General features: G+C 41.8%; 8 protein-coding genes across 10 annotated transcripts; 4 read left to right on the forward strand and 4 right to left on the reverse strand.

Annotated features, from left to right (window-relative positions):
- The first annotated feature begins 324 nt into the window (after positions 1-324).
- Positions 325-31,360, forward strand: tpd52l1 (tpd52 like 1). 2 transcript variants are annotated; one of them, XM_049589614.1, is made up of 8 exons: positions 339-483; positions 5,818-5,916; positions 10,862-10,882; positions 14,423-14,541; positions 14,667-14,815; positions 18,144-18,245; positions 23,772-23,832; positions 27,109-31,360. In XM_049589614.1, the coding sequence occupies exons 1-8, from the start codon at positions 465-467 to the stop codon at positions 27,226-27,228; spliced, it is 690 nt and encodes a 229-aa protein (XP_049445571.1). In that variant the 5' UTR covers positions 339-464; the 3' UTR covers positions 27,229-31,360. The 2 variants fall into 2 exon arrangements, with proteins under 2 accessions (XP_049445572.1, XP_049445571.1); XM_049589615.1 differs by lacking the exons at positions 5,818-5,916; positions 10,862-10,882 and having other exon boundaries at positions 325-483.
- Positions 31,361-31,977: 617 nt separating this feature from the next.
- On the reverse strand, positions 31,978-36,081 carry hddc2 (HD domain containing 2). The gene is made up of 6 exons (XM_049589616.1): positions 35,991-36,081; positions 35,264-35,385; positions 34,934-35,036; positions 34,720-34,788; positions 34,492-34,630; positions 31,978-33,487 (listed from the first exon to the last, which is right to left on the reverse strand). Exons 1-6 carry the CDS (start codon positions 36,063-36,065, stop codon positions 33,330-33,332), a joined length of 666 nt encoding a protein of 221 aa, XP_049445573.1. The 5' UTR covers positions 36,066-36,081; the 3' UTR covers positions 31,978-33,329.
- A 75-nt stretch (positions 36,082-36,156) lies between these two features.
- Positions 36,157-38,946, forward strand: cenpw (centromere protein W). Its single transcript, XM_049589623.1, has 3 exons — positions 36,157-36,525; positions 36,657-36,770; positions 38,728-38,946. The coding sequence occupies exons 1-3, from the start codon at positions 36,439-36,441 to the stop codon at positions 38,752-38,754; spliced, it is 228 nt and encodes a 75-aa protein (XP_049445580.1). The 5' UTR covers positions 36,157-36,438; the 3' UTR covers positions 38,755-38,946.
- Positions 38,947-42,772: 3,826 nt separating this feature from the next.
- Positions 42,773-49,874, forward strand: LOC125896757 (R-spondin-3-like). Its single transcript, XM_049589613.1, has 6 exons — positions 42,773-45,006; positions 46,170-46,385; positions 46,741-46,932; positions 48,911-49,051; positions 49,176-49,322; positions 49,437-49,874. Exons 2-6 carry the CDS (start codon positions 46,316-46,318, stop codon positions 49,634-49,636), a joined length of 750 nt encoding a protein of 249 aa, XP_049445570.1. The 5' UTR covers positions 42,773-45,006; positions 46,170-46,315; the 3' UTR covers positions 49,637-49,874.
- Positions 49,875-51,607: 1,733 nt separating this feature from the next.
- Positions 51,608-56,259, forward strand: LOC125896750 (E3 ubiquitin-protein ligase rnf146-like). Its single transcript, XM_049589600.1, has 2 exons — positions 51,608-52,025; positions 52,632-56,259. Exon 2 carries the CDS (start codon positions 52,633-52,635, stop codon positions 53,698-53,700), a length of 1,068 nt encoding a protein of 355 aa, XP_049445557.1. The 5' UTR covers positions 51,608-52,025; position 52,632; the 3' UTR covers positions 53,701-56,259.
- A 19,538-nt stretch (positions 56,260-75,797) lies between these two features.
- On the reverse strand, positions 75,798-83,119 carry LOC125896744 (uncharacterized). Of its 2 annotated transcripts, none has more exons than XM_049589590.1 (6): positions 83,078-83,119; positions 80,475-80,728; positions 79,271-79,591; positions 78,704-78,768; positions 76,733-77,648; positions 75,798-76,618 (listed from the first exon to the last, which is right to left on the reverse strand). In XM_049589590.1, exons 2-6 carry the CDS (start codon positions 80,616-80,618, stop codon positions 76,361-76,363), a joined length of 1,704 nt encoding a protein of 567 aa, XP_049445547.1. In that variant the 5' UTR covers positions 80,619-80,728; positions 83,078-83,119; the 3' UTR covers positions 75,798-76,360. The 2 variants fall into 2 exon arrangements, with proteins under 2 accessions (XP_049445547.1, XP_049445546.1); XM_049589589.1 differs by lacking the exon at positions 83,078-83,119 and adding an exon at positions 82,013-83,071.
- Positions 83,120-85,113: 1,994 nt separating this feature from the next.
- On the reverse strand, positions 85,114-93,765 carry LOC125896741 (protein SOGA3-like). The gene is made up of 8 exons (XM_049589586.1): positions 92,579-93,765; positions 91,686-91,910; positions 91,310-91,468; positions 90,774-90,839; positions 88,066-88,335; positions 87,588-87,977; positions 85,568-86,230; positions 85,114-85,435 (listed from the first exon to the last, which is right to left on the reverse strand). Exons 1-8 carry the CDS (start codon positions 93,335-93,337, stop codon positions 85,325-85,327), a joined length of 2,643 nt encoding a protein of 880 aa, XP_049445543.1. The 5' UTR covers positions 93,338-93,765; the 3' UTR covers positions 85,114-85,324.
- Positions 93,766-99,259: 5,494 nt separating this feature from the next.
- On the reverse strand, positions 99,260-109,453 carry LOC125896751 (elongation of very long chain fatty acids protein 4-like). The gene is made up of 7 exons (XM_049589601.1): positions 109,171-109,453; positions 107,411-107,502; positions 105,930-106,117; positions 104,352-104,432; positions 102,369-102,540; positions 102,085-102,212; positions 99,260-100,522 (listed from the first exon to the last, which is right to left on the reverse strand). The coding sequence occupies exons 2-7, from the start codon at positions 107,475-107,477 to the stop codon at positions 100,241-100,243; spliced, it is 918 nt and encodes a 305-aa protein (XP_049445558.1). The 5' UTR covers positions 107,478-107,502; positions 109,171-109,453; the 3' UTR covers positions 99,260-100,240.
- Positions 109,454-143,516: the final 34,063 nt, after the last annotated feature.

Below are 143,516 nucleotides of genomic sequence, written 5' to 3' on the forward strand. Positions count from 1 at the left end.
ACATAAACAAATTATTTTTATTATAACTATTTTTAGTTACTATTTTACTATTAAAATAAAATTTGAAAAAAAAACAACCCTTGAACAGGGGGATGATTAAGCAAATTTAGATTTGTGTAAAATGAAACTGACCGAACAGGATCATGGGATTTATAAAATTTAACAAAATAAACAATAAAATATTTGGGATTCATTTTACCAGAGTGACCAGTATTCCTTAAACATATATTCCCAATAAATAAAATTTAATATGTCCGGTGGGTGAATTAAGCAAATTACCAAAGCGCGCGCCATTGATTGGCTCGCGCTCCAAGCTCCGCCTGAGAGCTGGTCCGGCGCGTGACAGCCAAGGAAACCGGAGTAGGAAACACACACTGACCTAACGGCCGGTCGGTGCTGCGCGTGCTGCCGTGTGCTGTCGTGTCTCTGGAGGCTCATTTGGGGAGCTCACCTGGCTGTCGCTGATGGAGACCAGACAACAAGGTGAGTCCGCGTGCGCTCATGATGGAGACAACTTTTTATTTCACACACAGAAGTCACAAACAGCCGCTCTGTGCTGTTGATCTGATAATGAGGCTGCACACGTCACTGTTTGAGGCTGAGGGAGAGGAAACTGTGTAAATCAGAAAACACTGGTAAAGTCCAGAAATCTGTCGTGACAGTTTTGGAGCAAAAACCTGTAGCTCGCGTCTGCGCGTGCTCTTTAATTACAGCTGAGTGTTTACTGGGGTATGGCTCATTTCTTCAGTATGTTTCTATAAATGTGCCACTCAGATGGTGCTCATGTGTCCAGCTCTGAGTGAAGACTGATGCCTTTAGAGCAGCTGGTTCAGGAAGCAAATAAATAAACACCCAGAAGCCTCAGACATGCTCAGATACTGTACAGGAGGCCAGTGTGCTGCAGGTTTGTGTCACTGTTTATCCAAGACATCATGGAAACTGACCTGTTTCCTGTCTCAGACTCTCTCTGGTGGCCTCATGCACGAGTTCTCAAGTGTTTATGTTATACGTAGAGTATCAGCAAAGTACCATTTTGTTGTTGATCCCTAAAATCAATGTTGATGTTTATTTTATTTAGAAAGGAAGAAAAATTAAGTTATTTTATTGTCAGGACCATGCATGGATGACTGAACTGGCCTACTGGGCACAGGCCAAGGGGGCCAAAGTCTTACTGGTTCATCTGTGTCTCAACCTTCAACTATGGTCAGGAGCTCTGGGCGGTGACTGAAAGAATGAGATTGCAGATACAAGCTCAGCCTTAGAGACAGGGTAAGGAGCTCGGACATCTGCAAGAAGCTCGGAGTAGAGCCGCTGCTCCTTCACGCCGAATGGGTTCAGTTGAGGTGGTTCGGGCATCTGATCAGGATCCTCCTGGGCGCCTCCTGTTAGAGATGTTCCAGGCATGTCCCACTGGTAGGAGGCCCCGGGGCAGACCCAGAACACACTGGAGGGATTATATATCTCACCTGGCCTGGGAACACCTTGGGGTCCTCCAGGAGGAGCTGGAAAGCGTTGCTGGGGAGAGGGACGTCTGAGGTGCTTTGCTTGGCCTGCTGCCCCGGATAAATGGATGAAAATGTACTTTTTTTAGGCAGGTGTTTTTCTGGGAAGTGGGAATTGGAATGTAATAATGACCTTATTTATAAAGCGAGTTACAAACTGCTTTCCGTGTCAATAATTCAAACAGAAAGACATGAAAACAGCAGCTTTTAAAAGAACAGATAAAAAACACTTTAGTGTATAAAAACTGAGAAAATAAAAGACAGTCTAAATGAACTTAAAAACTCAAGGAAAATCAGTGTAGTTAAACTATACTGGTGAGCAGCCGCGTATCATGCCGACATTAAAGGACGGCTTTTTTCGTCAGTGTCTGACGCCACAAGTCACCGCCCAAGCACTGGATTTCGACGACTTTGGAGTGAGACCGGCTTATATTGTGTTGTCAGTTTATCCCTAAAGAAATTACATTAACAGTCTGTCAGCGTCTAGTCTGAGTGGGCGGAAGTTTGCTGCAGAGATCAGCCTCTTATTGGGCGGAAGTCCCGCCCGACCACCTCCGGTTGTGTAGCAGTTTTCAACCATTTTCAACACGTCCTTTACTAACTTTTGCGGTGTTTGATCTTGTGGGGACGTAGCCATTTTTCTGCCATGGTTCGCGTCCTGTAGGTGATATTTTTGTGGGCGTGTTACACCAAAACCTGTTTCCCTCCGGCAATATTTTTGCAAGCGCACCGTTGCTGTGGCACCGCCCAGAATGATTGTGATTGGTTGAAAGAAGAACAAGCAGCCGGGGTGTTTTTTCCTCCAATCTCACAGTGAGAGTCGGCCCAGCCAGACTTTTCTTTTCTTGAGAAAGGTCTGGTGAGCGAGACTAGTCAGCGTCAGATACCTACGCACCAAGTCACCCTTTAGTGGTGATATGAGAGGCACCGGGCAGCGCCATTTTTTGACAGGTACCTGACGTAGTATAAAGAGTGAGAAAGTCAGGGTGGATGAGAAGGGAATATTGGCCAAGCAAACTCAGGACTTTCACCCAGGAGCTCTCTGTTTGTGTCTCGTTTGAAACCAGAAGTCCATTAAGTTATTTTAAAAACAATGTAGTGTGCCAGTATGTGTAGCATGCTATGATAGTGACCTATGTCACATAACGTATGTGACGTGTATGTCGCATGATGTCCCATTACGTAAGTAACAGACATACTTGTTTTTTAAGCCAAACCATTTTTTGTCTAAACTGAGCATGTACTTTTGTTGCCTAAACTTTACCTTTGTCTAAATTTACTTTAAAATGAGACTGTAATAATAATAATAATAATTAATATAATCTTTATTTATTTAAGTGCTTTACATATCAATAATCAAACAGACAAGACATGAAAACAGGACTCCGATAAAAGGATGTTGTAAGAAGGGACTTTAAAGAGATCATTTACTCGGCCGGACTGATTTCCTTGGGCAGACTGTTCCAGAGCCTCGGGGTCCTGACAGCAAATGCTCTGTCCCCTTTAGTTTCCAGACACAAAAGACCTCAGCTGCCCGAGGACCTCAAAGTACATCCTGGCATCTACGGCACTAAGAGGTCAGAGATATAGCCGAGAAAGAGACCATGAAGAGCCTTAAAAGTAATCAGTAAAATCTATTCTTAAACATACTGAGAGCTGGTGTAAAGAGGCTAAATGAGACACGAACTTATCGAGCACACTCCCATATCTGTAAGTGTGATAAAGACAGTGTTTGTTTATGTAGGTAGGTAACTGCATTCCAGGTCTGAGTGTGTACCTGTGGCTGATGGGAGTCAGCAGGGCTTTGAGTCCAGAGTTGATGCACGACAAGAGCTCTTAATGTTCTATAAAACTTGATGAGCGTGATGATTTGTATTTATAATCGAAATATGTGCTTCCAAAAACACCCCAAGGCTTTATAATCTACATATTTGGAGCATTTAGTTTACGAGGTCTAAAACATGGACTGAAAAGTGTTTATATACAGTGTGTACAGTGTTGTTGCTGTGTGGCCACGCTGCAGGCAACTTGGCCTCCAGTTTAGCTTCAATTGATTTTGCAGCCATATGACCATATGACCATCCCCAGGCCTCTGATTTAACATAGCCACATGACCAGTGGGCTAAATGGGAGTCTTGTGACCGAAGGTATTTCACCCCAAACACTAAGGGGGGAGGGAGACACAGAAAAGAGAGTAAAGAAGGGAAGTCTTAAAATGAGTATGTATAAGATAATCTTCATTGATTTTAAATTAAAGCCAGACAGCCCGTGAAACAGATCAAACTGGCCTAATTAGTGTTATCAGAGTGTTATCAGCTGCTTTTTCATATCAAGCGTTTTACTAAATGCAGTAGGGTGGGAATCACCAGAGGCTATGATGATAGCAGATGATATGATATTATCATGATACAATATTATTGCGATTTGAATATGTATATTATTTATATGCATATATGTATATTATATTATTTGAATTTGAATTGAATCTTTCATTTGAATTAAGTGGTTCATTGGATTAAATGAAGTGGTCTTTTAAAAAATAATTAAATTAACTTTCTTTAATGAATGAGTGCTATGTTGGATTAAATCATATGGTTATAAACTGCTTTAGAGCTGGACGAAGTCATCTTAAGATAAAGAAACATTTAGCAATACTCTCAAACAGGGACAGAAGTATTTTTCTTTTTTACTATTCCTGTTACAATCAATCAATCAATCAATCAGTTTTATTTATAATATATTTATATACGATATCCCCACCACTTACAGTTGCCATCTTTCCTAGCTCAGTTGCCTGTTCCTCCAGTAGACACTGCCCTCTGGTGGGGTGTGCTGTGCACTACATAACCTCAGTACAGCATCTCCGTATCAGTTTAATAGTCTGAGGAGCAACTGTATTTTTGACGGTATTGAAAATCATACTTTAAACATAAGTCATCCAGAAGTCCATTAATTTCTATAAGAATCCCCGTGATAGCTGATGTGCCAGCGACACTCTTCCCCTTATTCCAGAATTGCCCCAAGTTCATTCAAAATATTGAACTTTTGCAGTGGACTTTGGGGAGACTGTTAACTAGAGGTATCATCCATATATTTACGGACCTACAACACTAGTCACATACGTAAGTGGAAACAAGGCGCATCACCTTGACACCACCCAAACCTTTGCTAGACTGCGACGTTAATACAGATGCGTGCCTCTTGTGTGCAGCAAGAGGGAGAGCAAACAATTTTTTGACTGCAGTGAAAATGTTGTTTTAGAAAGGTTAAACACCCTCAAATATGGACTGAAGCAGAATATTTCTTTTGATAAAAATGTGAATTTTTCAATCAATTATGACTTCTGGGTGTACAATCTTCTGGTGTTATTGGAAATGTCACAATGCCACGAGTCAAAAATTATCCTACACAGTTACCACTGGAATCTAATTTGGCAAATAGTATCATACTAATATCATTAGTGTAGCTTTATTTTTATCTGCAACTGAGCCAAATACAGGGTTTGAACAGAATAAATGAGAAGCTGCACAGCATTTGAGTATTGATTTCAAATTCAAATGTCAACGTTATGCAGCTTAATGTGACCTTCAATATTTCAGGGAAGGAAAGAGCCTTGAAAACATAGAGTCTAAAAGCTTTTCTTTAAATCAGTGTAATGTAAACTCAATACACTTGAATTATATTATACGCTACCTTTAGTGTTTATGTTTCATACTGAAATCTGTGACCTTTACTTTCCCATAAGAGTGCTTTATGAGCCGAAACACAGAAGTAAAACTGTGGAACCAGGAGGAAATCACTGTTAGTGAAACAGAACTGGCCATAAGCCGGTCGGCTTCCTCTTGGACTGCCTGTGTATGGTGTAATGAGATTTCATCAGCATCCAAAGAACTTGAATTGCTCAATAACTTTGGATATTCTTGCTTAATTGTTACAAAAGATCTCATTGTTATCTCTGCGGGGCACAGATTTGGTCCCCGGCTTTTTTTTTAAACAGCAAGAATCAGCTAAATCCTGTTTAAACGGCTCCGAGGAGTTCATATCTGTGCCACAGAGGGTCAGAAATCAGACTTCCTGTTCCTGTGCGAATGCAGACTCAGATAAAGTGCCTCTAACAAAACAGACCTCACTGTTATCAAGTTACTGACAGGGCCGGGATGGACACTGGAGACACACCAAGTCCCTCAAGAGGGGTGACTCGTGTGTTTGTGTTTGTGTGTGTGTGTGTGTGTGTGTGTTTGTGTGTTTGTGCATGTGTACAGTATATAACCAGTCTTCTTGTCTCCTCTCGCCCTGCTGCCTTGCTCTGCTGCAGAGTTGTACTCTGATGTTCTGAGTGATGCAGTGGTGGACTGGGGCAGCATGGGTCCTGGAGAGGAATGGGTTAACTCAGCCACACACGAGGGAGAGCAGGGTAAGACTCAACTCCCCCAGACTGAAACAAAACATAAATCCACATTGAATCACAGGGTGCTAAAATGCTGCTGCACGCAGAGCAAATCACAGGAAGTGACGTCAAAGGCTGTGACATCAGCTGTTGATCGAAAAATGACATCACAGACTGGGTCAGCATGTTTGAATGTTTTTTATATTAAGATCAGTGCAGCAGCAGTTTTCTTCCTCATGTGATTCAGTGTTGATTTAACTGCTGGTAGAGTGGGTGAGTGTGGTCTTACAGTATTGAAATATTACAATTAAATATTTTAAATTGGAGCAAATGTCATTCCACTAACCTGAAGTTGTTACGTTAGAATAAATCAACCGTTCAGGGGTGATTTAACGCAGGGTCTGAGTAGGCTTCTAGATATCGACTGTAGAGATGTCTGCCTTCTCTCCAATATAACGGAACTAGATGGCACTCAGCTTTTGGTGTTCAAAGCGCCAAAAAAAAGTACATTTGAAAAACTCAACATCAATGTCTCTTTCCAGAAATCACGACTGGGTTACTCAAGATAATCCACAGACCTTGTTGTGAGCAGTTTCATGTAGGAACTATGGCTGTACCCCACTCACAGTTATGTCAGTCGAATCGGATAGTAAAATATCTGACTATTCAACTATTCATTTTTTGCCCTGTAGAGTTTCAGAGTTTAAGTGTGGTTCGCAGGGCCATTCAGGGTGACAGTGACGTTCACGTAACATGGTGAACAAGCCAAGTAAGCTATGTTAGTTTAATATGCTCAGAGAGGTTATCATCATTCTTTGCTGACACTAGATATCAAACATAAGCCAGAGACTGTGTCGTATTAACTTGCTGTGAGTTTGAATTCATCATTTCTAAGCGGAAGGCAGAAGATTATATTATCTCTGAGCTTCTCTTCCTCTGGGCAGCTGCTTCTGTCTCACCCAGACTCACCCTGGGATCTGGGTCCAGCTGAATGTACCTGCTCGACTTGAAGAATCTCAGGCAACTGGGTGGTCTCCAGCTGATGATTCTAATCTTCTAATTTCAGGGGGCAGCTCTCTACTGAACTACACGCACCAACTGTATCAACGCACAGAAGGAAGTAGCAATGACTCCTAGCTCACCTAGCACCACTGAGGTTGCTAACGTTACAGCTCAGCCAAGGAGGACCCCATAAATGTTTATATCTCATGCTGTTTGCCCATAGATGCACACTTCCTTTTGTGTGTTGATGCATTTGGTGGGTGTAGTTCAGTAGAAAGAAAATAGTTCCTACATGAAACTGCTCACAATAAGATCCGTGGATTATCATGAGTAAGCAGGTCATGATTTCTGGAAAGAGACATTGACGTTCAGTTTTTTAAATGTATTTTATAGCACTTGAGCACCACAAGCTGAGTGCCATCTAGTTTCATTATACTGGAGAGAAGGCAGACATCTCCAACACTAGACAACTCACACCAAAACAATCTAGTTGGATAAATAGCACTATAGGTAAGAAGTAAAATATGTATTTTTGATTTTGGGTTGAGCTGTCCCTTTTATACAGTCTGATATTTGTTGATGCTCTTCATATTGCATATGGTCTAATTGAACCAAACTGTCTACTAGACAGCTACAAAATCTACCAGTTACTCAAGTCTAGGGTTAGAGGATATTGTACTTTAGTGGTACAAATTCAGTTCAGTTAATAAAATTACTGAAACCAGTTGACATGCCATAAAACTACTGGCAGTTGCCTGGTTGTGATCACAGTGTGTATACAAGCACATGTAAGGGGATACATTGAAAAACAATATACGTTTTTTAGGGCCACATAGAATAAAAGTAGCCTCCGTCAGCACACAGTTGTGAGTGCTGATAGGGTTTTTTTCTCAGTAACAAATGATTCATTGATTATTTTTCAGGAGCTAAGACTTCTCATGTAAAACGTACAAATTGGATGAAACTTCCTGAAATTGTTTTTGTCAGTTAAACTTAATTGTCACTACTCATCACTTTCAAAATAAGATGAATCAAGCACTTTCTGTTTAAGATACTGAAACTGTATTCAACTATAACTTTGCTCAGGTTTGAATCAGGGTGTGTTTAACCCCTCTGGCGAGGAATCGGTTAGAAGGAGCTCATACGGTGACGACTTGGCTCCAGTGGCCCAGAATGGGAAAACCCTGACAGAATGGGGTAAAACTTCACCGTCAGGGGACGTTCAGTGGGGTCAGACATCAGTATCCCAATCTGACAACTGGGTCATGTCCACCACTTGGGATATGCAACTGGACAGCACAGGTGAAAAGGGACGTAGACTAGAGCCTGTAGATTTGACAGTCTTAAACTTTAGTTGAACATTTACTTTTTAACATAACTGTCCTCTGTGGGAACCTGTAGCCACCCTATAGATATAGCTGCCACCAAGGACACTGAGGTCATGTCATTTGTGTTTGATCTTGAAGTTTGGGTTTTATTTAGCAGCCTAGATGAATTAAAGGCCCCAGTTTTCTCTGTCATAGTCAGATTCAGGTATTGTTAGACCTGATTTTTTGACTACTTTAGGCCAACCGATAAGTAAGTTAGAAAGGATTCAGTATTTCCCCACCAGGGTAGTCTTGGTATTTTGGATTGGGCTTTAATTAAAATGTAGACCATGTTGGGCCTAGATGAAGAAAAACTTGACATATCCAAATAATTAAAGGATAATAGAGACCTTATTTTTGGTATTCTGAGAGTTGTGGTATGTGTTGGAGGGGACTTGGACTCATGACCTCAGTATCTAAAATCCTTGTTTAAAGTATACACAAGTGATATACATTAGCAAGTTCTGAAGCAATGTTGACGGCAAACTCAGTGAATAAATATGTACTTGTTTTAAAAGGAGCAAAAGGCATAGGCTAAGATGATCGTAGCAGCTTTCTGCAAAGTTGCCTGTTCACATTGCTTTAAAATGTGGCCTGTGACCTTAAAATTCTCCCTGATCCACCCCCAGTTTATTGGAGAGCTTAGGATCTGAGCTTACTTTGTATCTAACTGATTTTATGCAGTGAACCTTGACTGGGATCATTAGCTACTTTCAGCATTCCTTACATTCCTGGCAATTGGCAATGCAGCAGTGTATCGTAGTGCAAATGCCAGGGATGATCTTTCAAAACCAACATCTAATTTCTTGTGATGTTATTTTAAGCTTGACCATGAGATTTTCAAGGTGTGTTTTCATGTTATATAAGATAATGCACCATGCTATCATTGGTGTTGATAATATACTGTAAGTGGCAGCTTGATGTTACACACTGTGCCTTTTGTCTTCAAAGTGACAAACTGTGATACGTGAGACTCTCACAAACATTTCTTACATCCATGTTTCAGACACTTGATAGAAACTTCCCTAACAGTCAAAGCCTGTTCTGAATTGTAGAGGCCAAAATGCCTTCATGTCACATGTGCTGTAACTACAGTCTTATATTTTCCTTTGAATATAGTAAACACTACATTAGCTAATAGAAAACCTGTTAGTTCAAAAGAAATCTGTGTTAGCTAAAAGTAAACCTGTCTTAGCTTAAAGCAAATCTGCGTTAGCTAAAAGGAAACTTGCCTTAGCAAAAAGTAAATCTGTAATAGTTTAAAAAAAAAAAAAAAAAAAGCTACTTTGGCTAAAAGTAAACCTGCATTAGTTGAGAGAAATCCTGCCCTAGCTAAAAGTCAACCTACCATTGTTAGAAGGGTACCTGTGTTAGCTAAAAGTAAACCTGCGTTAGCAAAAAAGTAACCTACCTTAGCCAAAAGTAAGCCTATATTCGTTAGAAGAAAACCTGTGTTAGCTTTAAGGAAACCTGCCTTAGCTCAAAGGAAAGCTGCGTTAACTAAAAGTAAACCGGTGTTAGCTATAAAGAAACCTGCCATAGCTAGGAGAAAATCAGCGTTAGCTAAAAGGAAACCAATGTTAGTTAACCAGAAACCTGCTGTATCTTAAAGGAAGCTTGCACTAGCTAAAAGGAAACCTGTGTTAGCTTAAAAAAAAAAAAAAAGCTGTGGTAGCTAAAAGGGTAACTACTTTAGCCCAACTAAACCTGTATTAGCTTAAAGGAAACCCGTGTCAGCTAAAATGAAACCTGCTGTAGCTAAAAGGAAATCTGCATTAGCCAAAAGGAAACCTGCGTTAGCCAAAAGGAAACCTGCATTATCTTAAAGGAAACCTGCCCTTGCCAAACATAAACAGAAAAACCTGTTAGCTCAAAAAAAAAAAAAAAAGCTGCCTTAGCCAAAAGGAAATCTGTGTTAGATAAAAAGAAACTACTTGTGTTTGCAACATGTCACTTATCTTAAGCTGAATGTGGCAACATTATTGTCATAACATCACTAGCAGTTTGGAAAAACTTAACGTTACTTAACAAAACTAATTGAGGTGGTAATGGTTATTGTTGTGTTGTGGATGTGTGAGTTCTTAGCATGTTGCATCCATCTCTCAAGTGCATTTTAATGTTTTATTTGAGTTAATTAATAAAACAGTTAATGTTTCATTATAATTACCTTTCTCCAGTTAATACTGAATTTACACTGGGATTAAACATTTAAATGAATTGCTCTTCCTGGCATTTTTAAGGTCTCCTCATGGCTGTGTGAACATGAAAAAAGACTTGCTCTGAGTCCTCCATGCACTCTAACAGACTTGAAAAGCTTACATCTTAGCCACAGGGGGTTTAAAAATCTGATTGTCCTGCTGCTGTGTGGTGTATGCAGAAATAGCTCCCTACTATAGAAAGGCCTTGTGCTGGCTGTAGTGCTGCAAGCTATACTGGTGTGAAATGTGCATGTGTGTGCTGCATGTGGTGCTGAGCCCCTTAGATTTAGAAATAAACTACAGAATTGTGTTGTAGTGACTACTTTACAGTTGACAGCATTGTTCATTTACTATCAGTTTTTGCTAACCGTAACCTCACTTGTCTTATAACGCTGCCACATCAAGAGAGAGGACACCTCACAGCAGGTACAGTAATCATTTTACGTTGTGTTAAAACTGTGTGTTGTACATGCAAATTGTTCACAGGTTCACTACAAACATAGTGGCACATTGACCTACATGTATTTGCATTTCTTGTGTTGTGTGTACACGGTCATCCTGCTGTAGCCTGGTGCTGTGTGGTACCTGTCCGTCCTGATTTGCCTTCCACAAACATCCTGCAACAACACAAGGCCAATCAGATGGAAACAGTTTTAAATGTGCTCCCGCGCTGGACATAATTCAATCACATGTGCAGAATATTGCAACTTCTGAGGAAAAAAGTCACTATTATGAGACTTAATGATGGGTTCAATGTATTTACTGCATCATATATTAGAGTCAGCTGATGCCGATCAGCTGACAATGATGATTTCAGCTTCCTTGCTCTGTGAAGGCAGCAATGTTTCATTTATGGAGATTTAAGATGTTTTTTTTCTTAAATGCGCATGTCTTGGTGTAGTTTAGCATCCAGAGTGTGTGGATAATTATAGGTACAGTCAGTGCTGTTTCCAGAAGTAGACCTAAATACAGTGTTAAAGTGTATAATGAAGTGTTTCTGTGAGAGACAGAAGTGAATGTCTTCTAAAGACTTCTTTTCTAAATCTGTAAAAGAAGGCGTTTCTTCTATACAACTGTCATGCAGATTTTCTGAAGTCAGCAATATTCATTCATTTTGGGAATATTTTGTATATACTGTAGATAGGTATTCACGCCTGTGATTTTAAAAGGGTTTTTTGGAATATAATGAAAAACACAATTTGTTTAATTTTGGTTCCACCAAAATCCAATATTGCTGCTTTTAAAGTCAATCTGTTCTCAGAATCAGCATCTTGTTTGTTTGTGTCTGTGGGAGTCTGTAGTGTCCGTCAGCAAGATAATCCTCATCAGTTAATCCAGATTAGAGCTCTCCAGCCTGCCGCCACAGATTACATAACTGTGAGACACAGACAGACAGACATGTGACTCAGACATAGGGGCTGTCACACAAACAACAAAAGGCAAAGGGACAGATACGTTCTTTTAGAAATATCTTTAGTAGATCTTAACATCTGACGTGTCCACAGAACAGTTCTTCAGGAGATCTCTGATAATGCATTTAATGTAGAAGAAAGTTAAAAAGCTGGGGTAGGCAGAAATACGGAAAAGGCAGAATTTGAAAATACACCCTCCTCCTCCTCTCTGTCCTTAAGCCCCTGCTACCAGATGATCACCAGCCTATGCACACGCTTAATACAGTAACGTTTCTCATACATTGATTTTCTTAATCTTATTTCATTGTACAGTTGCATACAGCTAGCTAGCCACCCTGCAGCGAGCAAACTCTCCCTGCTGCTGTGGACTGGCAGTGCCAGGTCTAATCTGTGTAACAACAGCAACAGAAAGTTTGCTGATCTGGGGGGAGCCGGGGCGAACTGGTTCCCCCAGAGCTGGAGGTTTGCGCAGTTGCTGCAGCCGCTGACTCTCTGGGCCCCCATTCCAGAGCTGCTGCCCGCCTTCTTCCCATTGAAGTGGATTGTACAGCGGTGGGGAGCGAGGCGGAGGACACACTGTAATTCGAGCCTCTCACTAACGTTAGCTACATATATCTTAATTTAAAGCAGCAGCCGTGAGCTAAACATTTTCTCTCCATCTCTGAAATGCTTTGCTGCTACTGGCCCGTATTTTATTTTGTTCATTGTTATGCCGGGTTCACACTACATGACATTTTTGTCTGTTCTGACAGTCACTGTGTCAGATTACGTAATTGTGGAGTCATAAAATCGTGCTGTGACTTGGCCACCAGACTTGACACACTACACGATGGTACACACCAATTATCCCCGGCCGTCTTTCACGACGTGTGTGATGTCATCGGGTTATTCTTGTCCTGTTTTTATAATTATTACTATTATTTCAGTCACTGTGGCTGTTCACATGTCAGCCGAAATGTTATTGTAGTATCGTATGAAGTGCCACCAGATGTCAGCAGTGACATTTGAAGTACCGCATGTAAACATGCAAGTCACTGATTCCTCCACAACAAATTCCTGCAAATGTTTCACAATAAAAGCCTTTTTAGAAAATGAAGTGATTCTCTCAACTGACATTTTAAGGGGCTTTTAATTTTAAACAGATTTAGGAAGTGTTGAGTTAGAAATGACGGCGTGATGCATTAACTTTATCAAGGCAAACAGGAGTGAATTAAATATGAAAATATAAAAATACAGGGCGGCACGGTGGTGTGGTGGTTAGCACTCTCGCCTCACAGCAAGAGGGTTGCCAGTTCGATCCCGGGCGTGGGAGCCCTTCTGTGTGGAGTTTGCATGTTCTCCCCGTGTCAGCGTGGGTTCTCTCCGGGCACTCCGGCTTCCTCCCACAGTCCAAAGACATGCAGATTGGGGACTAGGTTAATTGATAACTCTAAATTGTCCATAGGTGTGAATGTGAGTGTGAATGGTTGTATGTCTCTATGTGTCAGCCCTGCGATAGTCTGGCGACCTGTCCAGGGTGTACCCTGCCTCTCGCCCAATGTCAGCTGGGATAGGCTCCAGCCCCCCCGCAACCCTCAAGAGGATGAAGCGGTTAGAAGATGAATGAATGAATGAATATAAAAATACAAAGGGAATAATGAACAACAGCCTGTTTATAATGTAGTCTGTCAAATGAAGCTGGAAGCCTCTGCAGTAAATTTGTGAATTATATCCCTTTACATCATTACATCTAATGGCAGTGCTCAGTATCAGGTTGCTGTAGTGCCTCCGTTGTGGTAACGTTGGACGAAGTATATAAAAAGGCTGGGGTGTTGTTGCTGCACACTTGTCTATGGCAGCAGACAGCTCTGTGTTTCTATTGGTCAAAGTGACGTGAACGACAAAAAGAAAATCAAACATGCTAGTCTCTCTGTCAGAATGTTGTGCGGTGTCCCAGACATGGTTGTCGTCTACTATGACACACTGCACGAGATGAAACAATGGATTATCGCATATGACACTCGTTGTCATTCACGATCTGAGTTGGCACAGTACGACGCCACGTCAGTATAATCAGGCTGAAAACGTATAGTGTGAACTTGGCATTAGACTCTCTTTTTTATAGAACAGCCAATAGCAATGTCCTCTTACTGAAATGACCTGTGATTGGCCAAAGTCCAGGCTAGATTTTCTAAAGGCTGAAAACAGAGCCAGGAGAAGGTGTACAAGTCCAGATTTCTCTCAGACCACTTAAAAGACAATATGCTCAAAGTATATTGTGGGATTTTTGCCCAATGACGCCAAAAGGAAACTGCCTACCCCAGCTTTAATGTCTTTACCAACACCAATAAAAATTACCCTGGACACTTTTGTTCAAAGCAGCTCACAGTAAGAGTATCGATAGGAAGAAAGAGCTTGTCAAAAGTCATGACAAATTAATGTGTTTGATTCCAGGAGCAGATGCATATTTTTTTGCTCTAAATGATGAGATATCAGAAACAGAATTTTATTTACAGGTCACACAGAAGTGTAAATATAGTGTGAACATTTAACAACGTGTGTGTGTATCATTCAGGGTTCCTGGACTCTGAGCCACTGAGGGAGGCTGACGAAGATATGGCATCAGAAGTCAACTTAAACAACTCCAGCTTGACGGAAGAGGAGAGAGAGGAGATTCAGCAAGAGCTAATTAAAGTATGTTCTCTCTCACACACACACACACACACACACACACACAAGTTCTAAAGCTTAGACAGAACAAGAAGTGTTGATGGTATGACAATAGTTAAGTAGCTCTTTGTCTTTTTGTGTTTGTGTAGCTGGAGGAGGAGATCAGCACGTTGAAGCAGGTTCTGTCGTCCAAAGAGAAGCAGTACGCCGAGCTCAAACAGAAACTGGGAATGACCTCTCTGAGCGAGCTCAGAAACAACTTCAGCAAAGGCTGGCACGACATGCAGACGTCCACAGCGTAAGTTAATGTGTACGTGTATCTGTGAGACAGCTGAGGGAGAAAGAAAGAGGTTTGATGGAGTTAAAGATAAGGAGAGAAAGTGTTTGTGTCCTCAGCACAGGACAGAATGGCTTTTCTGTTTGCTGTCAACATAGATGATCTTTACAGGACTCACAAACACACATGCAAACACACACACAAGGAGCAGGTAGTTCTGTTTTTTAACATCTAGTAGCACCACACAATGAACGAAGTGTGTTATAAACACAGATATCAGAAACCCAATTAAAAAGACATAATCCTGCTCCAAGCTGCACCGCATTTGTTATCTTTGTCACACTCACTGCAACAGACATCATAAACCTGATTAGGAAACCCATCACAAGGCTGTCGTTGACCTCATGACACAGCTGAACATGATTGTGATTGTCCTGATGATTGTACTGTATAACCAGCAGTGAAAAACATCTGTAACAAGGACAGTTTTTGTATTTTTAAGTGTGCAGAGAAATAATAAAATTTCCTCATTAGACCATCAGCTACGAGCTCTTACCCAGACACCAAGAGACAGAGAAGAGCAAGGCGATATTCTCCAGAGGCCTCGCTTCTTATCCTGTTACACTTCAACCTGAAGATCACTTTACACACACAGTTGCCGTCCTCATCTATAATGAACCAGTGTGGCAGCAGCAGTGTAACATCCCAGAGAAGCAGGGCAACACAGATGTGTGGAAGTTCATGCCAGTGTAAACAAAAGGGTTGTGTCAAGACAAGGGAATTTTATTTTTATAGCCCAGTATCATAAATGACAGTTTGCCTCAGGGGGCTTGATAATCCGTAAAGCATACAACAACCTCTGTCCTTTGTTTGACCCTCGAAGGGGAAGAGGAAAAACTCCCCCCAGAAAAAATTGCTAGAAACCTCAGGAAGAGCAACTGAGGAAGGATACCTGTCCCTTGATGGACAGATGTGCAATAGATGTCACGTGTGTAGAACAGACCAACATTAAGTAACACTTTAGAATATCCAAATGACAAACTGGTTCATAGAATATGAACATTTATGAAAAAGACAGATCCAAGAGGATGCCAGGCAGCTTCCAGGTGTCGGCAAACAGGCTAAGTCTGAGCTATACAACCTCCTCCACCATGTAACCTGGAAAGAGGACAGGCTACACAAACACACTGGAGCAAAACAGAAAAACAATATCTGTATCCAGTATCAACATTTGTTGTGAAAATTTAAAAAATCAGGCTGCTGGAGGGGTTGTGGGAGTTCATCCATCCAGTCTGCATGTGTTTTGTGGACTTGGAGAAGACTTACGACGGCGTCCCTTGTGGAGTCTTGTGGGAGGTACAACAGGACTACGGGGTACGCTGCTAAGAGACATCCGGTCCCTGTATGACCAAAGTGAGAGCTGTGTCTGCATACTCGGTGTAAAGTCAAACACCTTCTCAGTGGGTGTTCCCCTCCGCCAGGGTTGTCCCTCGTCACCTATCCTGTTTGTGATTTTCAAGGACAGAATCTCGAGGCGCAGCCGGGGGGAAGAAGGGGTCCAGCTTGGGGACCTCAGAATTCCGTCTCTGCTTTTTGCAGATGATGTGGTTCTGTTGGTTACATCACACCATGACCTCCAGCATGCACTGGTGCGTTTTGCAGCCATGGTTCTTTGCTGGAAACCGGTGGGAGCTCGGAGTAGAGCTGCTGCTCCTTTGCGTCGAATGGGTTCAGTTGAGGTGGTTCGGGCATCTGATCAGGATCCTCCTGGGCGCCTCCCATTAGAGGTGTTCCAGGCACGTCCCACTGGTAGGAGGCCCTGGGGCAGAACCAGAACACGCTGGAGGGATTAGACATGTAACCTGGGAACGCCTTGGGGTCCCCCAGGACGAGCTGGAAAGCGTTGCTGGGGAGAGGGACGTCTGGGGTGCTTTGCTTGGCCTGCTGCCCTTGTTACCTGGCCCGCATAAGCCGATGAAGATGGATGGATGGATTAAAAAATAAATGGCCATTGAGATAAAGGTGTTTCAGCTCTGAGACCCTCCGGGGAAAGAGATTTGGGTGTGTCATTTGGTGAACAGGAATGGGCCAAGATTTGTGGTAACTCTCGAACAATGTCTCAGAGACTCAGCTACTTGTTGGGGGTGTTGTGTGGATGAAGGTGCACTGATACATGTGCTATGGTCATAACCTAATATTAATCAGTGTTGGGTGAAGATTCACTGTTACATTGTCAATGTCATGAAAAGGCAATGTATATTAGGAGACGGTAAAGTGTTGTCTGCTGTTCCTCAGTCACTGAAATAGTGAACGGCATATCATTCTCAAGAACTGGAAGAATCAAGTCAAGTCAGGATTTACTATTTCTAGAGCACGTTTAAAACGTTGGCAGTCGACCAAAGTGCTGCACATTGGGGGTACAGAGTTAAAACAACATCAATAACAAAAATAAAATAGATGTAGGAAACAACGATAAAAAGACAGAGCAAACAGTGCAAACATTAAAATAGCAATTAAAAAAAACAACAACAACAACAACTTGAGATCATCATGCTCAGGCTGAATGATACGCCAGGTGGAAGAGAGAGGTTTTTAGGGAGGATTTAAAAGTCTCTAGGGACTGGGAAGATCGAATGTGAAGGGGGAGGCTGTTCCAGAGCCTGGGGGCAGCCGCTGCGAAGGCTCTGTCACCTCAAGACTTTAGTCTGGTTTTTGGCACCACCAACAGTAGTTGGTCCAAAGACCTTAAGGTTCTGGTTGGGGTGTGGCGCAAAAGGAGCTCAGAGGGGCCAGACCGTTGAGGGCTTTAAAAACAATTAAAAGGAGTTTAAAATCAATACGAAAATGGACCGGGAGCCAGTGGAGAATCCTGGAGAACCTCCTTCTCAAGAATGAGTGACTGAATTAGGCAAAGTAGCAGCATATGAAAGGATGTTGTAGAGGATGCAGGACAGAAGAGAAAAATGTCTCTTGACGTGGGGCATGTGTATGGACACTATATATGTACCAGTGTAAAGAAGAGACATACTGTTTGTGATGTATAGGTTTGAGATATGATGGGCATGGGCATATTTTCCCCCCATTTCAACCTTCAACCTTACTCACAGAATTGTATTCATTATGCCCTGTCACACCTCTCTTTGGTTAATAATGTGTGTAGTATATCCATGATTTGCGAGCCACTCTGTAGGTAGGTTGACCCCTCTAAATGATGTATGTGTATGTTGTATGTTTGCCTCCATCACACAGTATGCATCTGTACACATTTTTATGAACACTGTATCAAGTTCAGTGCATGTATGCGTGTATGAAATAGACATATTTTGAATGCATCTTCTTTATGTCTCAGTTATAAGAAGACATCAGAGACGCTGTCCACAGCAGGACAGAAGACCTCAGCCGCCTTCAGCACACTGGGCAGCGCCATCACCAGGAAGCTCGGGGATATGAGGTACACAATGATGTCATATCCTCATTATTTAGGATAAGATAATATATCATGCAAACAGTGTGGACACAAATCACCCACTGAATTTGGTTGCTCTGTGGACAGTTGCTTCTCTTTGTGACTTGAGTCAGGAAATGTGTCTTTAGCAGCCACAACTGTGTCTCACCCATCATAAAGCTCCATCATCAACACATTTACATATCCAGACTACCCATTCACAACACTTTTATCCAATTCCCAGACTCATTTATTTGCTCTATCCGTCCCTGTCCCCCTCTCTGAGTTTTGGCTCTGTGCTCCATCAGCTCAGAGGAAATTGAGATTATGTAATTCCACATTAAGCTGCTTTCTGTGGGAGCTGAAGGGCCAGAGGCGAAGTCTGTGCTCCTCCGTCACTTTCTTCCTCTTCCTCCGTGTCTTCGCCTCCCTGTCGCTGTGTGCTGCTCCGTTTGAGACACCGCAAGTCAACACAACACAAAGTCTGTGAGGCAGCCTGCATTGTTCTGTGTGAAATAAATAGAGCGCTTGTGTGTGTGATGACAAGAGAGAGCTGGAGAATGTGGGCCTGTGTGACTTCATGTATGTGCAGAGGAAAGCACAAGAAGCTGTGTAAGATCAGTGAACAAAGCTGATTGGAGGGACAGGGACATGTCAACAAACAGTGTATGTTGGTGCATGTAAGCAGAAAGAGTTCAATGTAAGTCAGTTACAGACATTTAAATGAAACTCATTTGGATTTTCTCTTCTCTTCATTTGCAACTTTGATACTATCTTTGGCATCATAAGAAAGCACAAGAGCACCATATTTCCCATGGAGACTGTGATGTGTTGACAGTGGCTGTACTGTAAAGACAAATGGAGTATTGTTAGTTGTGTGTAACTGCAACTCATTGTGTGTTTGTAGAAGTGCAGACAGAAAACATTATCTTTGGTTATTGCAGCATGGTTGGTCTAGAGTTTCTGTTCCCTCGGAGGTATGTCTTTGTGCTTTATGGCTCACGGTGTGCACAGGTTTTGGTTTGGTTTTTATGTTTTGCTGTGGACGTTTGAAGTGTGTTCTTGCATGTCATTGTGTCGTATCAAATATTTAACCAACTTCAAACTGAAGTTTAATTCTCAGTGGATACAGCATATCGTGATTTGGATATGTGTCTTTATCTATCCAACCATTTATCTAAATATTTGTGATTTTTGTGCAGTTAAAAATCCAGTTTTTCACAGTGTGAACAGTGTTTCTCTTCCAACTGCTTTACAACTAACTCTGAGTCTTTGTTCTTGTATCTGCTGTGTGTGTCTGTGTGATCACATAGATGTTTGTTTTGTATACAAAATGTTCGGTGATCATCAACTGTAGTTGATTCAAAGCTTAATTTGTGCCGGATCTTGCTGGAACACGATCCGGGACCACCCAGATCAGGACCAGCACCTGTTAGATTCAACTGAACCTCCTGTGTCACCATCAAAAACTGTTTATAATTTCTGTTAAGTATTGTTTGCCAATTTTGGATGCATTTTAAATCAGGTTTGTTTTTAAAAAAGAGAGAGGTCAGTCACTTAGGTCAGGAAGTTTTCTGCATTTGAGCTACTGCAATCTGCATGAGGAAGCCCTTAGCAACAAGAGGTGTTGTTGAGGGTGCAGGAGCTGCAATTTTTTGGTAAAATAAAAAAAAAGGTAAAATGTTTCACTACATGTCATGAAATGAAGCATTGTGGTGCTTCAGAGATGCCCTGGACTATAGATCATATTCCAGATGTAAGAGAACATGTTTGATCACATCATCATTTTTATATTCTTTTAAGTAAAAATGAAACGCAAAAATTACCAATCCTACTAACATCGTGACTCATATCATAACCGCAGTATCTGTCACAATAATCGCAGTATGATTTTTTTTATCTGCATTTTATGCAGGTGCACGGCACATAGAGTTGTTTAGTTTGAGCACAGCAGCACCCAGGTGTTGACTGTGCTCCAGGCGTTTTGCTGTAGATGCGATCTGTGACCTTTTCCTCCTCCCGACCTGTTGGATCAGCAGCCTGTCTGTTCCAGCACCTCCTGATTTACAAATTAAGCACTGCATTGATTTAGGTTTCCTTTATCTGTGTCTTTGTGTGTTCAGGATGTTTAACCTCAGTAGAACATTTCCTTTTGTCTGTACACGTCATATAATCTAGTTCCCCAGGTGTCTGCAGTGAAGTCGTTCATTAGTTTAGCTTTCATAGTGAAATGTTTTTTATTAGTAGTATAAATGTTCTACACGGCCTGTCTGTCACAGTATCTTAAAAATGTTTCCCATCTTCCTCCACGCTTCCCAAGGTCCAACTCTATAGGGTAAGAACCACACAGCTGATTACGGGCCTTTTCCAAACACATTCATACACCGTGTCCCTACCCACTTTCACTTTGTGTCCACGTTCACACGGACATTAAGTGCCGTCCCAAACCAACTAGTGAGGAGTGGAAGTGAGTCAAAAAACCCTCCGATAGCGAGGCTGCACCGATGCCGACTTACTGACCATGTGCAATGCTGTATTGTGTTCTTCATGGAAGATGCTCTGTACAAATAAAGTTCCGTGACTACCCTTCCAAACGTAACCTTGTCTAACTTAATATAAACGTAAGTTAGACATTTGTAGGCCTATTGCCATACAAACGTTAACATCTTAAAGGTTACATTATCCTTCTCTTGTCTCTAGAAAACAGTCACGTTCTTTTGACTGTAGTGCTGAATATTTACAAGAACTGTTACAAAATCCAAGCAACTTACAAACATCAAGTTATTTCTTTTAATGATAAAAACACAATATCCAAAAATGAAGGTAAACAATATCAGCACACACAGATTAAATATAAGTGTTACAAATACATGTGAAGAACATAGAATGGGACAAAGTTTTACTTTCCTCCGTGGATATGAGAAGTTACAACAGTTCCTCTTCCTCTGCAGTAGAGAGGGAAGTTTGTCCCAAAGCTTATGGCTGTGTTTATCCCACACCTTAATAAAGGAGCTTCATCCAGCTGTATGGTGACTACAAACAGAGTTACACTCAGCGATAGAGTGGGAGTGGGTAGGGTCTGGTTTTGGAAAGGCCCCTTGTCACATAATGACGACTCTACTCGACTGGACTCACTTCCTGGAACTTTTCGTTTCGGTTTTCTACTGACAAAATTTGTGGATAGCACCTGGTACTTTTTTTTTTTTTTTTGGTATCGCCTCGTTTGAAGGTCTAAGCAAGATGAGCTGAAGTTGAAACACTGCAGACCAATGATTGGTCAGACAGACATCCTGCACAAACCGCCTTTTTTAAATAGCAAAGCTCACGTCAATGGCAACCACAATGTTCTGTTCACTCAACAGATTTTTTAAAACTACACTATACAGTCTATGAAGTGTAGACGTTCCTCTGTTTGGTTGCCGATAAAAGGATTGAGAGTGTTGCGTTGAAGACTATGTTTTACATACGTTTCACACGGCGTCGCCATTGCAGTCTGAGGCTCTGATCACACAGAAAGCTTTTTTGCTGGTGCACTCTGAACTCCTCGATTTGAAAAAACACCCCACGTCATCTCTTTTTTTTTTTTTTTTTTTTTTTTTAAAAAGATTATTTTTTTGGGCCTTTTGCCTTTATTATACAGGACAGTGTGAAATGGGGAGACAGAGAGAGTGGGGGGACGACATGCAGCAAAGGGTCGCAAGCTGGAGTCGAACTCGCGACCGCTGCAGTGAGGCATCACCTCTATACATGGGGCGCCGGCACTATCCACTACGCTACCAACGCCCCCATGTCATCTCTTTTGTCGTAATCTTTTTCCCATTGTCCAGTCAGATGATTTGAGAGGCGGGCCTTCTGTGGTGGTCACAACAACAAGTTTACAGTTGGTAAACAATGGAGGAGAAACTGATGGTAGCGGTTGCTGGATACCCAGAGCTATACGGCCCAACGATAGACAGCAGGTTGTCAAACTGCCCCTGAGTCATCCTAAAATATGCCTGGAAACAGCCATCATGGAGGAGAAGCTCCTGGACCAACTGGTGGTACTCCCCATGATCCACCCTCTTTTTTAGGATCTCATGTACCCACGCAGATCTCTGTTTATCTGCTGACAGCCTCTCACCCTCAACCAGAGCTTGCAACCTGCGTAACGCTCTCTGTGTGATCGGGGCCTGAGGCATTAATATCTAAAGCTTCTGGTACCAAAAGTGAGTCGAGTCGAGACGAAGCATGCAGTAAAAATGAGGCATCAGCTGTTCCTCACTCACTCAGTCGATCTCAGTCAGATCGGCTGATAGCACTGACGACTGGGTACAGTGTCTGGTTGAGTAAATGCTGCTGCCGTGCTGGACTGCAGTCCTCAGTCTCTTATCTCTGCTCAGGATCAGATCGAATTGATTATTGTGCCAAAACAACTTGTCTCAAGGAGTCATGTGAACGCGTCTTGAACTTTCCCAGTTGCAGGAATGTCCTAAAGCTAAACCAGTGCAGGCTGAGACTGATGTAACACCATGACTGCTTCTTTAATTTTGACCATTTTGACATTAATATTGAGTCACAGCCCTTTATGATGTCATACTGGAGATGTAAACATCCTTTTGTCTGAGTTGAGGTTGAAGCTGTTACCTACTCTGTTTCTCTCCCAGTAGAACCATCAGCTTTCCTGCTAAACCAGTGCATATTTTTCTGACTGACCCTTTCCTCCCTGTTCTGACTAAAGAGCACAATGTCACAAGAGAAACACCAAAACCGTGATTTCTGCAGAAGCTAACTTTGGCTTTGTGTTTGTGTGTGTAACCTGTGCTAATGATTAACTCCTCTCTCACCACGCTCTCTGGGAACAGCTACTCTATCAGACACTCTATGAGCATGCCCACCATGAGGTAAACACTGTGCCTGCTTGCTTTTGTCTCTTTAATGTGCCGCTTCCACATTTATTTAGTGATACTGAGGTGAAGGAACCTGGAAAAATAAAATACCAGAGAAGTTTTCACGTGGTATTTACACCTGCTCTCACCTCATACTGTTGTCTTCAGTTCTCTTTAACACCTCTACAAAATACTGATATTTATTAAGTGGCTTTGTTGAACACTCATTTCTTAATTACAGCATTTTACTATGTGTTATTTATGAATAGCAGACTTGCTACAAGAGTTTTGATCACAGACACTTAGTAGAAGCATTTAAATCAATATTTTGTGCCAAATTATTGATTCATCAGTAGCAGCTGTTTTATTTGCACACTTTTATTTTATTTATTTGCATAAGACGTTACTTCATGTCCAAAACACAAAGTAGATGCAATGCATACAGGTTTCTAGCCATGGCTAATTTGCAGCCCCTGTCCCTGTTTAGGCTTCGAGATTTAAAACAGTGAGTGTGAGATTACTGAGCATGGACCCACTCGCTGTACATTATCCCTTACATAGAAAATGCATCCCAAAGTTTTTATCCCAAATATCCAGAAATACCATTTTAGATTTTAGTGCAGTTTTTTATTGATTTATAAATTAAAATGTCTTTATTTCTTTACAGAAACTCTCCGAGCTTCAAATCTTTTGAAGAGAAAGTCGAGACTACAGTGTCCACAATTAAGGTAAACTGTGTGTGTGTGAGAGAGAGAGAGAGAGAGACAGAGAGAGTTTGCATTATTAATCCTCTGAACTCTGAGCAGTTTCAGGGCAGTCTTGGTCCCGTGACATTTAACTCACTGTGGTCTTGTTTTTCATTGTAATCTAAAAGTCCTGCACCTCAATGGAAACAGCACAATCATGGCGAGGAACAGGGAGAACTCAAATGTGTCCTCTGTGCAGTGTAACAGTTATGATGCCTTAAATTATACAATAAAAAATGCAGGTTGGGTTTTTTCCAAGTTCCCACAAGTGTCATCAATATTTGGGGAAAAAGGGAGGGATCCACATGCAGTACATGTTTAACTATTTACATATTTACAACCTCTCTGGTCCTCTGTGTGACTGTTGGTCTCAGGCGAGTCACTCATGGCTTCCTAGTTGTGCTGAGGATTGCAGAATTAATTAAATGAGACATGAAAAATAAAGTGATTTTGATGGCATATCACTATTTTAAGCCTTGATTTGGTGACATTTCCTCACAGAAGTGTTCGTCCTATGATGTTTTTTGTCAAACTCAACAATAATTTACAGATTCTGACTCTGATAAATGTATAATTTTGGCTATTCATTACAAGAAAACAAGCCTTTCAAACCTGCCAGCAGGTTGCGGGATACATAAAGTGATTATAGCCCAAAACACAATATGTCTCAACTGTCGCACTTATCTCAAGACACTAAAATATCACGCAGAGTGTATTTTGAAAGCATCAGTTCCATATTTTTATATCTAGTGTCAAAGAAACTTGTTTAATATACTTTAACTGCATGTCATCTGACTGTTTACTGCTGCTGTTGACAGAAACATTGACAGTCACACTGATGAACAGCATGTAAACTATGTGTTGTTCTAATCTATAGTAGGAAGCTGTGTGACAGGAACAGGTCAGGGCTGCTGCCTCTGAACATTTTAACATGTCAGTGAACCAGAGAGAAGTCGACACTATAATCTGGGAAATTGCCATCTTACACCCCGACTCTTACAGTGAGCCTGTTGGTTATTTATGTTCACATTGATCCTGATGCAGTCTGAGCAGAAGCACACTTCCATCTGTACCTTGTGATAGACACTGTTAAGACCACCATGTGATTTATGATTTAATGCAGCACTGAGCAAAATACATCAGGACTTTCAGTTTAAATATAATCTCAGGATAACAGGGTCCTTCACAGAAAATCAAACACTTTTTAAAGGGTAGCTTCTGTATTTTTCAGCCTGGATTTCTCATGTTTTTGTGTCTAAGTGACTGATGGGAACAACAATTTTTAAAATTGGTCCAGCGTTGAGGGAGAGCGCTGCAGCCAGCAGCTGCGAAACAGTCTGCAGTGTTCACACCGTCAGTTTATGTCCACTAAAAGTGCTTTGCCACTGACGGGCTCAGATTATTATTAAAAGTGTCTGACAACATTATGGAAAGGATCCATGCAGAGCAGGCCAGCTGTTAGTAAAGACAGGCAGGGGGGACAACTTCTTTAAAAGTGGGCCCATCATCCACAGGGGCGGGGTCCCTGTACATTTTTATTCTTCCTCATATAATCCAATTAATCATATTTCTACATGTATTTTGTATCTACTTGTATCTAGAAGAAATGATGATGATATGCAGAAATATTTAAATACATCATTTTGAAAGATGGCAATGTTCCTTTTTCCCTCGCCAAAATTTAATGTAAATTTGGATCATTATTTGGATCATCACCAGTGGATGCCTTAGGTTCTTTAGTTTAATATGATACCAGTGCCTTGAATGAATGAATGAATGAATGAATGAATGACTTTGTTTCCCCACACACTGAAATACACACACTCTTCTTAGTTGTACAGATATATTGTTTTTTAAAATTAAATTCTCCTCTTAAATAATAACCCCCTTCCCTGTCACAAAACATCTGGTTGTTTTTAGCAAATATTCCCTCCATACCATCTTTACTATATGTTTAAAACTGACCCCAATACAGCAGGTTTTATTTGCCTAAAGTTACTCTGCCTCACTTCTCACCTTCAGCTCTGCCTTTTACTGTTGTTTTTGTGCTCGACATTTGGTCGATGCCTCTCTTCTCTTTTCATTTTCTTGTTCTCTCTGTAGCCTGACTTTTACTTTAGGAGCTCCTGATTTTTGGTGAGGCATTCTGACTCAGCTAATCAGGCAGCAGTCTGCCAGATGTTACTTTTTAAAATGTGTTTTAATGATACAGTTACATTTATTTATCATGTAAATACATGTAACTTGTATTGCCAGTGATTTAAGTCAGCAGGTATATTGTTTTACTTGATCCCATTTAAGGGTGAACCATGGTCCTTTTCATGGGCCCCCTTTGGCCTTGGGCTGGAGTCATCTGCACCCTTTGACCCTGTCTGACGGTGGGCTTGCTACAGAGACACACCTTTTAAAGAGTAAAATCCTTTTTGTTTAACCAGAAACAGCCCCAAAATCGCCATCGACAAACCCACCAGACTACATTTAAATAAACATTAATTTTAGCATGTATAGAGTCAGCAGATATTTACTCTAACCGGGTGAATTAAGGGTTTATGAAACCAAACCAGAGCTTGTGATGGTTGGAACAGTGGAAAGATGAACCAAGACTGCTTTTATGAGTTTTATTTTGTTTCTGTCGACTTTGAATAAAGAGTTTTTTATACGATGACAAAATAACAGTTTATATAAATGGTGTCTGGTGGTTTTGGCTATGACTTTGTCGGGGCTGTTTCTGGTTAAACAAGAAGGATCTTACTCTCTAACAACAAAAACAAACTCTTTTGATGGATGTAAATTGACGGTGCAAACATTCCCAGAGTGGTTAAATTACAGCCTGTTACGTAGCTGGCTGAAGTGCTCTCACTCAATACTGGACCCATTTCAATAAGTGTTGTTACCATTAGTCACTTAGACACAAACACATGGGAAAATCCAGATTAAAAAATACCAAAATTACTGTTTAAGTTCATGAAACCCTCTCAAAACCACAGGGTGAGGTCACAGATACATACTGAACTGTAGTGGGCGATGCTCAAACAAAAGCTGTTTAAACTTGTTCCTTAAAAGTTTAAATTTCTGCTGAGTAATCCATCAAAAACATGAAACATCACTCTTATCCTCGTACTGACAGTGTGTGATAGTGGAAGTCTTTGTCCCAGTCTGCCACCTTGAGTCTTTTCCGCAGCACAACAACGATGCACAGAGGGAGAAAGAAACTATCCAGCGCTGACAGCACATTTTATCATGATGCATTTTCCACAGACGAAGGTTGGTGGCACAGGACCAGGAGGCAGCTTTGAGGACGTCCTCTGCTCCGCAGCACATGCCAGCTCTCAGGACACGCCCACCAACAACCTGACAGATGACCACGACAGGCCGTGATCGAGCTGCATCCACTCTGTGAGGCAGGAGTTAAACCAGGAACTGCTGTGTCACATATTTACTCTCTGACTGAAATATTACCGAATACTTTTATTTGATCACGTGTTGCTTCTGCAAACAATCTTATGTTTGCGTTTCCTAACACTTGGATGGAATTTTCTGCGACCGTTAATGCTTGGACTTGATAGAATATTGACATAATCTCTCTTTTGGACCAAATTTGCCCCTAAATATTATGAAGCAGCAGTTTACTACCTTTATTTTGAAAGATAGGGACAACTAATATTAAAAGTAGACATACCTTTGAGTGTGTGTCATAGAACAGCAAGCCTCTCAGATTACACATGAAAGTGGGTTTAAAGGAAGTATCTGTTGACTACTTCATGACTTTTAACAAGACATCAGAGCTTGTAAATCTTGTTTTAAAACTAGTTTAGACCAATGATTCAGGACGAGATGAAACTGTTTAAGTACTTTGCAGAGAAAAGTAGCAGCGATCTGAACTGGGCTTTACAGCTGGCTGGATTTAACCAATGAGACGACAAATGTCATCTGCCCTCCAGTGGCCTCCAAACCATGTTAAACCACAGACTGTGATCAGATGAATTTAATGGGGAAACACAGCAAAGCCTTGGTTATAAAAAAGGAGGATGAGCAGATTACAGGTCAGCTCCGGGAGGCAAACAGAATCAAACAATTTCTCCTGTCACTTGAGGTGAGCGTCTCATGGTTTGGCTCGTGAGTCACAAGTCACAGCTGGAACTCCTCAGACATAAAACAACAGATTATTGGCTCCTTCTTTTGCCACGTAAATCCGACATTAAATGGAAACAGCCATGTTGGTACAGGATCAAAACTGTACTGTAACTTTCAAACCAAAAACTACACTGAATTTTATCACTAGAAATAAGTGTTTGATAAAAACACACTTTGTGTTACGTTTTCAATCACCTTGTACTTTGTACTAAAACATAAACAATGTACATATAACCCGTGTTGATGTGATCGACCCAGATGTCCTGGGTGAAAACATTTGCAAACTTGTGTAAATGATTTTTCACTTAAAGAGAAGATCTTAAGATTTTGTTACAGCACCTAAAAATATCCTGTAGACTGACTTTGCAGATGCAGCCAGTCATGCTACCCTCTGAAAGTCACTGCTGACTGTTGCACACATTTTCTGCTGCTGACAGTCTGAGCCCATCTGAATGCTGGATCATATTTAAGACATGTTTATTTAGTCTGTGCATTCACACTGTGGAATAACTATAGGAAGAAATCAGACAGTGTGTTTGCCATGTGCAGGGAAATACTGAGGAGATAGGAGAGGTTTTCCTTGTAGGCTTTCTCAAAGAATGATCTTCTGACAGTAATGTATTCATTTTAACCAAGAGATCCCTCTCTGGTAGAAAGCCTTTTAAGAAAATGTATCCCAACTGCAAATATAATAAATCAATCTGGACCATTCAAGCTGGGGTAGGCAATTATATTTTGGCTTAATTGGACAAACATCCCACAATTGACTAGCATAGCATATTGTAATTTGAGTGGTCTGAGAGAGAACTAGACTTCTGCACCTCCTCTTGTCTCTGTTTTCAGGCTTTGAACGTGATTCGTACCTCTGCGTCTAATAGACACCGTAGCCTACGCCGTAGCCTGATGTGCACCTCCCCATAAATGTAACTACACGTTGCAGCGATGCAGACCTCTTGGTTATTTTTGTGGGCTGAAAAATTTCTCTAATTTCTGTTATTCACTTTAATTTCACAGATAAGAAACAATAAATTGTGAAGACAATAAAGCCTCCACAAAAATGGCATTTTAAGTCTTGTGTGTGATTTATCCTGGCTTCATTTGAGCAGAGGAAATCTCCGCTCATTGCTAGGCTAATTTATACAATGTAAAATATGCTAATAATGTTAGCATGTTGTATTTGACAGTTGTTTTGTCGGTGAACCTTGTGAGTTGTAATGAAGACGAATTTTATAACGTTACCTTTGTTAAATGTTGCTGTTGTCCCTGGCTTCATATGAGCAGAGGAAAAGTCCACTAGCTGCTAAGCTAATTCATACAATGTAAACATTAGCATGTTGTATTTGTAGGGAAAATGTGTCCAGATAAAGACAAGTGTTTGTCTGTGAATGCTGCGAGTTATAGTGAAGCTGACTTGTGTACTTGTGTTTGAAATTGTCTCTATTAAGCCATGTTTAGCTGATTCAAAACAAACATTAAACTTTACGGCACTTCACAGAAACCTCTACCGCCGACTAGTGTTTTGGAGGTGTAACTGCAGAGTGACACAGACACACCACTGCATAGATGCTCTCAACGGCGTAGACCAGGCTACGGTGTAGGCTCTGCTGCACAAGTATAAATCCGCCTTTAGAAAATGTAGCCCATCATTTCAGAGAGGGGGCATTCCTATGTACTGTTCTACCGGTGCAGAGGCACGTGCATGTCCCTTCAGTGAAAGCCTGATTCATTCTCGGAGAATCCTGCAGAGAAAGGTGCTATTTTAGCGTTGGCAGCACCTGCCTCACTCCAAAGAAACCCAAAAAAAGGAAGACGGATTTATCAAAACCAGAGTGTAAAAAGGAGTCTGACAATAAACTGAATTTAACACGTGTCAATATCAGTGACGCATTTCAGAGTTGAGAGAAAGTTAAGCCTTCTTCTAACCGGAGCTAAAGGCTCACGACTGCAGCCTCAAGTTCACGTTTGTGTAGTAAACTTTAGCTAAAGCCTCGAATCACAATGTGTCCTCCACCTCACCCTGCTACGACAAACCACCTCCCCAGAGGGAGAGGGGGCAGCAGCTCCAGAAACGGACCCTCAGTCAGTGGCCACAGCAACCCAAATCCAGCCAGGGCAAACTCCAACTCCAGGGGACGGGACAGCAAACTTTCTGTTGCTGCCCTTACACAGATTAGATCTGGTGCTGCTGCTGGCCCCCAGCCTGCTGTAACAACTGCCGTTTGGGGGTTTGCACTGGCTCACGCACAGTCTTACAACTGTTGTCCACTCTCCTACCATGGTAGCAGAAAGCCAATTTTCGTCTCATTTGTGCACTAAGCTGCATGCAACTACATTGCACTACATTGAAACAAGAATAAATCAATGTATGGGAAACACTGGGTTAGTGCATGCCTATGTCCGTGGTTGTCTGGTGGGAGGGACTTAAAACAGAGTGGGGAGCTGCAGGACTAGGGTGTATTTTCAAATTCTGCTTCTCCTTTTTTTTTGCTTTAGACTTTTCCAGATTTCTGCCGACCCCAGCTTTAAGTCTAATGCTGGAAATTAAAGAAACATCTGTAAACACACTTCACTGCAAACATCTTCACTCCAGCAGTTTAAACTCGGGACATTTATTTTGGAAAATGTTTTTTTACCCTTGATTTGAACTGCTGTACCTCAGATGACTGATGGATTTACACTGACATCACATTTAACTCTAAAATGGTCCAGATAACATAAAAACCCTTTTTTCTGGTGCCTGTTGCTATGTAGCTGACACATAGTATAACATAAACGTAACATCACACTGCTGCAGATCTGATTCTTAACTCTATCTGGTGCAGAACTTAACCGTTAAATGCTGAGAGACAACATCAGTTTTTACTGCTCATGTTATGAACAGGTTGGTGCCACAAAAGATTAAAAATCTCATAATTTACTGTTTCTGTAAAAACATCTTCTTTCTTTTAAACTCTTACAGTTTGGCCTCTGTGGCCGCTGCTGCGTAACTTTACCATCAAACTAACGATCTATTTTCAATATATAATCTGTTTTGTGTTTCTCATATTGTCTCTCATGTGTTTTAAGATTTTATTTTCTTTGCTGTGGTTTGAACAGATACCCCCAGATCATTTCATTTATTGTTTAACGCCGTCTGTCTGAAATGTATTTAATAAACTTCATGCCAACATTCAAGTACTGAAAGAATCATATGTAGCTGGAACAAGCTGACCTGTGACCAGATAACTGAGGTAATTCATGTTCTGTCATTGGAAAATTACAGTTCATATCTTACATCTGTACAGTGTGTTTGGAAGAAATTTGAATACAGCATCAGTTAAAAAACCTTTTTACACCCAAAGACTGTAACATTCAAATAAAATAACATTGTGTTTAACATTGTACAGAACCGTTTCTATGGCTGATGGATTGATATTAAAGATCGTTTAAACCAAACCAAATATTATATATGACTGTTTTACAATAAACACTTGAAACTGTGACTGAACGCATTGAAACTGAGACCAAACATGGTAAATGTAACAATGTGCAACTGAAAAATGGTTCACGTAAAATAAAATCCACATCTAACCCCTGTTTTCTCATCAGCAACACTGAAGTCCTGGTGATGCTGCTGTTACTGATTTAACTAATACTGTATGTCTAAAAAATGCATTAACACAATTTTCTGAAGTACAGCACCATTACATTTATTCTATGGATAACCGTATTATGAAATGTCTGCTGCCAGATAATATATAACATGTCAAAATGTGTTTGTCAGTGGACTGGAAACAAGCAGTAAAGTGTGTTGATCTTAAAGGGACAGTTCACCCCAAAATCAAAAACACATATTTTTCCTATTTAGTGCTATTCACCAGTCTAGATTGTTTTGGTCTGAGTTGCAGAGTGTTGGAGATATCAGCTGTAGAGATGTCTGCCTTCTCTCCAATATAATGGAACTAGATGGCAACATCAATGTCTCTTTGCAGAAATTATGACCTGGTTACTCAAGATAATCCACAGACCTTGTTGTGAGCAGCTTCATGTAGGAACTATTTTCTTTCTACCAAACTACACCCATCAACTGTATCACCACACAGAAGGAAGTGTGCATCTATTCATGAACAAGAGGCTTGTGCTCATGATGGCGTGAGATGTAAACATTAATGGCATCCTTCTTGGCTGAGCTGTAACGTTAGCTAGCTCAGTGGTGCTAGGTGAGCTAACAGTAGATGTACACTTCCTTCTGCATGGTGATACAGTTGGTGGGCGTAGATCGGTAGAAAGAAAAGATACTTCCTGCATCCTACAGGTGCTCTTTTTTTCATTCTTTTGCACTGACCTGCTCAACCTTGAAAAATATCAAAATGTAAAGTAATTTGTACCTTGAGTAATTTATTAATCTGGTCCTTTTTTTTACTGTTACTTGAAAAGGTTCCTCTAATGGTAATTCTCACTTTACTTTTACAGAAGTAGTTGTATTTTTACTTGAGTATAGATTTTAAGTACTCTGCCCACCACTGATCACGGTGCAGAAGGAAGCGTGCATCTACTCTTGAACAAGAGGCGTGTGCTCGTTACAGTGTGCGGTCTAAAAAGTAATGGCGTCCTCTTCAGGTTAGCTGTAATGTTAGCTAGCTCAGTGATGCGAGGTGAGCTAGCAGTAGATGCACCCTTCCTTCTGCGCAGTGATACAGCTGGTGGGTGTCGTTTGGTAGAAAGAAAATCGTTCCTACATCAAGCTGCTCACACCAAGGTCTGTGGATTATCTTGAGTAACCAGGTCATGATTTCTGTAAAGAGACATTGATGCTGAGTTTTTTTTTAAAAGAATTTTTTGGCACTTTGAGCACCACAAGCTGAGTGCCATCGAGTTCCATTATACTGGAGAGAAGGCAGACATCTCTACAGCTGATATCTCCAACACTCTGCAACTCACACCAAAACAATTCAGACTGATAAACAGCACTACAGGTAAGAAGAAAAATGTGTATTTTTGATTTTGGGATGAACTGTCCCGTTAAGAAAATGTCGGCATAGTTAACAGAAATGTAATGGGGGTGAAATCTGCCTCTATGTCATAACGTACCAGGAATTTTACAGGTTTTATCACATTTTTCAACCCATTTCTAGGGACATTTAATTGAATTTTGACAAGTTATTGTATTTGTGTATTATCAGGCAATTCTTGCATTGCAGTGATAATATACTTCCCAGTATGGGATAGATATCTATGTGCCTTCATTCTCAGCTCTAATATCGCTAATGCCTCAACAATGAGGAGATGTAACTCCTGAAAAACAGTTTTCCCCTGATCCTGTGATTTCTTTGCGCATCCTTGCACTTACACATTTTGTGTTACAGTCAGGGAGTGTGTGAAGTATTATGTGGCTGTGAAGATACAGCACTGACTGTCTGTGAGTTCTCAGAGTTCTTTGCTTCAGCTGTTTTGGTCATGTGACACAGTCTCTCTTCATTTAAAGAGCTGAGGAGCTGGAGTACGTCTGGGTGCTGGAAACGACCTGAGAGAGAATAAAAATGAGAAACAATTTAAGTAAAGGCAACCTACTTTGAAATCTGTGAAATATACATTTGAAGTTGTCTTAAGTTTGTTGATGAATACAAATTTTTAAAAGAAGATCCCTGATGCCCAAATGTGAGCAACTTAAAGGTTAGTTTGGTATTTTTCAACCTGGACTCTATTTTCCCATGTTTTTGTGTCTAAGTGACTGACGGGAACAACAATTTTTAGTCAGTCCAGTAACGTAATGTCCATGAAAAAGTGCTCATTTTTGCCACTGACATGCTCTGATTGTTATTCAACATGTCTGACAACATCATGGAAATGATCCCTACAGAGACAGACCTTTTTGTTTAAGAGTAAGATCCTTTTTGTTTAATAAGAAACAGCCCCAAAATCACTATCCCTAAGCCTACCAGACTCCATTTAAATAAACAGTAATTTTATCATTATAAAACAGACTGTATTTTAAGTCTCCAGAAACAAAATAAAACTCACAAATACTGTCTTTGTTAATCTTTCCACTGTTCCAACAATCACCAACTTTGGTTTGATTGAAATAAACCTTTAATTCACCTACTTAGATGTGAAAACATGTTGGCTCTATACACGCTAAAACTATCGTATATTGAAATGGAGTCTGGTCGGTTTGGCGATGGTGATTTCGGGGCTGTTTCTGATTAAACAAAAAGAATCTTACTCTTTAACTAGAAGGTCTATCTCTGTAGGGATCCTTTTCATAATGTTCTCAGACAACCTGAGCTAGTCAGTGGCAAAAACAAGCACTTTCAATGGATGTAAACTGACAGTGCAAACAAGCCCCGAGTGGTTACACAGCCTTCTCGCTCAATACTGGACCAGGTTGAAAAACTGTTGTTCCCATCAGTCACTTAGACACAAAAATATGGGAAAATTGGGTTTAGGTTGAGAAACACCAAAGTTACCCTTTAAGAAATGAGAGCCAGTGAAAAAGAGCAAAAGACAGATGACACAGAGCAGATTTACCATTGGTGGAGTCAAAGAACTCCTGCAGTCTTCCCGGCGTTCCCTCCAGCTCCTCATACTCATGAGCCTGCAGGATCATCTCCATGAGGTCAAACTGTTTCACTAACCTGGCCTCTGGGCTGCTCTGGTTTTCATACTCCTGCAGACAAAGCAAATGTGTCATGGCTGCCTGCTCATTCAAATATGAGTCATAATCTACAAATACAAAGGGAAAGCAAAGAGACGTACCTCCCAGAGTCCGTAGATCTCTTGTTTGAGTCCCTCCGGCAGCAGACCTGACAGATGCCTCATCGCCTCCTTCAGAGAGGTGAGGAGGAGACATTAGAAAAGCCAAACAGCGATGTGTAACCTGTTTAAACCATCACCATGACATGTAGTTATACCTGACCAGGCTCGGCTTTACGAAGCCTCTTGTGTTTTAAAGTCGATGAAGGTCACTTGCCTCTTCTCGCCTGTGTTTCTCTGCTTTACTGACGTTGTCCGATGGAGCGATATCTCCCACAATGCACTCTGCCATGTCATGAACCAGAGCCAGCTTTATACATCTGAAGACAGCGAGGAATAAAGTTAGTATTTAAGTATTTCTGGACCATGCTGCATGAGTATTTATGCTTTTCTGAATGTCATTAAATATTCACTTTAATAGTATGGAGAAGGTTCAGATGAAACAACAGAGGATGGAGTTGCTGTCTGGAGGTCAAACTAACATCACTGGAATTTCTAGTAGATTATAAATGGATTTTTAATTTTGTTCAGTTGTGTGCAAATCTACCTGTCCTTGTCCACTGTGGGGTCGGTGATGGTCAGAGACATCATGGCCATGCGGTACATGTGGTCTGACACACTCTCTGGCTTCTTCACATTCCTGTACACCCAGCCGGTCCTTGGGACTCTCTGCAGGTGACACCAACCACAACACATCAGAGGGAGAGGACAAACCTGTCCTACAATATGTGTCTCATGACTCATTTCACCATCTTAGTGAGACAGTTAGTCTGTGTTTGTGGATACTGACGCTTATAGGAGGTACAAATTTTGGGTTTTAGTCTTTAGTGACAGTTAACTGTGTTACTTTAGGTTTTGCACTGTTTGTCTGACAAAATTACAACTTTAAAAAAAGGAGAAGAAGAAAATTTCGACACAATTTTATACATTTTGAATATTTATTGTGGCCGAACTCACACCTTAAAACACTTTATTGGGGGTCCTGGATGGCAAACTGTCACCAGGAAATAAATATAATTATTCTGTTGGGTAAAATATTTCTATTTAAAGCCTCATTGCTACAGCAGTTACAGGTGAACGGTGCCCACCTGTTAAGACACTGTAGTAACAAATAGTTCTAATGTGAGGTCTGTATAAACAGCAGCATCACCAGTAAACACTGACAGGACAAGCTACAGACTGAGCCTCAACACACGTAAAGATAATTTATTATTTATTTTCGGTCAGGGACCAAAACACCACAAAAGTATCCGGAGTTTGGGGATAAGTCTTACTTTGAGCTGTCCGATAAGTTTCATGAACTGCAGCATATTTTTCATGCTGGTTGCTGTCTCCGTGGTGGCCGCCATTACTGCCCGCTGAACCGGAAACAGAAGGAGGATGTAGTGTTCCAAAGCAACCGCTGGATGGCGGCATAGACAACACCGAGCCGGAGGGAGAAGTGATTAAAACACTACATTTACATCCTCTATCCTCTATATGTGTTTAGGAGACTTTTGTGAAATGTTTGTATCGGAAAGAATACGTTTTAATTTGTATTATTTAGCCCTCACTTTGAATACAACATATACATTTCGCTACTAAAACTAAACTGTAGATGGCAGCAACAGGCGAAGATTGAAAAGGCACGAAGAAGAATTTACCGGAAGTAGGAAAAGCGGGAGATTGGAAAACATAAACAACCTTTTTGCTGGTGTGAACTGACACTTAACATTTGCCAAAATGATGAAGAAGGCGCCCAAGTTGAAATCTATAATTAAAACTAAAACGAAGAGGAGCATAAACGTGAGACCGACGTCAGAGGCGATGGTGAGTAGCACTGATATGCTAACGCTGCTGGTGTTTGTGACTGTTCGCTTTGTGTGTGGCTCACGCTAACTAGCATAACTGACAAGTTAACAAGCAGAACTGAACACATCGACTTCTGTCCTCGTTTTCAGATTGAGCTCCTCACGCTGCTGTTTTTGAGCAGCCTGGCTGATGAAGCGAAGGCCAGAGCTTTTGAGGAGAAATCTGCAACGATCAGAGCTCATCATGTCAGAGCAGTCGCCAAGGTTAGTTCAAAGAGAGGTTAAAATCACGGATGCTACTGTCCAAGCTAACGTTGTTTGTGTCCGTGTTGTATTTATATTAACATTAAATGAAATATCAAAACAAGTTAATTTATCCGTACGGAACTTTATGTGTGTTAAAACGTCAGTACATAAATAACACATACTGTAACTGGACATATGACAACACACAGTGCAGAGTGCAGCTTAAACTCGTTCATGATGTTCACCTTAAAATGCCTAAAAATGTCCATAAATAAATAATAAATATCGGTCAAGCATCACTCTCAAATGCAATACAACTTTAAGTGACAAGTGACAATATTGTTTTTACCTCATCAATGGTTTGGTCTATAAAAAGGCAAAACGGTCAGAGGCACAAGAGACAGAGGTTTCTGATGATTTAAAACTGTGAAAATATATTTTACATTGTTTGTGTTAATACAGAAGATTTTCTGATGGCCCTGTGTTTTAATGTGAAATCTGATGAATATACAAAAGCAGTCAGAAGGTTTTTAATGGTTTAGAAGTTGGGATTTGTTTATTGAATAAGTTGGCATGGTCTGCATAAAGGCAACTGAAATGACCCACATATTAATTTTTTCTTTTACTATTGATTTCTAGTGTTTTAGTTTGGTTTTGGGGCGGCAGTAGCTCCGCTTTGACCTGGCTCCAGTACTAGAGGGTGGTCTTTTTAAGTCTGCAGCACAGTCCTGTCAGTACAGAGTGTGGACTAGTAGCTGTAGAGGTGCCGGCTCACCTCCTGGGCACTGCCGAGGTGCCCTTGAGCAAGGCACCAAACCACTAATTGCTCAGGATGCCTGACCATGCAGCCCAATCAGCTCTAACATTCCTCCACAACAACTACATGTTTATGGGTGGTGAGCGTGCACATAACAATTGAGTGAAAAATATTTTATTTCCCCCAGATTCTTCTTCTTCTTCTTCTTCTTCTTCTGTTTCTTCTTCTTCACCTACAAATCACTTCTCAGTCAGAGTTATTAGATGTTCTTTGGTTTTTGATTTTTCAAAGATTTTTACTGTCATTATCCTTTTTAGGTAAATTTAGTTACCATACATCAAAACCTCAGAATGGGCAGGTTTTGTAGACCCTGCTTTTTTGCTCAAAGGCAGGTGTAACAGAGAGGTTAACTAGTTGAGCCTGCAAAAGTGTTAAAACAAAAAGTGTTGGAATAAATTGAATCAGTAAGCAGCATGTTGTCTGGTAGAGATGCTCAATGAACATCATCATGGTCTCTGTCTTTTACAATTAAAATAAAAGTCCTAAGCATTTTCTCACATAACTGACACCTACTTCCTATTTATATTTCAAAACAAAATGATCTTACATTGAGTGTTTGTTTGAATTTAAAGGTATACTATGCAGGATTGCCGGTTACTGTTTGTAAACATGCTTGTCAGCAAAAGTCTAAGTAAAAGCCAGTCCCAGAATGATTCTCATTTGGCGTTTCGCCTCGCTATATTTTCTTCAGTGCTGTGTCTCTTGGAGGCCTATTGTTCAGGGTCTAGCACCTGGTTGCTACCATTCTATAAAGCCTGACCTCACCTGAGTGCTGTGGAGGCACACACACATAAACTAAACACAGGAAATGAGAAGAAAAAAGAAACTGCAGGCTGAGGGCAGAGTCCCTGCAGAAAAATACTCCACCACACACTTCTAGAGGTTCATAATTGATGATTGAGAGGGATTACTTCTTTATGACTGTTTCCATTGTTTTCAGGAAAACCCTTCAGAGTGTATCTTTAATCAAATTACATACACATTTCTGTACTTTTTTAAGTGCTAGTAGTATTAATATAATGTCTACAATTGGTGTTGACAGTTATTAATGAGACGTAGTAATGCTTCTGATTAATAATGCTTTTATTTTTTGAACACTTTTTGTTGTCTCCATCTTGAACAGGAGACTTACTGAGGTTTATTTTTCTGTCTTTATAGAAAATGCTGAAAAAAGCTCGGGGATGAAGATGGGGAAGTGTCATCATCATTTGTGTGGACTTTTTTAATGATTGGCAGCAGCAATATTTTTGCTTTTTTTATGAAATATTTTCCTCTGAAATTATCCTTTATGTTCTATCCCTTGTATATATGTTTTTTTCTGTCATGAGTTTTTTTGTTCTTTATTAAATTCTTGTGAATCTTACAATGGCTCATATTGTAGACCTCTCAGTCCCCAAACTTGCGGTGCTTAACGTAACAGCTTACTGATATTAATCAAGTCATAACTGCTGCCATCAGATCAAGCGTCACATTCAAAAGTGTTCAAAAAATACAATGAAGACATACTGTACAGCAGAATTGAGAGTATTAAGCTTTGATCTCAAAGTTGTGGGCACCTCATGTTAGTGCTTCCAGATCTCTTCTTCCACCGTCCTGCTCTCCTTCCATCCGTCATGGTCAGTGTTTTAAAGCTGCATGCTTCACAGCTTCTTCACTGAGCGTGGGGCTCAGCCTCCTCCCAAATTCCTCCCTTCTTCACGCTACATAGATTATCTGCGTGCTGCGATGCTATCCTGCTCATACCTTTATCACTGCAGGGTTATTCACAGCCAGACTTTTACTTTCTGAGGTGTGTGAGAAGTGAAAAGTTCAAAGTTAAACTTTTTTTATGCCCAGATCATACGGTATCTGTTAGATTTTTATTAAAAACGATGTCATGTGCATTTTCTGCTGCAGCAGGACCTTGGTAGTAGGTGGTGACGTGACAGTGGACGGTTTAACCACCAATCTAAGTTCAAGATTTATCTTTTTAAAGTGTTTACCAGTGTAAAACAATAGATCAAAGTATTGAAAGGGGAACACCGCATAATTAAGAATCCCAATATCTTATTTTCATGGCTTTGGAAAGTTAAATATGTGTGGAACATGATCAGGTGCTTTCACACCTGCCCTGTTTGGTTTGGCTCAATCAAACTCAAGTTCATTTGCCCCCTAAGTGCAGGTTGTTTGGGCAGGTGTGAACACAGCAATCACACTCAGGTGTGCACCAAAACAACCAGACTGAGACCTTCTTGAAGAGGTGGTCTCAGTCCGGTTACAAATGAACTCTGGTGCAGTTTGTTTGTGGTGAGAACGTGTTCCGACCTGGATGTGAACCAACTGCAGTCACATGACACATTGTTTGGGTTAAACATGAGCATGTTACAGTCCTGGAGGATTATTAATGTGCACCTCCTCCTGTACTGCCTTAATATGCACATTCAGCACATCCAATGCATCAAACTGTATGGTTTGACTAAAATGAACAATGACAGCAATATAGTCCATGATGAGCAGCGCTAAAATCAAAGTAACCAATGAGGGGCAAGCAAAAAACATGAAACACTATGTCGCCTAAGCTGGAGTTGCATATCCAGCACAAGTTGGATGGAAACAGACCCATCAGCTGCAGCTTTACTGGAGTGAATAAATTCTACTGAAAATTTTATATAGAGTCAGCTTTGATTTGGTGTCTCTCATTGGGAGAGACATCTGCGCTACTAATGTACTCCAGACATTGTCGTCAAAGGTAACCCCCGAGTCTTTTTCCCATACAATTTTCAGCTCTTCAGTGTTCATGCCATATTTGTATATAAGGTACTTATAAATTAAACTTACTGTATGTGGGAGCAGAGGAGCTCTAGATGTAATTTTTCCGGCTGTCAGTTTAGTAAGTTTCTGAGTTGGAGATATCTCCAGAAATCATTTTTCTGACCCTTCATTATCTCAAAGGATTTAAAGATAGAGACAGAGACATCCAATATTTATGGTACCTTTTGTTGTATCAGTCCCTCCAGTAAAATAAACCCAGTTTTGGTTGAAATGCTCCAAATGGTTCACAATTAGGTGCAGGAACGGGACCTGTTCCATGTCAGTAGACAAGGGGTATAAGGGCCAATCCCAGTTCTCTTCCCTTAAAGGAGCTATATGTAAGAAATCTAAAGCAAATAGTCGTAAAATCATCCTAATATGTCACAGAGACTAAGGACTAATGTTCATGTAACATACTGATCTCACTGACAACAATAGTACAGCCAGAATATTTGCATCTAAAAAAATTTTTTGCAGTCTGCAAATCATGTTTATGTTTTGAATTTGTGTTTTGGCCTGTTGGGCCACCCACCGCCGTCTACCAGTCACACAGTCAGTAGAGTCTCAGCATCAGTTACAGTTACGACTGAGCTACAGCAGCACGGCAAGCAGCGTTAGCAGTATCCCCAGTACATAGCATGAGCAGCCGGCTCCTCCTCAGCTGTATCCCGGCGGCAGCATTAGCAGTGTCCCGGTACATAGCATTAGCAGTCTCCTCAGCTGTATCCTGGCAACAGCGTTAGCAGTGTCCCGGTACATAGCATTAGCAGTCTCCTCAGCTGTATCCTGGCAGCAGCGTTAGCAGTGTCCCGGCACATAGCATTAGCAGCCAGCTTCTTCTCAGCTGTATCCCAGCCACGGTAGCCGCCCATGGGCAAACAAATCAGTCTCCAGTGTGCCACTGTCCAGCAACCTCGAATCTGTAAGGGAGGGGGGGCGGACATGACTTGCGGCAGTATTTTGAATTTGAGTGCAGTAACCGTTTTGGCCACATTCTTACATACAGCGCCTTTAACCTTACCCCTTGGTTTCAAGTGCACTCGCCAGATAGTTTCCCCTCAACGACGAAGGGGTAGGGAATTCTACCTATGAATTGGGATGCCACCTCTTGTAAATTAGCGTAACAGACGCGTTCACCTACATCACGCGTATCGTCGACGTAGGCTTCACAGAGAACTGTAGATATTCATGTCGGCTACATCGCTACAATCAATCTTCCCCTCAGTTGAGATGGGTTCGTAAGTGTGCATCGTATGGCCCTTCAAATTAAGTGGGGATTTTAAGGGCTGAAAAGCACTTCCTTAAAGTTTGGGACACCCTAGCCCTTAGCGGGAACGCACAAAATCAAGGGCTAGGGCCAATTTTGAGGTGAAGTGTGAATATTGGGATGGACCCTTAAGTGGTATTTCTAACATCTTTCCAGTCCATTGTCGACAGAGCAGTTTGGGACTTTATAATCGATGACATCAGAAATTTGAGCTTCAGCACTTAAGTTTTTGGATTTGAAAGAGAGTTGTTCATATTCACTCATATTTCTGGACTGTCTTAAGCTACAGGAATAACGTATGAATTTTAATAATGGGCGTAGTTTCTCTTTAATACAAAATGCAAGGGTTAACGTCAGTGCATGTATTTTAATTTTAGATGATGTGAACATGATTACAGCTATATGTCGTCCATATGGTTAAAATTAGTCACTGTTATTCACTTCCTCGCTCGCTGTCCTCCATCTTTATCATTTTCCTTTTCCCCTCCGTCTCTCTGGCAGTGAAGACATTCTTTGGCCTCCAGCGGTTATTGTCTTCAAGAACCTGATCTGGCTCCCTGCTGAGCGTAGCCTTGTCGTGTTTATGTTCCCAGTCAGGTTGAGGAGGTGTTACTGGGTTTGTGGAGCCCCACCCTCCTGATCTTTGAACCCCTGACACCTGCCCTGCTGTTCCCTGCTCGATTCTGATCTTCTCATGACACAGCTCTTTTTGCTGATGGTGCATCTGCATACATTATCTAATGTAAAACATTGTTAGTGAACTTCACGCTGTCCTGTTGGAGATATTTACTCTGAAAGCACAATCTATAAATCTGCTGCACACAGATTGATGGATGATGTTGCTCTGCAGCAGCTGGCTGCACATCCAGAGGTGTTATTCTATCGTCCTCTTCTCTGGGTTTGCTCTCGTTCTCGGGGGATTTGAGCAACACACTCTTATTCCTCTATCAAAATAAAGAAGTAGCCGTGCCTCGCCTGCGTCTGAGCACCTGTTGACGATTTAAGCCAGCCAGCGGAGCCCTGTCCAGCTCCTCCGTCTGGCAGCGTGTAACTTTTAGCCCTGTCTCTCTCAGATAAATCAGCTCCAGTGTAAAATCCCACTGTAAAGCTCCTGCTGATTCCACTTTTGACTTTTTTCCAGACAAGCCCAAGAAAGCACGACTGCCCGTTCTGGCAGAGATGTTATTATGATAACTGGCTGAGCCTTTCTTAATCAGGAGCACATGAATTTGAATGTGTCCCTGTTTCTGTTCAGCCCTGAGGAGGCGTTTTCGTCGAACAACAATATGACAAAATATTTAGAAATAAGCAAAAGCAACAAACCCAGATTTTGATTCTATAAGATGTGACAGGCTCTGAAAGGATTATGGACTGAAGCAAAGACTCATGAAGTACACAGGGAGACCATTTCCAGGAATGGGAATGCTGGAGAGTTCAAATCTGTTTTGAGAACCACAGAGTTCCCAAAACAGGCGATAATACACACCGGGACGCCAAACAACAATCCTCCGGAGCTTAAGACTTTTATCGCCTTCCAGAGTTTTTGTGGGAATCACAGATCCTCTCTGACACCTCCAGCTCTCTAGTTTTCTTTTTTCATTGGGTGGTAGTCAAATCACCCTGTGTTTGTGGTTTACATTTCCTAAATCCTGTCTTCATTGAGAACATGAAGCGCCCCATCATGGCTTAAGTTGAACTAAATCTGAAAAGTGAGGGCACGTGGTATTCGCTGTTTTTCTGCAATGGATGTTTTTTTAGTTTTTTTTTTTCTGTTCCACCACTGTGACTTCATCCAGCCCGTGTGAGAAGATGTCGAAAAGCTGGTGTTGATCTTGCGATGACATGCCTCAAAAACATAGCTGTGCTTTATTGTTTTAAATGAAACCAAATGAGGAGATATTTTGTTGTCATGGTCACACACTCACCCCGATTGGCATTCAGCTGAGCAGACAGTGTATGATTTAAAGATGGGACTAAGACAGAGGAATGTGTACTGTTTCACTCACCTCTGAACAATGTTTTAAAGGAAGACTTCACCCACAAAATGACCATTCGTATATTAATTACTCACCCTGTGTCACCTTGAAAACATGGGGGAAAAAGGTGTTCTTCCTCCATAGTAAACGAAGAATCCAAAAAGAGAAAATTCTTGACGTCATAGGGGTCCACGTTTAACAACAGCAAAACTATATCAAAACATCTGCTTACAAACTCTCACACAACTCGTGCAGTATAATACAAGTCTCGTTTATCCAGCTGTACACCTACACACCTGGGGCAAGCGCGTATTTGAACTCTTCAAATGCGCATGCTCGCCCAGGTGCCTACTCCTATGTGTAAGTGTTTTGAGTAGTGATTTTTTTTTTTTTTTTAAACAAAAATGCATGTGTTTGGGAAGTACTGAGTATACAACTGGATAAATGACATCTAGATTATACAGCATGAGTTGTGTGAGATGTTTTGATATACCATAAAACATCAATTAAAAGCCTAGTCCCATAATGCCCAGTCCTTTTTACTAGCCTGCTGTGGCTACACATTTTGACGAATAAAGGCCCGTCTCTATTAGAAGCCTGGTGTGGTTGCCAAGCAGTTCATTTTTACAGAGGTTCTTTGGATATATAAAACCGGACTGTTGACGACCCACTTGAGCTAACATTAGTTAGCTGCTTAGATCATACATACAAATATACATTTTTTACACTGGTCGATATGGAGATGCTACACATCGTTAGCTTGGTTGATTTTATTTTACTGAAACAACGAGCACAAGAGAAGACCGAAAGTCATTCAGATTTAACGGCATGACGAAAAATAAGTGGTGACTCTGTTCCTCTGAAGCTGTCATAAAGTCAGAATACGTGTCCATTCCTCGATTACCCGGTAAGTTATTTATATTCCTGTAGTCCATAGGGATCCACTGATCAAAAGAATCAAACGTGTTTTTCATAAAACTTAATCCAAGTTCTAAGTATTGTTTTAAGAGGATAAAGTTGTGCTGTGTCAGTATGCAGGTTGCCGTGAAACAAGTGTCGTAACACATAATTGATATGTTTTCCAAAGCCTAATTTTTATACAAGTAATATTCATACGAGTTCAAAGAAACTATTTGATCCTATTTCCCATCTTTGCTGAGCAAGAGTTTTGTGTAACAAGAATATATAGACACCTGTCCCAAATAAAGGCCTCTTGATTTCAGTGATTTAAGCAAATAATAGCCCGGGCTATTGATTAAAGTTTTATGATAGTTTTTCTGTTGTTAAACGTAGCTCCCCCTTTCACTGCAATTCATTCATTAATGTTCACCCTTTTTGGATTCTTCGTTCACGGTGGAGGCATGCCAGAAAAACTGTTTCTTCACGAATTCAACAACACATGGGGTAAGTGACTGATAAAAAAATTACCATTTTGTGGGTGAAGTGTTCCTTTAAGATTCATACAGTTCTCTGTTTTAATAGTTCATTTTGTTTAATTGACCACGTTTAAAAAATTGTTAGGGAGGAATCTACTATTCTACTTCAAGAAAAATTCAGAATCTCTGACTGTGCAAATATTGTTCATTTCAGAAGATTAACTACTGGACAAATTTTTTTTCTATTTCACCGAGAAGTCAATACTTAGTACGTAACATTTATTAATTTAGAACTGACATTTATTTTAATTAGCGAATAATCTGCTTATTTTTGTCTCGGTTAATCAATTAATTTCTTGTAAAAAAAACAAAAAACATGTGCCCCGTTTAATTTCCTGGAGCGCATGGTGACATCTTCAACCAACAGTCTAAGAGCCATTCAGTTTGTACGACAGAATCGCATCAAATTCTTACATTTACGAAGCATAAAACCAGCAAAACTTTGGCTATTTGTCTTCCAAAAAGTACTAAAGTAACATTCAATTATCAAAATAAGTTGCCAGGTAATTTTCTGTTTGAATGTTTCTGTTGAATTGATTAATTGAGCGTTCGTACTGATCACTGGCATCCATAGACAAGTCATCATGCAGTCAGGATATACAGGGTTGTAGCACTCATTAAAAAGTTAAAACATTACATACAGAACTATACAGACTGAGGAGGTATAGCTAGAGTGAAAATCTAAGGAACAACAACAGTGGCAGAGTAAAAAAAAAAGCCACAAGGGCAAACATCAGAGTTACGTAACAATAAGCACAAGACTTTAAGGGACAGACTTGTAAACTTTAGTGAGCTAATGTGACACGTGAGGATAAAAGATCCGCCGTGTAGAAATCACAGTGTAATTCCATTTCTGTAAAGAGACACTGCTGTGATAATAGATCAGGAGGAGGGTCGTGAAGGACACAGGAGAGGAGGTTGGGAGTGTGTCTGAGTGTGTGTGTGTGTGTGTGTGTGTGGGAAACAGAGACAAGCCCACAGCAGCTTACCCAAACGTCCATTAGATCTGGGTTGCGACTATCATATGATGGCTCCTCTGCCGTTTGCGTTCTTCATGGCGTTCTGCCGGCTCCAGTGATCTCATGGAATGCACGTGGGATTTTTCAGCAAGAAAACATTTGCACTCAACAGCTCTCTCACCCAGACTGGAGTCTCCACATGGGTCCATGTGAGTAACCTTTATGGAGACGACTTCTGAAAGGCTCATCGCGGGGTTTGGGATGTGATGCAAGGTGTCTTTGCTGACTGGATCCATGGTGAACTGAAGGTGAAGGAAAATGCGCATATCATCATTAATTTGGATTCTGCACCTCATGTATCTTACGAAAGGCCTTGATGACACAAGACGTGAGTATTCATGCAGAATGTAACTTGTTTGACATGGCTCCTGTGAGATGTGCCTTATCTATCCTAATTTTTCCGGTGGGAGATAGTGAACAGTAGACAGACACTACATATGGAGATAATAAGTGCTCCTTCAGCTCTCAGGGAACAATGTGCTCATAGATTTCCAGAGGATTTACCCACTTGCACACTACAAATTTGAGAGCTTGGCTCTGTCTGTGAGCTCATAAAAAGCTGCCTGTAAAATTTAGTTCTGTAAATGGAGCACAGAGTATGTGAGATATTATATTTTATTTGCACGAGCACAGAGAGAATATAAAACTCAGACGCACACCTCTCTCATTCCTTTAATCCACAGGTAGCTCTTCCATGAACAGACTGTGTCCGGCAGGTTGTGCGACGTGCTCAGCCCTGAACGGCTGTCTGTCCTGTAAACCTCGCCTCTTCTTCCACCTGGAGCTGGACGGGATGCGGCAAAGGGGCACCTGTCTGTCCTCCTGTCCCCGGGGTCACTATGGCACACGCTCTCCGCACATCAGCACCTGCACCAGTGAGTATGAGTGGACACATGCAGGAGCGTTTAAAGGGACAGTTCACCCCTAAATCAAAAATGCATATGTTTCCTCTTACCTGTAGTGCTGTTTATTGGTCTAGATGGTTTTGGTGTGAGTTGCAGAGTGTTAGAGATATCAGCTGTAGAGATGACTGTCCTGGCAATTTTCTGGTCTTCTTCAGCCTATCTGCTCCATTAATTAGGTCCTGCTACTGCAAATCTCTCCCAAGTTTAACCGTTCGCTGACCCCTGACCTTTGCACTTTGACCCAGCGTTATGACGTCACATCAGTTCAAAGGCATTAATTCAATTTTAAATTTTTTTTCAAAACTTTTTTTTTCATTTTGTCTGACAGGCACCTCATCATATTATGTTCAACATTTAAAACAAATGTTCAGATAGCCCAGGAGTATTGGTAAAAAAAAAAAAAAAAGCCAAATATTTTCAGACTGTGTTGTTCCATCCCTTGTTAATAGGGGGCGCTGCAGCACCCAACTTCAAGTGCCCATGAACTGCACCTGCCAGTTGCATCACCGCACAGAGGGAAGTGTGCATCTACTGCTAGCTCACCTAGCACAGCTGAGTTAGCTAACGTTACAGCTCAGCCAAAGAGGATGCCATTAATCTCTACATCTCACGCTGTAATGAGCATGAGCCTCTTGTCAATGAGTATATGCATGCTTCCTTCTGTGCAGTGATTTATTTATTCAACCTTCATTTAACCAGGAAGTCCCATTGAGACTGAAAATATCTTTTACAAGAAAGACCAGGCCGAGGTGGCAGCCAATCAAAACACATTTAAAATGCAACAAATACAACAAAAATCCACAATAAAACAACAACTATTCAAACATAGTGGCCTCTTGAGAAAAACAAGCACATGTCTCTGTCACCACGTTCTTTATGATGCCCTTAAATTCATCAGTGGATATAAGTGTCTAATTTTGATATAATTTTTAAACAATTGACCGATGTAGTTTAGTAGACAGAAAATAGTTCCCATATGAAACTGCTCACAACAATGTCTGAGGCAAAGTCCTGCACGGGTCTGATACCTGTAAAGCTCAGTACCAGAACTGACCTGTTACCCGTCATTATATCAGAGTTAAAGCCGCAAACGCCCACACCTGTTAATAAAAGTCCTGCAACCCGACCCACACCTGTGATTAAACACACACAGGCTACAGTCACTCACATTAACCTGGGTCCTCCGTTCTTCAATTACAAATCCAGCAGAGGAAAAGTCTCTTTCACTGGCTGCGCTCAGTGCCAGGATGGTGAAAATATTCTGCACAGTCACGGCCAGGTTAGGAAATTTTTAACATATTGGCATGCTCCTTCCACCACCATAAAACCTCCAAGTGATCCACCTTGGGGGTCTTGAACTCATTGTCGGCTGCCATCTCATCCTCGGGCTGCAAAGTTTCATCACTGGAGTCCTCCAACTTGTGTCTGTGACTCTCAAATAAGGGGACTTACGGTTTGATAATAGTGATTAAGATGTCAAAAATTACACTTATACTGCACATCTTTTTCATTTGTTTTATTCTGAAAAATGCATGCAGTTAATTTTAACCTGTACCCGTGAATTTACATAAATGCATATTTTGGTTTCCCGACTTGGTGCAGGACTCTGGTCTGTGGATTATCTTGAGTAACCAGGTTATGATTTCTTCAAAGAGACATTGTCTTCAAAGAGACACGTTTTTTAAATGTATTTTTTGGCACTTTGAGCACTACAAGCTGAGTGCCATCCAGTTCCATTATACTGGAGAGAAGGCAGACATCTCTACAGCTGATATCTCCAACACTCTGCAACTCACACCAAAACAATCTAGATTGATAAACAGCACTACAGGTAAGAGGAAAAATATGTATTTTTGATTTTGGGGTCAACTGTCCCTTTAAGTCATCCTTAAAAATACCCTCTGTGACCACTCAACGCTAACCAGAGTTCATTCCCACTGACCTGCAGGGTGCAAAGAAGACTGCGCTTCCTGTTTCAGCGAAAATTTCTGCACACATTGTCACCCGGGTCACTTCCTGTTCCGGGGCAAATGTGAAAACAGCTGTCCAAATGGGCTGACGCCAAACGCAGTGCTGCGAGAATGCACAGGTGAGGCACTGTGCAGCATGTTACCTGTGGAGGATGTGTGTACAGTATGTGTCTTTATGTATACACTGAGGTTCATGATGTCAGAGGAACTACAATAAGATGTTTGTGTCTCTGTGTGTCTCAGAGTGCTCTCCAGGCTGTGAGGTGTGTGTGAGGAGGAACGTGTGTGTGAGGTGTAGAGCAGACCTGTACTTCCTCCACAGTCAGTGCCATCTCACCTGCCCGACGGTGTTTGAACCTGATGTGCAGCTTATGCAGTGCGTCCCCCGAGGTGAGAGAAACACACTCTGACCATCCACACAGCTGAGATGTCAGATACAGTGATTACATTTTCACCTCTCGCCTCTTCTGAGTATCTCTCTCCTTCTCATCTCTCTCCTCATAGTGCACTGTGAGGTCGGGGGATGGACAGCTTGGGGTCCATGTGTTCGGAAAAAGAGAAAGGGGGCGTACAGGAGGGGACAGGAGACACGTATACGACAGGTTCTGCGGTCTCCAAGTGTCCACGGGGACCCCTGCCCACATGTGTCAGAGGCCAGGAAGTGTGTCATCAAAAAGAGGCCGAAGAGTCAACGTAGGTTGTAGTAGCTGGAACAAGAGTGCCTTAAAGGCCATTTGTAGATATCGCAGAGACATTCCACTTGTTATTGCACATTTTATATCAGCTGATTAAAATATTGTAAATTGTAAAGATGTACTCATCTAAAATAAAACTCATTTTTCTATGCAATCAAACAGAACATACTTGACTGTGATAAGGTTATGTTACCTCATCATTCTGCTGTGGGAAAAAAAAATATCTGGATTGTTTGTATTTCTCTAAACCAATCACAGTCGTCCTGGGTAGCGCTAAGCCCAGGAGGCAGTCATGGTGTCCAGGCAAAATTGTGTCGAGGGGGAGGCATCACACTGCTAACATTACCCAACGGTTACTCGTGAGTTTAACGACAGAGTCGAGCTGTTTTGGTATCAGTGTGAGTTTGTTAGGAGGGTGTTAGCACTGCGTCCTTGTTAGCTCGTGCTAACTGGGTAAACTCGCGGGGTGGAGAGCAGCTATGGAGACAGCAGCAACAGAAAGTTTGCTGGACATTTTAAAAGATGTGCCACATCAAAATCAGGCGTAAGAGTCCTGCGAGACAGTCTGGCTTCTCCGAGGTGCTTTCACATGTTTTATTCTTTGTAGAGCTTCACAATAATTCAGCAAAAGAACAAAGCAGGCCTCACTGCATGATCCGAATCTCAGCCAAAACTCGCCATTTTCAGCATAAAGGTCATTGGCTCAGAGGTCGTTCTTGTTCTTCAACCTCAGTAGGTTGGGACTTATTATTACTTTATTTTGGCTGTTTATAAAAGGCTGCAGTTTGTTTTTTTGCTGCGAATTTTTAAAGAAAACATGCAGGTTCAGATGACATGTTTTCTTTAAAAATTGGCAAAATTACACCATTTATCACAACCAGAAACTGTGAAAACAGAAATTATTGTTGGATTTTCAAATGTCAGACAGTTCTTGAACACATTATGTGGGACAAACCCTTCTGTCAGAAAATAAACATAACCAAATCTGAGCTTAAAATAGTTTTATTTCCTCAAAATTCCTTTATATCTACACATCTCATTTAAAATTTTGTCACAAATAAACCGTTTGCACAAATTTACCAGCATGCATGGTAAGAGCGAAAAACCAAATCTTTTTTCAACTCCAAAATTTTGTCTTTATAATAACAAATTTATGGTGAGGGGAGAGTCAGGCAAGTTTCGCCAGTCACTCTGGAAGCTCAAGAAAAAATGGCTTTGCTTTCCAATCCCCATACTACCATACTACATAGTATGCCAGAAAAAGATTTAGTATGTCCCAATACATAGTATGTCAAATGCAGTTTGCCAAAGGTCTGATTTTGCAGTGTGCAAGCCAGCATGTTTTTCTGACTATTCTGACCGACAGTCCTCTGCACAGTGGACAATACGTCACGTCGAACAGATGATGACTAATCAAATAGTAATATTAGGAATATTTATTGTTTAAGTGAACAAAATAATCATAAATATTACAAACAACAAACTAACTTACATAACTAAAAACTCACTGACAGAAAACTGCAGATGTAATTTCACTGTCACAAATATAATATGTTCGAACCTACAATCAGTGCAGTCATAACTTTAAAGTAAAACTACACACATTGCAAAGTAACAACAGCAAATCTCCAGGTTGATCTCCATCTCAGTAGTATATCCTGATTGTGTGCATACTGCATGCAACAGTACATACTTATGAAGGGCAGCTGCAGTACCTACTAAAAGTAAAAAGAAAAAGTATGCAAATCCGAATCCACTGTAGTTGTAGCTTTGGGGAGGGTAAAAAAACGACAACAACAAAAAAAACAAAACACAGTCACACCTCAGCCTCTGATAAGTAAAGAACGGTTCCTTAGGACGTAGTTTCCTTTTAAGGTCATTGTTCAATATTTTGTGTGTGGATATTTTTAGAATATGTTATAAGCCTATAGTTTGGGTGTTATGCAACGAAATAAGCGATATGAACATGACACAACAAAACATTTCTCGTATGCAAAATAATTAATGGGCATTGATATAACCCATAGACTTTATACTATTTCTGCTTCAATCGAGATGCTGTCTTTTTTTTATAATAAATGAGTGCAACTTGCTTATTTCTTCCTCATCTGCTCATATCACGAGTCATAAACATCTGCTGTCATCAATGAGTAGACCCGGACACACGTACATCCTGTACGCAGCAACACTAGATCTACACATCATACGGATCACATTGTAAACGACGTGAGGCCGATCCAGCTGCACTGAACTCAGTCGGGCTTTGGCCGGAACACTGTGCCGACCATAACGCAGTCATTACCTGTCATACACAACTTAATAACACATAAATGCAGCTTCATACATTTCTCCACCTGTGCTTCTGCTGAGGACGCTTCTACAGATACCCAGTGTTCAGGTGAGTGTAATAACAGACACGTTACATAGCAAGGAGGCTACTGTCAGCTAACATGCTAACATATGCTACAGCAGCTGTCAAGCTAGCGTTAGCATAGTTAGCTAGGTGAACGTTAGCTTGACATTGGCTTTACAGTGTCTTAGTGACAGTGTTACTTCACATTAAACAGGTGAGCCTCTAACGTCACTGCCAGGAATATATACACATATATATATATTTAAATATATTTATTGTAACGTAAGTTGCAAATTAGTGGGTTAGCTAACGTTAGCTTAGCACGATATCTGTGTCAGACAGAAGAGGCCTTTGATATAACTCCTAATGAGCACAGTCAGTGATACCAGCCAGTCAGTTGTGTCGTATTTAAATTTCCTAAGCTAGCATTATTTGTAAACTTTATTTCAGTGATGTTTATTTGCTGAAACTGTAACTTTCTGTTGTGTGTTTATGAGGGCGTTCCCAAAATTATCAACAAAGCAGCGCATGTCAACTGGGAGCTGCTCCAAATTACATCCCCGTTTCAGTTTACAAGTTACAGTCATGTGATACAATGCATCTGTCTTTCCAGACAGATCTGTTGTGACGGAGCTGTGTTTCTCTGTACAGAATGGCAGGCTGTGGAGAAGTGGACTGTTCAGTGAATGCTGTTGCCTCCTCCAAGCTCATAGAGGAAGTGGGAGACACATCTGCTCCAGATCCCTCCAGTTCCTCCACCCCGGAGTGTGCCATCTGCCTGCAGACCTGCGTACACCCCGTACGCCTCCCATGCTTCCATGTCTTCTGTTTCCTGTGTGTGAAAGGTGCCTCCTGGCAGAGCAAGCGCTGCGCTCTCTGCCGACAAGAAGTCCCAGAGGACTTCCTGGAGCGGCCTGTCCTCCTCTCGCCTGAGGAACTGAAAGCAGTGGCTGCAGGGGTGAGCCGCAGTGGAGGGATTGCGGGTGGAGATCATGCGTGGTACTATGAGGGGCGCAACGGCTGGTGGCAGTATGATGAGAGGACCAGCCGTGAGCTGGAGGAGGCCTTCGCCAAGGGCAGGAAGAGCACGGAGATGCTGATTGCAGGGTTTCTTTACGTGGCCGACCTGGAGAACATGGTGCAGTATCGGCGGAATGAGCATGGGCGGAGACGCAAAATAAAGCGGGACGTAGTCGATATCCCCAAGAAGGGAGTTGCAGGACTGAGGTTAGACCCAGAGCCTACTCCCACTCCTGCAGTACCAGCTGTCACCCCAGTTGCAGCAGAACGCATCAGCTCAGCTGATGGATCGGACACTGACGGCCCATCACAGTCTTCATCCTTTGGGATTATGGCGTCTCTCCCCCCTGTTAGACCTCCAACACTCCTGGGGCGCCATCTTACCAGTCCCCTTCCTCCCTCACCCTCAACATTGGAAGAGTCCTTTTCCCAGCTCCTAATCAGCCAGCCAGAAGGTGAAGAGGTGGAAGGAGACGATGAGCTACACACGTATGACTACGCATCCGGCAGCAGTGACAGCGAGGAGGAAAGGGAGTGCGAGAGAGGGAGAGCAGGATCAGTGCCACAGAGAAGACATGGGCAAAGGCCGCTGAGAGAGAGCCAGCCAGCCAGGATGCCTCCAAGGGGTGGGCCCTCCAGCTCTTCACTCAGTCTCCGCTCACGCAGTCCTGATGGACAGTGCACTGTGACAGAAGTGTGACTGCGACTGGACATTGAAGTCTGTTCTGCAGATGACAGTGCTTAAACTTTTATCAGGTCTGCAAAAAAGTTTGAAAACCAGTATGCATCTTTAAAGGTCCCGTGAAATGAGAAATACATCTATTGTGTTGTTACTTAAGTCACTGTATTTATTTTGCCCCATCGATCATGTGCCAAATATGATCCTAAAATGTATTTTACTTATGTGTGTAAAATATTCTTGAGGTATCCAAAATCTCCATCAAATTGAATGTATGATTCATGCAGAAATGCTGAAACAGTTACAACATCAAAGCCATTTCAAGGGACCTTTAACAAACAAATTTAAGCCTTTTGTTGACTTCAAAAACTAGTTTCAGCCAGCAATACAGTGTGAACAGTGGTAGTTATACATCGCTCTTAGCAACAGGTTATGTAGTCAAGAATAACATTCATGAGCTGTGTTTACACCTGGTGTTAACATGCGTCCCAGCTGATCGGATCACAGGTGGATGGCTTTAAGTACAGATGTGAGTGCACCTAATGCGTCCTAAATGCCTCTTGAGATTGGATCATCCACACAACATTTGGAGGTGGTCTGGGCCGCAAATGGCCACGTTCTTTCAGCAGTGTGTGCGCTAATGTGTCCTGGGCCACATTGAAGGAATACCTGCTTCGCTGATGTACTTGCTTATCTGACGCCCCACCGAATAAGAACACTTTTAGTGGTGCAGTTGCACTGACGCAGCGCTGAGAGACCGTCTATTGAGACACTCTGCTCCTGGTGAAATGTCAGTTCAGTGTCTGCGAGGTTAGCATGAGCTAACACAACAGCAGCTATTGACCGGGCCAAACAAACTCACACTAACATCGCAGTGACTCGACTCTGACGTTAAACCTGTTAATAACCATCAGGTAGCGTTAGCTGTGTGATGCTAACTGGCCCTTTTTACACAGAGATCACGTTAAAGGGCTGCTACAAAGTCCTGTCTTTATGCCACATTTGTATTTTTACACAGAAGCAAACAACAACATTGTGCTGATTTCAAATAGCATGCTTGCATCCTAAAAGCAAGAGTGTGACAGTTGTGACATGTATCACAACAGCGTCGACCTCTAGTGTGACATATAACATATACACCGGCTGTGCTTTCTAAACAATAATAATGGGATAATATGGCAATAACAGTCATTTACTCTCGTCCTTTGCTTGGAGAGTAAGGAACTTCCAGACCTCATTGTCTCACCAATTCGTGGACATTTTCGGCTGCTGTTCTTCTTCTCTGAGTTAGCTGCTAACTGCTTTTAGCTGCTTTATAAATCTCCCTGGGGTCACACACCTAACGTCATCAAAACATCACATCCACCCCAGCTCTCCTTTTTACACAGATGTTTAATCGGCGCTGTTACTACCTCTGCTGCCAGCTTAAAGGCGTGGCAACTCTGTCCCCTCATTCTGTGATCATAACTTTTAAACAGAACAGTAAGGTGGAATGATGGCATGACATTGCCACCTTGATCAAGCAGTGTAAAACCAACTGTCCCCAGCATGGAGCTTCTGCAGCAGTATTGAGTAAAGGCTGTATGTGTGCACACAGCAAGACAAATCTCCTGCCAGTTAAAAACAACACATTTGGTCTTTGCAAATGGCAATGACGTATGTTTTCAGCTGCATATAGAGCGGGGAAGTGAGATCTGATCACAAGTGGTCACTCAAGATGCATGTGGAGACGCCCTCTAATGTCAGGTGTGAACAGACGGACTCAGAACTGACCACTTGGGATCAGATCACCCAAGACGCATGATGGTACCAGGTGGAAACAGGCTCTTGTTCAGGCCAAAAAAAGGTGACGAACTATGACTATGGTGACTTCTTGGTCATTTGTCACTGCCTTTACATCAGTTTGTGACATGGCAATACAACCTCTTTTCACATTAAACCACAACTTCCTTTTCTTTGATCTTATGGTTAACCTGGCTGATACTTTGATGGTGTAAAAATCGAGCTTAATGTAGCAGCTTATGTACAAGTTACAGAGAGTTAAAACTGCTCACCCTCTCCGCTTTGTCGCTTAGATTTTTTGAAGTAAGAAGTTTTCAACAGGACCTAATTAATATTTAAACTGGAGTTTGTGTGTGTGTGTGTGTGTGTGTGTGTGTGTGTGTACATGAGGGGAGAAGAGGCTGTGATCCCTGTGTTTTAGTGTGAAAGTCTTGTTTTAATAATGGCGTGTGTTTGTGTTGTCATGAGCGGTGTTGGGTGCTGAAAAGCTACTGGCAGAACCACTGGAAAGTGTTAGGCTATATATGTAGAGAGACACATTTGGATTTCTATTTCTTGTCATAGTACTCTGGATGGGGCTACTATCAGAGCACTGGCACTGACATGTACTTGGACGATCTCGAGCTGTCCTCACACACTCTGTTTGTTCCATTTTCGCCTCAGCTGCTATAATTTTAACTGTCAACCTTCTCACTGTCGGTGTCTTAACTATGTGAATTACCTAAAGCAAACTTCTGTCCGTGTGGTGTTGCCTCTGTGGTGTTTTGTCAAGTTAATTAAATATCTAATTTAAAATCATATGTTGGATGATTCGTCTTTTTTATAAGTGGAGGAATACACAGTGGAATTTATCACAGATTTATGGGAAGAAGTTGGAAACAAAAGTGGCGCTGATCCATGTGCCTGTTTGCAACGTGTGTCCTGGTTTTAAACGCAGTGTTCTAAAGAGTCCACAGGATGGAGCTGTTGCACAGATAAAGCAGTGCTTCACGCCACCTGTTGTTTGAGGCTTCGGACAAGTTGGGTGGTTGAAAACCTGCCAATGAGAGCAATAACATTTTTTGTCAATCCTCTCCCTGCGTACAGCATCACTTATTTATACAACTGTGTTGCCGTGGTCTTATCTAATGCTGCCAACAGGAGCACTGGGACTGTGATTAGTTGATACACAGTTACCAGTGCTGACTAAAGTTTAAGTTTATGAATGTACAGGTTTTGGGAAAGAGCAAGACTACTTGCACCAGTGCAGCTGAGCTTCAGTATTTGCCAGCTGAACAAAACCACAGGCTCAGTGTGCAGATGGATCGTGACCTGAATTAGAAACACGTCTTAATGAGCCAGACTTTGGCTAGGGCCTTTTCAGACCTTCCATGTAACTGTCATGAGTGTGGAGGATGTATTCAGATCCTTTACTTGAGTAAAAGTACTTACACCACACTGTAAACAATACTCTGCAACCAGTAAAAGTCCTGCATTTAAAATGTTAGTTTAGTAAACGTATGTAAGTACAGTTAGGAACATGTATTTAAGCAGAAAAAGTGAAAGTACCCAATGCAGAAACATGCAAATCAATAATAATTAATCAGAATAATAAATGGAAAAGCAAAATTTCTCATATTTGAAAAGCTTGAAGCATGTTTTTGCATTTTTTAAAAATTACAAATAATTATGAAAATAGTTGCCAACTTTTCAATCAAACTTTATTTATATAGCACTTTTCATACAAACAGAATGCACCCCTGATGTGCAGCTTATGCAGCGCGTCCCCCGAGGTGAGAGAAACACACTCTGACCGACATCCACACAGCTGAGATGTCAGATACAGTGATTACATTTTCACCTCTCGCCTCTTCTGAGTATCTCTCTCCTTCTCATCTCTCTCCTCATAGTGCACTGTGAGGTCGGGGGATGGACAGCTTGGGGTCCATGTGTTCGGAAAAAGAGAAAGGGGGCAAAAAGCCAAGTTAGCAAGATGCAGTAACAGGACATGAGAGAGAGAGAAGGAGAGAAGGAGAGAAGGAGCCCGGTGTATTATAGGGGGGTCCTCCGGCAGACTAGGCCTAAGTCAGCCTAACTAAGGGGCTGGTACAGGACAAGCCTGAGCCAGCCCTAACTATAAGCTTTATCAAAGAGGAAAGTCTTAAGTCTAGTCTTAAATGTGGAGACGGTGTCTGCCTCCCGGACCGTAACAGGAAGATGATTCCACAGGAGAGGAGCCTGATAGCTGAAGGCTCTGGCTCCTGATCTACTTTTGGAGACTTTAGGGACCATGAGTAACCCTGCGTTCTCAGAGCGCAGTGTTCTGGTGGGATAATATGGCACTATGAGCTCTCTAAGATATGACGGAGCTTGACCATTTAGAGCTTTATAAGTTAACAGTAGGATTTTAAATTCAATTCTGGATTTTACAGGGAGCCAGTGCAGTGAAGCTAAAACATAAAGAAAAGACTAATGGAAAAGAATTTTAAAAGAAAGTTTTTAAACAAACAAACAAACAAAAAAACATGTATTTTTTACCTTTTATGTTTTTAATTAATTTAAAATATATATATATATATATATATATATATATATATATATATATATATATATATATATATAAAAGCACTCATAAAAATACAGGAACTGAGGAAACACTATCGTAAGTGAGGAAAAAAGGAGGATACAGTTTTGGGATAGAAAACAGTTTTAAATCAGTCAAGTCAATAAATGACAAAACAGAAGAATATGCCAGCTGCAAATACAGATTAATAAAAATAAATAATTACATAAATACACAATAATAATAAATACAAAATTTAAAAAAAGACAAAGTTCAATTAAAAGCCAAGTAAGTATTGGGACATACTAAATCTTTTTCTGGCGTAGTATATAGTACGGTAGAATGGGTACTGGAATGCACAGTGTGATTCTGCTTTGGATATAATTTGCACCTACATCCTCAAATATGCCTCGTGCTCTCCATAAAGTGGTGACGAAATGAGTCCTGAAACCTGAAAATGAGTTTGCTTCTTTGCACCTCCGGTATCCTCGTCTTGAATTCAGTTTGTCGAATAGGTTTTTGGTTAGATGCCTGAAATAAGGTCTGTTGTTCACACAAGTTTAAGAAACTTTAATGTTTTGTAAAATTTGTCAGTCAATACCACACTTGTTAATTTTGAAGCCTCTGTGTGTCTTAAAAAAGATGGTTGCTAATAAAAAGCTAAATGAGACTACAGCACGTCATCACACCGAACACAATTGAACAGCCTTGTTGTAGTGGCAGTGTTAAATTGTGCAATTGTGGTGTAGTTTGTTTATAGCTCAACATTAGCTTTTACTTCTGGTTATCACATTTAGGCCTCAATAATCAAAAAAGTGGTGTTGATTTGTAAAGATTATCTTGCTGAACAAAACCTAAGTATCACACACAGAGCAATAATCCAAAATCCAGTGGGTAAAACACATTGGCTTTTTGTCAAGAGAACCAGGGCGATGCTAACTTCCGAGTTGGCCCACAGAAAAATGTCATCACTACTACATATTTAAATAAAAGTCTTGTTCTCACAACATGGCACTTGAAAAAAAAACACCCAAATTTGATGTATGAATTAAAGTTGCAGTCTATATGGCAACAACATTTTTTTTTCATCTATATGCATTAAGCTTCTGTATATTGAGATAGGTGACAAAATATTTTATATTTGGTGGTGATGCAACCCGGTCTCACCCCAAAGTCATCGAACTTGGGCGGTAGCTTGCTGCCTCAGACACCAATGAAAAAAGCCCTACTTTAACATCAGCATGATATGCAGCCGGTCACCATTTGAGTTTAACAGCCTGCGTGATGTCAGGGGGAAACACGGCAGGACAAGAACAAAAGTGAAAGCGGCGAAAGTCGAAGTAGACTGGGACAGACAGGTGGTGGATGGGTCCAACAAACACGACTTTCACCCAGGAGAGCAGTGTTTGTGTCCCATAAGATTCTAAAGCCTGTTCTTTTTTCCTAAATCCAACCACGTGCGTTTGTTTTGAAAGAGACTGTATGTAAACGATAAAGTTCCTGTGAAAATCAGTGAATGTAACAAGCAGAAGTTGATACCACATCCCAGAACGTCAACAACCAACACACCCAGGGTACCTTTCATCGTATCTGGACGTGGAAGGTCCATGACCAAATGACCAAACATTGATATGTGACAAGGTCGGACTGAATGTCCACCTGTCGTGTTAACTATGGTGATCCAAGGTGCTGATAAGCATACTGATAATATCTGAATTACTTAAGCCCACTGATCATGAAATCAGTCCATCAACTTCACACATAAGCATTTAAAACCTTCATACATCACCATATGTGGGATACTCTTCCAGTGACGAACTCAGCAGCAGGACGTGCATGCTGAGGCTGTATCCAGGTAGATCAAGCATATGTCATATATAATATGAAGGGTATAACATGAGCTGGCACACTGTGAGACTCTGACAGATTTATGTCATCATGGAAACAGACTTTATTTAGATTGAACCTGTATAGAGCAGCATCTGTCCATGCGAAGGACAATTACGTTGCGTCTGAGTTAAAATAAGACAGAAATTGAGCGTGTGTTTCTTAGCATGCGTGATAAGTCATTGACCGCTGCTCCATGTGATGGGGCCAGCCGAGGGTCCACACAGACAGACAGACAGACAGACAGGAGACAACACTACTATATGTTTTCAGACACATGGCTGCCCTTTAACTCCTTCATATGTGCTATCATATCCTGGTCAAATACCTTGTGTAGCTTCGTTCCTCACGCTACAGAAAATACACGGCTGTCTCCAATCCCTCCACAAATAGTCCTGTCAGACCCACGTCTTTCGGCACCCCGAGGCCCGCAGCAGAGCATTGTTGTTGCATGGATTATTTACGACCTTGTTTTTATTGAACAAGGTCGACCAGTTGTGTCCATTAAGTGTTTGTGTTGTTTGTTCTGTGAGAAAATGATAAACATGCGTGCATATTAATAGTTGCACCCGCTTGTGTAACACATTCGGTATCTGTGTCAGTATAACGCTGCAGTTAGAACTTCTAGTATTTGGATTCTTTGCTGCAGCTGTGCATGCTGCGTCTGTGCGTCTGCGTACAGTATGTCATCAGTATTTCTAACCATAATGCTGAGATTCACAGACGGGGTATCTCACTGCTGCAGGAGCCAGGAATGACCTCACTCCTACTGTAACCATCATCGACCTAACACCATTAGAGCCTATCAAGTAACACGCCTCGCTAAGCCTGCTGCTACTGAACCATTTATAACATCAATGCGTCACGTCTTTACTATGATGACTTCTAAAATCATAAAGTTTTTATGATGGGTATTCTTCATTCCTAAATACAGTACAGTATTACAGTATGACTGCACAGGCCATTTTTGGTTTGTGTTTTATCGTTTCTGCTATTTGAAGGAGGCTGTGAAAGGTCAGATATTAAATGATATCTGAACCTGTAATTTACTTTACACTTTATGGGTCACTTTATTACATACACTGACCTAGATATTAAAAATATAATTTTATTTATAGACAGAAATGTTCTGTAGGAAGCACAAGATAGCCTACTGATGGCATGCTGTAAACTTAATTAGCTTAGCTTAGCTTAGCTCAGTGTAAATACTACAATCAGATTAAAAAGTTTGCCTTTGTTCGAAGTGTCAGCACCTCTATATTGTGGTTTCTGGCACATTAGACTTGACTTGACAGATCAGACTTGACATTAGATCATGTGCTGTTACTATTTCCTGGTGCGGCTCAGTGACTTCCTGGACTCTGTCAAAAGTTGTGTCTCAGTTCAGGGGCTGCAGCCTTTGAGGACGCGGCCCTCGTGGTCGACGTCGGCCATGTCCTTTTGAAGAGCCCATCAGCCAAACTGAACGTTCTCTGAAATGGGACAGTCTGGTCTGTGGAGGATTTCCTGGTTTCATCACCAGTTGTTCTTGCCCCAACTCACTGGCATTCCTGTTACCTAGTAACCAGCTGCGCTTAACAGAAAGAGTAAGCTAGTAAGTTAGTTAGCCCCAAATCATGGACCCAGACATTGTTATATACACAGTATATTTTTTATTTAATACTTGAGGAAATGATTCACCATCGGAGACACCACTGTCTGATTTATTTCAGGCTGATGGACCGTTTTCAGGTAAACTTAAGATTGTTTAAGCTGTGTGCTTTTAGCTAATAGTATTGTTAACAACAGTTAACCGTTAGCTAGTTCACAACTTAACTTAATATATAATCATCACCAGTGCACAATGCATCTTGTGATAGGCTGGGCCATGAAGGATTCATCCGTTGCATCCTCCAAATTCTGGTAAAGAGGGCTGCATTTCTTATTATATATCGTATTTTAAGGGACAGCCTTGGTTGTGCTGATGTGACGCAGTTGGTCTTCAAATGCTGCCTTCAAAGGCCGCAGCCTCTGAGTCGAGACACAGCTCAAGAAACTATGATATTATTACATTTTCCTTGGATTTTGTGCTGGTTGCCTGACACCCCATGATAAGAAGAATGTAAGACTTTAAGATGTAGACAGAATTTTCAGGCATGTACTTTGTAAGCTCGCCGCGGATAAAGCTCACATCGCATTCCCTGCGAACACACCATAACTCTAAGAGGAGAAGAAAGTAAACAAATATACTTCCCCAAATGTCAAACCATTCCTTAAAGGAGCAGTGTGTATTGGATATAGTGGCATCTTGCATTGAGGATTACAAACTGTAACCAGCTGAGACTTCTCCTATGAGCCAGGCGTGAACTCCCCGTTAGAACCCATAGCCTCTGCGGCAAAGACTGACAACAATATTCACCAACATTAGGTGCACTATTACTTTATATGATGCATATTACTACTTTTCAATATCTTGTTTAATATTTTCTCAACATCATGTGCAACACCTCTTCTCATTATCCATCTGTTTCATTATATAATATTTAATATAACATTGATTATCAGGCACAGTCTTTTTTCATTTTCAGTAACTCTTATACTTATGTTACCTCTCTGTTGCTCTATTTAGCACTGGTTTTGCTTTTGCTCCTTGAAAACACTAATCATCTTGTATATTTGTATGTTTTGCCAGATTTTTAAGACTCTAGTGTTTCTAAGGCCCTGTTTATACGACAATGATTTCAACTGAAAACGGTGAACTTTAGTTGCGTTTTGGTGACAGCTGCATTTTGGGTGCCTTAAAACTTAACGTTTTGAAAACGGGTTCCAGAGTGCAACTTTTTGGAAACAGCAGCGTCTCCATTGTCATGTAAACTTGCAATATGCAGTTTCTCTGAAAACGGAGACTTTTCGCACATGCGCATTACGGTTCCAGTCACTAGGCATGCCGACCGTCACAACAACAATGCCGAGCTCTGTTTGTGCTGCTCACCCTGTTGATTTGAAGTAAAGTGTAGATCTGTTACTGTAGCAACTCCACCTCGTCGTCCATCCAGACAAAGTTATCTGTGCATGTTTTCGCCATTGTGTCTTCTTTGTTTTGGTTTGTAATCACCGCGTTGTAGAGGAAGGCGCTTCAGCGCAGGCGCGTGGCGTCATGCCGTGGTGTTGCTTTGCAAATTCACACTGCCACCCATTGGCCTGGTGTGCATACTACAGCATTTCCAGTAGATTTTGCAGCTCTGTGTGAACGGGGATCGTTTCAATAACGTCATCATATAAATGCAGAAGTTCTTTAAAACGCAACGGACAGACTTTTCCGTTTTTAGAGAAACCGTTGTCGTCTAAACAGGGCCTAAAACTGGGCCCAGTCAGTGACCCTGACCCGGGGAACCCTCTGGTTGTTACTGGCTGTTGAACATTAAATTGTGGTGACTGTACTTAGTGTGACTGTAATTTGAAGCATTCTCTGCCACAAGAATTTTCTTCGGTATTACAGTTCCATTGAATTGAATTGAATTGAACTGAATTACCTTTGTACATGGGACACTGCTCTATTCACTGAGCTTCTGGGCGCCTCAATAAATCAGTGTTTTTCCAATTTTCCTCATTGTAGTGGGGCAGCAAACTTCGGTGGCCAGTGTGAAACTGCAAAAAGGGTCTGGGAAAGTTTTGTGGAACAATCAACCAACTGACAGAGGGAGCTAAAGAGCTGCTGGTCGCAGCTAAAAAAGAGCATAAATACATCAACAAGTGAATGGTATATCTATAGATAGTGGGAAAGTTATTTTGTTGTCAGGACCCCTGCAGGCTTCTGTGGTTTCCCTTTTCAAACAGAGTACTCAAGTACACCTCCAACACTTTCATCCTCTATAGTGGACCACATTAACAAGAACAATATCACTATCTCAGTATTGCAGTTCTGTATTTAAGCCAAATTCTGCACTGCAATTTATGCTGTAATATGAGTACAAATCAGAGTACAAATAATATTGCAAATAATCTAAAACCTTCATGAAGGCAGAACTAACTGCAGGGCCAGAATTAGTTTTAGCTAAGTGTACCATATGAACTGTCAGCGGAGTGTAGATGTGTGACAGATTGCTTTAATGATAAGTGGGCTTATCGGGGGATTTATCAGGCTCATTAGCGTGCTCATTGTCACCTTGAATCACCACAGTAAAAATAACAAAGAGTGTTCATCGGAAACATTGCCACTAAATATTTCAGAGCATTTGTCACCACACGCGCTCCGCTGGAGTTTCTGTGTATTCGGTTGGAGAGGTTTAACAGTTGCGCCTTCTCCATTCCAGCCTGTCAGTCTGTCCTGCACAACAAAGACACTCAGAAACATGTGTGTCTGTTGTTCCCTCAGCACTGACTGGTGAAAGGAACCCACTGACTCCAGCTTTAATTTACGTTTTATTACACTGAACAAAAATATAAACGCACCACTTTTGTTTTTGCTCCCATTTTTCATGAACTGAACTCAAAGATCTAAAACATTTTCTATCCACACTAAAGACCATTTCCCTCAAATATTGTTCACAAATCTGTCTAAATCTGTGTTAGTGAGCACTTCTCCTTTGCCGAGATAATCCATCCCACCTCACAGGTGTGGCATATCAAGATGCTGATTAGACAGCATGAATATTGCACAGGTGTGCCTTAGGCTGGCTACAATAAAAGGTCACTCTGAAATGTGCAGTTTTGCTTTATTGGGGGGGTCAGAAAACCAGTCAGTATCTGGTGTGACCACCATTTGCCTCACGCAGTGCAACGCATCTCCTTCGCATAGAGTTGATCAGGTTGTTGATTGTGGCTTGTGGAATGTTGGTCCACTCCTCTTCAATGGCTGCGCGAAGTTGCTGGATATTGGCAGGAACTGGAACACGCTGTCGTATACGCCGATCCAGAGCATCCTAAACATGCTCAGTGGGTGACATGTCCGGTGAGTATGCTGGCCATGCAAGAACTGGGATGTTTCCAGCTTCCAGGAATTGTGTACAGATCCTTGCAACATGGGGCCGTGCATTATCATGCTGCAACATGAGGTGATGGTCATGGATGAATGGCACAACAATGGGCCTCAGGATCTCGTCACGATATCTCTGTGCATTCAAAATGCCATCAATAAAATACACCTGTGTTCGCTGTCCATAACATACGCCTGCCCATACCATAACCCCACCACCACCATGGGCCACTCGATCCACAGCGTTGACATCAGCAAACCGCCCCCCCACACGACGCCTCACATGCTGTTTGCCATCTGCCCTGAACAGTGAAAACTGGGATTCATCCATGAAGAGATCATCTCTCCAACGTGTCAGACACCATCGAATGTGAGCATTTGCCCACTCAAGTCGGTTACGATGACGAACTGCAGTCAGGTCGAGACCCTGATGAGGACGACGAGCATGCAGATGAGCTTCCCTGAGACGGTTTCTGACGTTTGTGCAGAAATTCTTTGGTTATGCAAACCGATTGTTGCAGCAGCTGTCCGGGTGGCTGGTCTCAGACGATCTTGGAGGTGAACATGCTGGATGTGGAGGTCCTGGGCTGGTGTGGTTACACGTGGTCTGTGGTTGTGAGGCCGGTTGGATGTACTGCCAAATTGTCTGAAACGCCTTTGGAGATGGCTTATGGTAGAGAAATGAACATTCAATTCACAGGCAACAGCTCTAGTGGACATTCCTGCAATCAGCATGCCAATTGCACGCTCCCTCAAAACTTGCGACATCTGTGGCATTGTGCGGTGTGATAAAACTGCACATTTCAGAGTGGCCTTTTATTGTGGCCAGCCTAAGGCACACCTGTGCAATATTCATGCTGTCTAATCAGCATCTTGATATGCCACACCTGTGAGGTGGGATGGATTATTGCGGCAAAGGAGAAGTGCTCACTAACACACATTTAGACAGATTTGTGAACAATATTTGTGAGGAAATGGTCTTTTGTGTGTATAGAAAATGTTTAAGATCTTTGAGTTCAGCTCATGAAAAATGAGAGCAAAAACAAAAGTGGTGCGTTTATATTTTTGTTCAGTGTATATAGCATTTGTATCTGGTCTGTCTTAGTCTTGTCCAGCCAATGAAAGAAGGCAGAAGACAGAGGGATGTGTCTCTTTGACCATCTAATACAGGTGTATGCACATCATGTAGAGTGATATATGGGCCATTGGTGTGTGTTTACATTGTCACATGTTGGCATGCTGACAGCACTGAGCCGCCTCACAGAGCCGTTAGCATGGCCGCAGACTTAAAGTCTACTCTAGTTCAATGCACTTTATTCCTCTGTGCTAAAACTGTGTGTGTGTGTGTGTGAGTGAGTGTGAGTGTGTGAGGTGAACATGTTTGCACGGGCCACAGGCCAGACGGCGGGGCCATGTAGTCGCTCCCAGCTGACCGCTCCACTGAAACCAAATTAAAATTGGTCATTTGTCACACGATAAATAGATCACTATAGTCACCTCTGCCGGGCAACACCAGCTAATCCCACGAGAGCACCCCGCTCTTGTTTTGAAAGGCGAGCCTCGCGGGTTGTCTTTCAAAGAGGAGATATTTGGGCCCCATTCTATTTTAATGGAGAGGTCTGAAATTCTCAAGAACCCCTTTAGAGCCCTCCCGGCTGTCCTTGATAGTCCCACCTCTTGTCTTGCTACACTCATCATCTGGTATTTGAGATGGCCGTTTCAATGGATGTTCGCAAACACACTGACAGTTCGGACATGTGGACGAAGATAGAGTGAGCAGGACCGTGACTCGAGCGATGGTCCAGCAGATGGGACGTTTTGTACTTTGTAGATAAAGTGTGTGAAAAATGGAAGTGCAGAGTGGTAGGATTTAAAGTACACCCCTGGTCTAACAGGGTTGACCCCTGAATTCATAATTTAAGCCGTCAACACTCCCAGGAGATGAACGGGAGCAGAGATCCATGTTGAGCCTGTTATTGATACAGGTGTTCAAGAGGAAGAGCCTCAGCAACTGTTGCAGCTATGTGAATCTCAAGAAGGCTCTCATCCATCACATTTAATATCATTAAAGGGACAGTTCATCCCCAAATCTAAAATACAAATGTTTCTTCTTACCTGTAGTGCTGTTTATCAGTCTAGATTGTTTTGGTGTGAGTTGCAGAGTGTTGGAGATATCAGCTGTAGAGATGTCTGCCTTCTCTCCAATATAATGGAACTAGATGACACTCAGCTTGTGGTGCTCAAAGTGCCAAAAAATACATTTGAACAACTCAACATCAATGTCTCTTTCCAGAAATCATGACCTGGTTACTCAAGATAATCCACAGACCTCATTGTGAGCAGTTTCATGTAGGAACTATTTTCTTTCTGTCAAACTACACCCACCAACCTCATTTCTGAACAGAAGGAAGAGTGCATCTACTGCTAGCTCACTTAGCACCACTGAGCTAGCTAACGTTACAGCTCAGGCAAAGAGGATGCCATTAATAGCCCTTTTTAAATAGGAATTGTGCAAATTTGCAGGAAAGCCCAATCAGACTTTCAGCATTGGCAGTGTAAAAACAAAATCAGGGAGTGCAGCAAAACACCGCCTGCCTACTTTTGTTCATACAGAATGTGCCTTTTTCGGGGCAATGGGGGGCGTGAGCAAGTAACAAAACGTGTAGCTCAGAGTGTGACGTAACCAGTGACGTGGGAGGGAAGCCGCGGCTGGTCACTCCTTCAGCGCTTCTCTCATAAGTCGGCCCGTTCTTCACCGTTCCCGTCATCTGACAGTTAATGGCCTCTTCATTTGCGAGGGCAAGGAGGGCGCGCAATTCCTTGTCTCCCCAGTTGCTCATCTCTGAAGTAGCCATGTTTCCATCAGCCTGTTTAGATGCACATCTAGAAGTATTGCATCGGAAAATTATGATGGAAACGCCAAAATTTGAATTAAAATCCCCTGATTCGCACAAACTAAAATACACTCGCTTTAGCCAGGTTTTGGTTGATCTGAAAAAATGTTGATTCGCAAAACGGGGGATGGAAACAGTTATGTTTGAATTAAGTCTGACGTAGCGCACCTCTCTCCATGGTGATATCCACAGTCCGGGTCGGGAAGGCAGTAATGCATTTACAAGCTGGTTGCCAACCGCCAGAAAATGTAGAAGAAGAAGAATGCGAGACTTGTTTTGTTTCCGGTTCTGCGGAAAACTCGTGTGAGTTCGTAGCTTTCACCAAAGTCCGTACATTTAATGGAAACACACAGGATTCGTATTTCTTTTAATGCGCATTTCCCAGTGATTTAAATCACTTTTGGATGGAAACATAGCTAGTGTCTTTTCTTGGCGCTTCTGTGTTGGCTTCATTTTTTTGCCCCAGAGGTTGCGGCATGGTTACTACCTACCTCTGGGGATTATCTTGAGTAAGTGATTTCTGGAAAGAGACATTGCTGTTGAGGAGTGGCTGTGGCTCAAAGGTTGAGCGGGTCATCCACCAATCAGAACATCAGCAGTTCATTCCCTGGCTCCTCCAGTCGGCATGTCAAAGTGTCCTTGAGCAAGATACTGAACCCCAAATTGCTCCCAATGGCTGTTCCATCGGTGTGTGAGTGTGTTAAACACTGAGTTGAAGGTGGCACTTTGTATGTCAGCCTTGGCCACCAGTGTGTGAATGTGTGTGTGTGAATGAGTGAATGGGCGAAGTGTAAAAAGTGCTTTGAGTGGTAGGAAGACTAGACAGGTGCTATACAAGTGCAGGTCCACTTTTGAAATGAAATATTTTGGTGCTTTGAGCACCACAAGCTGAGTGCCGTCTAGTTCCATTATATTGGAGAGAAGGCAGACATCTCAACAGCTGATATCTCCAACACTCTACCACTCACACCAAAACAATCTAGACTGATACATAGAACCTCAGGTAAAAGGCAATATATGTATTTTCAATTTTGGGATTAACTCTCCCTTTAAAATCTACATACAAGGAGAGCGCTCCTTGTATCTCAGGTCCACTAAAAAAACTTTGGATTTCAGGTTTGTGTTTCAGTTTTGTGCTCAGCCTCTGAAAGACCACAAACAGATCATGACATCATGGCCACACATAGGTGTCCGTCCTCCCAGTTTGTTTACAGAACCACACGCTCACATGTCCGTTGCAGGTGGATGCCAATGGGGGAACATCCTTTTAAAGCAGAGGAAAAATGCAAACACTGTAGAACTTAAAAGTACCCTAACATGCCTGCTGTTTGAGACATGCAAACGCCCACGGACTGTTAACTTTTAACAAGAGAAACTGTCCTGTATAATGTGAAGAGAAGGATTAGAGAACCCTGTAAAACAACTGTTAAACAGCTCAGTTTCGAGTCATCATGGTCCCCTTTATGTTTAACCTCTGGAACAGGGTGGTCCTGTCACTCTTCCCTCCACATTTTTGTGAGACACACACACATACAAGCGGCAGTTAACGTTCTATTTTGAGCCTGTCGCAGTAGCAACTGACACATGCTGAGGATTTCAGTGCAGACCCCCTGAGCCCGGCTCCAATGAATGAGAGGCTTGTCAGGACAGAGATGCAGCTCAGGGGCAGAGGGCACAGGACAGGGGACAGGTGGATGTGGATGGGAGGAGGCAGGAAGGAGCGTGAGATTCACACATGCCTCAGACAGCCAAGAAGACGTTATGTCAGTTAGTCACCAGGGGCTCATTCAGACAGATGTAACACTCATAATCACGCATGTATAGAAGATATATCGAGCCTGTCTGGATGAACAGAGGCTGTAAAATCTGCCTGGTAACTCATGTAGACGGCCTGTCTGTGTCAGAGAACTTAAAACAACGGGGCACATGCATCAAACATCACGGCATTTAATCACAATAACATTTACCAAAAGGCCTTTGTGATGTTGCACTAAAAGTTAAGATAGATGTTTGGTTCATTTTGGAAAAACTGCAACAGAACAAAATACACAAATCTACAGAAGCCAATAATTTCTTTTTCCAATATTATTTTGACATCACAAGTTTATCATTTCAATATCTGGGAATAAAGGTGTTGTTTTCCGCTGTTAACGGGTGGATTTTCTTGAGATAAATGTCTTAGTTTTTACAACAAAAGGTTGTTTTCTTGTACATAGCAAATTTTGGCTTCCCAAACAAGATATTTTTATCATGCCAGTACTGGTGTTAGCTTATTCAGCACCTGATTTGAGTTGACAATATCAACTCCAGCAGAGGTGTATAAGGTATATAAGGTGTAGCCTATAACAAAGTAGAGATTTAAAATTATATAATAAAGCTAGTCAAAAAACATTGTATCAACAGTTTATCGACAGATTTATGTTAAAGGAGCTGCAATAATACAAAAAGCTTTAAGATAGCAGCCAACAACTATTTGCCATGTATAGATATAGTGGTGTAATGGCGTCCTCAGCAGAGAATGTCACACATTCTCACTCTGACCTTGTATATCGATGTTTAGTCATGGGCTTTCCATGTCCACATATGACGTGCAAGGTACCCTGGATGTGTTGGTTATTGATGTTCTGGGACACTGTGTGAAGCTCTGCCTGTTGCATGCATTGTCTGTTTTCAAGATCCACCTCTGTTTTTGCGGTAAATGTACAGTTTGCCTACAGTCGCTTTCAAAATTAATGTGCACGTGGTTACGTTCTGCCAACACTTGCATGTGATTGGGTGTAGGTAAAAAGAACAGGGTTTGGGTTACATTCTAAAGTACTATTTGGACAGGATTAGTTGTACATAGGGATGTGGACTAATGTCAGTTTACCACAGGATGTCTGTAATATAAATGTCCGATTTGCACGGGACAAGAAATCTCCGTAATTCTACCAGAGGTGGGAGTGGTAACTCAGTTTGCGCCCTGGCATCCCCTCCCAATATGAAATATTGCCCATGATCAGGATTGTGTGTACACAACGATTAGCAATATGGATTTATATTAGGCCTACCTAACACAACCTGAAGTCTCGTGGCTCTCGTGCTGCCTTCTTGACCTTTTTGATTGGTCTCCCACGTAGGGCTATGCGACCATTAGAAGAATGTCCACTATCACGACTGCCAACAACACTGAATGTTTCTTCAAACGCCTCCATCAACGAAAAAACGCGGAAAAAATGGTTTTAAACAAGACGTGACGAAATATTTACATACATTTTTATAGAGAATTGCATTAATATTACCCGAGGTATTTTCTCCGGACCTTTTTACAGAAGGTAAAAGTCGGCGTAATTTTTACTGACATTATCCGTAATGATTACAGACATGGCGCGTTCGGACAGGACTAAAATCCCTGGTAATAATTGCTTTACCCCACGTCTCCACGTTAAACTAATCCCGTCCGAATAGGGCTTTAGAGGAAGTGAACACCGAACACCACAGATACGGACAGACCGTGTGCACTCTGTCACTGGAAGTTAGCATAAATCCTATAAGCGAACAGATTGCTAACTGTAATACAGCTCTATTTATACATTGTTTCTAAGTGAAAAGTGCAACAGCATGTTTAGCTAGCTAACACTGGTAGCACGTTAGCTGTGTACCATATGGAGTGCGTGCATAATGGGTTGTCAAACTGGCTACACACTTGACGGGCCAACCTCTCCACTTATTTGTCGCTGTATATTATTGGTCCTGTTTAAGTCTCTGTAATACTACATGCGCATATTCCACAAAATTGGGTGGCAAAACAAAGTCAAAATGAACCTTTCAGCCCATTTCTACAGAGGTGTTTTTCAGTGATTGCTTGAATTCTACAAATTCAACCAACCAGTGGTTGATCTAAGAATCACTGCAGAGAAACCACAGTAGTTGTGGGTTTATTAATTGCACTTAGTCTTTTCCTGCTGTTGCATGTCAATATGTCTGCTGTGGAAAAGGCCTATTTGTAACACTGACACCCCAGAGTCTCCTGCTAATATTAACTGTACATCGCAGTGTGGTCTCTTTAAAATAAAGACTTATAAGATTAAATGTAGAACATCACCACCTTGCCTTTGGTTGCATCATGGGACACAAATGCACGTGGGTGTCCTCGGATGTCTGGGCGGGCCGTGCGCACACACACACACACACACACACACACACACACGCTAGTAACTCATTCAAAAGGGCAGATCAGCACCCTTAACATGATCAAAGCCATGAGAACAGATGCAGCTGGTACCCAGATGTCAAAAAGACGCCTCTGCAGCGGTGTCCGCAGGTGGTGGTACATACGTGTGTTTGTGCAGGATCACAAAAGCATATTATAAAGGTTGCGTAACTCAGTGAAGATACTCATAGAAGTCTTCCGCGCTGTGATGAGAAGCTATTTTTTGATGGGCGTTGCCTCCTACGGCGTCGCAGCGGGTGTGACAACGTGGTGCTGCTGACGTCAGGGGAGCCATGGCTACAGTTCAGCTGTCTGCTCTTGTGTTCTCTTTCTTTCTCTCTCTGTCATCTGTCTGTCATGAATAGCCGTCCACTGGAGGACATGCTGTGCCAGGCTCTGCCATGCTATCTGCATAGAGTGTCCTCTGTCAGGGGAAAAAAGGAGCAGAGGGTGAAGCAACAGGAGGGGAAAACATATACAGCAAAGAATGTGTCTTTGGAGCTCCTGTTGAGCAGGCAGAGCGTACAGGCTGCAACTTGCCAGGACTTAGCAGGGGGCCTGATGAGGACAGGGGAGTGATGGCCAACAGGACGCCTTGTTAAAATACCCTCATGCAGCCCAAGTAGGTGCCAACCTGTAAGACTGGCTCTCATTTACACATACACGAACTGAGAGGAGAGATAGGAAGAGGTAAGAAGGGAGAGAGGAGGAAAGGAGACATTTGCAGAGAGGCATATAGAGGACAGGTGTCTTAAAACCAGTTGGGTATGACCAGAAATAAAGAAGACGAAGAAATGAAGATGATTATTAGCAATCTGACTAACTGATAGAGGTAACAAGAGGACAAAGCTCAATAAATCCCCAATTTGTGGACATTCTTTTGACATACATGCTTGATGTCTCATTGAGAGGTAGAAATAGCGATGGCTAAGATGAAAGAAAGAGCTACAGAGACAGATAGAGGAACCAATGCCCCCCTCCCACTCTTTATTTATACCCCCAAAGACAGCAGGGTAAGATTTCTGGCACCAAAACACACGTCACGCTTGCTATTTCTGTCTGAGGTGCCACATAGCACCGAGAGGTAGGATGACAGGGCTGAGGCATCATGGGGCCAAAGGACTTCCGCACACCCGCCCAGCCTTTACATGACATTTCACACTTTTCTACCACCTCTGCCAGAAGACAGTGTGTGCATATGTACGTGTGACAGAGCGAGTGATTTTTGTGTGCAGAAAATGTTTATTTGGTGAGAAAGCTGCGTGTATGATTGAGTTTTTGCTCGTCGTGTGTGTACGTGTGAAGCTGAGAGAGTGTGTTTCCTCGCCTTCCACGGGGCAGGAGGTGTCAGGGAAGCCAGAGGTTGTTGATGGCGGTGTTATGAGGCGAGAAACACAGAGCATGAAAAGTGATCCCGAATGGTACAGAATCACCATGTGTGTGCCGGACACTGGATATCCTGGTAACGACATGTAGCATAACTGCTCTTGAACCAACGCTCCGCAGTATTTATGTACCTCACAGCAAAGTCAGTGAGACAAAAGTGTGTAAAAATGTAAATTAAATGGAATTTTTGAAGTGGGGTTGTATGAGGTACTTATGTATAGTCAGTGTATTACCTTCAGCTAAATGTATTTAACCACCTAAAAACATCAATATCAGTTTAAGCATTTGCTAGAGTTTTGACAGGGAATTAAAGCTGACTCCAAAAAGACTCCATTCACAAAAACAGTACATTTACCTCAGTGAACACAGGAGTTGGTGGTCTACGGCTGCCTCAGTTGGTTAGTTTGTTTGTGTTAAACCCTTCGCAAGTGGCCTACGCCAAGCATTTATACATGTGCAGTGGTTTGCATATGTCACTCTGCAATAACACCTCCTAAACACTAGTTGGCGGTAGGGTTTTATCTCACTGTGTTGAGGTTCTGTGAGTTTGGTTGATTTACCTAAAACACTTAAAACACACAAAAAACATGACTTAATAGCAACAACATTTAACAAAAGCATACAATTCGGCTCCATATTTAATTTGGAAGGACCACTGACAAAGCACTTGTCTTTTGCTAGACACATTTTCCCCACAAATACAACATGCTATTGTTATTAGCATAAGCTTATGACATTTTACATTGCATAAATTAGCCTAGCAGCTAGAGGAGTTTTCCTTTACTGGGTTAGGGGTTAGGGTTATGAGGTCAGGGACAACAGCAACATTTAACAAATGTAACGTTACAAATTTGCACTCCGTTACAACTCTCAAGGTTCATCAACAAAACAGTTGTCTTAAACTAAACACATTTTCCCCACTTACACAACATGCTAACGCTATTAGCATAAGCCTGTGACATTTTCCACTGTGTAAATTAGCCTAGAGGCTAGCAGACTTTTTCTCTACTAATATGAATCCAGGATGAATCACAAACAAGACTACAAATGCTATTTTGTGGAAGCTTTATTGTCTTCACAATTTATTGTTTGTTATATGTGAAATAAATGTAAATAAAAGCCTCGCTGAGGTAAATGGTAAATTCATTTTACAAACATAAACAGCAAGTCTGCTTTGCCGCGACATGTAGTAACATTTTTGGGGAGGAGCAATCGGGCTACGGTGAAGGGTATTCGTCCACACAGAGCCTACGCCTTAGGTGTGGCGTCAGTTCAACACAACAGTATATATCCCGCTTCACTGTGACTGAAGTGAATCTGAACTCACCTTTTAAACACCAAAGTCACACAGTTACACAAACTAACTGATCAAGGCAGTGGTTTACCAGCAACTCCCGTGTTCTGTTAGGTAAAATTACTGTTATTATGCCTCTGTGCTGTTGATAATGTGGCTGGAGACATCATGTTTTTGGGTTGTCCGTCCATCTGTCCCATTCTTGTAAATGCAAATTTGGCACAAACATCCACTTGGACTAAAGAATGAACTGATTAGATTTTAATAGGCAATACCTCAATACCTCAAGAAGGCCTTGAGGGAGTTTCCTCAAATATGCTACCAACATCCAATTGCCTCAAGAATAAACTGATTAGAATTTGGTGGTTGAAGGTCAAAGGCCAAGGTCACTGTGACTTCACAAGACTTTTTGGCCACAACTCAAGAATTCATATGGTAATTATGAAGAAACTTTGCACAAATGTTAAATACGATATAATGATGAAGTGATAACATTTTATATCCAAAGGTCAACGGTCAACTATCATTCTGCAAAAACACTTTTCTGGCCTTTAATCAACGTCATATCTCAGAAACAGAGGGAGAGAGACATTTGGTCAGATACTGAATTGGTGACAATAATCTTGGGTGTCCACCTTGAAACTGCTGATTGTATAGATCTCGGGGAAAATATTTTAAATTCAGCGCACTCCAACTCCTAATCTTGATTTTTTTTTTAGGTGGCTATACTGGTTTTGCTGCTGCCCCCCATCCACAGCAGCACATTGTTTGGCTTCCATGATGGCACTCCTGTTTCCCCAGACTGGCGTCATGCCAACCAATATCATCTGTACGTAATACACCAGCAATTGATGAGTACCTCCTACAAACACACCGCAGAAAAAGTGGATTATCCCTTTAAATCCACAAAAACATCCTGTGTTTATAGATAATCTGAAAATCGTTATATGTATATTCTCATGCAGATCCTCAGGCATGTTTTAACCAATTGATGTGTTGAAGTTGGCAGACAGTTAGCTAATTTGCAACAGCAACTGACACTACTTGAGCTGCCCCTGCTCTGGCATGCAGGGAGCAGCTGGTATCCGATGTCCATAGGCTTGACATGCAGTAAATCATCAACACCCTGAAATATGAGCCATCGTTAATGGAACAATGCAATGCTGCAATACACAGAGACGAGAGTCTTCAAGTCAAAGCACTGTCATATTTATTACCAAGAAAAAAAAAAAACATTAAAGGCATATCATAGTCATTTGTCACAGCTGTTATTTGAACATCTTAAATATATTACTTTGACAATATGATACAGTAAAACACACTGTTGTTGACAGTTAGCAGGTTGCTGCTGCTGGGAGCACAGTTGCGACTTAATCTGCTCCTGCTGGTGGTCAGGTTGAATTTGATTCAACGTGGCAACCATGAGGATGAAACACATGAGCATGCACCCTCAAACTGGGGCTGCATGCAAAATCTCATAATACAGAAAACACCTGAAATTCAATACAAAAAAGAGGATAAAGGGGGGGAACTGCAACTAAGCAATATGTTAATGTGTTGGCAAAGGTTTCAGCACAGAAGAAGCAAAAAGCCACAGCAACACTGGAGAATGTTGTGGATGTGTTTTTCTCTCGAACATGGCATCAAGGTGAAATTAAGCATCTCGTTGTAACTCTCTTAAAGCACTTTGTTTCACAGAAAAGTCCTTACTATTTACACAGAGAGGGTTTTCCTATTGAAATGGAAAGTGTCACATAATGACCGTCTCAGTCTGAAGAGAGTAGGTCATGAGAGGCCGGTGCTTCAGGGCGGGACTTGGGGTTCTGGTCATGGGGCTTGGGGGGCGATTCAGAGGGCTTGGGGGACGGTACATTGGGCCTGATGGGGTGGTGATGATGGCAGTAGGGGTGCGGCCAGCCCACCTGGAGGGAGGTCGCTGGTTGGCTGGCCGCGCAGGACGAGAGAAGCTCTTCTTAAGATTGGCTGGGGACAACTGGGCTGGGTTTACCTGAGCAGAGACATAATGGGACAGTTAAGGTTAAGGTATCATCACAAGTTTTCCTCATTGCTTTTGTAAACTTGATTCTGTAGCTAAACAAAAGGAAGCAGAACAAAACCCTACCTGCTGTGGTTCCTGTCTGTAAGCTGTGTTTCCTGCTCTGGGACTGGAGCTGTACTCATGTTGGATCTCCAGCATGTCCAGCAGCTCAATAAGTCCTTCATCCCTCACTCTGCCACAGCTTGGCGACTCCTGTCCGGCTAACCCTCCCCTTTGGATCTTCTGAGCTCCAGATGAAGCACTTGAGACCCTGTAGTCCATTTTAGACTCCCCATGTTGGGGTGCAAGCTTCCTTGCTCTCTCCCCTTGAGCTCCATCTCTGTCTGCCCCGCTGTTCGCCCTGGGTCTAATCTTCGGGCTGCCCGCCACCTGTGATCTCCTCTGGGCCAGCTGTGGACTCCGCTGGGACCCTTTAGAACCGCTGTAGCCTCCTCTGTGATCCTTGCCGTGGTTCTGTCTCCCAGAGTCTGATGCTAACCCCCATTCTTGGCTGGGTTCTACCTCTGCTGTCAGCACGTCAGAATCTGCTTGGCATTTCTGGGTAGGCACGCGCATGGGCGCCCTGCCGCCGACTGCAGTGGCTCCCAGAGCTCTGCGCTGACAGCCAGGGGTGGGGCACTTTGGCTCTGGAGCCAGCCCCTGATGGGTCACCACCCCGGATTCGGTGAGCGTTTTGCCCTCGTTTTCCTGCAGCATGGCTCCAAACTTCCTGAGGACAGAGGGGCTGCCGCACTTCCTGTCTCCTAGGACGCCAGGGCCGATGGACTTCCTGTCTAGGGCAGGAGATTCAGCTGTTGTGATTGGGAGCTGTGAGCGTGGCGGTACTGCAGGAGCATCCCTTTGTCCAAGAGGGGGCTTGGCACCCGTGTTTTCTTTGTTGGGGGAACTCTCTCTGCGGGGGGAGCTCTTCATGTGAGACACTTGGTTCTTCCTGTTTTCAGTCTCCTCAAAACTACCCAAAAACTGCTCGTGACTAGGCCTAAACCAAACCGACAAAAACATGAGATTAACAAGAGTTTCCATCTACAGAGCCCCTGAAGTCCCAAAAGGTGACATTTTTTATTTTGTGTCCACAAGTTAATTATCTTCTTTTCTCCCCATGTCAGTGTGGGATTTCTCCAGGTACTCCAGCTTCCTCCCACAGTCCAAAGACATGCAGGTTAATTGGTGACTCTAAATTGTCTGTAGGTGTGAATGTGAGTGTGAATGGTTGTCTGTCTATAGCTTACACCAAGGTCACGCAGCACCACGGTGCTGCTACAAAGTCCCATCTTTATGCCACCTTTGCATTTTTACACAGATTGAAGTGATGGTGGCATCATTCTGCGCCGATGCATGATTAAAGATTCCATCGCATCGCAGCATTGCTAAATCAAAAGAGGTATGACGGTCATGACATGTAGCTCAACAGCGTCCGCCTCTAGTTTTACCTATAACATCTGCGTTGGCAATGCTTTATAAATAATAACAATGATTTACCAAACCTGCTATATGGCAGGCATATAGAGGACATTTTAGTTGCTGTTCTTGTGCTTTGAGTTAGCCGCTAACTGCTACAGCAATTTTTAAAATCTTCTGCAGTGGGTCGCAGGCTTTCCTGTTTTTACAGACACCATTTCAGCACTGTTACTACCTCCCGCTGTGACTTAAAGGCGAGACAACGAAGACCGCCATTTGGTGATTGTACCTTACATACAGAACAGTGAGGTGGCATAACGGCGCTGCATTACCACCCTAAACAGGCAGCATATAAGAGTGTCAGCCCTGTGACAGTCTGACGACCTGTCCAGGGTGTACCACGTCTCTTGCACATTGTCAGCTGGGATAGGCTCCAGCCCCCCCACGACCTCAAACAGGACAAGCAGTCACAGAAAATGAATGAATTAAGTTATTATCTCATGCGCACAAGATAATATCTTGTTCCCACGGGATAACTTGTTTCTACAAGATATAAATATATCACCTTTCGGGACTTTGGGGCCTGCACATTACATCATTGTATAAAAGGTACCTAAATGTCGCTCTCGTGCTCACCTTTCATTTCCAGAACTTCTTCTGATCTCTGTTCCTGGGCTCACCTTGATTGTGTCACTGAAGCGCTGAGAGAGATGGGGGAAACATATTTAACAAACATCCATATCAACCTCCACCAACTATATTTAGAAGCTTTAAATGAGTGTGCTACTTCAGGATTACTGGCAACGCTCCGTTCACTGTATCTTCCCAAAACTGAACCTCAGCTGACCCTCGATCACGCCTTGATATAGCGCAGCTAAAACTACTCTGATCTACTGTACTTTAATGTAGCTGTGCACATGGCTTTCCATGTGGACCAGGAAACAGTTTAACGTCTTGGCTGTCTTCTTGACTGCTTTGTCAGGAGTTAGAGAAGACCGCAGTGAAAGCATGTGAAACTAACTCCTATCTGGTGCCTTGTCTATGTAAGCAGACTGGAAGGAACCAGCTAACTGTAATCAATATGTTCTGACTGAACCCCAGCTTTGACTCACATCACTCCCACGTATCTGGTTTCCTTGGATGTGCAGATGCCAAGAGAATGAAGCACAAGACGGGGAAATGATAAGAATTGCCTTTACTTACCACGTGGCGAGCTCCATTGTTCTTCCGGCTCATCTGCTTCCCCTGCCCCAAGTAATCCTGCAACAAGTCTCCGATCTCTGAGTTGGCGTGGCAGTAACCGTAGCCATTCTGATGACTAACAGGGTAGCTGTACCCATTGGAGCTGTAGTTGCAGCCGTTGCTATAGTGATGTGGCACAGTTATAGCTCTAGCGTGATTCTTGCCGTGATGGCCGGGTGCAAAAAGACCATTGCCGTGGTGGCACTCCAACTCGCCGCCGTTTTTCTGGTTGTCAGTAGTGATATCGTTCGCTCCTCTGCGGGCCTGGACTTCATTGTACAACTGCAAAAAATAAAAACAGAGGAAAACATAAACAACTTCCTACAGGCACACATTGTCCACAACGCCACGCAGCGGCTCGACAACAGGAAGTGTGTTTACACAACAAACATGTTTTATAATTACCACAAAATATCTGCACAGCTTAAACTATATTTATGATCAGCACATGCTATTCCACTTCACACAACCATCTGTTTCCCATCGCAACCTTTAATAATCCTTCAGTATCCGCTTTCAGACTGTGTGTGTGTGTGTGTGTGCGTGTGTTCAGCATGTCTGTCGGCACATCACAGTTTAATTAGCTTGTTAACATTTGTCTGTATCATTGCTCCAACAAGGCCATGAGGTTGAGTCAGTCGCCGTGCTGCCAAAAGTTTATCGTGGTGCACATGCACGCACAACACACACACACGTATTACACAATTAACACACACTCAAGGGACTCCAGAAGCACTTCATAATCTGGACACAAAACCATTAGCGTATTTACACACGCTGAAAGCAGTGTCAGATTTGAGGCTGTTGGAACCACATTTGGACGACTGTTAAAAGCAAAAGCTGAATTTCTTTATCGCTCTTGTAAAAACTTGAATATAACTCCACTTAACAGTTAAAGATGGAGAACAGAATTAAGCATGAACATGAGCTGAGTTTTACCTAAATAGTTTTACATCAGTAAGTCTAGGATTGAACAGTAGAGATCAATAAGAGGAGTCAGCTACACTGGCTGCTCCTTAAATCCCGTTGTCCACTAATGCACATTAGGCTACTGTTTCAAGGTGTCATCACTCTAAATCAGTGTGTTTAAAGGGCAAACAGCAGCTTAAGATCCAATCTCTGGACTCCACTCTTCGATTTGACACATTTTTATACAAAACCGTACCTCTTCGATTTTCCTCTGGATGTCCTGCAGCTGGTCCTCCCACTCCTGCATCTCCGAATCGAAGTTGTCCATCAGCTCCGGCCTCTCCTGTCCCCAGCCTCTGCCTCCGTGTTCCAGCCCACGCTCCAGATCAATGGCTGCCATGACGCAGGCCGTTCAATACCCAGAGGCCCCCTTTAAATGGCAATTTCCCCTTTCTCCTGTTTCCTGTCAGAGGTCACGGTCTGTTCGGAGGGATCGATGGCCTGGAAACACTATAACGACAAATACATGAGGGTTAAAAAAAGAGGGTTGGCATACTTCCTGATTTAAGTTTCTTCTTGATCTTGTCTTTGGGATGTCATTTAGCACCAAATCTCCTTTTTCTTTAGACAAGCTTTTTTGTTTCAACATCTTCAACCACAGCAGACTAAAACATACTTCTGCACCAGCGGCACTGACACCTATCTGAGGTTAAACTGCATTTGAATTTCTCTTTATTTATTTTTTTTTTTTGTCTCACTGCTTAAATGACCGGTAGTGCTGGACACTTTTCCTCCCTCGTAAAGGTCAGATATTTACAGCCCTCTCCTTTTGCATTCCTCAAAATTCTCAGGCATGTAAGCCTACCTACGCAGCACGTGTGGACAAGAATGCTGCACGACAGCTAGTGGTCACTTTGACCTCCAGGATGCCTCCGAACACCACATGGCGAAGGTAAACTTAAACGCAGAGTTTCAAATTCAGGATTCAACAGCAAAATGTCTTCCTCACAATACTGCTGTGTGTCATATCTCAGATGCATAAGCACAGATTTTGAGGTGGAACACAGGGAACACACCCCCCTCACTATATAGAATCTGTTCATTTGTCTCCTCTTACAAAATCTTGAAAGAAGTAGAGGACTTTGATGCAAAATAGGTGCAAAATGGTGCATAAAAATTTACCAGAATACTTGAAATAAGTGTTTGACACTCAAAATCTTCCAGCAGAGGACCACCAAATCCCCAGTGTTACAGAAACAATGCCCAGATGTATCCCAAAACACGTTAACAGTCATTAACTGCATGGTGCGTCCCAATGGGAGCACTAATTGCCTAACTATTATCGCAACGCCTGGCTTTGTTGTTGTTGCCATCATTAAATATGACAAGTATCCTGGTCCAAAGTGCCCGAATGTACCAGCCGCCTCCCTCTCACCTGTGATGTAAGAGTAGAGATATTAATAATCTTGTAGCTATGCATAGTAAACTGGCTGCGTAGCTTGTGCGCATGGGAGTGGGACACAGAGAGTGGATGTATGTCAGAGAAAGAAAACATAAAAAATGACAACCCAGGCTTAAATATTTCAAATAAATGAGATAAATTTGAGGGAAATGTGATAATAAATAGCAAAACATGACAACTGTGGAGTCTGGCAACTTTATGTTTTGCCATTTATGCTTTCTAAATTGTAATATTTTAAGCTTATGTGCAATTAATTCAAAGTTATATCATCCCATAAGGCATTAAAGTAAAATAAATTTACATCTGCTTCAGTAATAAGCAGCTGTCCTTACCTCTGTCAGAATAAATGTCTTCACTGCTCCAGCATTAATCCTCAGTCTGCTCTGCGCACTGTCCTCTCCAACACATTCACTCCCCTCAGCTCCTAATTGTCAAGTCCCCTCTCTGAGGTGCTTCCCCCTCGCTTTTCCTCCTCTCTGTTACGTAAACCCCCCGCGAGCTGGATTTAAAGGGCCCCAGTTCTCCTACAGTCACGCCTCAGTGTCAGGGTTAAGTCCGGAGCGCTGAGCTAAAGGGTAAACAACTTCTGTTCCAGCTGGGGTCCCCAGCCTTTATACTGCTCCCCACTGTTTACGTGGGCGCGCCAATGGAGCCGAGATCAAATATCATAATGTCAAATTTATTCCAGCATTTGAAGTCTCGATGGGACAACTGTCGTCACCAGCATCCTGGCTATAATTACTGGGGCTCACGGAGAGAGGGAAAGTGTTTACATAGCTATTTCAGCTGCTGTGATCTGCCGGCCAATGGGCTTCTCTGTTGCTACTCTGCTTTAGGATGCTTGGGCAGATTTTGTCTTGTGACCAAGCCCCCCAACTGCAAATCATTTTTCCAAGGGATGCCAAATGGGTGTGTGTGACACAGTGAGTAATAATGTGTCATAGTCAATAATATCTTTATTGAAGGTAGTCACTAAAAGGAAACTGCAAGGTGCATGCCTGGCATGTTTGGCAACATTTCAGTCATCTTTTTTTTTTATATCTTTCAAAAATTATCAGTCATTTTAAAATATTTTCTGGCACATTTCTGTTTCAAAAGAGCAAAATGTGTGAAATCTCATACAATGTCCGGGAGTAACCTGAACCTGTGTTCTTGACTCATCCCGTGACGTCTGAAGACAGTTGCTTCTGTTCATCCAACACACCATCAATTACTAATGCCTGCCTCTAATCAGGGGTCAGGGACATTTGGCACTGGACGAGATCATCAGAATTCCTTCCACTTTAAAGCCCCGGGATCATCACCATTATTCTTCCACCTGTTGTGTTCCCTAATAAATGACAAATCCTGCACGAGTTAAGGAGACGAGATAAAAACAAACTGTATCCTGACTTTACCTTCAGGCAGCAGCAGCAGGATGGTACAGCAAGTGTCATTCTGAAACACAAAGAAGACGCGACTGCTGACATAACTGGCTACCAGAGAAAACAGATTTAGTGATGAGGTTAAACCAGCAGCATGGAAAGGTGATTTAGGTTCCCTACCTTACACTCATGTGACCTCAGAGCTCAGTATGAGCAATAATAACCCTAAATGACCTCCGTCCTGTATCATATTCTATCTAAAGCATATCTATCTAATAACCACATCACCTCAACTCAAAGGTCCACCAGCTTTCCAGACTTTCAGCCGCATCTCATGGTTCTCACCAGTGATAGCAGCTGGCCACTTTCCTGTTGGCAAGCTACGTTCATTCACTTTCTTGCCAGGACTGAGACGAGAAGATAAGTACCGCTGTCATGTATGTTAAAGTGATAATCTAAAGATTTCAGTCCTGGTTGATTTGGTGACACCTGTAGTTATGCAGGGTTAATAAATGCAGTTCAATATGACAGAGATTTCTGCGAGCAGCAAAACAAACTTGTCGTTTTAATAAAGAAGTCAGGCAATAACCGGCTTGTTTCCATCATTCGGTAAGCAACCCTGATCTGACTTTACACTGCGCGTGCCATGAGGCTGCGGACAGTGAAAGGAGTTGGGTATCTTGCTTAGTTAAAGTTAAAGGTGGGCAGTCCGTCGCCTGCAGCTTCTCAATTAACAGCTCACTGTGGCTGCTCCCTCTTCTGACATTACTCCCTACAACATTTCAAACTGATCCACTTTTTGGGCCATTCTTTTGTAGACATATTGTTGATGAACAATAGCAGTATTATTGCATTCCCTGTGACTACTTCATGATAAAAGTCAACTGTTTTGACAGTTAAATGCTTTTAATGTGAAGCTTTAACAATAGGAAATGTTTCGTTTGCATTAGCAGTAACTTCAAGGTCCCGAGTGTAGGATTTAGTGGCATCTAGTGGTGAGGTTGCACATTGCAACTAACTGAATCTTCCCCCGTGTGCCAAGCGTGTAGGAGAACTACAGATGCTGACGTGAAAACACAAATGTTGCTACCTAGAGTCAGTGTTTGGTTTGTCCATTCTGGGCTACTGTAGAAACATGGCAGTGCAACATGGCGATCTCCTTAGACAAGGACCTGCTCTGTATGTAGATATAAACGGCTCATTCTACAGTAATGCAAACACAACGGGCGGCAGGAACCCAGAAAAAAGGGCCTCCTTATTATTTAGAAGGGCTTGCTGTGTAGTTTTGTTGTTGTCACCTTGTATGTAATACCATGTAATATTTCAAAATAATAGCATTATTAAAAAATAGTACACACTTTGATTTTTATTTCTTTCTCCATTTGTGGCGCCCCTATGGATGATGGCACCCTAAATATTCACCTATACTGCCTATGCCACAGCTGGCACTGTTTTCCTCTTCCACTGAATCTGTCATGTTTTTTTCTACAGAAGCCCAAAACAGACAAATCAAACACTAGCTCTAGACAGGGCAGTTTGCGTTTTTGCGTCAGCCATAATAGTTCTCTTATGCACTCGGCACACTGAAGAGGTTGTACTTGGTTGCAATCTGTGACCTCACCACTAGATGTCACTAAATCCCACACACTGGACCTTAAAGGATAAATGCAGCAAATAAAATTTAAAGCAAATGAATTAACTGAAACAAGAACAGCCGGAAGTGAAATCAGATGAAATAAAAAATATAATTTGCCCTAAGAGTAAAAGTAAGGTAGATTGTACAGCATATTATTTCAGCGTGCAGGTGCACATTAAGAAAAACTTTATTATGTTCCTGTGAATTTCAAATTTCAGTAAAACCAGCACCTGCAACGTATTAATTGTATTGATGGTTCAAAGATGCCTGAACCTGAAACAACCAAAATGTCTTAACACAGAGGACATATTATGTGACTCTGTCAATTGCTGTCATGCAACAATCCTACCCTTTATAATATGTCCCAAAATAAAACACTGTTGTTATCGAGGATTGGTCATCTTTCTTAAAGCACAGTGTAACTCACCTTCTTGAGGACCGGACGTGGTCGGTGATGTGTTGTGGATAATGTCGACTCCAGTGTTGAATCTAGTCACACTCTCTTGAATGTGACTGCAGCCTTGGCAAGTGCTGAGCTTTTCCTGTGCTTTTTTGGTTACCTTGGCAACAAATGACGCGGGGAGGAAAGAATAACAACAGAGCAAAAACAAACAAGGGATGATGTGAATTAAGGGAGGCGTACATCACAGAACAAAGAAGAGAGTAAAAAGAAAGACTAGTTTAAAGATGGTGGCGTAAGAGAGGGAGGAGAATAACACAAGTATGAGGATGAGCAAAATGATAGGCTGGAACATCTGGGCGGAGGATGGGTGGGGTGACAAATCAGGAGGTTGGATTTAGTGAGAAAAGGGAGGAAAAAGAATCAGCGTTAAACTGTTTGAGACATTTTACATACAAGTCTGAAACATTTTTAATTTTTGTCTCACCGACAGCGGCTCCTCCGCCTCCCTGTCCTCAGGCCTCGGCACGTCCAGTCTGTCTATGAAGGTCTGCAGTTCTTTCCGGAAGGCCTTCATCTGAGCGTTGATGCGATACAGCAGCTCATGTTCCCTGATCCTGCTCCCATCATCCTCTCCGCCCTCCTCTCCTCCTCTCCCGAACATCAGGTCGCCGTTTGAAACATAGACCCTCGCCTCTGAGATGATGGTGGCCGTGTCAGCGATGAGGCGGTCGATGGTCCGAACAAGCCTCTCCGCCTCCAAACGGATGTCAGTCATTTGCTGCCGTTCACGCAGGCTGCACCGGCCACCAGGCAGGAAGCGGGCCAAGGCGGAGGAGGCGGCACCCTCGGGCCCCGTGGGGGTGTAGAGACCCCGTGTGGGCGTCAGGCAACGGCTGCTTCCGTTATTGTTTCTGACCTCATCGGAGTCACTTTCCCCGCCTACAGGGCCCTCGCGTTTGCGGTGTGGTGGGACGAGGCGTGAGGAGGTGGAGTCCTCATCACTCTCACGGCGACCACTTGTCGCACCGCCGGCATCGCTCTCTGCGTCGCTGTCCCGTGGGCTGGGCCGCAGGGAGAGGTGGGAGGCCAGGTCATAGCGCTGCATGTTGGAGAGGAGCACGCGGTTTTCGTACTGCAGCTGCATCACCTGAATAAAAACAAAGAAACGTTACCGTAATAAGGTTTATAAAATAAGATGTACATGACAACATCGCTCCACTGGCCAGCTAATCGCCACAGCTCTGCACTGTGCTCATATGGCTCTTATTGCTGATAACCGGATGATGGCGTCATAGAAGTGTAACACCCACCCTCTGATTTCCCCCTTAGTTATCAATGTTAGCTCTGTCACCACTGTTGCTGTTGTTAGCACTGTTTATTAAGTTAGCATCATTTGCTGCTAGCTGCCAGCTCAACCACCTCCATGTTGAGAGCCGTGCGCAGACAATCCTGCCGTAGACTCTGAATCATAAATACGCTCTCAATGTTGAATACATCTCCTTTAATACTAATTAGAAAAACACGCTACACTAAAATGATAAACATGGTAGACATTACACCTGCTGCACTCCGACATGTTCACATTGTTAATATGAGCATGTTAGCATGCTGATGTTAGCATTTAGCTCAAAGTTAAACCTCTCAGAGCAGCTAGCATGGCTGAAGATTCTTAGTTGTGTTAGAAAGGGATAGGTAATTTCATAAAGAAACTGGAAGCTGTATTTGTTTTTGCAAAAACGTTCGTTAATTCATGACGAAATAGAGTGCCCAGTTTTCTTCAAACAACAGCACTCTAATTTTAGTGTTAAGCATCAGGTAATTTTTACGAACACAAACTTAGCTTTATGCTAGTTTACAAATGTTAGCATGCCACCACGCTAAACTAAGATGTTTAACAAGGTAAACAAATCATTAAATACATAAAATTCATCAGCATTTTAGCATTGTCAGTGTTAGCATGTTGCCATACTAGCATTAGCATGTCACTCAAAGCATGCTGTGCCTAATGGTGCGTTTCATTTGCGCTGGGAAGACTTTGTGAGAATTTCTGAGTTTCAAGTGAGAAATTTCTACTGGAATTCCCCTATAAGTCGGATTTCTGACTCGCAAAGTCGGAGGAACCTCCCCAACCCTGACATCAAAATCCAAGATGGCTACTTTGCGCATCAACAGTAGTAAAAGCTGTGCTAATATACTGTTCGTTAGCACTTCTGTCTTATTTGTGTCTCATTAAAACAGTCGTACACACAGTACTGTTCAACCTCTGTCTGTGTTGCGACAGTGTTTGTATGTGCAAAATACAGTGTAATCACCGAGTATTGCTGACACTGGCTAACCTGGCTAGAGCTAGTATTGCTCACAACATCCTGGTTAAAGAGGATACAGTATGGTTTACTTTTAATTTTATGGCTATCATAAATAACATTTTACAATATTTTATGTCAGCTCATAGCTAAAAGGCAATTATCAAATGAATGTCAGTTTTATCAATAATCCTGTAATACCTTGCCACTCAGGTCATTGATCTGTAGCCTTGCTGCCTTTAACTCCTCCTGCAGGACTTCTGCCTTTGCTCCATCAATCCCTCCACCTCCTGCCGCTCCTCCCGCTCCTCCCCCATGCCTGGCGCCTCCCTCGTGGGTGCCGGCTTTGAACCGTAACTTGTTCAGCTCGGCGGTTACTCTCTTGTTTTGATCTTCAGCGTCAGCCAGGTTCCTCCTCAGCAGCTCTGCCTCGTCCTCCACCAGCTGCAGCTGCTGTCGGAGCTCCGTCAGATCATCACCGAGGCCTCGCCCTGCACCCGGCCCACCCATCGCTCCACACCCAGAGCTCCCAGCGCCTTCTCCTTCACCACGGAGGTCGTCAAGCTCGGCTCTGAGGCCACGGTTCTCAACCTGTGGGGGCAGAGGGACAAAAACTCAACACTCACATGAATCCCACATTACTACCTTAATAGCCCCATGTAGCATTGTCTGCTCTTACCTCCAGTTCCACTATCTTCCTCCCCAGGATGTTGGCCTCTTCTTCCACCAGGCGGAGCCGCAGCTTCAGCTCTGACTCACGGGTGGTGGGCGGACCCCCAGCCTCTCCTTTAGGATGGGTGCTGTCCAGCTCCCCATAGAAGGAGCGGTACTTCTGCAGCTCTTGCTCCAGACGGTCCTTCTCTTTGTCGATCTTGGCTGTCTTCTTTCTCATAAGCACCGCTTCCTCTTTGATGAAAGCTAGCTGGCACTTCAGGTCCTCATTGTCCTCCTGGAGCACAGAGACAACACAGACTGTAAATACTACGTAGAATTTAAATAGAAACAGTTAAAACCTAATCCTGAAGTTTACAAGGTTGGTCTCCGCAATAAGGCGTAAAGACGGAAGGACTTAAGATTAAAGAGAAGATTTTGTAGCGCAGCCAGTCGTTATCTATCATTGGACCGAGAGGATGAAGCACGTCTGCTAAGTCTAAAGTAATTCCCAGAGCTCTGCAAACTCTCAGCTTTCATTTAAATATACTTTTCTTCGAACGAATGGAGCTTTGGCCCTTAGCCTGAGGTGCCAAGCAGAATGTTTGACTTGAGCATTATGTGAGGATGTGAGGTACTGTAAACCTGCGGGATCTACAAGGGTCCTTCCTGTCCTGAGCAGGAAGGCCCTACAGCGTATGATAACAACTGCACAACTCATTTCAGGAGCAGCGTTCCCATCCATTCAGGACATCTACAACACCAGGGTCATCAGGAGGCCCCACAACATCATCAAGGATAGTACACAGCCCAACCACAGTCTCTTCACTCTCCTGCCATCAGGCAGACGTTACAGGAGTATGAAATCCAGAACAACAAGACTGACCGACAGCTTCTACCCACAGGCCATCACATTGCTGAATAACATCATCAAACACTGCCCATTGCACTCACTGACTGCTACAACTTGATCTGATTTGTTGCAATATTAGCATGATGGCATCCTGCACTTTGATTTTAAACTCAGGTTTTCTTACTTACTTATGTGCTTCTGGTTATTTATTTTTCTTAGAATATAACTTTAATTGTATTTTTATTATTGTTTTGCATGAAGGGAGACTGGCAATTCAGAATTTCATTATATGTTCTAAACCACTGTGTTTTAACTTCTTTTTTTAAAGTGAAAATAGACATGTTTTTGCTTTGACTTGACGATATCAAGTAAATGATCATAACGTAATGGCTATAGAATAATGGTGCCATCAGCGTTTCAATTGGTTCCCTATGTGGCTCGTCTTTCTGCCACCTGTTACGATGACCCAGGAAAATGAAGGCTGGATTTTTGCCACAAAGGAAGTGCATCAACCATTGCACGACCACAACAGGAAGAGCATAGCACTTTTGTTTCCCTGGTAGCTATCAGTAGCCATCCCTAGTTCTCACAGAGCATCAGTGTAAGGTCTTTGCAGTTTGTCGGTGAAGATTCTCAGTCATCCAGGTCATGGTAATCATAAGTGCTATATTGTAGGCAACTGGACTTGATTGAGTTTCTTGAAGACGTTTCACCTCTCATCCGAGAAATTCCTATCCAATCCACCCAAGAGGCTTTTTCAGTTCTGAAGAAGCCTCTTGGATGAGAAGTGAAACATCTTCGAGAAAACTCAAGCAAGTTCAATTGTCTGCTATATAGCACTTATGGTCTTTGCAGTTTCTTACCCCAGAGCAGAAATGGTGGACAATGGACCAACCAAAGTAACTGTGGAAATTGACTCTGCTAGACTCTGAGGAAAACGGAAAGCAGTCCGTTGTCTTTGTGACAGTGGCACCAACAATAATACCACTTGGAAACACTAAAGGGAAAAAGTTTTGCCTGGGTCCAGAACTTTAAATTCATCCATTCCATCTGAGTTTCAGTTGGCTGATTCGTCTGGCATTGTGACACGAAACAGCTGTTTCTGGGTTAAAATTTAAAAAAAAATGACCAATGAGCGCCAGGCGGGGACTCAATAAGCCAATCAGTATCATAGGCAGGACCAATGCCTGGGTCCAGAACTTTAAACCTGTCCTTTCTGCCGAGTTTGAGTTGACTAATCTCGTCTGGTATTGTGACATAAATCAGTGGTTTCTCAGTTAAAATAAAAAACAACCAATGAGCGCAACACAGAGACTCAATCAGCCAATCAGTGGCAGTGGCAGGGCTAACACCATTGTCAGGATGTTATCTAGAGTTGTCAAGCAGTGCCCTAAAACCAATGAGGAGTAATAATGATAATGGTGAGAACTATAGACAAGATAGACGCTGCTGTTGAGGCTGTTCTGTATTTACATCCTCTCAATATTGCCTGACATCATAGTTTACTTTGCTCCGCTCCACTCTTAAAACCTGGGCCAATCAAGTATGTTGGCATGGCTATGCATCAATGTGGACTTAAAATAATGTTACATTCAGGTGGATATATTGGTCTCTAGTGATTGGTTAGGGAAAATCGAATCTCCGTCTCCCAACAGAAATACGTTAGAGTGGACACAATGTCAGACTGAAAATAGAAATGGAGTGTAATGAGCTGACAATTCTGTCTGATATCAGGCGAGGAAAGAAGTCTGTTTCTACTTTAATGAGTCTTATTGATGTCTGGAATTCATACAACTTCATGACAAGACTTCTCACAAATACTCACCACGACGAACAAGAGAAAAAGATGACGAATTACATCTTTATTTGTACAAACATCTCACCTCTGTAGGAGTCTGTGCTGATTTCCCAGTCTTCTGGATGTCCTTGCTTCCTCTTCTCTTCTGAGACTGTTGGAGGGTGGTAAAATGAAAAATTAATGCTTGAATGTCCTTTTTTTTTTTTTTTTTTTTATCTCGTGTGTTGCGGTTTGAACCCATGGTGGGGGAGCCCTTCTGTGTGGAGTTTGCATGTTCTCCCCATGTCAGCGTGGGTTTCCTCCAGGTACTCCAGCTTCCTCCCACAGTCCAAAGACATGCAGGTTAATTGGTGACTCTAAATTGTCCGTAGGTGTGAATGTGAGTGTGAATGGTTGTCTGTCTCTATGTGTCAGCCCTGTGATAGTCTGGTGACCTGTCCAGGCTGTACCCTGCCTCTCACCCAATGTCAGCTGGGATAGGCTCCAGCCTCCCCACGACCCCTGACAGGATTATGGAAAATGAACTGATGAATGAATATGCATGGTTTACAACTTTTTGGGGGCCTAAAATTGGGCGATAATGACATTATTTAGTAGCCATCTATGTCAGTGTTGTCTTACCTCTTTGGTTTTGTCTAATTCATTCTGCAGGGCTTGTTTGGTCACTTCCACCTCTATGAGTTTCTGTCTCAGTTTTTCGTTCTCCTCCTCTGTCTTTGTGCGCTTCTCCTCCACCTTCTCCAGCTCGTGGTGCAGCCTCACAGACACATCCTTCGCTACCTGCATTGTATGGTTAGTGTGAGGATACAATCAGTAAACTCTACTATCTTTGGGTGATTGCATACCCTTCTAAAACAAAATAATAATAAATAAACTCAACTTAAAAACCTGCTATATGCATAGGAGTCAAAGCTAAAACCATGGCGACTGTGTTCATGATTACACTGACAGCTTGCACATTAATGAGAATACTAATTCCTTCCCCTCTCCTCTGCACCTTCAGGTCCTGCTCCAGACTCCTGAGCAGCTCCTCATCGATCTCTCCCGTTTGGGCGTAGCGCAGCCTCTTCCTCTCAGCCTTCCTCAGACGGTACTGCAGGATCCGGCAGTTTTTATTGGCCCTCTCCAGCTCACGCCTCATCTCCTGCAGCTGACACGTGTCTTCTTCGTAGAATGTGTCCCTCATCTCGTCCATCTCGGTCCTCATCTCCTCGATTTCACACTGGTGGGTGCAAAGTGAAGACTATGTGTCACAGTTATGAGATGGTTTAATCTCGGCTGTCTGTGGTTTTTAGAAATCTGACTTTTGACTCCACAGAGGCAGTAATGGATGTTTTGGAGCTAAGCCAGATATAGGCAGCTTCAGACACATGCACATGGTTTTAAATCTGAAAATTATCTGAAATTAATAGATGTGAGTTACTTGAATTATATTTATCACTGTGCCTACTTTGCAGTAGATGTTTCCTGCAGCTGCTGGCATATAAACATGCAAACCCAGCTGTCAGCTCCCTTGGTTGTCCCTCATTTTGACACATGATATCATTGATCCTAGCAGATCCATACCAGTTTGATCAATAACCAATTATCTGTAGCTGGGGTATGTTCAACTTGGGTCTTAGCTTCATGTTCTGTAAGACAGGGAGGATGTTTACCAGACAAATCAAGTGATGCTTGCTTATCTATGACAGTGCAAACACAAGATTCAGTGCAGAGTAATGTGGTTATGGGCCCACAGGCTTTAAATGCAAACATGTTTTTCTGTTACAAAAATGGCTGTTTTGCAGTGGATTCTGTTGAGGTGACAAATTGCATCCTCATACCACATTTGAAATCATCCCTAGCTGATGCCAGAGCACCATCCTACATAAAAACAGCCATGCATCAAACCTTAAGATCTTCATTTTCCTCCAGCAGCCTCTCCATCTCGTCTTCATAGGCCTGGTCGTGCTGTGTCACGGACCCCGCCTCTGTCGCCTCTGCAGCCGGCTCCGGCTCTTCCAGCGCGGCCTCCTGCGTCTCCATGTTATCCGCCGTGTTTTGCATCCTCGCCCCGCTTCTCCTCAGTCTCTTGTGCAGGTGGAACTGGATGAGTTCAGCCTGTAAGCATCCTCCTCTCCACAAACCCAAACCGAGGCCCGCGCCGCAGCCCACAGACGCGCCGCTCCTCTCCCTGCGGCCGGCCGCCTCCTCTCTGGGCTTCTTCCCCTTCTCTAGCGACGCTCTGCCGGGCAACAGACGCAGGGAGGAGTCGCCTTTGAGGCAGGGCAGGCGCAAAGCGGAGCGACGGGCCGATGCTGATGATGAATCTGTCGGATCTTCCCCGACAGCATCCGCCCTGTTTGGTCTGACTACATCAGCTTCAGCACCATCCGGGTGAACAGCTGCCTCGCCGCGGCTCTCGGGCTCCCTCTCCCTTCCGTCTGCGGATCTTAAACTCTCCTTCACCCCGGTGTTTCTGCTCCTTCCTGCGGGCGCAGGGGATCTGGGCCTGTCTCTGCGTCTCGGAGCTCGCTTGGTTGGCCCTTCCTGGGCTGTAGCCGGCGAGGGAGCCCGGTGCTGCCTCCTCCTCCTCCTCCCTGCGCTATTGTCTCCTGATGATGTTGACGATGATGGAGGATCTGCAGCGCCGCCGGCGGCAGCCTTCATTTTCTGCTCTTCTGACACAAACTCCAAACATCCGCTGCAATCTCCTCTTTACCACAAGTGACACTAAACATATCCACACAGGATGCTCACACTTATTTAACTACAAAACTATATTCTCACTATATCATAACATTCACACAAGTCCAGAGTTTTAACTCAGATGAAGATGCGTCCCATAAAGGCGCCACTAGATGCCGCTTTAGACTCTCACCCACTCATCCTGACCCACAGTCCAACTTTACAAAGGCCTACTTGTTTAGTCCAGGTCCATTAAAGATGGCCTGCAGCCTGCTGGACCGACACACTCTGACCGACACCTTTATAAATAATAAAAGTCCAAAGTGATGCATGTTCACAGAGAGCTCCACATGATGGGTGAAATCTTACCGCAGAGCAGTAAACAGAGTCGCTGACACAGGGCACCACCAGGCACTGCAGGGGCACTGACCATATGACGTAGAGATGTACGTCAAACCAGGAAGTGAGCAGCCACCCCCCCTGAAGAAATCCCTTCCTGGCAGAAAGCCCTGAAAGCAAACTACTCCCACAGCCCATCAATGCACTCTTATCCTTGTCTTTCTCCCTCTCTGCTGCAAAGAAGTTTTACTCTCATGACTGTGGTTCAGTGCATTAAAGTTAAAGCAGGCTGCACAATATTTACAATGCAAGTAGCCTGTACAAATTTAAACTAACACGCAGAATATTATAGTCATGTTTTATTTACTTTAGGTTGTTCTTTTCTACCCCAGCACCCAAGTTACCACAAATGAATTTACCTATTAGTAAAGCTGGCCCACTAAGGGACTGTTCTTTACTTATCAGAATAAGGGGTGGGTGACTGGGGCGTGACTTCGTTTTTTATTTTCATTTTTTAAAAACTGTGACCCTAAGCTGCAAATATTTTTCTCTGAGCCTCCCTGAGTGACAGGTGGAAAATGCATGACTCTTCCTCCACCAAAAATGAGTTATTAGATTTTTTAAACTTCAGGCCTTTGCACACTGAGCCTGTTTATTCAGATGTGTTTTTTAATACATCATCCAAAAAATCCTTACGCACAGAAACTTTGCACACTGATTCCGATGTGTTTTATTGTTCTATTCATTGCAAAAATTTGCAATACATGACAATAAAAAGACACATTCACTCCTTTTCCTCTCTCCACTGGAGTTACCTATCTGACTGTCACCACTCCCTCCCTGTATCCCCTCCACATCCTCCTCCTCTTCATCATCATCCACCTGAATATTACTATCTGACCTGTTGAAAGTGAGCTGTCTGAGTTATGGAATGATTCTGTGCACCCTGTTCTGTTCCTGTCTTGGCATGTGTACAGCCCCTAATTTTGGCAAATTTAAAGGCTGTTTTCTTTAAAAAATGCTTGTTAAAAATACAAAATACAACCATTTAAATTTGTATATCCCTCCTTTCCTAAGCCAAAATCAAAAACAGAAGTCCCTCCCAAGGGCTTAAAAAATGATTTGACATGCCTCTCTCTTTTTGCACCACCCCTTCCCCCAACATAAGTAAGGAACAGTCCCTAATGTCTGAGAAAACAACCCAGATAACATCTCTGATTTCTCTTGAGTCTTATAACAGAAAGCCTGTATTAGGAACTTTGAACATTTGAAACACGTGGGCATTTATTTTAGTTTTGTTTAGAGAAAGGTCAGTTTTTTTGTGTCTTCATATGGTTTAAGATTAGAAGAAGCCACAGGGACCATGCACATAATGTCTGTGCCAGTTTAGTTAACTTGGCTATTACTTGACTGTAGTTCCTGTGTGTGTGTGATGAAAGCTACAAAAAACACATGAAATACCTAAAAACAGGTATACTGTACATATATCAGAGCACATTTCATAAGAGCACACAAAATATGTAAAAACAAGAATATCAATACTTAAAACATAAAAACAAAGCTCACTTCGGAGTTTGAATTTGTTACAAAGTATTGTTACACACTTGATTGTGTTTTAGCCACAATTGAGGTTATTGTTAAACACATTTATTGCAAAAAAAAAAAGAAGACATAAATTCAAGATAATGTATCATCAGTCCATCAAAAAGATAATCAAATGTAGCAGTCTATGGGTTTTAATAAGCCTCTTATTGTGGTGCCATATTGTTGCAGTACTTGAGTAAAGGAAAAAAAAAAGTGCAAATTCGTGTTTGGAGTCCATCTCTTCTTGTGAACGTGGAATTTTCCCAATAATTCAATAATTGTACAAAAAAAACAAGATAATAAAATAAAATTAAATCTTTTTCCTTCTTATTACATATACAAATGTCTTCATCCTGAAACTGAATTGTTTCCCATTTTTCTTTCTTATATGATGGTGAACATCCAGCCAAAATATTCTAGTGTACAAATATATCATAGTCATTTATCAGGCAGGAGGGTCCAACAAAAAAATCACCACTGGGTTGCATCATGAAAACTGTAGGATCTATCTCAGCCTTTACAACTTTAACCTGTGTCTAAATGCTGAGCTTGATGAGAGAACCCTTCGCTGTCTGATTCATATATGTAGTGTAAGCAGATTCAGGCCCAGCAGGGGGCGCTCTCCACACATGAAAGTGAGTCAGCCCAAGCTCTGAAGGCAATCTGTCCCCCACAGACGGAGAGCCAGTAAAACGCTGACTGTTTCCACTCTGTTAGGCTAGAATGAGCTTCTTAGTCATATAATTGCTAATGAGATGAGTGAGTGACGGGTCGAGTTTGCAGAGATTTAACCCCTTCAAACTAACCCTTCACCCTCTAAAACACTGGCCCTCTCACCCTGGGTGGGTCAGTCAGCAGTCACTCAGCTAATGAATCCACAGGCTTACATACAGGGGGGGACAAAGTGAAGGAAAAACCTGAATAAAAGAGCGGAGAGATACATCAAATACAGATGTGTCATTGCAGCAGGGCTTACTGAATGACTTGGTGAGAAGATGATGTATTGAAATGCTACAGCCTTCACAGTCACTACATCTTAACCCAGCTAAACACAGAGAAGATTTTGTAAGATAATGCTCACCCCACCACCATCTCCATAAGACCAGATGACTTTCATCTTAAATCTATTCAGTGTGTTAAGTTTGTCACCCATCCACATCTGTATATACACACATTTACATACATTATGGCATGCCATTTAGGAAATTATGATATATTTATAATATGAAGTCTGAATATACAGAATGACAGTCAGAATATATGGAGTCAACCTGGAATATATGAAAAGCAAATCGGAATGTATAGAATAAGTTTGAATATATTGAATGAACCTTAAAGATATGAAATTAAACTTGATTATATAGAATGAAAGTTTGAATGTATAGAATAACCTTGAACATATGGATGGAAACTAGGAGTATTTAAAATACATTTTTGACTTTATGGAGTGAACCTTGAATATATGGAGTTAAACTTGAATATAGGTATAGAATGATAATCGAAACATACAGAATGGAAGTTTGGATTGGTGGAATGAAAACTGAATATATAAAACAAAAGTTTAAATATATGGAATAAACTTTAAGATGGAGAAAGAATGTTGAACATATATGTGAATATACAAAATGAACCTTTAATATATGGATTGAAACTCGACTATCGGTATGGAATGATAATGGGAACATAAAGAATGAACGTTTAAATATATGGAATGAAAAAACAGAAGTTTGAATATATGGAATGAACCATGAATATATGGAAAGAAAGGTGGAATATAAAGAATAAAAGTTTGAATATATGGAATGACCCTTGTGTATATGTAACGAAAGTCAGAATATATTGAATGAAAGTTTAAATATATGGAATGAACCTTTAATATTTGGAATGAAATAGAATGATACTCGAATCATAATGAATGTTTAAATATATGGAACGCACAACGAATATAGTGGAAAAAAAGGCATTATACCAAATTAAAGTTTGAATATATGGAATAAAACTGTATTATGTATGGATTGAAACTTAAATATAGATATAGAATGATAACAGGAACATGCAGAATGGAAATTTGAATATATGGAATGAACCTTGAGTATATGTAAAGAAAGTCAGAATATATCGAATGGAAGTTCAAATATATGGAATGAACCTTTAATATTTGGAATGAAACTCGACTATAGGTATAGAATGATAATCGGATCATAATGAATGAATGTTTAAATATATGGAATGAATATATTGAACGAAAGGCATTATACAGAATGAAAGTTTGAATACATGGAATAAACCTTTGTTATATATGGAATGACACTTAAATATATCGAATGATAATGGGAACGTAAGAAATGAAAGTTTTAATATATGGAATGAAAATTTTAATGTACAGAATGACAGTCAGAATATATGGAAGAAGCTTGAGAATATTAAATGAAATCTAATGACAATTAATAAACATCCTGGCGAATGCGTGTACGGCCAAAATAATACTGGTTACCGTATTCTACAGATGAAGAAATTTGTTTGCTGTTTATATCCTGAAAGACTGAATGCAGTGAACTAGGGTGCCAAGTTATTCAAATTTAATTTCATATATTCAAGTTTCATTCCATATTTTCAAAATGTCATTCTATATATTATGACTTTAATTGTATACACGTATATAGGGATGTATTGAGTTCTGTATCAAGGTGTAAATGTTGTAGCCCTCTGCTAGCTATGTGGCACACAGCTCTATGGGCTCCATAGTATATGTGAGCATACAGGTATATGTCTGCACGTTCCTGCAGCAGCAGGGATGCGGGTTATAGTGACCTGAGCTAAATGCCTTTGATAGAAAAGCCTTGGCCCTTCTGCAATCCTCTTAGTCCCTGGCTTAGATCCCTCTGTGTCCCCATGGAGGACAAATACTCCTCCTCTCACTCATCTCATCAGGTCTATCATTCACATCTACACCCTGAGACCTCCTTTCCACCTCCACCTCCACCTCCACACTGGCGCCAATGGGTACAAAGAGACAGGTGGTGCTGCAGCATGATAAAGTGGACTGCTGCAAATTAGTGCATTACATGTATGGCACCGTAGGCTGGAGGGAGGAGGATGTGGGGAAAAGTAACACAATGGGTGTGATCTGAGACTTTTGGACGACAGGAAAAAAAGATGGTGCATGAATAATTTAAAAGATGCCATTAGTAAATCCACAATGTGGTGAAAGAGCGATAGGATATAGTGTTTCTAATGACAAAGTGGGTGCGGAGTGTGTGAAATTTATGTGGATGGGAGGCAGAGGTAAAGTCCTGAGATGAACCAGGATGTTAAATTCACAGCACAGATGCCACACAAAATTTAATAGATAACATCTTGCTAATGTTGAGGGCTCTTTTTTGCTCTAACCTTTATCACTTTAAAGTATTGTTAAGTCATTTGCACGAAAAATCAACACTATGTAACAGCTAAATGTTAACTAATCCATACAGTTTGAGAGTTGCAGTAGGGACCTGGTGGCAGATTAGCAAAGGCTTCTCTTCCAGTGACCTGCTTTCCTGGGTAACTCATGGAGTGACGTGGAAATAAGCTCTTTTGAAGCTAAAGCCAATTTACCCCCAAAGATTAGGGCAGATCTGTCTGGACAGGCCAAAGACATAGCCTACCTCTGCCTCTCACACACACACGTAGAAGAGACCTTTCCATGCCGCAGATCCCGGGATGGAAGAGGGATGAAGGGAGCAGAGGAACGATGAGGGAGAGGAAATGGGAAGATCGGGGCTGGGAAGGCTTTGGCTCCAGATTAGGCTCCTAATGGGGTATAACGTGATCCTATATGTTGAGTTACTGTGGCGTTAAAGTCGCTGATTTTGACTTGACAAAGACACACAAACATGATCTATGGGGTGCTGACATTGTCTTTATTTCAGTTATATGTGCAGCCAGAAGCTGTGTCCGCTTTCTTATTAAGACAATGAAATAGCCGTTTGTTTTCTTTACAAAAAAAAAAAAAAAGCTCTTGTCAGGAGGAGTTTCCCTTCAGTCCTACATGGCAGTGAGACAATATTGAGCTGAATTTCAAATCTCTTATTCTTGCACCTCGGCTACGTCACACAGCAAAAAAGGAATAAATCGTGAGGACCCACAAAAAAAATATTATTAACAAAGATACCCACAAATTTGCATAAATACTAAAAGAAACTACAGTCGCCCTCCCCCAAAGTGTTTTAAACCAGGTTTTTAATTCACAATGAACACAAAGAAAATAGTCATCTGTAAATGCAGCACAGTTATATCAGTTTATCAGACAGCAGAGAAAGTCTGTGACATGTTGGATTGGTCGATGATTTGGTTGATGGCAGTTGTGAGAATGTCGTATTGTGATTTTTCCATTCGCTACCTTTGCTCTAAGTGTTCGTAAACAAAAATAATTAGCCCCCCGAAAACCTTTGGTATAAACATCTGCATGTGTTTTGTTGGTAATAGTTAAAGTCATTAAAACTCTTTCAGAGCACTATAAAATAAATTAGCATATTAAAGACTATGTAAGCTTTCAGTTAAAACAATACTGGAATCCAGAGTACAAAAGTTGGAGGTGAATTTTGGTTGATAAGTTAGAGGATGCTGAGCAGTGTGTAGGTCCTTTAATATTTTGGTCCTGTTACGGTCCAAAACACAGTTGGACAGCAGAGCGCGGAGCCTACGTGATCAGTATCTTGCTTTTCTTGATATTTAAAAAAAATGTAATGGAGACAACCAACACCCCTCTCTTCCTCTCAAACCCCCGTACAGACACAACACACACACTTCTACCCTTTCACCTTCCCGAGTTGGTCACAAATCACATCCGTCTACGTTATTTGCAGGGATGATGAAGCCGGTCTGGTTTCTGTTTATCCCTTCCCTACCCTCCCTGCTTCTCTGGCCCTTAAAACAACTGTCCTCTTTCCTTTAATCGCCACGCGGGCCCCTCTTCCTTCTTTACTCCCTTTTCGCTCGTCCTTTCTTCTGCCTCTTCCCGTTATCCTCCACCTCCTCCACTTTGCTATGACCGTTAGTTACCGTAGATGTGCCGTTTGCGATGGGCTTGCCTCCCTTATGCGTGGAGGAGGGTTTGCGTCGGTAAGCGTGGTAGTAGAAGTTGGCGAAGAGGATGATGAAGGTGACGGCGTAGCCAATCAGAGCCCACTGCATCCAGGCGGGGAACGGACAGCCTGTGTAGAGGGAGTGGCCGGCGTGGCCGATGGTCACGTGGAACTGGATCTGTTGAACATACAAAATGTCATGATGAAAGGGTTAAAGGTGCAGTATGCAAAAGATAGTTGATTGTAGAGTCTCATGCCCGAGTCTTCAAATAGCAATGCTTTGGTTTAGTGGTTCGGCCCGACTACCAGCCAACCCAAAGCATCTGTATTTGACAAGTTGGGAATGTGTCCTTACTCCTAAAGATCCGTGGTCAAAACCGTTTGATACCAAGTAAACCTGAGTCACATTAAGGTGCAACCTCACCGTGTTTCTCTTCTTAAACCTACACTACATAACTTTAAATTAAGTACATAACATTACGTTACATACCTAACGGCATACATGGGGCACTAACTTGCCGCATATTGTTACTGTTTCTGAATCGATGTATTTTGCTCTGAACCAAAAAATCTACAGATTTGATCTCTTCCGTCTATTTCTAGTGCTTACAATTGTTTCAATGACTTAACTGCAATGTTATGAACAACTGCACTAGGGTTGGATATCGGTATTCGATGACTTTAGAGGTATCCATCGAAATGACCCATACTAAATAGTATCAAAACATCTCCAGTGAAGTGCTACCTGCATAGAACCCTTTTTGCACCACAGATCTGATCATAGACCGTCCAGTCTACCTGCTGGATACTAGCAAACTTTCTCTTGCTGCCTTCTCCAGAGTTGCTCTCCTCCAGGCAAACAGTCAGTTCAACATCTGCCCGATAGCATGAGGTAACACTAATATCCAACACTGAGGTCTTGAACGATCCCAACACATCGACACCAATGGCTCGACTCTGTTGTTAATAACCATCAGGTAATGCTAGCTGTGTGATGCCAACAGTTGGCTCTGTCACTGTGTGTGTGGCTGGGCAGACTCTCACAACTGTCCCCAGTGTGGAGCTCACACTCCTGCAGCAGCAGCTATAACCCACACAACCTGTGGTGTGGTTAAGTTGAGCATGGTGTATTTGATGGAGGTGGCAGTTCAGCGTGCTGAGATGAAACCAAATGTTTTAAAGTATAGCCATACTACACACCACTCCATTCATATTATGGGAACCCAATGAAGTGCTCTATTGGTATTGGTATCACTTCAAAGGTACTGCTTTTGTAATTTTTTAAACAATACCCAGCCCTTGTTGGCACAATTATGTTATCTTTGTCAAAGTGACGTGCTTTGGGCTGTGGAGTGGCAACCGTATGAGTGGTAGAAGGTAACTTTAACCCCAGAAGTTGACTTAAACGTCACCACCTCAACAAGGCCATAAAACTGTGTTCGGCATGGTGACGTTCTAAAGTATCATTTAGCCACTTGTTAGCAGTTTTTTTAGACACATAAAAGCTTCAAAATTCATGAGTGGGGTACTTACAGACATATTTTATGCCGTAGAACAAAACGTGAAAACCTCGACAGGCTTTATTTCTGGCATTGAACCAAAAACCTATTTAATCAACCCATTAACTTCAAGACAAGGGTACCAGAAGTGCATAGATGTTACCTCATGTCTGGAGCACTCAATACACATCTGCAATTTTTTACAACTCAAAGGACACATGCAAAAATAAGTAACACCCACCATCTGAATAATGGTGAGGTATTTCTTCCACCAGAGGTACTTCTGCATCTGAGGTCCCAGAGCTGCCAGGCCGTAGTAACCGTACATGAGGACGTGGATGGAAGAGTTGATGGTTGCACCAAAAAATGCTGTGGAAAGATGGAAGGGTTAAATCTGTATCAGATGGCATGGTGGTTGTGTTATTTATAATTAGCTAGTGTGCAAGTGAAAGTCGCTTCTTAAGTGTCAAGATCAGTTGATAATTTCGACATCTGGATGTGGTTACTCAAGATCCTTTTACTCACACTGTCCACCGGGGACCCATTTGATGCCGATCCACCAGAGAATGAACATGGTGCAGTGATGGTAGACGTGGAGGAAGCTGACCTGGTTGAACTTTTTCCTCAGGATGAAAAACACTGTGTCCAAGAATTCCACTCCTTTGGAGATGTAGTACCACCAGAGAGCAGATGCTATCTGAAGACATGAAATAAGGTGGAGTGAAATACTGCAGCTCGCTCCGGTGGATCTGTTCGCGATAACAACATTGACAGATAACAGCTTAAGACTGCAGATGTGCAGCACTCATTAGTGTCACTGAAGGCCCTGGTTAATCAGCCTTTTACAGCCCCAACCTGACTCCATTCAAGTAGGGCAGTTGAGTAACATACTACGAATAATCACCACTGCAGAGAACAGTTTTTAAGAATAAATATGTGAACAAGGTATAAAAAAGGAACAAAATGCTAAAATTTAAGTTTAATGCTTTAATTTTTTGTGAGTGCCCCAAAAGGCAACTCTACAATATTGTCGCAATATTCATATGAAGACATTCAGTTAAAGATTTTGTGATATTTGATTTTCACCGTATCGCCTAGCCTGAGGTAAAATAATATCATACTGTAGGATGATAGCATGAAGTAGCATCATAATATACATGACAAAACACTTACATATCATATATTACGTGTAACTGTATCCTCCTGAGACCCTGTGTCCTCATATGAGGACATCGCATTTTGGGTTTACTTGACCTTATACTTGATTCTACCGAACTCAGACCTGTTGTCGTGGACACTTCTTTGTGCCATCTAGTGGTAGTAAGAGCACAATACACTAATCCATGTAAAAACAAGATGGCGGCCATCTCTGCCAAGTCAGTCTGCAGCCAATCCTGACACAGAAGTGGACAAGGTCCAAAACCTGATCACATTTTATGGTTGAAACTTGTTTATTTATGATTATTAATGATTGTAGTTTGATATGGCAACAAATTTGACCAATTTTAGCAACAGTAGCAAGCTCAGACACTGTAAATGTTTAGTTTTTAATACTTATCGAGTCCTGCTGATCCCAAATTGCTAGGAGAAATTGAAAATGCATACCAAACAAAAGTTCGGGTCTCAGGAAGAATGTGAATAAATGTATATATTGCAGATGTAGTCGCGATTAGATGTCCTATTGTCCCACAGCAACATGTCACACATCACTCTTTGTGCTCTTCTATCTTAGGCTGCCCTCCGCTCCACAGTGTACATAAAAAATACTCCCTACTTCCTGTTCAGGGAATGTTGGTTTTGGGAGCTTCCCACGACAAACTTCCTCCATTCAGAACACCCTACAATGTTATCTACACACACATCACTTCCTCCATACCTTACTCTGGTAACATAAACACCTCACATACCTGTTGCGGCTACTGTGAAATGTTGCGCTACAGAAATATAAATAAAAATGTTTGTCGTAATATTGAAGTTACACGGAGCTGTAACTTCAATACTGGTTTGGCTAGTATAAAGTTTAGCTTAAAAGCAGGCATGGAGCAATGACGGATGGGTAATCTTGCTTGTCAACTTCTAGCGAACACAGTTCATAGTTCCCTTTGATCTGAGCATTGTTTGCTCCCTATGGTTTTGCTTAATGTGGCTGAACAACCGCAGTGAACTACCAGGCGACTCACTCCTACCAGCCTGCTAAACACATGCACATAGTACACATGGCTGCTCTCTGAGCCGAGGTGCTGTGGCATCATGCCACCGTGATAGAGCGAGGCCAGAGGGTGGAGGTTGGGGTGGAGTGTTACAGTGGTGAGACCAATTACCCCCGCCTATCTGAGCGCAGGCCACGCCCTGTTTGTCCTGAAATCACTACAGATATATCTGTAGATGTCCTCCTTTAACCCCCAGCAAAACTAAATGCACAGATCTCCTCGAGGTCAAAGGTTCCTCAAGTTAAGTTTGTGTTCAGAGGTGTGTGCTGAGGTAATGTGTGTGTTGGAGGGAGCTCACCCTGACTTCGTTGACATCATTGGAGTAGTTGACAGGCTGACAGAGGTAGCTGTACCCGGCTGCTCTAGAGCCTAGTAGGAGCTGATGGGAAGAAAGGAACCACAAAGTCAGAGAGAGGCTGAGAGAGCAATGGCTGACATTTCCTAATATTTTGAAGAATGCAACAACTACTGCTATAATCTCTGTTCGCGCATTTGTTTTCTCAGAAGGATACCAATAATTTACCAATAAGTTTTGAGTTTTCTATAAAACCGGACACATCTGAGAGCCAGTAGACATCAGGGATTGGAAATCACTGCTACAGTAGAATCTGTATTCTGTAATAGTGCAGGAGGTGCTGCATCTTATTTTTCATTAGAGTAGATGTATCACCAGACACATTATTTGCTGAAAAAGAAAATATGTAGAGTAGGGCTGCAACTAACGTTTATTTTCATGTTTCTTCTTTAATCAGTTAGTTGTTTAGTTGTCTATACAATGTCAGAAAATGTTGAAAATATGGATCAGTGTTTCCCAGAGTCCAAGATGACGTCCTTAAATGTCTCGTTTTGTCCAAAGATATTCGGTTTATTATCAGAGAGGACTAAGAAGCCAGAGAACATTCACATTAAAGAAGCTTTTTTTTTATAATGACTCAAACCCATTAATCCATTATCAGAGAGAACGCCTGTTCAACCACTTAAATTTCAAATTAAAGTGGTTCAACTGAGAGTATCTGTCCTCTCCCTTTACGTTAAGTAGTAGGTTTGTCACAGTGGGCAGTATCAATAGTGACACACACTGCTGTAATTTGCTCTGCACCATCCTTATTGTCTTTTCTTGCCTTTCTGTGCATTCTGTGTGAGCAACCAGCAAAATGAAACATGCATAATCAGCCGGCGATACGACAGGGCAATTGGATGAATATCTGTGTATCGCCAGTTGGTTATTTTGGGCAATTTTTGTCAATTCATTGCTCATTTCATAGTCTCCGAAGAACAAATGAGAGTCACTGTTCAGCAGGCAGCAGGGAGAAACAGGAAATGAAGGCCCGACGACTCATGCAGTTTTCTGATCAGGCCAGTGAAAAATAAACTTGATGTTATCTAAAAATAAATCGCGTAATGCAGGGATACTCAGCTTCCTTTGCCCAGGGGCCACTTTTGCAAAATGACAGGTGAGGGGACAGTTTATAATCTTAAACCAAACATTAATACTATTTATCAGTATATATATTAAATGGCCATTTTCAACCTTTCTACAATTGTTGTATGCAGGTGTGTCTTAGGATTTGAGGATATTTAGGGCTTATCTTAAACCTCCCCCCGGCACTTTTTTTTTTTTTAAAGAAACAAACTCTATTTTGGAAATATTCAAATACTAATAATATGATGATTATAATATTAAAATCTGAGCGTAAAGCCAAACTTGACTGTCACAGTGTTTCTTTGATATAGCCTGAGGGAAAAAGATTTGTTAACACTTGTAAAGGGAAAACATATTAGGATCTTTTTATGTAGTTGCCATGGCAACAAAAACAAAAAACAACACTATAAGTCATGTGTACTGTGATACACGAAGTAATCTCCATGTCCTCACCTCTTTGGCGATGTAGAAGTTGAGAACCACCATGCTGAAGTTGTAGACTATGAGGGTCTTCCTGAGTGTATAGGGCTGGCGGTCCTGCATGTATCTAGGCCCCGCCCACAGGAAGAACAGGTACAGGCAGCTGATGGCCAGAGTGGGGACTGGAGATGACATCATTGGCCAGTTCTCCACCCTCTTGTCTGGAGGAAAAAAAGGTTCATTTCAAAAGTTCAAACACATGTCATGCCTGCTGTATTAAGGTTAATTTGTACAGTTAACTCCCACACAGTTATAGAACATGCACACACACTGTAACAACCACATGACACTTGATTGGTGTGACACAAGTGTATCAGGTTTGCACTGAGTTAGATTACTACATTATAGTTTTGTAATAATCACTTGAAGGAAAAGTTCAGGTAAAATCCAGCTTTATTAACATATTTTATACTTTTTTTTTTGCTCTTTTGTGTCTATACAATATTCTAATTTACTTAACAGCCTTTTCCTGTTTAACCACACTACTAAACTATGTATTTAATTGTATTTAAATTTATGCCCAGGCTACCTGAGGCTGCTTCCTGGTTTAACTTTGACCTGCCAGATTTAATCATGTAGTTATGCTATCGCAAACTTGTGCATGCTTTTTTTGTTGTTGTTGTTCGTAAATTCCATTATATTCAATACGTGCATTACGCAGTATGCGCACTTCAGAAATTTATGATAAAAGTTGTTGAAAATATATTCAATAGTATAGAAATAACTTTAAAATAAATTCAATTGAGACAGCAGGAGAAATTACTTTGCCTAACAGATTTTATATTGTTGCTTTGTAAAATGCTGTCGAAAGAAATAAAAAATATAAAAAAAAATAAAATAAATTTAATTGTACAACAAATGAAATACAAAAACTAAAAGTACGGAAAAGGGAAAAAAAGCAAAAAATCAGTATCTTTAAAAAAAAATACAAAGTCTTTTAAGGCAAATCGTTTAATGCATATAATATTTTACTAAAATAATAATTAAGTTAAATATGTAATTTTCGTCTGATGAGAAATAAGGATTGTTTAAAATGAGTAGTATGGAACATTTTGGTTACAGCGTATATCACATGCGTGTTATACCCCTTTCTCTTCCCCCCCGTTATCAACCTTTTTATCTTTTAAATTGAGGCAAAAATGCCAAAAAAACCCCCACTTCTAAAGCTTTTCAGTAAGATATATTTTTCTTTTTGTGGAAAGGGTCTTCTGTAAATCAAACCAAAAAGAAGTGGCATGAAAACCATCTATGTTCATGACAAGTATGCTCACACTTTCGGAAAGATAACATCCTAAATTGGGCACTTTTCTGTGCCCTATCTCTACAGGTACGCTGATGACTATAATCTTATCATAACCCATACCATTTTATCTGATAATTTGCATGACAATAACAGTCGACAATCACATATATGAATTGGCACATGCTGCTCTTGAGTGATGTAAAGATCTTACCTGCTATAGTAAGGCCCCATTTGTAAAATTCTACAGTGTCATTCACAAGATGTGTTACAACCTCCATGGCTCTGCCTTTGGTCCTGATTATACTGTGGCAGGGAGAGAAAAGGAGAGACAGAGAGGTAAGGGAGCAGACATTGGTGAGAGGAGCCACCATAATTAAATCACAAACCATACGTATCCTATCAGTCTAACTAGTAGCATGAGGAGCTACGCTACGGAACCACTGAGACACATCTCTGCCATAATTAACTTCCAACTGACGATGTGCACATGTTCATCAGGCCAAAGAGAACACTTGCCAGCATCATATCAAACTGACATCCCCAAGTATAAGAGCCTTTTGAACAGGGATCTGTATTATGCTGTGTCATATTATACAGTACACAATGGACTTATTCGGCTCATTATAAATGAATGGATGAAATCCATTACACTCAGCATTGCTGCAAACATCCCAAAAGATGGCATTAGGCCTCTCTTCTCTTTCCGTCGTTTCAAACAATATTGTAACATTAACCATGGCAAGATGCTAATGCACTTTGCATTGATTCTTATGATTCCTGGCCAGTCACAACAGTTTGAGATGACTGGAGGAAATGGATAATTAGTTTTGTCTCTGTATCTGACACTTCAGATAGATAGAAAGATAGATATGGATGAATAGATAGACTCAATTCCTCTATTAACCTCCTTTAACTTAGTGATAGTGGTACCTATTCATTAAGGGAGATATGTGTACCTTATTGTCTGTAATTAAGCAGCATTACATAACAAACATTTCTTATCCACCTGAGAGCAGGTGTCTCCATATTAATCTATAATTAATCCGATGCGTCAGATCAGCTGCCCTTTCAATAATTAATGTGCACCAATGAGCGTCCACTCCACGCTGACAAGAAAAGTGCTGAGTATTTGGAGCAATATTGCACATGGGTGTGAGCACCCACCATATAATCTGCAGCATGGACTACTTTTTTTTTTTGCAGGACTTCATAAAACAACATACCCAACCCAGGGTTTGGTTTAGTTGCAGTGGCCGGCGGAGGGAAATCAGATAGAGGAGGGTTAACCGGGTTTGTGCGCACACAAAAAGACAGGGGCGCATGTGTCAGCAGGTTTCGCTCGGACCGCTCAAGAGGCTTAAATTCAATTGATCAACGAGCTTAGATGTAGGCCTAAGTACAAATGCCCAACGACCCACAAGCCTGTTTGATGGTTATCTGCCTACATGTCCTATGACACACTAAAAAAAGCTTTACTGGTCAATAAAAATAGAAAAATCTGGGGATAAAGCTTCCACACTGTTACAATGACTCTCTTATTGTAGTTCTGAAATAATAATACATTTAATAAATGTGTGTTTTAAAAGCTGTAGCTTACAAACAGTCAATTAAATCGTTTTGTTTAATCGTAGGGATGTTAGCGGTAATTTAATTTTGCGGTAATTTTGCTATTCAAATGTGCCTTTTGCCCAGGCTTAACAGGTGGGCGGGTGCTAACAGCGAATTAAGTCGACAATAATGTTAGCTAGCGTTACTGTAAACTATAAAAATGTTAAGAAACGTATTTTCTTGTCACCCACATTATGAATTAGCTTTAACATGAACAAAGGGCTGGGCTCGTCTCCATTAAGGCTTCTTAATTAAGCCCCAAAATAACACTAAAAACTGGGAGTTAGCCGGTTTTTAAAAATATAAATACACGAATAGCATTAGCATGCTCAAATTACGACAACGTTAAAAACCGTTACTCACGTCCTCGATATTTAAAAGCGTGTAATGACATCCGGTGCAATTTGATGCCCAACTCCTCTCAGTTACGGCTGCGCTCCTCTTCTTCTTCTTCGTCTCCTTCTTCTTCTTCTTCTTCTTCTGCTGCCGTTACTGCTACTCAGTTTCTACGCCGCTCCGGCTACAGTTCGACATTAAACAGCAATTTGGCAAGAAACTAGACAAGGCAAGTTAAAATCTATGACTAAGATAGGCCAATTATGCATTCAGTCCGTGCCGGCCGCTCAGCCGCATCATCTTCTTGCAATCTCCTACACACAGAGAAGCCAGACGGTATTGCGCATGCGGGAATTCACCCTTCGCGTCTCGTGTGTGTGCGCGCGCGCGCGGCAGCCGTTGGCAGCTCTGTGTGACAAGACGATTATTTCCCTGTGTTCTTCCTCGGTGTTTTCCCATTATTATACAGCTAAATGACCAATTAACACACACATTAACCCACAAAATAACTTCTAGCCGTCTAAACTACTTAAATCATCCTAATAAACCTCCATCATGTTCTTTTTTGTGTATTTAAACAAAGCTAATGTTTCCACATCTTAAAATCACTTGTCTAAATCCATGTATTTGGCTCTGCAGGTAGCAGCTGACAACATGGCGTCAATGCCCGGGTTATCCCACTAGATGGTGCCGTCAATCCATAATTGTATCTTCATTTCACCTGCCCTCTCTGACACACACCAGCAACCAGAGATGAGGTTTCTTTGAAGGGAGACTCTGTTACAGTAAGTCAGCAGTGAAGTTCCCTTTTCCCTGTGGTCTACACAAACACCGTGCTAGTTAGACACCTGTTGGTCACTGACGGTTTGTTATGTGTCAAAAACTGCACAGTCACTGTACAAACACAAATTAATTACCAAACATCTGAGTGAAATTTAGTTGGGATAAGAGAAGGAGAGCCCATGGTGCCTCATTTGCACTACATCATGTGTAGTTGGTTGATTCAGAGAGGCTCCATCCATTCAGTGGCATAAGGAAGTTACAGAGGGCCCCAGTGCAGGGTATCATGCATGTATTGTCTTGACACAAATAGAGATTTGACACTGGACAACATCAACATACATTTTACCCAGCAATCATCATTGCATATCTAAAAAAATATCAAAGAAAGTAAGAAACGATCATTTAATTTAATGTTTTTTATAGTTTATTTATATATTGTATAGCTTATGTAGAAAAGGCGTATAGTTTTGTTTTACATAGCAACTGACTATAATAAACTAAACCATGACATAGACAGGCGTGCCTTTTTAAGGATGTATATAGCAAATGGTACAACTTTTAAATTCGAACCACTCTTTTACTGTCATGCCTTTTTGAAGACGGGTATATATTCAAGGTGGCAATCTGAATCACTTGCAAGAGTCCACTCTCTCTGCGGGCCCCTCCATCCCACGGCCCCAGTGCAACTGCACTTGGGCCCCTGGCTCCATCGCTCTGTCCTTTTCCTGTTTCACTTATGTAGTTCTTACTTTGACTGAAGTCATATTGTTTGTCAGATGCACAAATGTAAAGGAACAGTGTGTAAGATTTAGGGAGATTCAGTGGCGTCTAGCGGTGAGGATTGCAACCAGTTGAAACTTTGCCCTATCCCTTCAGTGTTCATTGTTCAGTAGGTTTTTAATGGGACCCGAATTATCCACAGATGTGTCTTCCTCTCCATATTGAGCAAACCTGGTAATTAAAACCGATAAAAACACTGAATAAAGCAGTTTCGCGTTAAACGTTGCAGACGGGCCACTCGCCCAGCGCCTGATATACTGTATGTGCTCACCTTTTGTCTCTCATAACCTTATGTGTGTTCACCTAATTTCTAATCCAGACGCTCAGGAGATTTTTACCATGAGCTGAATTATTCGCTGAGGTCTCTTTCTCTCCAAAATGAGCAAACTTGGTAATTAAAACTGGCAAATTACTGAATAAAGCAGTTTCACGTTAAAAATTGGTGTTTCTTCTATGTAGGCATGTCACAGATGGGCGGCTCACCCAGCGCCTCCTGTACTGTATGTAGTCACCTTTTTTCTCTCATAACTTATTGTGTACTCACCTAATTTCCAATCCAGATGCCTAGGAGATTTTTACCATGTCTCTTCTTCTCCAAAACAAACGGCCTTTCTAATTTAAACTGGTAAAAAGAGTGAATAAAGCAGCTTCACCTTGAAGTGTTAATGTCTTTATTATGTTAGATTTGTCAGATAGCTTACATGAAGTCTAAGTAAAGTGTCAGCATTTGTAATTTATGTAGACACGACTGGCTTTCATTAATTGCATATATGCAAGTGATTATAATATAATACGACCCACCTGGCAGATTCGGTCCCCCCAAATTTGACTCCATGAATATGGCCTTGTTTCAGAATATACAGGATGTCTGCACTATTAAATAGACACTTCTACAAAACAACACTGCACAGTACCTCATGTTCTTTGCTGGTGTGAATAAAGCGGCAGCTGTGTTTCCATTTGTTTCCTCTTGGTTGCTGTGGTTGAATGCTGTTAGATATCTCACAGATGAAAGATCACATATGCACATTTACTTTAGCTGTGAATTCACAGCTTGTGTATGAACGCAATAAAGAGTCTTAAAGATGTCCATCTAATCCACTTAGTGCGGAAAGGATAATAGCAAATGTAAATTCAAAAGTCAATTACGTATGCACACTACAAAGAATGCACTTGAAAAGTTGTTTCCTCTGGCACAGTTTAGTCCACATTAGCCTTGATGGTTCAGTTCATGACTGCAATTGCGCTGTAATTATAGTACTTGCAGTTATTTGCTCAGGCAACAGAGAACCTCTCATTTCTAAAATTGACAATCTTAAGATCGTCCTCCCCATCCCGGCCTAGGGTTGCGCATGAAAGAAAGCACATGGTCGTGGAGAAGAAGTTTGTTGCTGCAAAAGAACATAATTCAGACAGTCTCATGGTTGCTGTGTTTATCTGTAGCTTTAACCTTTTGTAATGGCTCTACTTTATTGAATTGAGTTGACAAAGTAACTTAGCAGATTGATATGTGTCATTATCAGGCCGCTTGCAGCCTTCATGCTCATTGCCTGCAGGTGTAAATATGTCTACATCATCTCTATGTCTACTTCTGCAGCTTAAATTACTGCTGGCATTAATGTCCCATCCTTTAGGTGGTGCAGGTTGGCTCGTGTAGAACTGGTCTGACAATGACCGAACATATTCCCCATTAGTATCATTTACAGCCTGGTTAATCTGAATGTGTGAGTTTGTGAATGAGCTGCTACTTAGTTTTCATGAGGTGTTTCACTTCTTAAAAAAGAGCTTTACTGCTGTGGTTTTGTCAGATTCACCTGCCTGCCTGCCTGCCTGGACACTATCAGCCTTACCTCCCTTAATTGTACACACACACACACACACACACACACACATTCATGTCTGTGTGGTCCTTTGGTTTGGCGCATTCAGAATGCGGCAAATTCAGAATGTGCAGGAAGCACGTTGGCGGTCCTATAATCACAAATATCATGACTGCTCGTCTGTAGTTCCACCGACCACATCAGGGCAACCTGGAGGGCTGGGTTGGCTGCAGATTGCGGGGTGAATAAATACACTTAATATTAGAACAGCCCTAAATAGTGCACTAACAACTCTTGGCTGCAGCAGGCCGAGTGGAACGGCTCATGTGACATCTGGAAAGTGAGTCCCATTGAGTTGTGGTTGCTCAGATTTGTGGTGATTAAAAATATATTTCCTTAGTGATATGTGGGTGAAATAATTACATTTTTGAAAATATAATAATGAAAAATATCTTTTTGAGATTCAGTGGTGTTTTGTGGTTAAATATAAAGACCTGGAATACGATATTCAAGTTGGAGAGAATAAAAATTGAAAAAATAGCAAAAGACATAGGACGATCGAGGAAACAGGATGCAAGATTTCAGAGTGAGAACAGAGTCATGAACATGGGTATAATAAGGACAGAGCAGCAAACAATATGGAGCCAAACATGCATTCTTAAAGCTGGGGTAGGCAGTTTTTGCGTCACTGGACAAAGCATATAGTAATTCAAGTAGACTGAGAGAAAACTATACTTCGACACTTCCTCTTGGCTCTGTCTTTAGGCTGTAAAAAATCTAGCCTGGGATGAGACACTGGCCAGTACAGGTAATTTTAGAAAGAGGGCGTTGCTGTTGGCTGTTTTACAAATGCAGATGTGCATGCACATTCCTTCAGCAAAAGTCTGACTCAGTGGCAAAGAATCCTGCAAAGAATTCCAGCATTGGCAACATCTACCTGCGCTGCAAACCAAAAATACAAGACGAACTTTCCAGAAAGAGGATCTGACAATAAACAAAATAAACATGTGCCAACATCCATCCATCCATTTTTATCTGCTTATCCGGGGCTGGGTCGCGGGGGCAGCAGGCCAAGAAAAGCACCCCAGACATCCCTCTCCCCAGCAACACTTTCCAACTCTTCCTGGGGGACCCCAAGGCGTTCCCAGGCCAGACGAGATATGTAATCCGTCCAGTGTGTTCTGGGTCTGCCCCGGGGCCTCCTACCAGTGGCCTCCTGCTAACTGGAGCTAAAGGCTCACGTTCATGTTCATGTAGCTTGAATCGCAGCGTAGAACACCCAGTCAACAGCCAAAGCAACCGAAATCTAGCTAGCGCAAACCCTGTACAGCCATGGATGGATTCCTGAATGGACTTACCAGGCACAGGCACGGGGGCCCAAAGTGTCAGGGGTTCAAATGTCACTTAAAGCGATATGTACCTACATGGAAGAGACTCAAAACAACAACAAAGGGAGACAATGCAACTAAGAAAAGACTCAAATTGACTATAAAGAGAATGAAAAGACCACTAAGAGAGAAAAAACAACAACAACACACAAAGACGCAAAACAACAACAAAAAGAGGCCAAAAAACTATGAATTTATGTGTCTTTCTCCTGTGTAGGAGAGGTGGTGGGGCCTTTTGCATGTCTTTGCCCAGGGGCCCATTGTCTCATGTTCCACCCATGCAGACACCCAGACTCCCTGATGAAACAGCAAACTTTCTGTTGCTGCCGTTACATAGTTTAGATCTGCCGCCACCCACCAGCTAAAGGCTCACGACTGCGGCTTCAAGTTCACATTTATGTAGTTAATGTGAGCTAGAAGCTCAAATCACAGTGTGTCCATGCCACTACAGACCACATCTGTAGGAGAGGAGCCGGCAGCTGCTCAGGGGGGACTGAACAGCCCCATTCTTACAGCCCCTATTCGGCGTCTGACTTCCAGCAGACAGCGAATACAGCCTCTGGGGGCAGACCCCCGATTTTTTGGCATTCCGGTTTGATTTGGGCGGAGGAGGCGAATTTCCGTTTCTGACTTCCGTTTATATATAAGTAAATATGCTGAACCATTGCAATGGATTCAGAGTTTGCTCTGGCTGTAAAAAAGTCTAGTCTGGGGTGGGACATTGGCAGTACAGGTAATTTTAGAAAGAGGGCGTTGCTGTTTAGTTTAGTTTATTTAGTTTATCAAGGAACAGTGCGCAATAGCATTAATCATTTACAAGAGATGAGGAGATGGTTGCACCAGATTTAGCAATAACTGCTAATTTCCATCTGTAGTCCCAATATATACTTTACAATATACACAGACCACAATCTAAAAAACAAAGAAACCTAAAATACAGATGAACAGAGGACAGCACAGAAACAATACAGACATACAATTTCCACATTTAAAAATTGTCTGTTTTACAAATGCAGATGCACATGCACATTCCTTCAGCGAAAGTCTGACTCAATGACGAAGAATTGACTGACAGTCCGGTGGTGGAGGTCCGGATACTGCCATCGGCATGGGGGTGAAGCCAACCACCATTCTTCTGCACACACTGCGATGCCACACAGCTGGTTCAATATCAGCAAAGTTTCCCTTTATATTCATTGTCTTGTGTGGCGATCAGCAGTGATGTGGTGGTTCACTTTTACACTGTGATCTGTAGCCTATAGTTCGGCTTTAGCTTCTAACTATCTTTGTCTTTTTAACCTGTTGTTGCTGCTGAGTCAGTTTGACATCCTGGATATATCCTTCAAACACAGACTGTAGACCCCTCTGTCTGCTTCTCTCTGGAATCACTCTTTCATTTCTCCAAAAATATGATAGTATTTCTTCAGGGAGTGCAGTTAGTTACAGTGTGGGCTCCATGCTTACTCTGACAGCTTGTCGGACCATAACGAATGGGCGGGGCTTAGCGAAAGGTCAATTGGAGCCGCTACAGCCGGCAGCTGTCTCCCAAACCGCTGCTGCCTGCTATTGTTGGCATCATTATACCAAAGTATCACATAATTTTCTGTATTGAGAATCTGTTTAAAATTTGTAAAGGTTAATAAGGTCTTCATAAGTTTTTAATATCGTTGGAGAAGCATGTTTGTTGTATAACCAGTGACATTTAGAGACCTTATAAAATGGCGGTTGCAACAATCTAATGCATCTCAGACTGCCTGTATCTGAATGAGCACTTTTATGTGTGTGTGTGTGTGTGTGTGTGTGTGTGTGTGTGTGTGTGTGTGTGTGTGTGTCAAAGTGGCTATATAGTAAAGTTTAAGCATCATGTGTTTGTGACTGAACTTCCTTTTTTTCAGCCTTCCTATTTTTCATCCTCTGGCGTCATTCTGTCTTTTCTTTTTTATTCTTGCCCTGTGTGCTCTGTCTTTCATTCTCAGTTCCTTATGTTGTGTTTTCACGGCTTGTAAAATTAGTATCTGTTAATCTTACACAATTTCTTTTATCACTCTTTATGGTCTTCATATTATTTCCCTTTACATCTGCCATTCCCAAAAGGGTAACCATTTTCCAACCCAGGAAACGTCAGAGTGTAGCCATCTCCGTTTAGTCCCCAAAGCTTCCATCAGAGATATATTGGCTTATGATTTATGCTGGAACATGCTGCACACAAACCACCGAGATCTCTGTAAGGGAAAATTTCCTTCTGTAGGGCACATTCACAGCCAACCACCTGGGACGAGCCTTTTCCACATACCTCTGGAACGGTGCACTGCTGTAAAAAAGCCTTTTGGGAAATACCACTTTTCCAAAACATTCCCCTAGTAAGGTGGTAATTTCTTTCACACGGGCGTCCTGTAACTGGGATAGGTAGGATGCCAGAGTCCTGCAAGATGAAGTATCTGTTTGCACGTGCTCGCACATGCAGCACTGGGAGACAAATCAATGAACTGTTGTCACTCGGGTGATTTTTGATGATGTGTGAGAGGAGCAGGGCCGATAGGAGTAACTCAGTCAAGATGTATTCCCGAAGTCCTGCCTCTTTTTCAGCACGTGCGGCCAGGAAATTACAGGCTTAAGGAGATTTGGCTCGTAGAGTGTGTATACATACTTACTTTTCTCAATGGTTTCTCTGTGTTTATGGAGGTGAGCATGCATGTGAACCTATGTGTGACGACGGACAAATCTCTACACAGTGCTGGTGCATCAGGCAGGACTGAATCACTGCACCTCACTATAAGTTCATTTCAGGTTAAATATGGTGGCTTATATAATTCTCATATGCAGAGAAGTGCAACAGTTTCCCATAAACGTCTGAATTCGTGCTCCTTTCATTAGAGCTCCTGCCCTCACCCGAGTTTCTCCAATTGCACCTAATTGCCGTGAGTCCTTTTCTTTCACAGTTTGTGTGTAATCTGGATCAAGTCCTTTCCACCAGAGCCGTCTCATATGGTTTTAATTTGAGAGGCATATGCATCAGGCTGATGTGTGACTGGCTCTGTTCAGTAGCTGATCCCTCTCTGCCTATAGTGGCTCACTAGATGTGGCGTTAAGTCACAGCTTGTGCCATTTTGAGGATTACTCGGCTTTTTTTACTGCTTCCCATAAAAGTAGGATTTGAGCTGCAGCCTCATATATGTACTCTACATGTGCACACGCACAGTGTCCTGTCCTCAGTTAACCTCTGTGTAAGGGGAGCCCCTCCCCCGCTGCAGCGTGTGGCCACAAGAGCTCACAAGCACAGAGTACCTCAGCACAGGGCCAATAACCAGGCAACCATTTTACTCTCATACTGTTACTGTTTATACCGCTGTTTGTTTGTTTGCTTGCTTGTTTGTTAGTTTGTTTTTCTTTTTCCTCTCTTCCTCCCTCCCTTCCTGAATTTCTTCCTACCTTTCTTCATTTCTTCCTTCCTTCCTTCATTTCTCCCTCCCTTTTATCCTTCCTTCTTTCGCTTCTTCCATCATTTCTACCTTCTTTCCTTCATTTCTTCCTTCCTTCTTTTCATCATTTCTTCCTTCCTTCTTTTCTTCGGTCATTTCTTTCTTCCTTCCTTCCCTAATTTCTTTCTTCCTTCATTGCATATATTATGTCTTTCTTCTTTTTTCCTTCATTTGATCCTTTCTTCTGTCCTCCTTTCCTTCTGTCATTTCTTCCTTCCTTCCTTCCTTCTTTCATTTCTTCTCTCCATCCTTCCTTCATTTCTTCCTTCCTCCTTTCCTCTCTTTCTTCCTCTTGTCCTTGCTTTTTTCTTACTTTTATTTCTTTCTTGCATTCATCCTTCCTTCTTTCCTTCCTTGCCCTGTATTTATGTTAATTTAATTATTTTTTCACTTTTCATTCTGTTTTTTACCTATTATTGTGTTCTGCTGTCTTTCCTTCCTTTCTATTGTCTTGAATGTATTTAGAATTTTTCCCTTTTTAAGTTTTTTCTTTTCTTTTTCATTTTTCTTCCTTCTTTTTTTATTCTCCTGAATCTGTTTATTTATTCTGTCTTTTCCTTCTGTGTTTTTTACTTCTTTCTCTCTGCATTCATCCATTCTTCCTTTTGTCCTTTATTTCTATTGTCCTGAATGTATTTATTTATTTTCTTCCTTTTTTGTTTGTTTTTTTTGCCTCTTTTTGTTCATCCTTCCTTCTTTCCTTCATTACTATTTTCCTGAATTAATCTATTTATTCATTTATTTTTTTCTGTCTATTTTTCAGGGTTTTTTTTACTTCTTTTCTTTTTGCATTTAGCTTTGATTTCTATTATCCTGCATTTATTTATTTATTAATTTTTGCGTTATTTCTTCTGCTTTTTACTTCTGTTTTTTTTTTACATTCGTCCTTTTGTTCTGTTTTCCTGAATTTATTTATTTAGTTATTTTTTCTTTCTTTCTTTCTTTGTTACTTCTGTTCTTTTCACATTCATCCTTCCTCCCTATTTTCTTGAATTTATCTATTTGGTTATTTAATACTGTCTTTCCTTTTCTTTTATTTGCTTCTTTACTTTTTACATTCAAAATTTCTTCCTGTCATATTGGATTTATTTATTTAGTTATTTTTTTCTTTCTTTCTTTTTCTTTTTCTTTAATTCTGTCCTTTTTGCTTTCTTTCTGTTTTTTTACTTTTGTGCGTTCTTTCGTTCTCTTTTCCCATACATGCGCATTCATTTTTCTTCCCCCCTCTTCGCTAAAACATCCTGCTGCAGTCAGTTTTCTATTTATTCAGTTTTTCACTCACTCACGGTGTTTTGCTTCCCGTCTCTCAACTCTCAACCAATTTTTACATCATTGTCTTTCCGAAGTAGTTTCTCTTCTGTTTTTCTTTTTATTTCCTCCAAATGCCACATGTCTATCCACAGTGTTTTAGTCTGTGTTTGGACACGGACACACACACGAACACACACACACACACACATTTTACCCTTTATTTACACAGTGTAGGCTGGCTGAACATGCAGTGACGCCCTGTTTACAGTTATACTGAAAATTGAATATAATATTGTAGTGTAACAGGAACAGACATAAACAGCACCCGACAATAAACAAACAGAATCAGTTAGAACAGTCACAGACAGGTTTGGGGTGATTATTGAAAATGGTCGTGAAATTACAGAGGGGTATAAGTGCTTTAATTTTTGGTGGCCTTGCAAATAATTCTGGTCAATGTAATCTTTATCAAACCACTTCCGGTAAATGGTTCCTGAAGCACCAGTTAGTCATTGCAGCAAAACAAAAATATGAGTCACAGTTCCACAGAAGTAGAGATGAAATTTATCAATGCCGCTTTTCTGATCAGGGCTTCTTAAAATAAAAAATACTGGTAATTATTATATGTTGCATGCAGGGAGGGCCGACCAGCCAACTGTATCATTTAAAATGGTGAGTATAATAATTATCTCCAGTAGTGAATCTAAGACCTGAATGGTTAACTCAAGGTAAGGGTTTAAGTGTGGGCGCGGAACTAACTGCTTCAACAATCTTCGTCCTACGACTCGGAGAGAACTCAGGATATAGTTACAGGTTATTTGGGGTCTGTTTTGTACAAACAGGTCTCAGCATTTCCAAAAGGCTGCAAAACACAATAGACTGTATAAGATAATGGACATAGCCACTGAGACCTCACCCAGTGGTTTAGAGACGCCTGTTCTGAGGCCTTTACTTTGGCATCTTAGCTGCAGCCATCTTGGACGTTTGGAGCCAGAAGTGACCATATCTGGACGACAGGGTAGAGCTAATCTTCATGCTAGCTGTTAGCTTGGTTAGCACCAAGCGGCAGCCTACAGGGCTGAAAAATGAAGCCAATGTGGAAATGCCAAAAAACTGCAGTTCCTCTGATGGCCACTTATGGCTGGCTCCAGAACCGAGGCAGTGTTAATGCCCAGCTTTAATACAGAAATAAACATGTTTACAGCTTAGTGCCAAAAGAAAAGAAAAAGTTTTAGCTCTATAGCTAATTTCAACGTTTATGACAAATGTATCGAGTGTGAATTTTAATATAAACACCCATTTATATGTTGTTAAGGCTTAAAGTTATGCATAAAGGGCAGGGCCGCATGAGTGACAGGCTGTTTGCGAGGTGTCGCTACAGTCTGTGAGTCAGATCCACCCCTCGCTTCTCCACAGCTTCACCCTCTCATCCAAATATGTTCACAACAAAACAAAACAAGGTGTTGACGGCTGAAATGCCGAACACAAGGCTCCAAAATGGCAATCCACAAACGAATGGGTGATGCCATGCTAGCCACGTCTATTATTTTATACAGTCTATGGTTAACATGGCGCATTTTCAGCTATGCTTAACTGTGATAATGCTAAAGCTAATGCTAATTTCTGCTAGCGAAAAACAGGCTTAAAACCATTAAAACAAAACTTAGCGGAAAAACTGAATATCCGACTCCTTAGAGGGTCTTTTAGTACAACCAAACACTGAACAAGACTTTGATGTTACAATTAACTTTCATGAAGTGAAAACACAGCTATGCCTATACTCTGTGAATCTGGGGTAACACCATGGTAACACCAACCAACATAGTCGCCGTGGTAGCGACTTGTTGATGGACTGAATGTGCTTTGCATTCAAAGTGGCCCCACTCTTAAATATGCATACGTTTAAGCCTTAATAACATTTAAAAATATTCACCCTCAGTACAGTTAAGCATTTTAACATGGGGATCTATGGATATTGACTCGCTCTTGGAGCCAGCCTCAAGTGGTCATTTGAGGAACTACAGTTTTTGGCATTTTGCAGCCGGCTTCATTTTTCAGTCGCAGAGGTTGTTGCCTGCAAAACACAAAGACATGCACATTCTACGATTAAAGTAGTGAGCAATATGGACAATGTGAACATACATTAAAAGGCACGTGTGTGTATCCACCATTTTGTGAACATACAGCCTATCCTGCAGTTAAAGAAATGTCATATATTCTCATTTCTCTCCCTATATTGAACTGATATTTTGTAGCCAAAATGAGTGCTGACAGCTTGTAAGATCATTTCTGCTGATAGCACTGAGAAATGGTCTACTATAATATTTTCATTACCTGTAGAACAACCTGTCAGTCACTGATGAGTGCAAACCACAGACATAGGGGAGATCTCTGGATGGTGGCTGTGTGTGTGTGTAGGGGGGATGATGCCGAAGTTGGCTGCTCAGCTCACTCTCTCCTTCCCCTCTGATGAAATCGGATCCTCGGCTCTGAACTGCAGCCTCTGTTAATAAGGAATGACATTCTTTGTCCTGGCTTTGGCCATACCGTAACCTATGCAGTGATCCTTAAAAAGTGTTGCTTCATGCACTTAATGAAAACCAGGTTTGTGAAGTATAACTGCTGGACACGCCAGATAATATTGCAGAGACAAATCTTCGAGTGAAACAGTACACTGTGTTTTATCCGACACTTTTTTGTTGTTATAAACTTCTGATATAAATTCTCTGTAACCCTATGGTGATGTCATTGTGCTTAGTTTGCAGAACATTTAATTACACCACAGACACTGCAGCGAACGGACCCCAATAACCTCTATGACCAAACTGCACTTGTAAAACGTATTATTCTGCTACCTATATTATATTAACAGAGTCTTTACATATTGTGAAAAACACTGTTACAAGCGTCTCATTACCCACTTTATGAGCTCTTACATAGTGATGAATGTGCATTCTTGATGTGAATAGCATCGCTGTCTGTGTCTGTAATATTCGTATGATAATATTTTGAGGGAAAATATTTTTCTCCTTAGACGAAAGCTGGCTGGGAGCAGTTACACTTTGTTCACTGACTTGGCACTACCACAGGAAATCTGATTCTCAGGATTTTTCCTCGCTGGCACACGGCGCAGCCACTTATTTTGACTGCGTTGAGCAGAATTTGTCACAGTGTACGGTGGATGGTGTGATGCAAATCCATAAAAAATCAAGTACGGCTACACCAAACAAGTTATTAGATGAGTTTTAGTGTTACAAGAAGTTTGAGGTGTAGCCAGCAGAGAGGGTCTGCAAACTGTGGCCTGGAAAGCAGGACTCAACATGAGGCACTTCCAGCACAATGTGGTCACTAATTATATTTACAGCTGGTTCAGGACCAGCTCTGCCAATAAGCCTATAACAGGGACATGGTTAATGGGCAGATAGGCTACACTGCTGATTTAAATTTGCTTGAGCTCTCTCTTCTGGCCTGTTTTTTGCTCCCACAAACGTTTTAGTCACAGTCAGTGAAGATATCAGCAAATCACTCAAAGCTCAAACCTTTATCAAGTGTAATTAAATAATTTAAAGAAAGATCGTTGAATCTGATGCAGATGTGGAGTGATACTTGTATTGACATTCATTAAAGGAACACCTAACCCCCAAATGTTCACTTGTATGTCAGTTACTCACGCCATGAGAATCCAGAAGTGGCAAACATTCCTGATCAATTAAAGTCATAGGGGTCCATGTTTAACAGCAGCAAAACTATACCAAAACATAATTTAACAAACTCTCACACAACTCGTGCAGTATAATCCAAGTCTTTTTATCCAGTCGTATACTTTATCAAAAGGTGGATTGGCCTTCTCTTTCTGTTAGGAGGAACCAGTATTTGTTTTAATTTATTTATAAAGGGCTCATATTTGACGTCACTTATTGGCTGGAGAGCTGTGACACATAACACACATTCGCAGCACTGGTTCATACTGCAGGTTCCTAGAACTAACACTGACTTCGGAAAGATTGCTTTTAGACTCTTTGCACCACACACCTGGAACGAACTGCAGTGTACTGTTTTGTAGAAAGTAGACAACAAATACTGTATAGTAGCATTTACCATAACAGGGAATGGCAAGATATGCAGTGATGGATGTCAATCAAAGTGTGAATACTGCACTGATATTTCATGTCACATACACAAGGTTATGTAGATACTGTACCATACACAGCATCATAGCAACAGTTCGTATAATGTCTTACAAATTAGTGATCCTACTGGTTAGGTTGAGAAAAACATCATGGTTTGGCATTGCCATGTAACATAACGTGAAGTGACAACGTAACAGGATATGACATGACAACGTGATGTTACGTACCTACATAACTTAAAATAATGCAACGTTGACACTGGAACACAAACCGTGGTCTCCTAGGTCAAAGTCAGGGTTGGAAATGAACTTTTTGTCCTCCTTCCACTGTTGTTAATGGATTCAGAACTCTACCAGCCACTCGATAGACTACCATTATTTTTTTTGGCTGGTGAGTGAAGCAAATCTTGCAACATATTTTACCAGCATTTGGCTCGTGGCTGGTGCTAATCTCTAACCCTGTTCCCAGTCCTGTGGGTTTTTTTAATCTCCAGGTCACCCCAATGTTCATGGACTTTGTCTCTCTTTATACTACGTTACCTAACTTCCTCCTTTGCTCACATTATATGACGGATAGTCTCTATATACAGACCCTACATTCAGTGAATGTAGGGTCTGTAGGCAAACCCCGGAGATCTTGCCTCAGGAAGAAGAGCGGAAGAGCCCTGCTTTCCGGTTGTAGGCTGTTTGTAGTCCGCGTGATATTGACCAATCACGTTTGAGCCGGCTGCAGTTGTTGCCAGGTTAAATGGTCCGTGCGGTGAACTAACGAGGCAGAACATAATTGGCTTCACTGCAAACTCTGAATCCATCGCAATGGTTCTTCATATTTACTTAGTATATATAAACAGAAGTCAGAAACGGAAATTCGCCTCCTCCGCCCAAATCAAACCGGAATGCCAAAAAGTCGGGGGTCTGCCCCCAGAGGCTGTATCGCCGTCTGCCGGAAGTCAGATGCCGAATACAGCCGATGGGTTCCAAGAATGTATGATGGAGGACAGCCTGCAGCACAAACGTTACATGATCACAGCCTCTTGGCTCAAGATTACGTGGATTACACATTAATTATTGCGCAGTAATTTTTTTAGGTATAAATACAATCAGTGAATGAGAACAGCCTGAATTTATGTATGTCCTCAGGTGTTCATTGTATGTTAATAGTGTTCTTGTTTGGTGTGTGTGAGCTCACCAAACCAGATCCCCATTAACTATGTTGAACTGACAAAGTATTGAATGTTGACTAGGATCCTCAGCTCCCATAACGCAGCCCAGTAGCATCTGTCAGTAGACCTCTCCTCCCTGCCTGTTAAATACCGTCATCGTTTAAACTCCATGCCCCTGTTTCATAAACCAGGTTTGCTGTCAAATATTTTGAAGTCTCAAGTCTACAGTAGACATTATATAACTGTTTTCTCAGGATGAGTAGTCCTCTCCATGACGAGTAAACTGACCTTTCCGTGTAAAATCGGTGTTGTGCCCCTTTCCCAACAAACACAAAGCAAATTGTTTTTCCAAAGACTCAAAATTTTCTTTTCCTTCTTGCTCAGAGATGTTCCTGGAGCTGAATCACCTCTAAATCTGCATCTGTGAGTAGCTACATCCCGCTGACATCTTTGAATATACTTCATTTTGTCACTTTCCCAGTGTGACCGCGCTCCATACTCTAAACTCTCTTATATTAGTACGTAGTATGGAATTGGGACAGCATTAGTTGTAGGTAGGCACTGCAGGTAAAGCAGTTGGTAGTTAATCCTCTGCCCCAGAGAGCTCAAAGCCTCTCAGCACTGTCACGTTCTGTTAATGTTAATCTGAACTGGATGCACTGCCAACAGGCTGACCCACTGCCTGCGACCCTGCCACAGCTGAGGTCAGCGCCTGACGTCACTCAGAGAGGCAGGGGTGACCTGTGCCAGTGTGCTGCACTGTGAGAATTACCGCCAATTACCTGGGTTTAAAATGCCAATGACCTTTGGTAACATTTTGAAACCGAAAGTTTGAAGTTGTTCGGTGTAGCTATAACTTGATTATTCCAAAATTTTAAAGGCATGTAAATACATAAAGGAAAGCATAAAACTATATGTGTATGTATGAGTGCATGGGCTGTTAGTTTAATTTGACTTGTTTACCAGACGGTCAGGGAGAGTGCAAACAAACATAACTTCTAAAATTAATTTTATTTTTTAAGAGGTGAGGTAATTCAAAGGGTAAGCAGATATCCGCTGGCTGTTCTGTGTACCGCTGATGCACACGATTTGCCAGCTCACTCTTTGTGATGGACAGTTTGTCTCTAAAGATACATAGAACAGAGGGAAGCACTTTAATTTAGGACACATGCAGCAGCCACTGCCACTTTATATCAAATAGGCATCCGCTCTGTGAAATGGCTGCATCGAGGAGGCAAATTTGAAACAGTTGTTGTTTTCAGGAAGGAATTTAGTTGTTTGAGTGGGTCTAGTTCAACAAATTACTGCCACTCAGAGCTGTGTGGGCACAATGTGTACACCGAATAGACCAGGCATGGAGGTATTTAACCAAATCGCCAGAAAAAAGTTGACATTGTATGTTTCTGAAAACCATAGAAACATTACATTTGTACATTCTTATGTTTTTATGAAGCAGACACGTTGAAACATTCAGGTTTAACAGTGCTGTGGTTAACTTGTGGTGAGGATTAGGCACAAAAAACAGTTGGTTATGGTTAGGAAAAGATTGTGTTTCAGCTTAAAAGACCCAGTTTTGAGGGAACAATCCCCACTAGAAAGGGAGTGATGTCTCTGTAAAAAACAACCACGTGTGGGGGCGCTATCCCGGCAGGAAACGCAGTGATGTATCGGTAACAAACATTCGCTTTTTGTAGCACCATCTTGGCAGGAAATGCAGTGATGTCTGGGTAAAAAAAAAAATCGCTTTTCATGGCACTATCCCCTCTGGAAAAAATGTGACGGGACGTAAAAGAACATCTGCAGCTTGGCAGGCGTCTTGCTCAGGTGTCTCCCAAGTTGTCAAATTCCGGCACTTGGGCGGTGACTTGCTGCATCAAAAACCAATGAAAAAAGGCATCTTTTAATGTCAGCATGATGCGTGGCCAGCTGCTGTTAGAGTTTAACGGCTCTCGACAGCATCAGGGGAAACGCAACGGGATAAGGATGAAAGTTCAGGCAGCAGAAGTCCAAGTGGGGTGGGCAGGAGGGTTGGTGGATGGGTCAAACTCCAACACCAACTTTCACTGGACGCATCCCATAAGACTCTAAACCCTTTTATTTTTTCCTAAATCTAAACAGGTCTGTTTGATGTTGAAGGAAAAACAAAGTCAATTTGCGGTCTTGTACCTATGTAGTGCGTTAATTTTTAAAAAGACTGTATGTAAATGTTAAATTTCCTTTGAAAACGGAAGTGTATCTTGAAAGAAGAGAGCTTGACACGACGTCCCAGAACGTCAATAGCCAATGCACCCAGAGTACCTTGCATTTCATATGTGGACATGGAAAGTCCATGACCAAAATGTCAATATGTGACGAGGTCGGAGTGAGAATGTGTTGCCAGATGAAAAACCCAGCTCATATACTATGTCACTTTAGACACGTGATATGACATGCATGAAACAAACAAATGTAATGCAGAAACGTACACTGACAACATTTACTCCTGCTGACTAGGCTGAGGCATTTGTGAGCTGCTGAATATGTTTGGTTGAGGATGAGCAGCATTACCCACAATCCTTACCCTTTTTGTGTACATGTACATCCGCTAATCTTATATAAGCCCTTAATTCAAAGTAAGGGTTAACTGTACAGAATACACCTATTAGGACCGACTTTGAATATTGACTATGTGCCAAACATTTACGTCTGCAGAGCCTTTACTCAGAGTGAGGCAGAATAACGATTAAGTATTGTAGCAGTCATTGATGTAAGATGCTGGATTGGGTCACAGCACCTATATAAATAAGGCTGATGGGAAAACAACCAGACTAGGCTCATAGAACTGCAATACCTTAAATAATACTGTATTTCATAATGCTCAATGTGCAGAATAAAACAATGTCTTAGTGTGTACTTTTATGAAGAAATCAGTTGTGTCTAAAACATCCTTTATCTGCATCGCCAAGTGTGAAGATGAGCTAACTACTGTTCTGGACCAACTCTCGTAGCAATTCCATATGTACACGTTGGTGTTGCCCATAATTTAACTATATTGTCCTTAAATTTCCATGCGTCCTAAAAGTGGCTGTCTTGTCATTGTAGTGCAGGCTTATTTCAGTCTGAGAGGCTCATTCTGAAAGAAAAGAATATTCATTTACATGTGCACGTAAGTTTGAGAAATGTGAAAAGTCTTTGGTGATTAGACCCCACCGTGATGTCAAATATTCCAGCAGGGTGGTAAAGACATAGTAGCCTTGGAAATCCCCCCCTGTGGAGACACTGGTGGTGATGTGATGAGATGAGATGAAGAGGGAGCTGAGGATCTGAATGTGAGGAGAAGTGGGCTTTTGATGGGCTTGGGCTCTGGATAAGGTGACTGGAGGTGAAAGGGGTGGAGGAGGGCATGATGATTCCCCTTAAATGACAGGAGCAGAGAGGAGAACAGATTTAAAGTTTGGCGGTGGTTAGCATTGCTGCCTCACAGCAAGGGGTTTGGACCCCTAGGTGGGGTAGCCCTTCTGTGTAGAGTTCGCATGTTCTCCCCGTGTCAGCGTGGGTTTTCTCCAGGTACTCCAGCTTCCTCTCACAGTCCAAAGACATGCAGGTTAACTGGTGACTCTAAATTGTCTGTAGGTGTGAATGTGAGTGTGAATGGTTGTCTGTCTCTATGTGTCAGCCCTGTGATAGTCTGGTGACCTGTCCAGGGTGAACCCTGCCTCTCGCTCAAAGTCCGCTCCAGCCTACCACAAATGCCTCCCCACGACGCCTAATAGGATAAGCAGTTATGGAAAATGAATGAATGAATGAGTAGCAACATGAATGGCTGAAGGAGATCGTGGCAAAGTTTGATTGGCTACTAGGAGAAGGAACACCCATAGTCTTCCTGAGTGAACTTATACTAAGCTTCATAACAACATATTTGTCATCTTCACCAACAATACTTACCATTACCACTACAATTGATATTGTACATTTTATATCAGTGGTTCCCAACTGGTCCAGCCACTGGCTCCAGATTTCTCCTTAGTCATTAGTCCAAGGTCCACACAGTTTAATACATTCAGTGTCATACTTGTGTTTGTCCATGTTGTCAAGCTAGTTTGCTGTCTCTGTCAAGTAGCTGTCTGTTAGTCAATCATTCGACAGCAGGAAACAGCACTTCAAAATAAAACCTCTGTGACAGAAATTCACTGTACTTAAAAATGAAGTGTGTTTTATACAAACGTGACATGTTCGTGAGTCACTTGCGGCCCATTCAGATTGGACCCGCAACCCATCAGATTACTGTCATACTGGATGCATTCCAGTCAGGTATGCCAGTTCCAGGGCCTTCCAGGACTGTACTGGCTCACTTTGTTATTGGCACACCTCAACGAAACAGAAGGCACGTTTCCACTGAAGAAGTTCCTGGTACTATTTGGGGGGCAGGAACTACTACAGGAACATCCTCTCGCTCAGCCCTCTCAACTGCCGTGTCTCCACTGAGAGAGTGGAGTAGGAGGAAGGTTCCTGTAAAGTTACCGGGCTCTGGATGTGACGTAATCGTTGCGCAATCATTTTGACCGGGGCGATGTAGGGACGCCGTTAGCCATTAGCGGTGTCTGTAATAACTCTGGTCACGGCCCGTGAAAAAAACATTTTTCCAGCGGATTTCTTAGTTACAACATGATTGAGCTAACTGGAGTAGTTTCATGTCATATCCGACAACGGGAGGCTTTTAACAGATGACGTCCTGATGTTAGCTTTGCTTAGCTGTCCCTGTCAGCTGATGCTTTCTAGACATTGTGATTTCCCAAAACTGAATAAATATCACACGTAGCAACACAAAACTGCTTTGCTAGCTCAATCATGTTGTAACTAAGATATCTGCTGGAAAAAATATTTTTTTCACGGACCATGACCGGAGTTATTACAGACACCGCTAACAGCTAACGGTTAGCCCAGCTAATCTACGATAACCATGTTGTTATTTACAGAACGTCACATCCCGCCTTGAGTATATCCAATCAGCACCAAGTAACCCCCAAGCCCCAGCCAGGAGTCTCTCGGGGCCGTTCTGAGTACCTACTCCGAGGCAGGGACTTGTTTAGCCCCTGTAAAAGTTCTGGAACTCTGTTCTTCGGGGATGGTTCCTGCGGTGGAGACACGCACCAATGGCCCCAGCCCTGTAAAATTCCCCTGAATTTCCTGCGGTGGAAACGGGCCTAGAGCCTCCATTATTACCAGCTGGTATTGTTTTCACCTTGTAAGTCTCCGTGAGTCTGTGCATGTGTGTGCTCATAGCAAAATGTGTTCCTGGAGGTACCTATTGTAGTGGGAACCACAACAGAAGCCAGTGTGAGTATTTTGCCTTGTATTTAATATGTGTTTGTCTGTGGACAGATTTTGTCACCGTGATAGCGTCACAAACGTGCAAGATGCAGTCACCGAACTTTACAAGTGTGTAGGCTTGCTGTGGTGGTCTGTGCTATCGTTGTTACTGGGCATACACCGATCACAATATGGTCGCAGCACAGAACAGCAGAAGTCAGATTTCACTGACAATGACAGTTGATCGACGGATTTCAGATCTTTTTTAAGCAATGTTCAGAAAAGATTCAGAAATAGCCGTGACGTTTGCCTGTGGTTAAGATAAAACAGTTTACAGAGTCTGATTTGGTTTAGGAGCAGCCTTGAGCATAAACAAGGCTGGGCCATTTGTGCTGATGTTTGATGAGAGCCTAAATCAAGCCACTATGGAAAAACAGATGGATGCCCACTGTCAGTGGGAGGATGGCTGTGTATTGGTTAGGTATCTTGGGTCACAACTCTCAGAACAAGAAAGAGCTGAGAACTTGTGGTATCACATAAATTAAGATACTAGCATTTTCATGGACGTTGTGTGGTAGCCAGGGTGAACATTTCACTTATAAGTAGAGTTGACTGACAAGATAATGGCGGAGGATTTGGTGTCAAAGCAAAAAACAAAATTGTCTATTCGGCAATATTTGAGATTCAGGCCCCAAACTAAGAGCTCCACAGATATTGAGCATCAAGGAATGTCTTTTCTCGTAAAATGTTCGATGTAATCGCTAATACCAATGTTGTCACAAGTTTGTTTAAGACTGGGAAAAGTTCCTCACTGTAGCCTCCCTACATGTCTGTAGTTAAGATGACAGAAATCACAATGAAGACGGAGGTTGAAGATGGTTGTGCTCCAAGCAAGGACGCCGGAAGTAGGGGGCTAGGGAGGAGGAAAGTGGTCGTGCTGATGGCTAAAACCCCCTTTAAAGGGATAGTGCACCCAAAAATGAAAATTCACCCATTATCTACTCACCCATATGCCAATGGAGGCTCAGGTGAAGTTTTATGCATAAAAAGTTGTTCGGAAAAACGTCATTTGAACTCTAGCTCTAACTGCCTGTCTGTACACCGCGTTCATGTTTGTGCGCTTGTGCGAGACCGTGAGGAATGAACACCACGTTCATGTGTGTTCACGTGCTTTGGCTGGTCTCACGCGCAAGCCAACTTTTTATGTCAGGGCTTCAGGACACTTGGATTACTACAGACGAGCAGTATGGAGATATTTTGTGGTTTCAATTATGTGTTTTTGGACATTTTAATCTGGGGTATCGTAAGCCTCCATTAGGTGGAGTTGTGTTGCTACCCCCTCTCCCTTGGATCTCTGCAAGGGATGTGAAGACTCTAAAACTTCACCTGAGCCTCCATCGGCATATGGGTGAGTAGATAATGGTTGAATTTTCATTTTTGGGTGCACTATCCATTCAAGGTGGGAATATCGTAATGTTGTGCTGTCCCAAAGTGCTATATCTAAGGTGTGATCGCAGAATGGGGGGACAGAGTTTTCTCGTCTTTAAGCTGCCACGGAAGGTACTAACAGTGCCGAAACGGTCTCTGTAAAAACAGGCAGCTGGCTAGACAGAACCACGGACAGGACGGGTGTGACATTTCGTGTTATGTGTGCAACCCACCATGGGAGATTTAAAAGTAGCTGTTAGCAGTTAGCAGCTAACTCAGAAAAGAAGAAGAGTAAATGTCTGCAAATTGGGAAAACAATGAGATCCAGGAGCTCCTTGGGGTGCTTTCATACCTGCCCTGTTTGGTTCGGTTCAATCAAACTCACGTTTGTTTGACCCATGAGTGTGGTTTGTTTGGGCAGGTGTGAACACAGCACTGTGCACCAAAACAACTGGACTGAGACCACCTCTCCAAGAAGGTCTCGCTTACAAATGAACTCTGGTGCGGTTGGTTTGTGGTGAGAAGGTGTTCCGACCTGGATGTGAACCAACTGCAGTCACATGACACATTGTTTGGGTTAAACATGAGCATGTTACAGTCCTGGAGGATTATTAATGTGCACCTCCTCCTGTACTGCCTTAATATGCACATTCAGCACATCCAATGCATCAAAACATTGTTTTCTAGTTGGAGCCGCGCCTCGTTTTCAAACTGTGTGGTTTGACTAAAATGAACAATGACAGCAATATAGTCCACGATGAGCAGCGCTAAAATCAACCTGCGTAGTTGTCCCTCCATTGTGACATTAGAAAGTGTCACATTTATCTTGCAAGTGTACTCTTCTTCAACGTTTGGTTTACTTCCTGGATTTTTCCCACATGGAAATTCTGACCCATCAAGAGCCGCAAGGCATTTCATCTGGTCCGCTTGTAAATGCTGCCTTTAGAACACGAACCAACTCTAGGCAAATATGTGACTTTGTAACAAAATAAGTCCCTGATTCAGACCAAAGCAAGACAACTCTAGGTCTGAAAGCACCCTTACCCTCCAAGTGGAGGACAACACCAGCAGCCATTTCACAAGGTCTAAAAATGATTGTTATAGGCTGACACTGATGTTCCATGTCACGCCTCTTCTGATTTTGCAATGCCAGCATGCTGTCAGAAGTAACACACTGAAGTGGCACAATGCTGCTGTCATTTGGTTCTGTGTAAACATGTAGAGATGGCATAAAGAAGGAACTTCGTAGCAGCCCTATAGTCTGATCTCTGTGTACGAAGGGCTTAAATGTCTATGAGTATATCTTTCAGCAGTTCTTACACCTGTGCTGTCTCTGCTCACTCATCACAAACCACACCTTAAGAAAACTGGGATATTTACTCACTGCATGTCTGTTTCATCTGCAGCCCCTGAACTTGATGTGACAGCAATGTGGTCTATTGTATGCACCTGCATGTAGCTATGAGCGTATGTTTTTGCACTTGCGTGTTTGTGTATGTACATATTTCTGTCTAAGCGTGTTTTGACAGCACATATCTTATTATTATTTCTATTGGCAGTTAAGGTGGGCCCTCACCAATATTTCATCCAGGCTCTGTTTGTGTTAGATCAAAGTATGTGGTTGCCTGGTTGTAGATTTGGAGCCTGTTTAAAGACGTAACTCAACACTGAGGACTGAGATAAGACACAAGTCTTAAAAATCATGAAGTGAACTGTTTCTAGTGTTAGATCTGATTTCAGCAAACTTTTTCTTCCCTTTGCTATAAACATGTACTGATGAGCTCATGTTCTTACATGATGAAATATAAAATAAATATAAATATCTGTATTTTTAGGTGATACACGAAACAAAATGTCAGTTGTAGTTTCTCTATTTTAAGGGTTTACTATGCAGGATTGTGGGTTACTGTATGCAAGCATGCTCGCCAGTGACAGTAAAGTAAAACCAACTCAGGAACCTGGGCCCAGATTCAAGTACACTTGACCCCAAGGTCCAGTATGTTTCATTAGTGTAAACACTGTTTACTGTACATGGGCACAGAGCGGCGTACTGTGCCCATGTAGTGAGTCCACATGAAAAGGAGGTCTTGAGTGTGGTTTATGTGTACCCCAGTATGGTATGCATCAGATGTGAACACCAACTTTCCAAAACACTGAAGTGGTCAGCTATTTAATGACTGCAAGCAGTTTGCAACTGGATATGAAACAGTGTCAATTAAATATTGAGACTTCTAAGGCTGCCCCCTAATAGTCGACCAAACTTTAGTCAACCAAAAAGGTCTTTAGTCGGCAAGATTTTATTGGTTGCTTCGTCACAGAATAAAAAAAAAACAAAACAAATGTGAAACTCTATTAGGAGCTGCGCCTTGTCAAAATAAATCAAAACCTATATAAGTAGACCATGTGGGAATTTAATTTGAAAGGACAGACACAGGAAGTGTCCACGCTCAGCAGTCAGACAGGGGTCAGGTTAATTTCCAGGGCTGGTACCTGCGGTTATTCCACAGGCTAGTTAATAACATGTCGGGCAGGAAATCCAAAGTGTGGGATCATTTTGAGAAGGTGAAGGATGAACCCAAGGTGATATGTAAACTCATCTTCATTGGTCGACTACAAACATGACGTATCATCTGAAACATGGAAGTAGCTACATGCCCATTAGCCCACAGCGTCATTAACAGGCGGCTCGCTCAGTGTGTGACGTGCACTTGTAGATAAAATATAGGCCTATATTAATGAAGGTTCATTAGTACGGTTTGTATTTCTCTGTAATGTAGCACAGTGTTAACAATGTTACTGATACTATTCTTTCTCACACCTTCAACTCAAACCACCAAAATATATCATTTAATAATTAAGTTAATATCATAAACATGCGGGCGACTAGTCGACTAATGGCCCTAAATGACGACTATTGGTCGACTAGGAAAATTCTTAGTCGGGGGCAGCCCTAAATATTTCTGTATCAGACGGCAGCACAGCCCGCCACTGACTGACACAGATGCAGCTTTTCTGACGCCTTAAATGTGTTAGTACAGCACAGTCCATCTGAAGGGTACTTTTCCACACTGTAGCACCATAAAAATGTCACCACGAAGATGACACAAGTGTACTCAGGTACACAATAACATTACTAATATGGGAGCTGGGTGGTCGGGGAGTGAAGAGGGGATGCAAGCATACTCAGACGTGGTACAAATCAACTGTACCTAATATGAAAATACCCTTGGATGCTTGCGGTCTTGCACGTGGTCGCAACCTTTATACAAAGCCCGACCTCACCTGAGCGCTGTACACGCCCATAAACAACCTCAACCCATAAAATAAGAAGAAAATACAGTCAGAGGGCAGAGTCTCTGTTGATAAATACACCACCACACACTGCTAGTGGGTCATAAGTGAGAGGGATTACTTCAGCATGAATGTATACATTGTTTTTTTTTAGGATTATCCTGCATAGTATGGCTTTAAACAAACAAAACCTACATTTACATTCAGGGTTTCAGTAGTTTTGTCAAACAGAGATTACTCTGGAAGTGTAGAACAGAACAAAACAATCCAAACTGCCCTCTGCAGGATCTGGCCTCAGACATTTTTAAACTATTTACCATATCTAAGGCTACATACCAAACGTCAGCCGGCGCTGATTTGAGACATTTGTTTTCATTCGTAAGGTTAAGTTTTCAGCTGGCAAGATGCCATGTGTACAATATGAGCCACACAACTGTTCCATGTTTTATTACTGTGACTGTTTTTATCTGGGTTCTGGTTCCCAGCACAGTAAAGTCAAAATACAACAAGCAAAACTCACTGACGGATGATAATATTTTATGTAGAGATTATTTATCAGCACAGGCAGTGACTCAGTATGGGAGAATACGATTTTTTGGCCCTGTTTAGAGTTAACTGTGCAGCTCTAGCAGGGATTTTTGTGAAGAAAGTGGCCTGTTATACAACCAAACATCACAGTTGTAATGGATCAGTACAAAACTGGTTGTATTGTCGCTTTTACATACAGTTTTTGAAGATAGTCTTTGTTGTTTGTGGCCTGTGATGTAATTTAAAAGCTTTGCATTGAAGCGGACATCATTAGAGGTTTGTCTTTGAATGGATAAAAAGGACTTTAATTTGTTTATTCTCTAACCAGGGTTTAATTTTTTTGTTTGTGTAGTCATTTCCAGTTGTCCTAAGGCCTTTTGGATGCTCCACAAACACATTCACATTGTTAGTTTGATGAGTCACATTATGTTGTTCTTGCAGTTACACTTACAGCAACAAGGAATATACGGTCTTTGGTGTGCATGAATAAAGGCAGGCACAGAGTGTGTATGTGCGAGCCTGTTCATGCGTATTTGCTGTGTGAAAAGATGTTTGCTGCATATTTTCTAGCCCATTGCCAGCTGGATGACTAACCCCGCTCTACCATTACTCCTACCTACATACAGTAAATCTGTCTCGTAATATTTAATGAGAGGCTAAGTAATGCTAATTGCTCATTTCAATTACACCAGATATGTATGTTAATTGATCCTTCCCTGACCAGTTAACCCAAACCTCTGTCTTGGTTGTGTGTTTGTGGCTGAGGAAAAGGACGATTAGCATTCTTCTGGGGGTTGAGTCTCGTGAGTTTTATTTAGCAACAAAGGAGATCTACATGTGAAGTGCACTTTAGGAAATCACCCAGTCACTTTATTGCTTTGAGCTAGGGGAATTTTGATAGCACTCTCAGGTCTTTAGACTGAATATGAAGTTACAGCCAGCAGCAGCTTAGCTTAGTTTAGCACAAAGACTTGAAACCATGGATGTATAAAGTGAAGTGGATACAGCGATGGAGGTTTATACCTATTAAAATTGCTCTGTGGCACATGACGGCAAAAATGTTTGACCTCTCGGGTATAAAATTACCCAGAGCTTCCGTGTAATGGGGCCAATAGGGCAAGTACACCAGGGACTTCTACTGGCCAAGCGGCTGACTTCCTGTTTAGTCCTCCAATAACTTGAATGGGGATAAAATGATTTTATCTTGCGGCTTTTCTGGACTTTCCAAATGTTATTGGACTTGAATGGATTAATCCCAGTGGTGAAATGAGTCATTTTGTGAAGGCGGTGACACGCAAAAAAATTTATCCACTGAGACATGTTTTTCACAATGTGAGTCTAATGGAAATAAATCTTTTTATCAGCCGTACACATGCCGAATCTTTAACCACCTGGAAAACACGAGGTCAGGTGCTAGGTGCTACTCTTGTTCCTTTACTATGTCAACTTTTAAGGACGCAAGTTGCATCTGAGGTTGCTAAGTAACCATAACAGGCAGAGCTGAACTTCCTCCTGGCGCTGTTTGTGTGTAGGCCTATCGTCCGTGGGACAGTTGTAAAGCTCTGGGTAGCCCTGCACTAACATGATCAACTTCTTCTTTATATTTACCACAGAATGATATTTACGGAAGAAGGGAAAGATATCTGTCAGCTGTGGCTGTTGGTTGGTCCCCCTCACAACATGTGGTGTGTGCTGCTGAAAAATGAAAAAAAGGCAGGTGTTGCTCTTGTGTTTTAGCACGCCTGCTGCACCTCTACATTGGAAGCAATGAATTTGAGGGTGAGAAAAAGACAGCATGTGTATGGCCCCTTAGGCCCCCATGACATCATGTGTCAGACCTGGAGATTGTGATTTCAGGGTCTGGCCACTATGTCAAATTGGCTTCAAAGCCAAGCACTGTTCCTGGGGGCTTACCAGCACCTAAAACTCTAACATGTGATAACATGTGAAACTTAGGCTCAATAAAACAGTGAAACAGTAAAACAGTTCCAACTGGTCCAGCCATGGGGTCCAGATTTTCCTTTGGTCAATTGTTCAAGATCCATACAGCTTGATGTGTTCAACATCATACTTGCATTTGGCCACGTCATTGGGCTAGTTTGCTGTCGGGCACGTAGCTGTCCGTTAGTCGCTCACTCTACAGTCGGGAACGGCACTTCAAAGTAAAAGCTCTGTGCCAGAAAAAAACTCGGGACACACTTTTGGACCGGACCCCACCAGCTGGGAATCACTGCAATAAAGCATACGTTCAACAACAGGACAGAAACGTCTAAGTGGTAATGTCATCAGCATCAATGTAGAGCTCGCTCAGAAGTTGTTATATAATGACCTAATTTACTATTTATGTGTATATATTGGGCTGGAGGTGGTGGCAACAAAGCAATTATTAGGGCACTCAAATGGCCCATGTTAGAATTGCTGATCGGCATATTTTGTCACCTTTGGACAGAGCAAGGCTAGCTGTTTCCAATCTGTGTGCTAAGCTAAGCTAACCAGCAGCTGTAGCTTCCTACGTGGCACATTTCCGAACAACGACTTCTTTAAATTCCTTTTTGTTACCACATTAATCGCGTTTGTACATTAAGTCCATTCATACTTTAGTCACTGGGATACTTGATAGATTGCAGATTATGTAAAAAATATGCTAATAATTATAAAGAGCTTTGTACTGAAAAGCTAAAGCATGTGTTGCATTCAAAAGATTCCATATGTTGCGGAGTCATTGATGTGTTGAAGCTGAAGATAGCAGCTTATCCTGAAAAAAAAAATCCTGACACAAGAATTGAGCTTTTGTTGACAGAACTGTGTGTGTATGAATATTCATTCCGCTGAAATGCAGTTCATGCAGTAGAAGTACATGTTCTGAAAAGAAAGCAGTGAGTTTGTTAAACCTTGTCTGGCACGCAGAGCAGTGTGTTTCTTCGGGGAAAGGGCTGATTTTGATTTTCCTGCTGGGATGTTTTCAAAATGACACACAACAGATTATGTCCTACATCCAAGGAGCTCCTAATTGGACGGCATTAACAGAAATTCAATTCCAAAGTGTTCCATTTTCTTCAAAAGTTTCACCAAACCACAATATTCCATGTTAAAGATGGAGAGGGACAATATCAGTCACTAATAAAACATATGCTCCTAAAGCTTCGGCACAACAAAACTATTGTCTGCCTGAATTGGAAACGTACATGTGCGCACTGCGATTAATGTTGTCTGTTACAAACACTCAATCAGGCTGTCACAACATCAGCCAATACCATTCCTGTTGAATTATTGATGAGGTATGAGACCTCTGGAAGACACAGCTGTCATTGGAGTGGCTGGTGTTGTTGTGAAACAAACATTCTTGCTTGAGGAGTTAGGAAAGGAGAAAAACTTGCACAGATAGACGGATAGTTTGAAGACTTGGCTATGTGCTTGAACTGATCCTCAATTTAATCCCAAGGCAATGATTTCTCACCAAATTTTAAAACTGGGTTTGATTGTTTTTAAAGTAAGAACATATTACAAAGATTAATATTTCTAAAGGGAGGTAGTTGTGCTTTGATTCCCTCCCTTCAGCCAAATTTCACAAATACCAAGATTCAGACGACTCCACCGGCGACACAGAACGCCCTTAAGGTCACTTCTCAAAACACCAAGGACAGAGAGATTCCTGTTACAGAGCAGGACGCAGAAACCACATGCCCACATACCCTCACACACAGACGCACATGCACACCATCCAGACACCCCTTTGAGCTTCCTCGAGGATGAATCATCTGGGGTCTGATGTGGTTAACGACGACCAGTGTTTCCGTGTTTGCTCAAATTCCGCCCTCACAGCCACATGGGACTCGATAGGTTGAAGAGATGGGTTTAGCTGAGTCATGGCAAAGTTTCCTTCATTCCCACAATTCTTCCAGTGGTTGCTGACTCAATGAAAGACGCCGTCTTTCTCCACTGAAACAATACAGCGAGACTTCTGAATGTCTGAAATGTGACATGTGAACATATTTCCAATGTCTCAGCAGATGCATTACGTGGATAAACATTATAGATCTGGTCTATTCAAGACCTTAGAAAAGTACTCCTCCTACATTGTCAGGCTCTTGATAATTTTTTTCTTAACCAGTGTGTTCTTTATCTTTGCATTAACCATCCATCCAGCTGTCCGTTTGTCCGTCCATCTATCTGTTTGTTGTTTTGTGCATTAGTTCGTCCATCCATCCATTCATCCATCTGTCCAAATGTCCATCCATCCGTCTGTCGGTCCATCTGTCTGTCTGTCCGTCCGTCCATCCGTCCGTCCGTCTGTCTGTCCGTCCAGCTGTCCATCTGTCCATCCGTCTCTCTGTTTGTCCATCAGCTGGTCCATCCATCCATTTGTCCATCCGTTCGTCTGTCGGTCCATTTGTCAGTTTGTCCATCTGTTTGTCAGTCAGTCTGTCCGTCCGGCCATCTGTCCATTTGTCCATCCACCTGTCCATCAGTCTGACCATCCATCCAGTCATCCGTCCGTCCGTCTGTTTGTCAGTTCGTCCGTCCACTTGTCAGTCAGTCCGTCCGTCTGTCGTTCTGTCCATCCATCCATCCATCAATCCATCCATCTGTCTGTTTGTCTGTTTGTCCATCAGTCCGTCCATCCATTTGTCCATTTGTCAGTTCATCCTTGAGTCTGTCCATCTGACCGTTTGTCCGTTCGTCCATCCGTCTGTCCGTTTGTCAGTTCGTCTGTCTGTCCATCCGATTGTTTGTCTGTCTGTCTGTCCGTCCATCTATCCCATTCTTGTGGATGCAATATCTCAAGAACGTCTTGAAGGTATTTCTTGGACTGATTAGTTTTTGGTGGTCATGGGTCAAAGGTCAAGCTCACTGTGGCCTCATCTGTTTTGCCTTGAGGGAATTTCTTTAAATTTGGCACAAACAACCACTTTGAGTCAAGGATGCACTGATTAGAATTTGGTGGTCAAAGGTTAAGGTCACTGTGACCTCACCCATTGCGATATTTCAAGAACACCTTGAGCAAATTTCCTTGAATTTGGCACAAACATCTGCTTGGACTCACATTCTGTGTAAAAGTAGCCATGAAAAAAGAACACTTTGACAAAATGTATTAATGATTGAATTAATCGCATGGAGAAAAATAAAAAATGGATATATTAAATTAAGTAGGAATTAAGAGGGAATGTTGATTTACATTTGTGATGAACAATTTTAATTCAATTACAGTTTCGACCGGTAACACTGTGAGCGTTACAGTCATGTTGCTTGAGTATAGTGCAGTGTGAACAGTCTGCTGGATCAGGCGGTATGCAGTATATGCTGATTGAATGTGTAGAATGCAGTATGTTATTTCAAACGCAGCCTCTGCCTTACTATCTTTCCGTGCGTGCGTGTGTGTGTGTATTTGTGTAGCTCCCTCTCTAACCCGCACATACACAGAACCACACACACACACGTGCTCACACACACTCACACACAACCTCACAGTCATGTCTGGAAGAGATTGTGCTAAAATAAGAGATGATTGAATGCATCACAGACATCTGCCATCACTGAAATTCCTTTATTCTTTCTGATAATTCACCAGAGCAGCGGTGGTGGTGTGTGCAGCTCTTCCATTATACAAACATGTCTCAAAGAGTCAAGACTGTGGCTTTTGAACCAACAAACAAAACAAAAAAAATCATAATGTTTCACTTTGTTTTATCGTCAAATATGCATTTTCAAATCCCATTAAAGATCCTAGCCGGAGATGTCTGTTCTTTGTTTGATCAGTCGCAGTGGAGCATGTGCCCCAGCAGTAATTTTACAGTCAGAAATTTGTGGGAAGTTTTGTAGTCATTTTCTGTTCAGCATGACATGCAACTACAAATGAATGTACCTTAGAACAATTATAATCAGCAACCTTCCACATCTGAAACTTTGATAAGCACTTTAGCAGAGATGTTGCAGAGCCATTTTGGCCTCAGGCTCTGCACCTTTTGCAGCATGTCAAGCTTTACTGTATGATAAACAGTCACGTCGTGCTACAGGTCCAGGCTCCTGCAGTATCACCATGAGTCACATCAATCACTCGTCCCTAAATGAGAACCAGATGAAGCATATTGAACAAATAAAACAGTCTGGAACGTCAGGTCTGTCATTTTACGTAGATCTTTTGTGTTGTGGTAAAATGTCTTTCCAAAATGGATCATTGTCACAAATTTGTGGTGGTCCAAAGTGTATTGTCTACCTAAGGCAACAATTTTGGCTCTAGACATGCCAGTTTTGCTTACACTAAATAAAAGAATCCAGGACTAAAGACACGTAGCCCCCAGCTGCAAAAAATTAAACAAGAAGTTCAATTGCCTCCCATCCGGTTTTATTGTTTTGTCTTTCATCCGCAAGTTATCTCACACATAGAAGAACACCTGTCTTGTTTTCCTGCACACTCACTGAAGCCAAGAACAAATGTAAAACTTCTCTGAGGCAATAACTTATGTCTGTTTTAGTGACAGGTGACAGCGCAAATTGTGACTTTCTACTCAAGTAAAAGTAAAGGCTGTAATTTGGCAGGAGAGAGGAATCACCACTATATTTTTATGGCTCGTCACACCAGCTATCAGCACGTTATTTATGACTGTGTCAGCGCAGGGTACATGGGAGGAGTTGGGATATTTTTGTCAGGGATGTAAAATGAATTCTGGAAGTGCTCCTACCAGCAGGAAGGGGATGGACCACTGTATATCACAATCTGGAAATGTCAACGGCTCCCATGAAAAGAAGAGAAAAAAAAATCATGTGTGAGTCCGTCTCTTGATTCCCTGATGTGTGTGTGGCTCTCAGCCCCAGATCCATTCATTCCTTCACTCCTTAAAGGCTAATAGTTTCTTTAAACAGCTGGGCACTGTGGCTCTTTGCAAACATTTCTCAAATAGGAGTAAATGGTACATTTGTCAGGGACTATATTCATGTGAATATTAATGGCAGCAGGATGCTTTGTGAATTGATTCAAAATAAACTACAGTGCCCATGTTCAGTGTGATAAAGGAACATGTAACCCAGTGCAAAGGTGAAGCTGTTTTTAATAGTTTGTGGACAACAACAGACGTCTGTACAGCCTGGGGTCCGTAACCCCTCGAGTGTTCTCAAAGTTACTGCAGGTGGGCCACAAATATTGTCTGGTAATTTATCTTATGATTTACTCAATTTTTTTAATTAAAATATGTCTGAAAATACACATTGACATGAATCCAATATTAGAATAGAATAAAATAGAAAGCCTTTATTGTCATTGTAGAGGAATACAACGAAATTACTTGTGACACTCAAGAGATGCATTCCAGCAAAGATCATAAAACAAAAGACACAGGATACTCAGTGAGAGATTAAAAATGCAATAAATAAATAAGTATATAAACGTATTTAAAGTGCAGCAAGTGCTAAGTGAATGGCAGAATAAACACTAACTGTTTTTGTTTTAATTAGTGTACTGATGGCTGTGGAAAATAATCTGTATTAAGATAAAGATAAAATTGTAAACAGTTAAATGTTCTTGCAACATATTGGCCAGTGAGCTGTATTATTATTTAAAGTGTATGGACATTCTTGTGAGCTGCAATGGATCATTTTGTAACCTTTCATGCAAGAGACTCTAAAATACCCTCCACCCCAGAAACAAACATGATATATAAATCTGACAATAATTATTATTTTAATAGTTTAGTATTGTATGCACCAAAAAGAAAATGTATGGCACTTAAGGCTGCCCTACATGTTACTGTAATATATGTAGTAGTGTGTCCCTGCTCCATTTCTTTTCCAGCTAAGGTTTCCTTAGCCCGAGAAGCATTTAAGACCACTGGTATAGAGAAGGCACATGGAAAATACCTGTGAGTAAGACAATTCACTTTTGGTTTTGGTCTTTTCATGGAATTTCTTGATAAGAAGAAAAAATATAACATCACCACCGGTATTATCCTTTATTTATTATTCAATTAAATGATACATACATACAAGGGAAAGCAGTAAGACCTTTTATTCTGTAAGATTAAGTCATAATTTATTTATTTTTCCACCATAAAGTCTGTTCTTTTTGGTAAGATGAAGTTAACATTTGATACACTGGGAACAATTTTTCAGAACAATTTACAAAACAACAATTCATCCCTCCTCCAGAATCTTTCAGCTGAAGATCCTCTAAAAAAATCTGGCAACTAAAAAACACCTGAATGTGATTAACATTAAAAAGTCATTATTACATAGATACTGTAATGAGGAAGAAAAATACCAGTTGCATTTACAGGTTTGTGGACATTTCCAAAGTTTGGCTGGGGCCACTCACCATTTGTTTTGAGTTAACATCTTTAAATATTATGTCGGCAGTTCTGGATGAAAACTGTCTCCAGAGAATAACTACAGTTATTCTGATAGAAAATAATATTTTTTAGAGCTCAATCAAGAATTATTGATTTATCATTAAGGGACTGTTCTTTACTTATCAGAGGGGAAGCATGGCTGGGGTGTGACTTTTTTTTCCACCCTCCCTGAGTGACTGGTAGAAAATGCCTGACCCTCCCTCCACCATACATTAGTTATTAGATTTTTAAAACTTACCCTTGGGTGCTTGAAATTTAAAAGTTAAAAGTCAAGGACAAACAATTAATTTATTTTTTGCCAAATTTTAATTTAATTAAAATTAAAAGAGATAATGATTAAAAAAAAAAAAAAGTGAATTAAAATTAAATTAATTTTGATGAAATATCACTATTTTAAGCTCGAATTTGGTTATGTTTTTTTTTTTTTTTTTTTCTAAAAGATGCGTTTGTCACACATGATGAAATGTCTGAAATTTGAAATTCCAACAATAATTTCTGTTTTTACAGTTGCTGGCTATGATAAAATGGGGTAATTTTGGCAAACTGGATTTTCTTTAAAATTTGTGGTAAAATAAATAAAAAATACAACCATTTAAATTTGTGTGCTCTCCCTAAGCCAAATTTAAAAACACAAGTCATGCATCCCCCTTTTTGCACCACCCTCTTCTCATTCATAAATAACGAAAAGTCCCTAATAATAAAGAA

The sequence above is a fragment of the Epinephelus fuscoguttatus genome, linkage group LG11 (assembly GCF_011397635.1).
Source record: "Epinephelus fuscoguttatus linkage group LG11, E.fuscoguttatus.final_Chr_v1".
NCBI lineage: Eukaryota > Metazoa > Chordata > Actinopteri > Perciformes > Serranidae > Epinephelus > Epinephelus fuscoguttatus.

What these genes read in the sequence shown, in the direction of transcription:
- tpd52l1 (XM_049589614.1), top strand. An exon ending in CACACACGAGGGAGAGCAGG is followed by an intron (nt 5,917 to 10,861) that starts GTAAGACTCAAC and finishes TGCCACATCAAG; the next exon opens with AGAGAGGACACCTCACAGCA. An exon ending in AGGAAGCTCGGGGATATGAG is followed by an intron (nt 18,246 to 23,771) that starts GTACACAATGAT and finishes ATTTCTTTACAG; the next exon opens with AAACTCTCCGAGCTTCAAAT.
- hddc2 (XM_049589616.1), bottom strand. Translation starts at nt 36,065, where the DNA reads ATGGCGGCCACCACGGAGACAGCAACCAGCATGAAAAATATGCTGCAG. An exon ending in CCCACAGTGGACAAGGACAG is followed by an intron (nt 35,037 to 35,263) that starts GTAGATTTGCAC and finishes CGCTGTCTTCAG; the next exon opens with ATGTATAAAGCTGGCTCTGG. An exon ending in AGATCTACGGACTCTGGGAG is followed by an intron (nt 34,631 to 34,719) that starts GTACGTCTCTTT and finishes CTTTGTCTGCAG; the next exon opens with GAGTATGAAAACCAGAGCAG.
- cenpw (XM_049589623.1), top strand. Translation starts at nt 36,439, where the DNA reads ATGATGAAGAAGGCGCCCAAGTTGAAATCTATAATTAAAACTAAAACG. An exon ending in GACCGACGTCAGAGGCGATG is followed by an intron (nt 36,526 to 36,656) that starts GTGAGTAGCACT and finishes CCTCGTTTTCAG; the next exon opens with ATTGAGCTCCTCACGCTGCT. An exon ending in ATGTCAGAGCAGTCGCCAAG is followed by an intron (nt 36,771 to 38,727) that starts GTTAGTTCAAAG and finishes CTGTCTTTATAG; the next exon opens with AAAATGCTGAAAAAAGCTCG.
- LOC125896757 (XM_049589613.1), top strand. Translation starts at nt 46,316, where the DNA reads ATGCGCATATCATCATTAATTTGGATTCTGCACCTCATGTATCTTACG. An exon ending in GCACATCAGCACCTGCACCA is followed by an intron (nt 46,933 to 48,910) that starts GTGAGTATGAGT and finishes ACTGACCTGCAG; the next exon opens with GGTGCAAAGAAGACTGCGCT. An exon ending in AGTGCTGCGAGAATGCACAG is followed by an intron (nt 49,052 to 49,175) that starts GTGAGGCACTGT and finishes TGTGTGTCTCAG; the next exon opens with AGTGCTCTCCAGGCTGTGAG.
- LOC125896750 (XM_049589600.1), top strand. Translation starts at nt 52,633, where the DNA reads ATGGCAGGCTGTGGAGAAGTGGACTGTTCAGTGAATGCTGTTGCCTCC.
- LOC125896744 (XM_049589590.1), bottom strand. Translation starts at nt 80,618, where the DNA reads ATGGCAGCCATTGATCTGGAGCGTGGGCTGGAACACGGAGGCAGAGGC. An exon ending in TCCAGAGGAAAATCGAAGAG is followed by an intron (nt 79,592 to 80,474) that starts GTACGGTTTTGT and finishes TATTTTTTGCAG; the next exon opens with TTGTACAATGAAGTCCAGGC. An exon ending in ACAGACAGGAACCACAGCAG is followed by an intron (nt 76,619 to 76,732) that starts GTAGGGTTTTGT and finishes GTCTCTGCTCAG; the next exon opens with GTAAACCCAGCCCAGTTGTC.
- LOC125896741 (XM_049589586.1), bottom strand. Translation starts at nt 93,337, where the DNA reads ATGAAGGCTGCCGCCGGCGGCGCTGCAGATCCTCCATCATCGTCAACA. An exon ending in AGGAAAATGAAGATCTTAAG is followed by an intron (nt 91,911 to 92,578) that starts GTTTGATGCATG and finishes TGCACCCACCAG; the next exon opens with TGTGAAATCGAGGAGATGAG. An exon ending in GTCTGGAGCAGGACCTGAAG is followed by an intron (nt 91,469 to 91,685) that starts GTGCAGAGGAGA and finishes CATACAATGCAG; the next exon opens with GTAGCGAAGGATGTGTCTGT.
- LOC125896751 (XM_049589601.1), bottom strand. Translation starts at nt 107,477, where the DNA reads ATGGAGGTTGTAACACATCTTGTGAATGACACTGTAGAATTTTACAAA. An exon ending in ACTTCTACATCGCCAAAGAG is followed by an intron (nt 104,433 to 105,929) that starts GTGAGGACATGG and finishes TCTTCCCATCAG; the next exon opens with CTCCTACTAGGCTCTAGAGC. An exon ending in ATGGGTCCCCGGTGGACAGT is followed by an intron (nt 102,213 to 102,368) that starts GTGAGTAAAAGG and finishes ATCTTTCCACAG; the next exon opens with CATTTTTTGGTGCAACCATC.